This window comes from Opisthocomus hoazin, chromosome 6 (genome assembly GCF_030867145.1).
Source record: "Opisthocomus hoazin isolate bOpiHoa1 chromosome 6, bOpiHoa1.hap1, whole genome shotgun sequence".
In the NCBI taxonomy this organism is placed as follows: Eukaryota; Metazoa; Chordata; class Aves; order Opisthocomiformes; family Opisthocomidae; genus Opisthocomus; species Opisthocomus hoazin.
Window position 1 is genome coordinate 72,519,370 of NC_134419.1, and position 144,179 is coordinate 72,663,548.

At 43.3% G+C, this 144,179-nt stretch overlaps 3 protein-coding genes across 4 annotated transcripts in view; 1 reads left to right on the top strand and 2 right to left on the bottom strand.

The window, feature by feature from the left end:
- Window positions 1–1,881: 1,881 nt before the first annotated feature.
- ENO4 (enolase 4) lies at window positions 1,882–23,748 on the top strand. The gene is made up of 14 exons (XM_075423816.1): window positions 1,882–2,079; window positions 4,309–4,437; window positions 5,663–5,853; window positions 7,365–7,507; window positions 9,604–9,773; window positions 10,002–10,133; window positions 11,514–11,579; window positions 12,304–12,366; window positions 14,513–14,680; window positions 16,457–16,582; window positions 18,881–19,076; window positions 20,052–20,119; window positions 20,674–20,791; window positions 22,698–23,748. Exons 1-14 carry the CDS (start codon window positions 1,882–1,884, stop codon window positions 22,832–22,834), a joined length of 1,905 nt encoding a protein of 634 aa, XP_075279931.1. The 3' UTR covers window positions 22,835–23,748.
- Window positions 23,749–23,790: 42 nt separating this feature from the next.
- On the bottom strand, window positions 23,791–90,514 carry SHTN1 (shootin 1). Of its 2 annotated transcripts, none has more exons than XM_075423814.1 (17): window positions 90,371–90,514; window positions 80,612–80,664; window positions 72,577–72,637; window positions 67,810–67,904; window positions 65,440–65,608; window positions 62,027–62,124; window positions 60,972–61,053; window positions 58,234–58,328; window positions 47,012–47,158; window positions 45,330–45,483; window positions 43,011–43,116; window positions 41,196–41,278; window positions 38,200–38,309; window positions 37,502–37,555; window positions 34,454–34,574; window positions 33,346–33,529; window positions 23,791–25,371 (listed from the first exon to the last, which is right to left on the bottom strand). In XM_075423814.1, the coding sequence occupies exons 1-17, from the start codon at window positions 90,426–90,428 to the stop codon at window positions 25,161–25,163; spliced, it is 1,881 nt and encodes a 626-aa protein (XP_075279929.1). In that variant the 5' UTR covers window positions 90,429–90,514; the 3' UTR covers window positions 23,791–25,160. The 2 variants fall into 2 exon arrangements, with proteins under 2 accessions (XP_075279929.1, XP_075279930.1); XM_075423815.1 differs by lacking the exon at window positions 23,791–25,371 and adding an exon at window positions 25,378–29,721.
- Window positions 90,515–142,963: 52,449 nt separating this feature from the next.
- VAX1 (ventral anterior homeobox 1) overlaps window positions 142,964–144,179 on the bottom strand; it is a 4,130-nt gene continuing 2,914 nt past the window's right edge. Inside the window, exon 3 of the mRNA XM_075424318.1 lies at window positions 142,964–143,541. Coding sequence (XP_075280433.1) covers window positions 143,008–143,541 — 534 coding nt within the window. The 3' untranslated portion in view covers window positions 142,964–143,007. The remainder of the gene's footprint in view (window positions 143,542–144,179) is intronic.

Sequence of the window (144,179 nt, forward strand, 5' to 3'; positions counted from 1 at the left end):
CTGGTCATTTCTCAAAGGCCAGTCACACCAATCACAGGCTTCTCCTCACGGTGTTTTTTCCTTGGGGCCCGCTACACATACTTTGATTAGAGAGTTTTTAATTACACTTTAGCCTGTTAGCACCATGGAGCCAATAAAACTAAGAGAAATAGAACTAAATTCTTTTCATTCAACACAACTGTTAACTAAACACCAATTAATTACACCCACACAAGCCTAATGAAGATAATGGGGTTGCAGAGAGTTTACCAATGGTATGAAGTGGCTTGCAGTATCCTAACCTTAATCAGTTAACTACTTCATAATAGGTAGGATCATAGGATAAGCCATCCTCTTTCTACGTGCTTACAATACTATTACTGTTAATGGAAATTACATGGCCATACAGATTATTCATGTGATGTTCACTTGATCATGAACCAAAAATGATAAATATCTGAGGGGAATCCTTACTAGATTTTCAAACGGTTTATTAAAAAAAGAGTGCAAGGTTATTAAATCAGTTGAGTACAAATCAGCTTCAGCTCACTGCTTTCCTTAAGGCAAAGCTGACATGTTCCTTTTCCCAGACGGCAGATCAATACCCACAGAGCAATAAACGAAGCTGCTTCTCCGTGATGCATTTTATTTAGAGCCCTTTAAAAGGCAGAAGGTGGGAAACTGATCTAGAGGCACTTGAAATGTATCAGAAGATACAGCTCCTGCATCAGGGTGTATTATCCTGGGTACGCTGATGCTCTCGGAGCACCATACCAGCCCCGTTACCTCCAGAAGTCTGTTCTTCCAGGAATAATTAATTAAAATGGAGCTTTCCGGGCCAAGTGCGTGCACCTAACACCGATCTGGGATGGGTCCACAAGTGCCAGCTGCCCCACCGACCACGCAAGCAGCCAGGCAGCAGCATACCCAGAGGAGCAGCCTGGACACCCACCTACTCCGAAGGAGGAAAATCTAACAAGGTGTTCGCTGCCCGCTCTCCTCAAGGAACGGGTAGTGTCAGTTCAGAAACTTCTTCTGAGGAAACAGCTTAAAATAGGAGGGTTTAACTCTCTGGAGAGGTACCATACTATTTCTGAAGGATAAGAAAGGAAAAGAAAATGATTCAGTAGGGATTTTTCTTCATTATCGCCCAACCTGGAGAAGTGAGCACACAATAAGCAAAGGTCTGCACATATTGATTTTAGAGCTGAGGAAGTGTGTGGCTAACAGCTTTTTAAGTATCTCCATTTTCAGTTACTTCAACAAAATTACCAATGAACAGTGTAACAAAGTGAAAGTTTTTGTAGGAAATTGCAGACTAAAAATGATCATTTAGGTGGTGAAACGTTTCTTTTCATTGAAAGTAAAGGGCTTTTAAATGCAGCAGTAGAGTTACCGGAGCATTTTGTTACCAGACACTGCACAAGCCGTAATCTGTCTCTCTTTCAGGACGATAATCTTACACAATCTTGTTGTTCGGGGAGTTTTCCTGCTCGAGGCATTCTGACTTGGAAGACCACAAGCAGCTTCTAAGGGAAGCGCGTTCTAAGAAAACCAAAAAAAGCGTCCCACACCACCCCCCAGCTCTCCAACCACGCCCGGCCCAGCAACGCGGCAGGGGCAGGGCCGTGCTGGGCCAGGCCGGGGCAGGGCGGCGGCTCCCTGAGAGATGGCGGCGCCCTGAGGGGAGGGGGCGGTGCCCTGCGGGGGGGGGGGGGGGGCGGTGCCCTGCGGGGGGGGGGGGGGGCGGTGCCCTGCGGGGGGGGGGGGGGGGGGGGCAGCGCCCTGAGGCTCCGGAGCTCTCCCGCCCAGGGCCGCCCCCGCCGGGAGCGCGGCTCTCGCGAGAGCGCGCGCGGCCGTCGCCTAGCAGCGGGTCCGGCGTGCGGCCTCCGCGGGCCCGCGATGGAGCCCGGCGGCCGGCGGCGGCGGCAGCAGCAGCAGCAGCAGCAGCAGCAGCAGCAGCAGCGGGGGCCCCAGGGGCCCCAGGGCCCGCGGCGGGAAGCAGCGGAGTACTACCGAGCCCACCGAGTGCCGCAGCGGGTGGAGGAAGCGCTCAACGCCCTCTTCCCCCAGCGCCCCGCGGATCTCTACGGGGAGCTGGTAGCGCGGGGAGGGGGAGCAGTGCGCAGGCGCCCGCCCTGGCTCCTCCTGAGGGAGATGCCGGGGGGCCGCCGGTGCGGGGGGCGGAGGGGGCCCTCCTCGGCGAGCAGGGGCCACGAACGCAGTGGAGGGGGAGGCCGCCGGCGTGGGTGCCCCTTCCCGCAGCCCCCTCGCAGCTCCCCGGCCCGGGCTCTGGGCTCCCCTCAGGCGAGGCGGGTGCTGCCCGCCCCAAGGGTTTTGGAGACCCGACGGGTTGACGCGGGGAGCTCGGCGTCGCTGTGACTGAAATGAAGCTTAAATAATTTCCCGCTGACTCGGGCAGGGTTTTGTGTTTGGCACCGGTGGCCCTTTGACGCTGGGTCAGATATGTTTCCACAGCAGCAGGGCCTTGTTGTCCTGCACTGGGTGCTGGTCTTGGCACCAAACCAAAGTGTGTTGCCTTGGGAGGGCCCGGATGGGTGTCCCCAGTAAAAGAGCTGCTCAGCACAGGGTGGGTGCTATTTGCCCTGCAGCGGTTCCTGAAAAGCAAATGGGTCTCAGTGGAAGGGTCAAGAATCAGAGCAATTTTAACCTATTCCCAGTTGGCAAAGTATTGCAGACAGTAGTCCGAATGAGACATCTATAAGTGGTGACACTGGAACTGCCAACACTACAATAGCGAGCAACGCTTGGAAAAAAAAATATAATTTCTTTTATGTTCTTTGATGTGAAAATGGCTGTGGAAATGAAACATTCCATCACATCTTACACCATTTCCCATCTCCCAAGTGTTTTGCCATCAGCAGTGGAAGGGACGAGAACTGGTAACACCCATTCTTGCTTTGCTTGGTGTTTGGCGTGTTCCTCTTCTGTGTAGCTATAGGTGGTTCCTAGCTTTCCCGTTTGGTAAATCGTGGTTTGGTGACCAACTCTGACACCAGACTGATACTAGTGAAGCAGTATATAGGACACCTCAGGTAGCAACTTAGTCCCTTTTTTAGAGTAACATCACTGTTTATTAAATACGGACAGAGCCACAAATATATTCTCGTAGTTGGATGATGACAGTTCAACAGGCCCATTAAAGACCATGTTGGAGGAAGAAAAAGAACTCCGCCTGTGCAAAGTCTAGGTTTTCACCTTTTCACCTTCACTCATCCCAGATTTCCTGTGGAGAAGTGACCGCTAGCTAGGTCAGTTGTCTTGTGTTCTGTTACTAGGTGCGGCACACCCACAACTCCTTAAAATTGTGCCGGCCTTGTTAACTCCTTTCTGTCCAGCTGAAAAAACACTTCAAATCAGGAGAGTTTTGTCATGATGATAAATAACGTTACACCAAGTAGGTTCTGTAAGAGAGCAATCTACAAAAGGAGTGGTTATCATTGTTATTGAGGAGCTTGCTGACAAGCTTCTCTTCCTTCCACATTAAATCTGCAGCTATGAAGATCTTTAATATCGCAGTGGTTGAGTGTTGAGACACATGAGCCACTGTACATACATATTTGATGAAGCAACCTTGAAACATTATTAGATATCTGGGACATTAAGTATTTCCTATAAGGAAGAAATATATTCTGAAAATACTTCTTAGTTTTCCCTGTCTGCAGCACATTGTTAGGGAAAAGTTATATATTATATTAAAGCTTAATAACTACTTGTTAATAAATAAGTGAAAGCATGCTATGGGAATTTTAATATAACATTAGATCTAGTAGAATGCTGTATGGATTTCTAAGAGTTTTTCTTGTCCAGCATCTTTCTTCTCTCCTTATGAGAGAGGAGACGTGTATTTTTTTCAAGATCATATCCACAGACAAAATCATTATTTTATAGCAGCTCACTGCACAGGGGAGGTGGAGGCTATGTGAATTCTAGTAGAAATGAGTTTCTTGAGTAGCACGATGACTGTTTTTGTTATTCAGTTTACAGCCAAGTAAGCTTTGGACAAATACCTATTTTATAGGAGGGTTAAGAAGATCTTGATACTCATCACTAACTATGCCAAGTAAAACACATGTTCATCTAACCTGGATGTGTCTTTGGACTTCTGTGCTTTGGTATGAGTTGGATCTGTTCCCTGGAATCTCATTCTTGAGCAGATAATGTAGAAGTAAATGTGCAGAATTATTTTGAACACTGAACATACAAATGGATTTGCTCAGTGGTGGATTTGATTGAAATATATTTTATGGAATAAAAACCTTTGCATAGAAACTGACTTTTAATGAAGTTCTCTCTCTTTTATTTAAGGCTAACTACTTTTCTAAATTTTCAAAAGCTCCAGTAATATGCAAATTAGTTGGAAGAAAAGTTCTTGATGGAGTTGGTCAGCCAACATTAGAAGTGGAAATATACTGTACAGTTAAAAACTATGAGAAGGTATGAGCTACTTCTTCCTGTTTTATTTATTTTATTTAGGACCATATCAGAGAGAGGTACTATTCTGCTCGCATCCCAAGGAACATTTTATTTTCCATCTTTAATGAAAGGATATGAATCCCTGTTACTCAACAGTTGAGTGTTGTAACTTAGAAGAAAAACTGTCATGAAAAGTTAGACAGTGGCAGCAGCTATAAAAGCTTTATGTCCCGTGAATTAGACAATACTTATCTTTATTCTGTGAGTACAATGTGACAGTGCATCTTTGTAGATTAAATTTTTGTCTGTCTTAATGATCATGTAGCTTTTCCTTACACCTGATATCTAGCCCTGGGAGTTCATTTTCGGTTTACACTTCTCTTTTTTTTTTTTATTTTCAGATCCTTATATTTCTATTTATATGACAGTGTTTCAGAAAAGTATAGTACAGGTGAACAACGCGGTATAGGTGCAGGCACTTTTTTACACTGAGCTAACAGGCTGATGTGGGTGATAGTTAAGTTGAACATATCCATCTAGCACCTGCAATTCAAAATTGATGGTGCATTGCCATCTCTCCCCCAACCTGAAATATTCAAGATACTGTCTTTGCAACTCTAGCTATTGTGGATTAATTATTTCTACTTTTCCTTAGTTAAACCATGGTTCACTTCATTTTTAAATAGAATTTCATAGATGTTCACAGTATGTGAAGTGAATACTATTAATGCAGGCAGCTCTGTGATATTTGTAAATGATGTCTTCATTAAGTGAATTTTCTTAAGTATTGTTTATTCTTCAGCAGTACAGAATGATAAGTTTCAATTACCTAAGTAAGACAGAATGTAACTGATCATGAGGGATGACATTGAGCATGAGTGCTGATGAATCATGGTACAACAGGCTACCAACAGCTGCAATAAAAGATATCCTAATGACTGTATGGTCTTTAAAATAACTCTATTCTATTCTGATAACAAAATATGTATGTAAAGCAGATCTGTCAGGAGTTTTTTGCCTAAGTAGTTATAGTTTAGGTCAAGAAACTTGAATAACATCTGTGATTACCAAAGTATAAGAGACTAGGAAGAAGGTGCTGGATGGAAAAAGGGTAAGTGGAACAAACAGTAGATTTGGAGATAGGTACTTGTAGAGTGGGTAAGAACATATACTTCTTAGCCTGTCAAATGACATTTCCAAGTTAGAAATTAAATAGAATTTTAAGTTTTTTTACATTTTTTTTCAGAGGATATGTTCCACTGTAATGGCTTCCCATTCTCAAATACTTGAAAATTCTTTACCTGAAACAACTGAAGCTGATGAGAGAGAAAGAAATGACTCTGTTAACACTGCTGTGGAATGGGTCAATGAATCACTGAACATAATGTTAAGAGACTTGAAACCTACTGACCAGTGTAAAGTTGATAAGATGCTTGGGTAGGTCTTGCATATTATGCAAATTATTGTATACAATGCAATACAAAATATACACTGTTAATTTATATTTTAAATGAAAAACACAGAATAGTCAATGTTTTCTACTGTTTTTTAGTATATATTTTAGGATGTGATGTCTGTCTCAAATACATTGCAATGTATTATTTCCTGCTTTTTTCATAATTACGAGATTAAAATCATGCTGTTCTTTACATGGTTTCATACCTGGGATACAAAAATAAGGATCTCTCAGAAAAAATCCTGAACACATCCATGTGTCAAAGGCTCCATTGAAGAAACTCATTCAGTGCCATTTTAATTCGGTGGGGATGTTTCTATTCAGACTGCGACTCCACTTCTGTTCATTGCACGGCAGAACAAAAGTGGTATGAAAGGCCTGTGTGTGTGTCTTCTGCATTGAGCTAATCCACAGAAAACATGCATATACGTACAGTTTTCAGGTTCTGGTGGAGTCTTCTTTCTGAGCAGGCTACTCCAAAAGGCTTCTTACTCGGTGCAATTAGTTTCTTTGGAAACATAGTTTCTTCAGTAAACATACAAATATTTCTTCTTGGGAGCATCCCAAACTAAAGAAGAATGGCCATATTTTTCCATTCAAAGAAATACATCTGTTTTTTGTAAGAAAAAGAGACATAATGTAAAAGCATCACGGATGTACCTGAATGTATTTTTACGGTAACCTTAGACGAGCTACCTGGCAACATTATGGCTTTCTTCACCCTGTAGGCAGTGATATGGCCTGTTATCCTCTTCTGTAGTTGGAAGTGTTCCTTTCAGCTGCAGCACTGAGGGGAGTGATACTTCGTGGTAGGGCTAGCGGTTGGGCTGCCGCACTTAACACGGGCTGTAGCAGACCAACCTAGTTTCCTTCCGTGTGGATCAGCTTTGAGGGTACCTTGCTGAAGGGAATAAGGACTCAGCTGGAAAGAAATTCTTACAGCTGAAGTGAGTCAAAATAAGATTTAAATGCATTGTTTTCTCTACTTACGTACTCGGTTTGCCTGAATTGGGTGACTGTGCCCCATGTATGCAGTTTCCGCTTCGTGCATGTAGTTGAAATTCAGCCACTTCTGAGCTTGCAGCCACTTAGATTACCAATGAGTGACTGACCTATTAGATTAGCAACCTAGGGCAAGCTGCTGTATGTCATGAAGCTATGACAGGATCCGTTACTACCCATGCAAAGCAAATACATCCTTCACACTAAGATTGTCTGCACAGAGTTCACTTTCAAACCAGTGTGATTGGAAAAGCATGTTTTAAGGTTTATAATACTTGTCTTTCTTTTTGTTTAACCAACGCTGCAGATGACTACCAAAAAATAATGTGATTTATTGACTTCTTTAGCTTCACATAGTGAGTCTATGGCAGAAGCTCAAATAGATGCCCTTAATCCACCTCTTAGCATGTTCTTTACCCTGTATCTGGTGTCTGCTTGTCACATTTCTAACAATATTTTGAGCCAGTAATCTTTCTGCCTTGTCGTTCAGCGAATACTTCACAAAAAAGGTAGAAGAAAAAAAAGAAATTCAAAAGCAAGAAGAAAAAGAAGAAGCAGAAGCCACTCTTGCCCTTCCTTCATGCACTCCATCAGCAACAGCACTACCCGGAAAAAAAAAGGCAGCAAAACCAGGTTTTGGTTTATTTGATTTTAATATTTTAATAATTTTAAATAGATATTGATAAAGGTGTTAAAATACTTTCTGAATTATTCCGTGGACACAGAATAATTCAGAACACATGACAATGTCTCATGTTCAAAGGGTTGGGTTACTCTCTCCTAAATAATCTTTCTGATCACAGCAGTTTCTACTGCAGAAATGAGAGAGGGGAAAATACAGAGTTTTCTCATCATTCACATGCATTGGTTGAACAAAGTTTCTGCCTTTGTTTTACAGTTGGCTTAGACAGGAGCTTATTACTCTTCAGAGTGAGGAATAAGAATGGAGGAGGATGCAAATGAAGAATAAAAATGAAAATGATAAGGAAAGAAAAGAGGATCACAGAACTGAACAGGAAAATGGAAATAGAATTAAGATAGATGTTGAAAAGAATGGAAAGAGGGAGGAAGGGAAGTTTCTTTCTAACACTGAGAAAAGGAGGAAATAAACTGAAAAGCAAAAGAGAAAGGAAGGGGATGACATGGGAATGGTGGGCAGTAGAGAGTAAAAAGAGGTAAGCAAACAATGCTACTAAAGAGAAAATGGTGTGAAAGTGGAGAAACAGGATAAGTATACATGGCCCAAACAAACAAACAAAAAAAACCAAAGGAAAAAAGCCCCTTATGTTACCTCCATATATGCATTACCCTCAGAAGAAAAAAGTTTGTTATAATTTATTGGAAGGGCAGAAAATTTTGGCAAATTATTATTTCTTATCAGTTTAGTTTCAACTGTCATATAGTATCAGTAAAACCTCCAAATTAATATGTTAGATGTATGCGCAGTAAATTCACCTTTGACCTGAAATGTAACATCTGCAGTTGTCAGATCCATCCAGATATCGTCATGATGTATATTATACTTTTAGTCAAGGTTCTGCTGATACTTATATTACTTGTTTTCGCTAATTGTGTTTTCTTTATATTTGATTGTGACATTGACTGTAAAATTATTGTTAGAATCAACACCTGACTATTAGGAGCCAATGATTATAAAGCTACTTCTTGTTACAGGAGACCACTAACTGATGGTGAGTTCCAGTAGCAGGTGCTTTCAGAGGCAGCATCTATGTTGTAATTTATGCAGGTTACAAAGTAGCGTAGCGTAAAGGATTTCTGCGAAACACTGCAGTTTGTCAGAGTTGCTCAGTACTTGATTACTAGTGTCTATGTGTGTAGCCCTTCATCCTCGGTGTAAGAGGCATAGAATCTGTGTATAGTATGCAAACGATGTAGAATCTAATCTGTATATCCAATTAAGGTGCTGTTAAGACCATTTTATCACAAAATTTCAGTTGTATCCTCTGGTATTTATATTTTATTAAAATAAAAACTGGTACTCCTCTGTTAGGAACCAAAGTAGTTGTTCAAATTTACAACAAAGTACCCAATGTGTATGATTCTTGAGAATCTGACCGCTTATTTTGGTTTCACGTTGGTGCTTACTGTACGTGTTCATGTAAGCACTGTAGGCAATAAATATAACAGTGGGAACTGCTGGATTTCAAGCATTTTGACAAAAGTACTCTGCTGTATCTGAAAGAGAAATACGTTCTGTTGAAAATTTAACAAGACTGTGCATGTGGAATATTTAAAAGACCTGTTTTCTCATTGGAAAATCCAACTGTGATAGGCCTAAATTATTTTCACAGTCATTATTAGAAGAAACCAAGTATGTGTACTCCCAATCAGGTCATAATGTCATCTTCCAAGTTGCTTATGCAAAAGCTGAGCATATAAGGATGATAACGAATACTGAAATCGTGTTTATGAAAGGAACCTGAAAAATTCTATAATGTTACTGGATATAAACATACATAAATAAAAATACACATTTCAGTGGCTGAAAGATATCCAAAAGAAATGGATTTCAAATACATTTGACGCCAGAGTGAGGACAGATACTTTGCTCACTTGTAAGGTCATTTCATATAGAACAACTGACAGGATTAGGTTTAAAAAAAAGAACAGATTCTTTCGTAATACATTGAGTACATACTGAAATGACAATATCATAAGCAGATGTTTTAAACCAAGAAAATATTTAGCTGCTACTCTCTGTCTCCTAGGAAGGAAGGTGGCAGTTGCAGAGAGAACAATCCCGCCTGCAGAACCTGTTGAATCTGTGGTTTGTGGCAGCTTGGCCGTTGGGGGAACATCACTTGCTATAGCTAAGGCTGGTGCCACCATTAGCCGTGTGCCGTTGTACTTACATATTGCACTGCTGAAACATGATCAGGTATGTGTGACTTTTGTAACGTCATTTATTTTATCCCAGTTGTCAAAATTATTCTTGAATTCTGAAGCCAGTAGTCCCTCTTGACAATGGTCGTAAATATACCTCACAGAATATACACTTAAGACCATTGCCTGTAGCATTCTTTGAACCATGTGCCAAAAGTAAAATATATAAGAAATTATTGTGATTTGTAACTTTTTTATTTTCCCATGGTACTCCCAATTACAGGATTCACCTAAAGAAATGACTCTTCCTCTCCCCATGGTTACTCTGTTGAACTGTGAAAAAATTTCACCTGCAAAACTGAAACTAGTGAAAGAAGTTATGCTTATACCACCAGTTCAGTTATCACTCAAACAGGTATTGTTTCACTTTTATCTTTATAAATGTATTCTGTAGACTTCATATAAACTATATGTGTACATAAGTATGTAGATCTTTTCAATATAGTCCTTACAAACTGTGTTCTTCATTTTGTGTGTGCTTGCAAGGCCAAAATTTAACAAATGTTAGTGCAGAATTGTAAGACAAAGAACAAAATAGATGAAGATTTAAAAGAAGACACATGAAGATTTCAAGTTAAAAATGTATGTGTTAGTATAGAGGAACAATATCAGTGCATTGAAGAAGATGTAGGGGAATTGTGTTACACAACAATAAGATTTTAATTTTGTTTAGAATGTGATTTTGTATTAGTAGATTATAAGTGGATCAGTTGATTGACAGAGCATACAAAACCACAAAACTCGTAACAATTTCACATGAAAGCATAAAATATTTTGGAATAAATTGCTTTAAAAATGAAATTGTGAAGATAGAATGGAATACAAAGCAGAAAAAAATCTATTCAAGGGGCAAGAAGGATGGATGAGACAGACTGGATCGACCCTCTCTTTTTGTTTAGCCATGTGTTGCATTAAAGAATGTATCTGCACAAGATGCCTGCATTAAGGCTGTGATTTCTACTTTGTGTGCTGGTGACCTGAACAAATAGCTGAACTCCATGCTCTGTCTTTTTCCTTTTCCTTTAACTTTTTTAGAATTGTCACCAAGAGCTCTTAGTAAGGTTGCTAATTCTGTACCTTCCAGAGACATAATGCCTCCTAGTGCTCACGGGAGAGGGGCAAGCTGTTTGCTGCTGTGCAAAAAATGTAGACATTCGTCCTGTGTTGATGTGTTGTCAGCTGTGACTGGCTTCTGCCCCCTTCAGTACTCCTCTGCTGGCACGGTTTAAGAAAATCTGAAATGTGATTTACACAGTTAGCATTAAATTTTACTAACTCAGTTGTTAAGGAGAAAAAGTCTTGCGTTAAGAGCAATGGATTCGTTTAGTTGGAGAGTTCCTCCATTCCCCGATGTTTAAAATGAAGGCAGTGATTTTTTTCCCTGCTTCTTGGAAATGTTCTAAAGGTAAATACATTCAGTTTTGTCAGAGTTTCCAGTTAGGAAGTCATATATAGAGTCACAATTGTCAACAGTGATTATCATCATCAGACTATTTTCAGCAGCGCAATCAAATATTCCTGTTCGTTCCACTGCTACGAACCCTTTATCACTGGACACTTCACTGTGTTTTGTGGGTGGGGGGATTGTGTTAACAAAGTATGTAGTAGTTTTTTTTTAAAAAGACTTTATATTAAGATCTGCGTTTGGAGTAAGTGCTCTCTCTCTTGTCTGATTAAAGCTGCTAAAGTGAAATAATTTATCTTTCTTTTGAAGACTACTGTTGTTTAATTTCAGGGCATAGAAAGAGTTCAGGATATTCAGAAAGAAGTGATGAGACTGTTGGAGCCTCGAGGCAAAGCGGTACAATAAAAACGCGTAATAATTATGTGATGTACTTCATTTGGTCTTTCTACTACTGTTGTCTTTTTAAGCTTCAGCATGGAACATTTAGCCTGTTGTCAGGCTTAGTGTTGCGGCACAGAACAGAAGATGTGTTTCTCTGATAGATGAATAAAACATTGGCCATTTGGTGATACTAAGTTAAAGAAGACCGAATAAAACATTGTTCTAAGCATAGCAAGACTTTCCATTTATCTGAAGAAGTATACTGGGAGTGAATGGCATCACAGTGAATATACAATACATGGTTCTGATCTTGCTAAGTCTCACACGCACACAACATGTATTATTCAAGGCACTATTACTGTAGTAGTACATCAGTCTCATATGCACATATGCTTTTGCAAAGTGTTGGGTTTCTCCAAGTACAGAGTCTAGATTCTCATTTCTGCGATCCCCTGTATTTTTGATCAGCTAGGTGAGAATCTTCTGAAAAACAAATGATGGTTGGGGTGATGCCCACATAGAAATAAATATTTGAAATGAATTACCACCACAAAATAAAACTGGATAGTTGCTGATAGTATTCAAGACAAAACAGAAGCTATTTCCAAGCTTAAATATTTGCAATCTCTTTAGACCAAAATTTAGTCAACTTTTTTTTTTTTTTTTTAATGCTGAGGGATGTCTGTCATTTTTGGGCTTTTCCATGAAACTAATTTCTTTCTTCTTTCACTCCCAACAGCCTAGCCCTCAACTTGCAGACAGTAAGAAAGGCAAAGCACAAAATACAGGGAAGAAAGATCTGGTAAGAAAAGAGATTTTCATTTTAAGCCTTCAGCAAGGTATTAACAACAGCAGGGAATCAAAATGTTCTTAAAAAATGAAACATTAATCTACATTACCATTTTGGAAAGGTCAAGGCAGGACTTTTAAGTACTCCAAATGCTCGTATTTTGCATAATAATTTGGATTCTTCTGACTATACCTTCCTTTCCTGTGGAACGATAACAGAAAGTGGAAAATCTTCTGGAACCTGGTCATTTTTCTCATATAGAAATCCTGGTAGATTATCCAGATGAGCATTTTGCAGGCCTGTAGCACCAGCAGAGAACATGCCCTTTTGATCATGTAGGCCATAAAGTGCTACCTGTAAGACTTGCATACTGTGCTGTTTCCTAACTCTGGGAGCATAACTCCCCTCTTCATCATGCTGCATGAAGTTCCCAGTTCCTGTCTGAGGTTACAAATAATGGCAGGTACGAACCAGAAGCTAAAGGGCAGCACTCACAGTAGTGCGCAGGACATTATTTTGTATGACTCAAATGATCTTTTGGTTTTTTTCCAGTTCAAAACCTGCAGTTTATAGATGAGTTTTCCAAATAGTGGGATGGAAATTCCATGCTGGTTTTGCTCTCCATTCTGAGACAATTAAAATATTATCAGATGAGAATTGTTCTGTTGTGGAGTATACAAAAGAGAGGATGAACAAAAGTTTTCTTATTTTTTTTCTTGCTTAAATAACACAAAATTCATCATCATTAAGCAGCTGGCCAATGTTCTTCTGGTGGGTGATTTCCATATTTTTATCACAATATGTACTGCAGTCACAAGTTAAAATAATTCCTTAAGATATGCACAAGGAAAGAATGCATTAGATTCTCTGAAAAAATTCCATTTGTTTCTATAGGAGAAAACTAAGGGAGATAGTAGCGAGACTGGATTTTAAACTGATAAAAGCACCATGTTAGTTTGAACTTTTGGGGGGGGGGGGAAGGAAAAATTGCAAAGTAAGCAGTGAAGAAGAACTTGTTTAGGTTATAGAAATAAAGACTAGACAGAAAAAAAATGTTTTTATGAAGATAAACAATGCTTTTTAGAGAATGTAACAAGGCACAACATATGGGTGCCTTGAAAATCACATGAAAATGCAGACTTGACCTCTGTCTCACCTTAAAGGCAGGAAGACTGCAGCATTTCTTGCTGTCTGCTGCTGCAGCTGCTGTCTAATGCTCCGAAAGCAACAAGTCACATAGATTGTCTCTCCGTGCAGATTGCTACGAAATAATCTTGTAACAATTTGACCTGCATTTTCTTCCTAATTTTTAATGTGAAGGAATATTCATATCTCCTCTGTAGCTAGGCCTTCGTTCTGTCCACTGTAGTTAGTTCTCCAACTCTTGTCAAAGCCAATGCCTTCCAATTGACTTCTTCAGTCTAACTCAGGATTATATCCTGCTGCTTTCTGGGCAACTTAATGTCACTCTTTGTAAACCAAAATTCACAGACTTTAAAGCTGAAAATCAGTGTTTGAACAACCTACACAAAACCTGATAACAGAAGGACACATGAAATATTCGCTTGATGCAACTCTGCTGGTGGCTTGTGTCCAGGAACAGTGTTCCTGAGGCAGACAACCCCATGGAGCTGTGCTAGAGGTCTTTCCTCTCTATGAAATGTGTTCCTTCTAGAAGTCTTGGAAGATTCTAGTGGTTTTTGAACACTCCATAGAGGCAAAATCAAAGCTGTAGTTGAGGATAAATGAGTAAAAACTGTTTATAAGTGGAGAATATGTTTTTGTGGCAAAGAGATGGTCCACAGCACCGGCAACTTTTACATAGCATCCATGACAACTCAGTGGTTGTTATGAGTGCGTTTAAGATCTCTTTATACTGGTACTGGCCATATAAGAGCGACAACTACATGACTAGACATTATTTCCAAGGACTATTAGCTCTCTACTCATTAGCACCTGGTTTACCCCTCATTCATAGAGAATTGTACGTAAAGTTGCTAAAGCAATGTCTGAGAAAGAGTACATTTCTGAGAATGAGTATATTTTGATGACTGAATGCAGACTGAAATGACAGTGAAAATATACATACAAGTATTATATAAAGTATTCTGTATATACATGTGCGCAAATAAACTGATTATTTTTGTTTTACTTTCAGTTGCAAGCCTTAAAAAGAATGTCACACTTAGGTTGCCCAATAACAAGATGCAATAATCTAGAACAACCACTGCTCCTAATGCAAACAGCCTGCAGCAATATTGGTCTGGAGCTAGGAACAGACATGCATTTAGCAATAAATTGTGCTGCTCATGAATTAATGGATTACGTAAGTTTTTTTCAATATCTATTTTGTTTGGTTTTAAAAGGAATGGAGCTATTTGTTAACATTATTTATTATTGTATTGCAAACTCACCTAGAAGCTTCTAACTCCATTTATTTAAGGTAGCAATCAAGCAAACCAAAAGAATTGTCTCTGCATTTATAAATTATTGTTGAATCAGTCCTACAGGTGTAGCAGATATGTTGTTGGATTGTGAGTGCAAGGGGCCGAGACCCGCAGGCATCCTCCTGGTAGCCTGGTGCAGCGGGAGCGGTGGGAATGCCCGTACTCCTCCTCCGCAGCGGTACCAGCGTGCCAGTGCTGCGCCTTGCCTGGGACAGCGCTTGCTGTCTTGCCCAGGCAGACCCCCATCACAGCTGGAGTCCCACCTGCAGGACTCTCTGATACTTTCATGATTTAACTTGAAGCCTTCAAATAGCAGAAGCCTGCCAGCATCAAACATCTGTCTGTTTAATAAGATTTTTCAGATCAGCCTGTGTCAAATACAGCAAACTGGCTTAATGGGCAAGCACCTACTACACGCTCTATTTAACAAACCAGCGTCGTTTCACATTACATCTCAGACAATTTTGAATTAAAATCTTGGGTTTGTTGTTTTTTTTTTTTCATTTCACCACAAGGTATAAATGAAATCATTATCTTCTATCCACCTGGCTTTCAAGGATGAAGAATGAGAAATTATTTACACAAGTATACTTCTGTAATTCCTTCACACCACTAGATGCTTCTTTCTCCATTTTATTACACTACATCTGTTGTTTTCTTCAAACTACCTTGACCTTTCTGTGTATTTTTACTATGGTATGTGTGTATACCTACTAACATTCATCTCATTGTGTATCAACATTCATTTTTTAATTCTTATTTTTCAAGATTTTTATTTGACAAAGTTTATTTATCTGCAGCTGAAGTCTTAAAGTTCTCGCCCTTTGTTCCATGACCAATTGGGTTGCTTGCTAAGCAGAAAAAGAAACTTCCTATTCTATTTAATATCTCATGAGATTTTGTGTATTTAGATGTACTATTGTGTCAAACCTTCCATTATTAATATGATTTGTGAAAGCAGTTGCTTTCCTGACAATTTGTGGTATCTGTATCCTACACCAGAATGAGCACAATCTTAACCGATGAATTATCAGTAATTCTGTAACTTCCTGTTAATGAACTGTTAAAGTCACTGCAGCAGTGGGTATTCTGGCACAGTTTGGCAGTGTGCCCTTGATAATCCTCATATGCTGCAGTTTGTGCTTCCCATAACAAGGAGGCTGGGTTGAAACTAGTCTTTTTTTTGAAAGGGAAAGAGACAAGGAAAGGCAGTGTCTTGTTTTTGGGTGCTGAGGGTGCACTCCTTTCCCCTGGCAATATTTTCTTTATGAAAATGAGGACAAAACTTTTTTTGGAAGTGACAAGTGAGATTTTTCATGCAAGATTCAATAAAAATGTCAAATATTGCTAACTTTATGATGAAGTAGTGCAAAACTGGCAGTATTACCTAGAAAATGCTGTCTCCCTTGTTTTGGGAGTGGCATCTTTCAGAGAGTTTGGCATGAGCCCACTGGAACCCACTCTTTAGGCAGAGATTTCTGTAACAACGTGCTGACCGCTTGGAAGTAGAGAAGTGAACATGTGCTTATTGAAGAACACACAGTCCACTGCCTTAATAGAGATATTACTGTCACACAACCTGTATGCTTACATTAGTACTCTGGTCTTTAAAGTATTATCTTCCGTATCTTTTATGCTTTTTACTTTATTTCTAGGTTAACGGAAAATATGAAATACTCACTGGAGTGTTCAAAAGTCCTGATGAAATGGTTGACATGTACGTGGAACTGATTAATAAATTTCCTTTTATTATTGCATTAATAGATCCCTTAAGAAAAGAGGTAAGATACCATAGTGCAGTCCTTGAAAAATTGATAATACTGTTAAGTGGCCTATTGATGAACTTTTCATGTTTTTACAAAGCACATAAAATACTAAGCTTCTGTTTTCGGAGTCTTTAGGCACAAAACATATCACTATAAAAATGTATGTGACAATTCATTTGCATAATTGTAATTGACAACAACTCTAAATTTTTCTATACTTCTGACATACTTCCTGACAGAAAATAACCCTTGCATAAACAGAATATGATCAGTACAAATCTTTTCAAGAATTACAAGAAAATGCTTTTTTTTTTTCCAGTTCTGCTTGCTAAACCACTGTCATTTTTATTACATTTTCCTTCTTAAGTAAACAAATAATTCAAATTATAAAATCAAATTTTAAAATTCACATGCTATGTAAATGACATTGTATTATATGAGAGAGGCTAAAAACTTGGATGTAGTTGTGTGTTCCTTAGAATCACTCAAAAAAAATCATTGCTGCTGTTCTTTGCGATTGAGATTTATACCCAAAGCCAGAACAAACCTGTCACTGTCGGCATTGCTCGGCAGAATTTTCAAAGTGGTAGTAAGATACCATGTCTCTACCACAGTGAACAAAGTTTGAGGAGTTAATTTAGGGTGGCCAACAGATTACAACAATAAAGTAGAATACTATTAAGCGTGTTGTCAAGTTATAGATGGATGAAAGAAACAGCTTGCATAACCTTAAATATTAGCATTTATATGTAAAATGAAGTTTCCATGTATTACCAAAAAAATAAAAACTGAATTGTCGCAGAACCTACAATTGTAGACTTCGGTTCTGCAGTTGCAGGACTTAATAAAAATTTACTCTTGCTGTCAAATTGCACAGTTTGTCTTCTTTAAAATAAATACATGGGGTTTCTTTTCATGAACAAAACATGAAGACCGTGATTGAAGGGGGAAGCAAAGTGATGTTGTCTTTGTGAATCTGCCCAGTGCCTGAATCAATAATTCTAAAACAAATGAGCTGCAAAATCCATCTGATTTTGTTCTTATCTGGAACTTTAAAAGTTTATTTTTCTAATATCTGTGTTTACTGTTACTGCACGCTAGTTAGCCCTGCCTGCCTGCACTGCTTCAGTCTGACTCTCTCAGTTACCCATGTTCCAAAACACCAGATTATTCCCCACCCCTGCCAGGGCTGCAAACTTCCTCAAGAATTCTTATGACGAGACATATTTGCCATATGAAATTCTGCAGGAGAAATACAACAGATAGCGAAGTACAGTTTGAAATAGAATACTGTTAAGGGACGTGCCTCTCCTCCTCCTCCCCCCTGCCACATCTTTGCCACAGATAATTTGGTCCTTGAGGATTAGCTCTGGTACCAGTTCAAGGATTCATTGCCAGACAGCAGATCACTTCATGCTTAAGAATAAGCATTTGTTCAGGTGTCAAAAACTTCATTTTGACTTCCACGTGGGCTTGAAATGCTTACAGGAATGGATCCTTTAACAGATTGCAATTATATAGGTACAAAACTCTGTCTGATCTGCAGACCAACAATTATTACTGGCAGAATTATCAACTAAAAAAGTAATATTTTTAATGTGAGAACTTTGTATTCTGTGAACACAAAGAAAGCAAATTAATTCATAATTTTGTTCTTTCAAATAATTTCTATATCCTTGTCCTTTATTTATTCTTAAATCTGAGTACCATGTGGACAGTGCATTAAAATCAAGAAACAAAGACCCTAAAAAAATGGAGCTTTGCTGGAAAGGGAGCGCTGTATTCTGCTGTTCCCTATGCGTCAGTCTGACAGCTCTGATCATCCTGTCTTGATACGTGTCACTGAGTCTATGACTGCCTCCTGTTTCATTATTTTATATTTAAGCAAATATTATGAGATTTAAGATATTAACACAAGAATGAGTCCTCTGAATAAAACAATAGAATACTATTTTATATTCCATTAAAATTAAATACATCTCAGGAAGGTAATCAAAATAGCAAACTCCTACAGTTAATTTAATTTGAAATATTTTAAACTATACTTGTGTGCAACTGGCTTTGATTAATTGCAGCTTAGAATTTATATTTTCTAGCAAAATCTTAAAATCCTAGCAAAATTCCAGTCGTATGTTTTTCTTAGATAGGCAGATTTAAAATAGAATATAAAATGTAATAAGTTTATAGGAAGGGTATCTTTAGGATTAAATCCAATTTTAAAAAAAATTTTATTTTTATTTTTACTGCCTCAATTAGGGTTTTCATTCAGTATCATTTTTAAAACTCCAGTTATTTACTTAATTGTTTATGCAGGACCGACAACAATGGAATAACATATGTTGTGCTCTTGGTTCCAAATGTTACTTGATTGCTGAAGATGCTGCCACGTATATTTCCAAGCTTAAAACTGACCAAAACATAAACATACCAACGTGCAGTGGTGTTGTCCTAAAATATATTAACCAAACCAAGGTATCAGACCTCATAGAAGTTACTGGACTTCTAGACGGTGAGTAGAGGGGAAAAAAGGCTGATTTTCACACCCTACAAGTCAATAAATAGTTTTGCTACACCTGTAAATACTACGTCTTTTTATTTAATAATTGCCACTCCTAATTTAGAAAGCGCTTGTCAGAAGAAACTAAAATTCATATTTTGATTCACAAGTCTCTGTCCAGGAACTTAAAACAGCATTCAGGGCTTGAACTATAATAAATTAATATGCTGTGGGTGCTGTGAATGTGGGTGCCCTTTGACACTGCAGCTCGGCGTCCTACAGTTAGGCATCAGAATTCAACAAAATAATAAAAGATGCAGTTGAGTAACCTGAATTTTGACTAATACTAGTATTAATAATGAAGAAATCCAAACAAGTCCAAAATGTTTGAAATTGCAGCTTACATCAATTATTGATTACATATTACTGAGCCTTTGTGGTAACAGTACTAAGAACTTGGGCAGTTTCATGTAAGATTTCTCTTTGTATCAATTTTTCTTTACTCATTTTTATACCTGAGGAATAGATGGACAAATTGAATATATTGAAGTTCCTTGGTTATTCCTTCAAAAAGCCCAGAATCACTACATCAAATGGAGTAAATAGCAACTTGAAGATTTTATTCAGTCATGATGGTAAACACTTTTTTATAGTGAAGAAAAATCATTGCTGTAGTAAGGAGCACATTTGAAATAACTAGAACAGCCTCCTAGCCTGTAGAATGCATTACGAGACGGATCAGCTAGCGGCAGAAATAGGGGCAGGAAGTTAGAAATTCCCTTACCCATGTTGTAAATAAAACGTAGTTTCAATGTAGGAAACTAATACAGTTTACATCTTTATGAGATGGGTTTCATTGGTTTTACTCCAGTTTGCATTTAAGCTTAGATAGCCCAAATGTAAAAAAGAATGAAAAGTCCAAACAATTTCTGCGCGCAATATAGAAAATACACACTGATGAAGGCTTCCCGCTGCCGTTCCATACAGGTCAGAGGCGTATTGCCATATTAGGAAGTCCAGATGGAGAATCTTCTGATGAGAGCCTTGTGGATCTGGTAAGTACTGAAAGCTGCTCAATTGCGGAAGTGCCAAAACACTGCTTTTACTATGAACTGGTTTTTAAGGAGAAAGCCTGTTTCTGCCTGATAAAGAAACGTTTTACAAAGTGGGCTTTTTCTAGAGACTTGCTTTTTTTTTCCCTACAGAGAGTTAATCTGTGAGTTTAAAGAGAACACACAGGAAATTTGCCAAAGCAGGGAGTGTATTCAAAAGTGTGTCTGATTTGTTTGGTTGCGTTTATAAAAAAACGTGAGTTACTTAAAACATTTCTGAGTAGTAGTAATATTTTAGGCAAAAATTCTTAACACTAATATATTTAGTCTTTTTGCTTTAAAGCTACATTTGCAAATAAAATTTCATGTGCCAGTGAAAATTATTGTTTGCATCCAGCAAATCTTTTGTTAAGAGATTTTATTTCTATTTAAAGGAGGGTTTTTATCTGTAGAAAGGTAAGAGTGTTAAATTAGAAGTAGGATACAATGTCTAATAATGAAGAATGACTTCATTTCCCAAACCGTGTGGTTTTAAAACACGCACTTTCTCGTTTAAGGCTGTTGGACTGGGTGCCAGGTTTGTCAAGTTGGGAGGTCTTTCCCGCGGAGAAAGGGTGACCAAATACAACCGCCTCCTTGCTATAGAGGAAGAACTGGCCAAGAATAGAACGCTACGTATGAGCTTCTTTCTTACTTTGTTTTCAGCTTGCAATGAATACGAGAACAAAGATTGGAGGGAGAATGATTGAAACTGCACCACAGGAGGGAAGCGAAATCAAAAGACTATAAATAAGCGCTGACAAAAAAACCTAGGATAGCACTTGCCACAATGTATATTGTTGTCCTAATGGATTATCTGTTTACTGAATGTTAAAATAGACCCCTTCTTGAGGAGCAGCCTACATTAAGCTATTTTCCAGAATTAATTGGTTGGAGTCTTGAAGCCCACAGTGCAAAAGGAACAAAACAAAAACCAGGCATATAACATGCCTAAAAGCTGCCAAAATGGAATTTTAGGCCAAATACCCCACCTCCCTCAAGCTCCTAAACATGTATTGCTAACAAAACTTCATGTCACAGCCCCCTTTTGTGTGTTACATTTCCAGCAAAATGTGTTTGGAAAGCTCCAATTGCACGGGTAAGCGCTAAATAACACCCAAGAAAACCCGAAGCTGACCACGCACATTCAGCCTCAGCCACTTGTACGCATCTGTGTGCGGTACAGGATCTGCCTCTGCTTTTTACACTGTACTCTCGGCTGCTAAATGCGTAACAGTTCATTAGAACCACTGCTCGCTAGCTCAGGTATCAATCAAGACCGAATCAAGGCACAGGGTCTGAAGGGGAGGCAGAGACACAAGGAGAAGAAGGAAAGGGTTTGCGAGAATTTGTTACGCCTAAGAAAAATGAAGAATTATGTCGTTTTACCCTCTGGTTTCTAATCATTTTCAATCTTCTACGCATAGGATAGCAGCACTTGACGTGTGCACTATAGAACAAAGTTTTTATTTAAAAAAAAAAATTCTCGAAAATATTCTGAGTTTTTGAAATCTCGCCCTTGCTCATTGTAAAAAATAGAAACACAGATGGAAATTCTGTTTTGCTAAGATGGGAGTTTCACAGAATGCATTTTTCAAAACCAAGATAGATAATTATAAAGAGCTGTGACCTTTAGCGGCCTCAGCAATGTGAATATATTCCCTATTCAGATGGCATAGTCTAAACAAAGAGCTCGAGTCTGACAAATATTTAAACCCGTATCTCATCAAACGGAACAGCAACAACTCCCGGCGCGGTTAATGGTTTGGCAGAAATAAAATCCAGTAACTCAATCAACGGCGGGGAAGTACAGCGGTAGCACGTCTGAGCTGCATACCAAGCTCTTCATTTGCCTGGGCCGCCAGCTACGGAATACACCGGGGAGCTGCGAAGTGGGGGGTGACGGGGGCCCTTCGGGAGTGCCCCCGGGAGGGATGGGACAGGGCCCGGGGTGCCACCGGATCCCGCCGGAAGGCGCGTGTGAACCGCTGGTGTGCGCAGCTGGCCTGGCCACCCCTTTATGGAACCCGAGATGTCTTCACCGATGGGCGGGCGCTGGGTGCGCGGCAGAAAGGGCAGCTCGGGGCTGAGGTTAGGGGAGCAGGAGTGTCACCGGCCTGGGGAAAATGGCAGCGAGAAGAGCGGCAACGCGTCCGTTACGGGAGCAACACCTGGCCGTGGGCTGACGTAAAGCTGTTAAAGGCTGGGCCAGAGTGGGGGCCCAGTCCGTGGTGGGAAGAGCTGCTGCCAGAGCACCACGCAGGGGAGGACGGGCATTCAAAAAGAGGGCGGCAAGGTGAGACGATGAGCGAGGAAGGGAATGCAATAAATCGCCCAGCTCACGCTGCCCTGCGCCGTGCCCCAGGCCTGTAATCGAGGTGCGGGGCGGTGGCTGCTTTGTTTCTAAGGCCCAGGCTTTCCAAGGAGTTCAGAGACCCACGCAGCATCACGCAGCGTTCGAAAAACTTCTGAGTGCGCCAGAGAGCATTGCGAGAGATCGGGTTACAGCAAACATGAGTTTCTTTTTTCTCTCCTGTTTCAGGTGAAGCAAATCTTGAATTCATTGCTTACACTGAAGAATCACAGCCAGAAAAACGACCCTCTGACGCCCTTCCTGCCCCAACGCAGGATTCGCTCGCGGCCTCTGCTCGGCTCCCAGAGAACAGCGCGCTGACCTAGGCTGGCAACATCAACTCTTGGATAGATTTTTAAACCAAAAAAAATTCTAGTAAGCAAATCATATTAACTATGCCTTGATCCATTTATTTTCAAGCACTTTAGCTAAACATTTTTGAAAGCATTCAGACACTGGCTTCTCTTTCCCAGGAGACCGTTGCTTGCAGCTGAAGCCAAGTTAACAGAGCAGCGGCTGCGGTTTGAAAACACCACAGAATTCTGTGCTGTATTTACAAATTGACAAAAACAAATAATTCTGTGTTCAAAACTAAATGTTTGTTTTGGGAAAGTGGAAATCTCTCTCCACACAAAGAGCAAGCTATTGACAAACAGTAAAAAAAAAAAAAAAATTTTTACAAAAAACAAAGGCCTTGACTGTTGTGCTGCTCCATCCCCCCACACCCCCTCAATGCTGCTCTTAGATGGAGCCTAGAAAGGAAATGTTGCTCCAGTTCTAGCTAGCCATCAATACAAGCGCACCAGCGCAGCCCCCAAATGTAGGGCACAAAGCCGTAATTGGCATCGCCAGGAAGCTCGCGGCTGTCGGAGGGGGGAAGAACAACTCAATTTCACAAGGTCTGGGAAACTTGTCAGGAGTCTTTTTAATAAGCAACAGTCAAAAGAGAAATAAATAATTTATGTCCTAGGTAACAAACAGTTTAAGTCAAAGAAATACTTCTTAAAAAACCTCTGGGTTTTGTATAATTTGAAAATTTGAACATATAATACAGCAGCAATAATTTGAGGGAAAATACATATATAAAATGTTGCATTTTAAATTCAGGGTCACAAATGCCTAAGTGAAAAATTAACCACCAGAACCAACCACCCCCCAGAAATGAAGGTATCATTGAGAGACAAATTTCCCCAAGTTTCGGAATTATATGTAGTTCAGTAATTCGATCAAGTCCAAGGTTTTCTTACCAAACATGCAAAAAACACCAAAAACGATGTGAAACTACCACACTCGTTGCTATCATTTTATTTTTAGGAAAAGCACCAGACAGTTGCATGCAGAGCCAAACCAATAAACTGAGAACATTCATCCTTCAATACTATCACTGTTTCAAATCAGTAAATAAAAAATAATCCAAGTGCATTCAAGTACTTGACCACCCAATTTCAGTTACACCGATCTTGAGGTAAATCCCTGATTACATTTGTTCATTCATTACAAAAGAATGAGATACTGTGTTGAATTTAAAAAGACTACAACGGAATGTGAATTGGCAGTGGAGCAAATCAATTACGTACCTATCTCGCTGCCTTCGTAGGAAACAAGGGCTGAGGGGAACTGGGATTTGTGTCAAACACAGACATCTAAAGTGTTACCTAATAAAGAAATTAATGCCACCAGTGTGTACCAGGCTCAAAGCAAAGCCTCATTTGTTAGTGCTGCGAGGTTTCAGCTGGGAGTTCTCAAACTGTTGATTCCAAATCACTTGCAATCCTGGAATGACTGAATCCCAAACGCGCTCTGCACTCACGGGAGCCTGGGATAACTTCTTTTCTTTCAGCAGCACATACAGGCTGCAGCTGCAGCAGTTCCAAACTTTGCTACCTATCATTGAAACCAAACCCAGGAGAGAAGTTCTCCTTTGAAGAGCCTCTAATCCAAACAAGAGCTCCAATCTCAAACCCACAGCCTTCTGATTCTGGCTATCGTTACCAGAAGTCCTGGTACCACAGTGACATGCTGCATTGCCTCGGCTTTTCCCTCTCCGGGCTGGCTGTCCCCTGGGGACTCTGGAGCAGAAGTGGCAGGCTTGTGCTTGTAATCTCCGCAAGAAAGCGTATATGGAGACAGCAGTAAGGAGATCTACAAGATCTCGGTTTAAGTAGGTATCAAAATAATTTTAAAGCAATGTGTCTAAAACCTGATTTTTTAATTATTAGTAATACCCCCATACTAAAGCTGATGCATGCGTAACCACCTTCATAGGGTCTAAGCCAAATCGCTCTGGTTTGAGGGGGGCTGTCCAATGCGAGGGGCTTTGGGCAAGCTTTAGAACGGACCTTTAACAAGGGATCTTCTCAACAAAAGGGTAATTAAAAAAGCCTTTTCAAATACAGTTTTAAAGAAAAGGTCACTGACCATATCTAGGAAAATATTAACCATACCTGCGAAATTAAAATGGGAAAGGGATTTTGAGTGATACATAGTTCTTTAACACTTTAATGCATGTAACAAAACCGTATACAAAAGACCATTTCAATCTCTATTACTGAAAACTGTTTGGAGTACAGACCGTAGCCCCTAGTAACACACCTAAGCAATTTACATGTCCAGATAACGATTCCCGAAAGTTACAGCCTTTCAGAATAACAACTAACAGTTAGAACTGTCTGTTTCTTTTATTTTCTCAGCGTTAGTTTCTGTATGCAGCGGCTTGCTTTTTTCTTCTTTCATTTTGTTCTGATTCAGCCTGTTTTCAGACGTCTGATCCCCACTGGTGGAAACGGGATCTAAAACTACAATGGATTCTGTCTCTTTTTCACTGCTAGAAGGCTTTCTTGTATATGCTGTATGACTAGGTAATCTAAAAGAAAAAGAGTAAATATATCAATATGGATAGCAGTTCACGTACTTAGGAGAAAGAATATAAATATACAGAAAAGTGTTTCTATTATTAGTAGCAAGTATGACCAGGACAGGTTGTCTAAACTAGTGACCAGATTTCCAGATTTACAGCTGTTACACACAGACAGCAGTGCAGCTATGTAAAAGGAAAACCAGACTTACAAAGCACTGAAAAAATCCTGAGGCTATGAAAGAATCAGTTTAAACTCTTAAGAACGTATTTTCTCTGCTCATCTCGGAGCTAGGTTTAGGTTGCCCCACGTCCCCCAGAGCAGCTGTGCTCAGGGCAGACGCTGCCCGCTCCCGGAGGCCGGCAGCCCCGCAGCCTGGACGGGGAGCACGGCTGCTTCTCTGCCCCAGCGCAGCTGGCCGGGTTCTCGCCGAGCCACGCTCTGCTGCGTGGCAGGGACCCAGAGGCGAGGTGTCACCGCGTCTTCCGCCGTGGCTCAGCCCTGACCAGCTGCTGGTGGTCTTGCTGGAAGCAAGTGCCAATGGCTGCTGAAAATCCACCCACTGGATCTGCTGGAATACCGAGGGCGTTTGACCTACGTGCCGTGCTGCAGCAATGGGGTTACGTCTCGACTGCTTGCAGCGCGGGGACTCTTGCAGCTGAAAAGCCCCCTGAGTGGGGAGAGAGGGAGGGAAGGTCAGAGACACCAGGGCTAGTTGTCGAGGCTGGCATTGTGCTACAAACACCAAAAGCACTTGTTCATATTCATCAGCTTTGTACGAGTGTTGGAAACCTGCAGGCAAACCCTTGGCCTGGCTGGAACGCACCAGCAGAAACGTGGGGAAAGCAGGACCTGGACAAGTCGTCGATGGATCAGGGTGTTTCTGACACTGACAGACGGGCGGCTGGCAGGCACGGGCTCATGCTCCTCAGCGAGCCAGCCAGCCCTGCGGGCAGTGACCTGGCACGCACAGACGCCCAGACCGGCACAGCCAGGGCCCAAACCAGCAGGTGCAGGAACCCCTGCGCGGGGAGGCCCTGCACACATCGGCCGGTGTGCGGCTCCGCTCCCCTGGGAAGCCCAACTGCAGAGCTGTGGAAGGCAGCGCCACTTGCGAGTCCACAGCCGCCTGTTTTGGTTTTTCTAAAATTTTTCATGCCTACTCGTAAGGAACGGCCTTCCGTACTGCCACGATAACACCCTTGGAAAGGAAAAAGTAGGATCAACCGGAGGCCGGAGAAAGAAATTCAGCGACTGGATCCATCTGCTATGAACCGCCCTTTATTGTGACAGTCTTTGTCCCAGAGAAAGCGACAAAGAAAAAAGAGGTCACCCCGCTCGACAATTAGAGCGCGGGGCAGAGAATGCACTGGCTCCCACCTGACGGGGAGAGAGCAAATGTACAGGTTAGAAACAAATAAATAATCACAGAAACAACAGTCGCTGCCCTTTCCATTTCAGAAAGAATTTACTCAGCTTGCTACTGAAGCACTGGATACAGCGCATGAAATTCCTCGTTCAAGCTTTAATTACAAGAATTGTCTCTAACATTAGAACTTCGGTATAAGTTAATTAATGCAGAAATTGGCACTAATAGATACAGTTTCAGACTCATCTGATTATCATCAGAAGCTAGTGATTTCATAAGGAAAACAATGCTTATTTTATGCAAAAGTTGCCAATCATTCCAGAAAATACAAGGTGGGGTATTTTGAACGTTACAGCAAATTAAACTTTTTAAAGCAGTGTAACCAGAAGAGGGTTATTTTAAAAAGTGCTACCTCTGAAAAGCTGATTGCCCAACACTATAAAAATGGTCAAAGGCATAAATGCCAAGTTCATTTTTATTTCACTTTGGAGGTAACTATCTTTCAAATCCCAACAGCTGGACTATTTAATACAATCTGGTGAATCAAAGTATAATTCTTCACTGGGCTCACAGCGGGGAGTCTGCATTAGTGTATGGCAGCATTCCAACAACTGATGCACAGCCAAACGCTCTGAAGTCTGTTTCATTTCTACAAAAATGGATAAAACGGCAATCATATTTACCACCTTCAAAGGACGGAAAAATGAAAGATGTCGATATAAAGTAGTTTAATGGAGAAAACCAGTGATTAAATCAGCGTTTCAAGCATAAAAATAAGAATTACTATTCAGACTTGGTTGTGCTAGCATTCCCTTCTTCAAATCCTTTACACTGCCGCAGCACCAGCCTGACAGTGCTGCTGTTACAGCTGAGGTATTGTTAAAAATTATTAACCCTATTTATCAGGTATTCATAGCTCATTTTCTATATTTGTCAAGAGCAGAACGCAGGCATAAGAAAGTTGCAGTGCAAGAATGAACACAAGTTTGGTGCTCCCTTTCGAAAAACAGTTTTTGTTAATACAAATAAAGCTGGGAAAAGCAACTAGTACAGATATAGTTAGCCACAGTTCCGAACAACTCCAAATTTCGCCAGCCAAGGTATTTGCATTTAGCTCCACGCAAAGCTCTTCCCTCATTAAGATCGCTAATGCTGTTGCCAGTATTCTTGTTATTTGTCCAACTATATATTTAAGCCAGAAATTGAGAACCTAGTCCTATTGTACTCATTCATATGTAACTGTTCATAAGTCTGCATATATTTTTATGACTACGCACATAAAATCTGTGCTGTGAAATCCAGATTTAGACGATAAATGCATTTTGGATTAATTGTATGGGATATGCAAAGCTCCGTGCAGTACTGAGGAGGACTGCTGGTGATACAAGAGTATCAAAAGCAATGTATTCTATCTAGATAGTTACAGAAGCTACAGAAGGTGTGAAAATAAAGGGTTACGCCTGACGGGCCGTCTGTGAACTAGTACTGCGGTGCCCTTTGTAAATAATTTACGGTAGGAGTACAAAAGGACAAACTAAGGATCGGATTGTCAACTCAGACTTGGACTTCTTTGTTTCCCCTGGTTAATATTACAACCTTAGTATTACTCAGCCTTGCTCGGCGCTCTATTCATGAAATCGTTGTAATATGTTTCCATTAGAAACCAGAATTTTATGTAAATATCATGGAAATTTTTATTGGATGAAGTCCCATCCAATCTTCTAACAATATGTAAAAGCAGAAGGCTAAAGGAAACCGTTCAAGGAAAGCACTGTAGGAAAATCCATGGGTTTTGCAGCATATTTAGAAAATACTGGCAAAAATCTATTCCAGCAAAGACTGGTTTTGCAAGTTCATAGTATAAGCACGGGAGATGCCACGTAGATGCTCTGCCCGGGGTCTGAGCTGGTACGAAGGGAGTCATTGCTGCTGCAAGAGCCCACACTGACGTGGCATCAAATCAGTGTACTCTGTCTTTGAGCCAGCTCCCGCATCCAGGGCGCTGAAATGGCCGTCAGCTGTCCTCAAAGCAAGATTGCTTTCAAAACTGAAATAAAGCTCAACTGGTGCTATTCCTTATTCCCCAAATGATGAGACACAAAGCATTAAGCTCATCTGACAGTTGCTCACCACCAGTTGCTTCTTTATAGTGCTTAAAAATCATGGCTGCATGTCAGCTATAGCTTGTGACTTGTCTAACTACCGCCCACCCTGTTCCCACCATTCCCATTTTCGTGCGAGATCTCCATAACTGAGGGCGAACGTCCCTTGTGCAATAAAGCTCACGCTCCGGTCACTACGTCCTTTCCAAGCCACCGCTCTCGGCGGGTTTGCCAAACAGCAGCACTCAGCTGTCCTGCCTCCGGCCCCGACCCACCCGCCCGTGGTGTCTGCCTGCGCAGGAGAGCGGGTCTCCGCTCGGCGGAGTGCCTCCGGGGTCCGTCTGCTGCGCACCAGGCCACAACGGGAGAGTCAGTTTTTGCCTCAGTCAAAAACTTTTACTGAGAATAGGAGCCACAGATGTGCTTATTAAATATTTCAGAATTTTTAACAAGGCAGGGGAATACAACAGACAGGCCCATAGGCTAATACCGAACGATAGTAAAAAATACACCAATTCCAAGTCTTGAAAGCCTTTAGCGAACAAAAAATTCCATCACAGTACAGTGTTTGTCAACAGGCAATTACAGGGAACACAAACAGCGACACTCGTGAGTTAGTCTGTTGGTCCCCTCCTCTGACAGCACCAGCACTATCTGGAACACCAGGCGTCTGTGCAGAAAGCGCAAGAAACCTTCTCCGCTCCAGGAACGCCTCTGCTGAATCGAGCAGAGCAGAAAGGTGGTGTGTGGAACGGAACCGCAGGCTCTCTCTGGCATGCTGGATCAAGCCGTGGGAAATCGTTCCCATTTTTAGGTGCTTTTCTGAAAACGCTCAGAAGATCGGCAAATTCATTTAAATGTGGAATCTTGGAGAACTTCTACCTGCACTGAGAGAATGCATAAGTAGGCTCTAAGAAAAATGTCACAGTAGCTTTTAAAGCAGTTAAAATTGAGGAGACCTCAAACTTCGAGAACATCCCATTGTTTTCTTCATCTGTTGTTCAAACTAAATTGCCCGTGTTCAAGCTGCACTGGAAAGCCTCTGCAGTGCTGTCTAGCTGAGGCTGAGCTGCTTCCCGCAGAGCTGGTAGATGATTCAGGGGTACTAAGATTACAGCCAGGAGAAGGAGGACAAATCCTTTAATTGTATAAAATCATCAGATTAAGACTAACCCTCTCTGTGGTTCGCTCTGTTAGCAGAGAACTCTGCTGCCCAGAAACAAAATGTTTACAAAGTGCTGGGGGGAAAAAAAAAATCCCCCCAAAGGCAGGGGCTGAGGCAGACACACCTTTCCCTTCTGTGCCTGCGCACCGCAGGGAGTCACGGGAACGCTCCGCGCTCCCAGGGGAACTAAATTGTCACCTATTCTCTTCTACGCCATTGTCACAGAATTACACTCACACTGGCTTAACCATTTGGGAAAAGATTTGCAGAGGAAGTTACCTGAACATTGAGGTGAGGCCTCAGTTTCTCTACAGGACACACAGTATCGATGTCTTCCCCCTCAGCAAAACTTCACACGTTCCAAACCATCTGCTTCACAGCTTCAGGCCCTTCTAACAATCCCCCGCACTCAAATAACACCTCACCTAGTGGTTTGAAACCCAATTTTTTCTTTCGCATTCATTTCCCTAAGCTATTGTTGCGTAGTTTGATTCCAGGAAAATTTCAGCACCAGCCTGTACCTGCTGATGTCAGGGCCCTTTCTGCCCTCCAGCCCTTCCTTCGGCAACTGGCAGGAGCAGCCCAGCTGATTCAGCTGGAGACCAGTGCTGCGGCAGCACCCGACCGCAGCAGCGACCACACCGCGAGCCCTCCGTCCGCCAAAGCTCCTTACCCGCCGAGCGTGCAGGTTAGCCTGTCGCCGGCTGGGCACACCTCTTCCTAAGGTTTTCTATAGGAAGCTGTACCTTAAAACCTCGGTGAAGAAGAAGGAGTAAACACTGCACTGCGAGAGACGCCTGGTAACGGCGAGACACGCAGGCCCCTGCTGTGCTCCACAGGGTTTGCCTGGCTGCCGCAAGCAGCTGCAGCATCACACCTCCGGCAGGTTTAAGGGACTGCAGACGAGGAGCCAGCTGCACCCTTTTACCTCAGGTGCGAAGAAGGAGAAGAGCAGCCCCTGTAAATCATTTGTAAGCCTCTGTCATTTAGGGTATCCGCTCGAAGCAGCACGCTGTCTGTTTAGGTAGCACGGGCTACCTTAGGAAATAGCGCGGTGCAACGGGAGCAGACCTGAGGAGGGAAACCGCCTGTGCTTCAGACTGGTGCGCTCATACCACAGGCTTCAGGGGGGTCATTCGCTGAACGAGCTCTCCTGTGGCCCCCGGGCCAGCCCTTCAGGGCTGGATCACGTCTTCTGGTTCAGTTTCACCCATCCAATGAATCTGGGGATCCAGTCTTGGCACAAAGGCCACTCAAGGATACAAATCGAAGCGTAGCAAATGGGGGCAATAGGGAGATCTGCTTCGGAAGTGTTCTGCTGATCCAAACTAAACTGCTGGTGGAGAGGTACCCAGGGAAGGCCAGAAAGCTGCCTAATTACAGAGCCAAGTCATCAGACATGTTAGACAAATGAACTTCCTTCTGATGCCTGCTTCAAATGAGCCCTGTTTCAAAACAGCGCTTGCACGCCTTGGGGCCCGGAGGCTGCTCCTACTAACCTTTGCTGCAAGCAGTACCCAGGAGAAAAAGGAAACGTAATTGCACTTCAACATGGTACGAAGCATCTAGGTTATTTCTGCTCCTCCCTGCCAGCCCAGCGGCGAAGAGCGCCAGAGCCCCAGCACCTCCCCTCTCGCTGGAAAACCGTCCTCAACAAGGAGCCTTCCCAATTAAGCAGGTTTACACCAGCGACTCGGTGCGAAGCAGCCCCGCAGCACTAAGGAATCCGGCCTACCACATTTGTTTTAATGCTTTAAACAGATAAATTAAAGTGAAATGTGTCTTTTAGGATGTCACTGAATAGGCAAGCTGAGAAATAAATTGAGCTTCACATATGCTTTTATAACACATAACAACTGTGACTGTCAACACAAGATCCTTTTCACTGTCAATTCACCACGCATTCTGCGAGACCTTGGGGCTTGCAATTATTTCATTTCCTTTCTTGTAAATGCAATTTCCACTTAGTTTGGGGGAATAAAAGGTAGACAAAAGGCAGTAGGAGTTGCTGTATTTTCTGATTAAGGTTTTCTGTTCAAAATTGTAGAAATCCACAAACTACACAGTATTTTTCAGGAACAACCTCAGCTTTCTGTCAGGGTAGCAGTTCAAGAAAATGCAATGGCATTATTCATGTCAAATTAACTGTTGAAAGAATCTTCATCGTTCCGATTAAATTAAAATGAAGATCACCTTTCTTCTAAGGATACTTACATAAAATAAAAGGGGAAAACACATATGATTGGGAAAGACATTCTGCTTTTAAAACCTGGTGCGAATTAAATAAAACTGTAGGGCACAAAAGGCAATTGGGCTCTTTATCCATTCAAAAATAAACGATAAAAGTACCTGCAGGAGAGTGAAGTAAATATCAGTTCATCAAAATAGATGCAAACTGAATTTCCAGTCTATTTGTCGTGACTTACTCCTTTGAACTAAGCAATGGAGACTGGCTAGGAGTGGCACTGGCTCTATTTTTTAACTGACTGAACAGGGAACCAGAAGTTTAATTAGCCATGATTACAATATTCCGCCAATCTGATCTGTGTCATCTATTTTCTTTTCTTGAAGTGACAAACTGACAAACAACCTGGCAAGGGAACTGCAGCAAGCGCACAGCCTAATTTCCAAAGGAGCCTGGTATTGTTACAAAACAAACCAACCCTCCGTGGGATCTGTCTGCAATAAATAATTCTGAAGCAGGTTTAACTCTTTGATGCTGAACTGGCACCTTGGCTCTTCAGTCTGTTGAGACGAAAGATTCCTCTGCCCGCCTGTGCAAATGCGGCCCTAGCTGGGGTTTTGGGATGGGTTTTTTTTGAAGAAACTTGATACTGAGATTTCAAGGTAATTCAGAGTTTTTACCAACAAACATTTAAGAGTAATAGTTGGCACCTGTTTCAGTCCAACAGAAGCTGCCCTGCACACCTGCATACAGACTAATATGACTTATATGATTCCATTTCTGAAAAAAATTTCTAGAACTACCTTTTTTAAAAATAAAGAGTTGAGTATACAGCTATCTTCCCTCCTCTCTTCAGATATGGGAAAAAACTCAACCTCGCTATTCCCTGAAAACTCTTTTGAGTTCTTTTTAATTTTTTGGCAGAGAAGACGAACTTTTTTTTGAAGAACGTTCAGAAATTGTATAGGAAAAGAGCTTCATTACAGAGAATTTGATTTCTACCTCCCCGTAAGACTGCGAATTATTTGAGGAGTCAGTGTTAAACAGCTTCAGACTACACATTTATCCTGTTAACCAAAATTGATGTTAAATCCGTTTCAAAATGCACCAGCTAAACAGATCTGGTACTAAAATGCATCTAGATATCCACATTCTACTTACTGTAGTGTAGGCTTGGAGCCCGTGACATCCTTAAGCTGGTTAGAGACAGGACCCAAGTCGGGTCCTTTGGAACCGAATTCTGTCTCCAGGTCTTTCTTGTTCAAGGCTGTTTGTGCGGCACTGGCTCCCAGACCTAGCACAGGCAGAGATTTTGATTCTGACGTGGCCAAGATTCCAGTGGGACCTAAAACCCAAAGAAAGTTCAATGCTTCCGTTATCCAGATCGACGGGTCTAGAAACAATACACAAGCGCAGCAGAATTCAAGCTAACCGCAGAAATCAAAACGGAATTTTAAAGAACAGCATCCAGTGCATAGAGGGTAGTGAAATACCGCATTTGCTGCTTCTGTGCTCCCCACCAGGATTAACCCCTTCTTGTCCTGCCAGCAGGCCTTGCTGCGTTGACCCAGTCGCGCGCTCGGCCCCTTGCCTTCTGGGATGGCCACATCGGCTGCCCACGCAGCAGTGCGACGCGCAGCCTGCCAGCGCTCTCCCAGCCTGAGGCGCAGCTGGAGCGAGAGCCAGCCAAACAACAACAAACCTCTTGCTGATACTGATGAGCAGGCAGCCAACTGTCTGTCTGCAAAGTCCAAGCTAAAACCGTACAGTGACATCGAAACCAGCCGCATCTGCACCGACTGCGGCACGGGCCTACACCTGCACAGACTGTGTTCCTAACCAGGCAGAACATCAACAGCTTCTTACAGATGATGATGGCAAAGCATAGCTTAAAAACTGCAGACCCTTGCTCTGCAGAAGAGGTTAATTAAAAACAGTCCTAAGCCCTCATTTCTCTGGGTACCACTACTTTCAAAAGTATTTTCACAGTACGCTTAGACTATTAATGCCAGTAACAGCGTCTGAGCTGCAGGCAGGACAGAGGAACCTGTGCATATACGACTGTGCGCACAGAAAATCCTGACAGAGGCATCTCTTGGAGAAAATGGGGATGAAAGGCAATGGGCGCGATGGGGAAGTGAGTCACTGTAGAAGTAAGGAGGGTTCTCCATAATGGCTGAAATGGCAATGGTCTGGAAGAGAAATTAAGGCTTCGAGAGTCACTTAATGCAGGGAGAGCAAGAGGGCTATGACGGATCCAGCCACTTACTGCCACTGTCCTGGTCAGTGGTCACCTTCCGGCGCCGCAGAACTCGTTCCAGCTCTGTTTCGCTGCTGTCTGTTTCAAGGGACTTCAAGCTTCGGGAACTAGTGGATTTGTTCAATGTTTCCTACAGCAAGAAACAAGCATAAAACGCTCTCTGAGGACATTTTGTGCCTTGCCAAACATCCCATATGCACAATGTAAGAACCTTTTAAATTGCAGAAAAGCAACTGCAGTTCTAGACCAGCGTGTGAAGTTCTCCTTCTAGTACAAGAGAGAGCATCTGGAGCTTGGCTTGCCACTCCTCTCCTTACTTGGATTTCCCGATGTTGGGATTAACCATACTTACCTAAACATTAAAGGGTTGATACCGAGCTTAAGAAAGATGCTCTGGATCACCAATGAAAAACTCTGATGTTTGCAGGGAACCGCCAAGTTCCTCCATCATAACATTTAAAGGATTTTAAAAAACTGCTAGAGCGTTATCATGCCCGTAATGAACTTCTATTATCAAAAAGCCAAAGATCCACACTTTACCTCTCCAGCATGTTTTATATTCTAGCATGGTCCCATGTTGCTGCATCCTGGTGAGTACGCACATCTGCAGAAGTCCATATGTACTGGCTGCAACTGCAGCATGTTACTATAGCCGACAATCTAGCTCATCTGCCATAAACCTGACCCTATGTCCACATACTTCATGGTTTCTCTTATGCACAGAGTTAGATCTCAAGTTCAAACAGTTTTTTATATACACAAAGTAGAAATCCATGCTATTACTGCCTTATGCCAAGGTTAGCATTTTGTATCAGCAAAGCTGCAAGTGCAGCAACACTTTTTTTTGGGGGGGGAGGGTGGGGGGGAAGGCTTTAATCAAAGCCTGAAACCTCCCAGACTTGTCCACAGGAATTTTAACACGTGCACGGTGCATTCTGCATGCATTTCCCAATTGACAAGAGTCAGTTGCTGGATCAGCAACCCACTTGACTGTAGAATTTCCCCAAAATGTTTGTAATGCAACAGAAAATTTGGGATCTATATGCTATTTCATTCTCCCTCTGAATTTTGCCATCTTTAGGAACTCCCAACAATCCTGTTTATTCAGCCTTCCAAAACACGTCAGACTTGTATAGCATTTTTCCAGAGTATCAGTAACATATTTTGAACATCTTTTGTTGGCAAGCATATAACTTCTGAGCAGAAATACGAAATGACACAAGGAAATGGCACTGCAAGTTGCAAGCGCTGCTTTCAGGGTCCCAGCAAAGTAACTAATTCTTCACACCCCACTCCACTATTAAAATATTTTCTTTGGCAACTATTTGAAATTTAACTGAGCAGGTACATTATTAATGAGTAGTATGCTCCAGACCTGTACAAACACACACGTACAAAAGCAACTTGAGCAATGGAGGCACTCAAACTCTGCAATTTAGGGAACACAAATGTGTTTTGTTTGTAACAATTATGTGGAGGTCTACATGAAATGCATAATTAACATAGTAACAACAAATGTTTACTCCATCACATCCCACCCCCATGTTTGTTGTCTGACTGTGCATAATGATTGGTCTCAAGAATAGACTGGAGCTGGATTTTATAGTTTGTCTTATGCTGCAAATATCCCGAAGGGCTCAGAAGCAACAACCTAGACACAGAAGTACAGTGGCTGCAGGCTTCTTTCTGCTCCCTCTGAATCATGTAATCAGGTCTCCCCTTATGTCAGTGACACAGTGTCAAAGAAATAAAACAGCTATTAGAAAACAAAAGGACCTTTGGTGGGATCATTGAGTCCAACCCTCACTGGTCCAAACAGCTCCCCATATCATCCTATTCCTATACTCTAGGAGTTCCATTTAAAACATTATCTCCGTGTTGCATTTTGTTCCTTTTCCTATTTACCTCCACATTTAATTATGTGTCCCTCTAATTAGAGCTCAGCATTAAGGTCTGGTGGCTCTTCAAATCATTACTTCCCTTCTTCCCCTGCTTTCGTAGGACTGGAGAACAGTATGTTTAATATGTCACTGGTGCGACACTCGTGATTTTAAATCACAGCACAGTCTTACCATCACAGTGGCTACACTCTTTGCCGGACTGTCTTGCAGCACCCAAGACAACACTGAAGTTATTTTTATAAGGGCTGTTTAGGTGCTGTCATGGATGACTAGAAAAACAGCCTTACCTGCTATGCAGTGAGTGTGAAGCATTTTGCTTCGATATGGGCAGAATTTCACCGTATTTCACCTTACAAAGGCAAAATCTCACCTGATGTGCCAAAGCTGCTCTTCAACTTTAAAAGCTTCAGGGTCACAGAAGTCAGGGAGCAAGAACTATGTCTCCTGCTGACTGTTTGATACCATTTCAGCACTTGCACAAAAGAAGCAACCAGTTAAATAAGCAATGCGAGGCATGAGTACGGGACAGAACAGGAGCAAGCTTAGCACATTGCTCTCAGCAGGACCACACACACGCCCGACGTTCTCATTTAGTGGTAGATGGGTATGTGGACAGCTACTCAAAATCAGTTTTTCTACATACAAATGCAGACAGACTAGAGAGCTCTTGCTCTACTGAGGCTACGTCTACGCTAACAAGAAAGTTGGTGCCTCAGGAGAAAGCAGGAGTTTAGAACAGCTGATGAGGGGAACCCTACGTCTACCACACGTGCAGTTCAGGGGCGTTACTTCGGACTAGATTTATTCAGCTGCCACTCCTTCCCTAGGCATCCCCACCCTGCGTACTTGGAAACTTTCCAAAGGATCTACGGCAGGTGCAGACCACAACATCCCCTCTAGTGCCAGGAACACACAGACCCTGAGCAGAGGTAACAGGCTAATTTTCTCCAAAATAGATTCTGTTAGCAAGACCAAAACCAATCTTTCAGTCTGACCAAAGTCAGAAGTGGAACCGGGGGATTCACTGCAAAGCCTCTCTACAGCTTCAAACCAAAACTCTAACGCAGCAGTTTCAAATATTCGGCCATTTTGAACAGCAGGGCCTGTCAACTTCATGAGCAGGAAAAACTGAAATACAAACTACAAGTTTGCTTACCAGAATCCCTTTTAATTCTTTCATTGCACTTTCAGAGGGCTTTGGTGTTTCTGGCTGCAAACAAACACAAGACACGCATGTTAATGCCACGCGAAATGGACCACGACAGACTGTGCACTTGAAGACAGACACCGCACGAGGGTCTACTGCACAGGCATGCAGTGGGATTGTGTTCCTCTCTCTGCTCACATGGCTAACACTCACTCTATTTTCTTACACAGATGAAGGGAAGAGTCTTAGCTCTTAGTACTGTGAATCACAGCCCACACATAAAGAAAGATTATGCTTTCATGAAGATGGCAAGCAGTGTTTTATGGTATCCACACTCAGGTATTAGTGCTAAGTGTTGCATAAAAGGAGGATATACTGCTAGATACACCCTATTTCTCGATCACCCCCTTCACCCAATTCAGTTATTCTCTCTGTGCTTTTTGTTTCTCAGTAGCTGTTTGTTTACAGGATGTTCGCTTTCAGTTCCTTTCTGTGTCAAAGAAACTGGGCTTCTATTTACTTACTGTTGGCTTCACTTCTTTTTCTTTTCTTCGGATATATGCTACTGTCACTCATTTTATTCAAAATCAGGGAAAGCAAATGAAGTCAGGCAAATGTATTCTTTTGAATGCTTTACAGAAAGCTTGATTTATTTTCAGTGTAAATTACTGTACTTAGCTAATATTATTACTCTGTTTACTCCAAACCTTTGTTTTAGGCCTGCTTGACTGGTTGACTGGTCTCAGATGAACTCCCTTTTTAATTCTGTCCATCATTTCTTCAACAGCTTGTCTCTTCAGATCCGTGACTTCTTCACCTGTTCCAAAAATCAAAGAGCATATCACATTCCAGGTGTGAACTACAGAGAAATGGCACAAAGAAATAAACACGTTAAACAGACAGCCTCCTAAACAGCTTGCTTGCCATAAACAGCCAGTTACCATAATCATAAATTATTTCAATAATGAAACAGCATTTGCATATACAACGTCATACTCTGTGCAGCAGGTCTTCCTACCTGTATGTGTGATGCATATTGCTCATGTACTGTCCAAATCCATGCTTTTTCTCACCTCTACTAAAAATGTAAATGATAAGTGTAAATACATAGGCTTATTTTTCTCCCCACAAGTGGGCTGTTCACAGGGTCTTCCTTACAGGACCACTATCTTAATCTTCCCCACCACAGAGAGGCACTGTACCTTACGCTGCATACATCTACATGGTGGCAGAAACCAGCAACCTCATCTCTAGCTATCAGGATGCTAGGTTCTGGATACAGCAGTACTAGCCGACAGCGAAGATTGCTAAACTGTCGCAAGCTCTTCACAGATAAAATGCCAGTCTACACACACTGGGGATCCAGCCCCGGACTTCGCAAACGCCAGACCCCAGTGCCTGCAGAAGTCTGGACAGACGCAGGGTCCAGATCCTGACAAACGCAGAGCTCCTGTAACTGTCCGGGAATTGCAAAAGCTCAGTGCTATAGGCGGAAGCACCAAGGATGGAAGAACACGGCCCCACTTCCACCGTGTCTCTTCACAGTGGCTCAGCAGAAACTGCCGCGGTTTCACTGACACGGGGCAAGCTGCTAATGCCCCACGGAGAGGCCTATGTGCAGCCTGTCAGAAGACAACCAAATGTGTCTCCTGTTTCATGGGGGTCCATTGCTGTAACAATACACCAACATCTCCGGCTGAACTGAAACCATACATTTAAAGAACACTGCATCGAGTTAAAGGGCAAAACTTAAATGCCATGAAAGGAAACAGTTGCTTTTTCAAGAGATTCAGTATCAGGACTGCAAAATGTTCAGATGAAATGGGAAGCTGCGACGAACCTAAACAATACCTGTTAACAACTTATCAGTGTTCTGGATAATGTAACAAAAGACACTTAACGTGCCATACCAAAAAAGGGGGTGAAAAAAAAGAGTACTAAAGCAAATACATGGAGAAATACAGCTGACGCTATTCAAAGCTGCAATATTGTACCTTATATAACAGGAATTTTAAATAGACTTTTGCTCTCTCACTTGTCAGGGTACTATTGATGATTCATAGAAACGCAGTTTCTGTATTGTAAGCCGATTCAACGTCAGGCTTTAATTTCACAAACAGGCTGTTTCAAATATAAAAGCTTAATTGGTGGTATGGGATAGAAACCACTCATTCTAAGTCCTTAACAAGGGTCAAAAGAAGCCTCAAGTTGAATATAATAACTAGGTCAAGAAAGAACTTTCCCCCTTTTTTATTTTTATTTTAAGAACAGCTCAACTATTAAGAGAAGAAGCAGTTTATATGTGATTGAAGAAAGGTCAGAACTGTTAAAGTTTGCTAATAAATAATGAAAGAATGGGATGTAGAGAACTTAGAGTGAATTTCATAGTATTTCCTGCAATCACTGTTTGTAACAGTCTCAGCAAAAAGGTGTAATCAAAGCATCCAGCACGCTTCAAGGTAAGGAAACTTGATAAATGAAGGCAACATAACTGAACTTTAACTGAGGGATAAGATTGACTCTTCATCAGAGATCTCGGTACAAGGTCACTTCTCTAATCATTTTACCCAGACCAACAGTTTCTGTCAGACTGGTAACCAGTTCCCAAAGACTCCCTAAGGGACCTGCACAACATTCTGTTTTGGTTTAGGTTTTCAGTATTACTGAAAGATTAGCATTACAGTCAACTCTGAGTGGTAATTTCATAAGACATGAATTGAGGGATGAAAACTAAAGCATTTAACAAACTAGCTCTGCGGAGAGGCTCTGGACAGAAGAAATCACAAACAAGAAGCCATTTGGAAGTTGGAAACGTCCCTGTGTTATCCTGTATACAACCTGCTCTCTGCCTAATGCTTGTTGTCTTCTGCCTCTCCCAGATAACCTGTGGAAGAGCAAAGCCCCGGACACACAGTAGCTGCAGCTACGTGCTGTAGTGTCTCCAGTGTAAAGGCACAGGTTGAGCCTCTCAGCGCTGCTGTAGTGCAATTACTACAGGCAGCACCAAACTGCCAGGGTGCAACTCGGCAAGCTGCAGGGAGCCAGTACAACAGCATGGGGCCTAAACAGAACTGTCCTCTTCTTCCTGTCCATCTCACCCAGCACATCACCGTACCCAGCTAAGTGTTTATCTTGTCAGATCCTCCTGTGAGCCGTAAGAAACATGACCACCCTCTCCCCAAGGGAAAAAAAGAAAGGTAAATTTTTCTGCCACATCAGCAAATGAAATCAGCTCAGTGACATATCTGATAAGCACGAGAACCAGAAGTAGGAAGATAAGAACTTTTTTTCAGTTACAGCAAGTGCTAGGTCTTCCCTTAAGGTGTTTAACCTGCAGCCTCAAAGATTGTTCATACTAAAATCCATTTCGAAAAAATAAATTGGATGCTGATCACCAGCTCAGCTGCGAGGGCATAGATGGCTACGACAGCTACTCAAGTTTGCTTGGGATCTCGAGGAAGCTTGGAGTACCAAAGCTACAATGCCACAGATGCCACTCCCTATCTCAGAGCACATAGGACTGGGCCGCAATCACACTTCTGGACTGCAAGGTAGATGAATATGCTTGGACATGGACAGCAGTTCTTAATGTCAACAATTATACGCATGTGCATCACCAGCTGTACCCACAGTTCGTTTTCACTGGCTTCATCTGCAGTACCTGGTGAATAATCCGCATGACCTGAGAAAGGATGAGCCATACCTGACTCCTGCTGAGGAGGTTTCTCCTTCTTGCTCACGTTGGTGTTGGAGTGAGATCTCTTGCGAATCATTGACATGAGAGACCTTTGGGGAAAACGAAACTGCAGATTGTCATTCTGTCGTGTACTACACACTGTCAGAATGAACTTGAACATGACACACAAACAGCTTGCTTATACCTGATTATACAGCTACTTACAAAAGACTCATTTAACAGATCTTTAATGCAGATGTGTGTACTGAATCACCCCCCACAATGCCTCCCATCAAAATGCACCAGAGATATTAATTTCTTTTGAACAGACATTAGGCACAAATCAAAACACTCCAAGATTTGAATATTAAAAGACAGTGTCTCATTGTGACACATGACAAATTGAAGCTGTTCCAGCATAATAAAAGGAAGGAAGAGCTGTAGATATTGAAGTATTATTCTCCAGAGGACACTTAAATATGGTGATCAGTATCTCCTCACCAACTCCAAGTTTGTAATCTTCTTACAGTGTCAAATAATTATCCCTTCACTATAGTCAAAACGTAAAAGTCCAGGCAAGATGATTCATCTTAAAGCCCAAGCATAAGCTCCTACGTGGATCTGATTTGTCAGTGGGACCTATCGCTGCCTACGGAACATCGCTTCTTACGGAGTGGAGCGACCTCCCCGACACAAAGGGTCAAAACTCTGTCCCAGAGCAAAGCAGCATCCAGTGCTCAGGCTCTGAAACCACCTCTATGCAAATAAACTTCACAGTGCCTGAAGGGAATACTCTGATTTAGCTGCTACAGGGCTTAAAATGAACAGTGTTACCTATTCCAAATAATAAAGGGCACAAACGTAAACAAAACAAAAAAACCTACAACACCCCCACACAGTTAATTCATGCTGCACATCGGTGAGAAAGAAGCAAGCAAGCCAAATGAGTTAACAGACATACAAGGAGCAAAAGATCAAACACAACTGTTCAGAAAATGTTTAGTGTGGACTTCTAAAATCAAAGATGCGTAAAGGGATGAATTCTCCCTAGTAATCATCTCTATTAATATTTTTAACACAATAGTTAACAAGACTCCTGTATGTAATTTCTATTGCAGAAGGTTAGAAAGTCTCACTGGAGTCCATTTATTTTTAAAACTAAGCAGCCAATATGAAGATAAGCTGAGTTCCTAAAATTAACTAAGAAATTAATGTGGGTCTAACGCCTGATACTTCATCTGTTGGTCAGCCTCTTTCATGGTCCTTTGCAAAAATCAGGCTTAATTTTCATAATTTCTCCCAAAACTACTTGATGATGGGGTGGTGATTTTCTGTTGGTTGTGGGTTTTTTTATTTTGATGTTTTGGTTTTTCTTTTCTTTTTAACTTATGAAAGCAATTGTAGGAACTCAATGGAGCCTGCATTTTCATCACCAGTATCCGACAGGAAGGGACACAGAGTAATCCAACATATCCTTTGGTTCAAAGGGGTTTTCTTAGCGGTAGATTTCAGACAAGCACTTCACAAGTCTGTAATTACAGCTACCAGGTGAACAGAAAAAAACAATCTCCTAAATTTAGAGGAGACAGGTATCCCTCCTCCTCCAAAGTCACAGTCTAGACAATTTGTTAGGCTTGGCAAGGCAGACACTGCTCAAAATTGGCCAGGGTGTTGGTCTGTTGGCAGGTGGGGCAGAGAGCCTGTCCTGCTGGTAAAGAGCTCAAGAAAGATGGAGAAAGCCTTTTTTTCTTTGAAGACACTTTTCCTGCTTGGATGCAAGCTCATGTAATGTATTCTGCTTCAGCAAAGCCTTAATCTGTGACGCCCGATTAAAGCACTTACCGTATGGGGTTGGGAGGAGGGGGAGGAGGCAGAGGAGGAGGGGGTGGCGGTGGAGGAGGTGGTGCAGGATTTTCAGACTGCTGTATTCGTTTTTGAAGTTCATCCACTGCGCAAGAGCAATAAAGCAAACTAAAGTGAGTTCTTGGTTTCTCACATCTGCTCTAAAAAACAACTCTGACGGTTTAAGATAAAAACCTACTGGTTAACTAAAAGACAAACAATGAGACTAAACCACGCAATTGCTACAAAGTCCTATTTTCAGCAACATTTTCTACTAAGAACCGTGCCCTAGATGCACAGGATTCTCATTAAACCAGTTACCTCCAATCTGAGTTACTTTTTAAACTAAAGTGACGGTCTCCCCTCATACAAGATTCTTCCTACAAAATGACAGAGCAGGGAAAAGTCCATCACATTCCTGCTGTGGTCCATTTGAGAACGAACTAACAGAAGACGAGAGGAATGAACCATTTCAGCTTCCAGTCTTATCTCTGTGCTTTCCTGATGGACTTTGGTGTGGTTTTTCCCCACAAATATAGCCAGAAGTGGGTGGTGGGTGGAATGGATTCTTTCTCTCCTGTTTTTGTGTCAGATATAAAGTGTGGAAAGGAGTTTTCTGCACTTGAAATGCTGTCAAATGCAATTAACTCGGGAAGGCAGAAACAGAGGGAAAAAAGTCTTAAACTTCTTTTAGTTACAAAAATTCTTAGCAATTGCTTTTGAATACAGTAGGAATTATGGCAGAAGTACAAAATATGATTTCCAAAGTGGATATGGTTCTTTGTTCTCATAATGATGGATTCAAATTAAAATTACAATCTTCGATATTTACTTTGTGGGGGGAGCGGAAAATCAACTGAGTGACTTTAAATTCCAGGTACAATCTATATGCCGATAAATTCCTTCTGGAGGATAAATAAGCCTGGAAGGAAGGAATCTGCTGTGAAGGACAGATCTTTTCCAAGGCAGCTGAGAACAACTCATATGCCTGCCTAGGCATATTTTTAAGGCTCAGTAATGTAAAACTAATACAAAGCAGTCCTTCCAAGCAAGGCTGCTAAGAAGCTTAAAGAGAATCCTGCTCTTAAGGATACATTTCAGAAAAACATGGCTATACATGGAGTCTTGACTAAGGATAGGGACTTTGGCCTCCTCTGATATGGGCTCAGATGCTTTCCTGAGCAGGTATCATACTTAAAACAGCAACTGCTTAGGCCTTGGGCTGAACAGGGACTGAAAGCAAAGGCACTTGCAAACAAGCCATAGCCCCACATTTCCTATAGCGAGGCCACAGACACCAGGGGCCCTTTATAAAAGCAATTTTAAATCAAGAGCATTAGGTCAGAATTGTTCTCGTTGAATAGAAAGGATGCTGCAGACAAGCCCCATCCTGATCGATGTAACTGTATGAACATCTGCACTGCAACAGTTCTGCCCTCCTAAATATTCTGTGAATCTTTTCTTTGGGCATTATTTTAAATCTTAGAGACAGACACACACAGTAGCTAGCAAGACTGTTTCTTTCCTTTCAGTCACTTGACACGGAACAAAAATTTGACTACAAGAGATTTAGATATATAATTCTCATGGGTATGAGTCATAAAAGCCCACTGGATTGGTTTGGCTAACTCCCTTTGTATGGCTCCAAAGGCAGTACTTAGCTTTTTAATATCTGTTTAAAAGAAAAAAAAAAAAGGAAAAAAAAATGAGAAAGAAAAAAGAACCCTCTCCAGACCCTTTCACATCAATAGCAACTGTTTTCTCACATGTCAATATGAAGGGCTAAATCATGTCTTTATTTTCACTGGAGTTTTCTATTACAAGACTGTTAAATGATGGGTAGCTTGATAATTATGGGATGTTTTTGTATAACTCATACAATGCAGACTCCACAGTCTGATGATAAATCACTGTGCATCTTTGCAATTAAAAAAAAAAAGCAGAGTTATCCCATTTTATTTATTTTTAAAAATAGGTAAGAGGATACGTTTTGACTGAATACAAAGGGAGGTGTCTTTCACAGAGAAACCCCTTCACAGGTACATAGCCATCTGTAAGACTCAGGGCAATCTAACAACAGTATTTTTATACCTTACAGAAGCTTTACAAGCTTATTCTTTCGCACCCATTCTGGACATGACTGTTCTGTGGTCGAAGGCAGTTGCTGTACTTTGTCCTGTGAAGCACAGGTCTGGATCTCAGCTACACAAAAGCTGTTGCTTCTGGCGTCTCAAATGTAACGCATATCTTTCTATCAGATGTGCACCACTCAGCCCGCCTCATTGTACCTCTAAAATGAAAGTTGTTACACAATTTTACCTGAATGCTTTAGGTCTCTGGCTTTTTCTTCTGAGTTCTGACACTTAAGCTCTAGTTCCTTTTTATCTTCTTCCAAAAGTTCTAGTTGCTGTTTAAGACGACTAATCTCCTTATGCAGTGCTTGATTCTCTAGCTGCTCTTCCAATTCCTTGACCTGCAGTTGGCAAACAATTGCTTTCATTACAATAAAAAGTATTTGCTGCCCTTCCTTCTGACAAACAACCCATTAGGCACAGCTATTCCCAAAAACCTGATGTTATAGTATATAAGTGAACTACAACTCCCAGAAAGAGGACAATTTTTTAATGAGAGCTGGACAGATTTTTCTGAGAGAAGTCAGAATTTTCTATTCTGATCCTAACTTGTTTTCTGTTTTTTAGAATACATCTTTAGCTCCAAAGTACTTAAGCTATAAGATGTTCCCTTTTTTCTTTTTATAGAGTTTTTATCACATAATTAGAATTTAATTTCAGAACATTTCTTCATTTCAAGCATGAGAACATTGACATTTTTGTTCTCCTACTGTCTGCTTCCACTGACAGGTTGGTTATTTAAACTCCCTTGTCTCAACTCATGCAGATGCCAGCGGGTGAATTGAATCATAGAATCATTCAGGTTGGAAGAGACCTCTAAGATCATCAAGTCCAACCATCCACCCCACACCACCATGCCTACTAAACCATATCCCAAAGTGCCACATCTACACGTTTTTTAAACACCTCCAGGGATGGGGACTCAACCACCTCCCTGGACACCCGGCTCCAATGCCTGACCAAAACATCAGGTTTAGGGAACACCAGGTTTAGAGGTAGCATTTGGGTGCAGAGTAGCAATCACTTCCCAACTCCCTAAACATACACATTTTGCTCTAGACTTCAAGGAGCCAAAGATGCAGAGGTTTTCTATAAACTGGCAATTGTTCTTCCAAAATACTCACTCAGAAGCGTGTGAGATTACATATACTCTTAGTATTGCTGCACTGATGAAAGCACAGGAACTGTCTACCTATTCCTAGCGTTACTCTATTACCAGAGTTTTAAGAACAGGCCTCACAGCTACAGGAAAACTCATTTTCAGGCTTTCAAGTGAAGCAATGGTGATTTCTCCCAGTTAGAGATTGATCTAGTCAAGTATATATATACATATATATATATGTATATGTTGAGATCCTAGCACTGTAGATCCTATCACATCACTTTGCAGCGCTCACCTAACATTTCCCTGCTCCAGTACGTCTGGCTCTTTCCCATCCATTTCTTTAGCAAGAGACCAGACTACTAATGTGAACTGCCTACCTCTCACCTCCTGGTGGTCTTCGTGGTCTTCTTCGCTTATCCCCCAAAATACCCTCAACATGCAAAATATTCTCCTGTCACCTCTTCTTCACTTAATGGAACTTCATGCAATGCTTGTAATTAAGCTTGTGCTTTACTGGCATCCAGAAAAAAACACTTGATTAAATCAGAGCCCTCAGGCTGAAAAACCTTCAGGTTTTGCACTCATGTCATACCAGTGACCAAGAAAAAGGGAATCACAGTCTTCTCTGATATTCAGTTTTTAGATTGTAAACTCTTCTGGGGGAAAAGATCTCAAATAATTCTGAACATAACAAATACATGACACTCCTTAAATTCAGGAGGCTTTCAAAGACTTTGGCATGATATGAAAAATAATCGTTTTACCTTTTGTTGATGCTGAAGCCTCTCTTCTTCTAATGTATGGGTTAGCTTAGCATTGTCATCCAAAGCCTTCAAAAGCTGTTGATCAGGAGCAGAATTTTGCAGAAGCAACTGACTTTGCCTTTTCATCTTGTTTTGTTCAATAAACATCTGCCAAAACAAAACCCACCCCCAACAAAAACAATAGTTAAGCATAGTCTAATGCTATCCTGAAAAAAAAGGCAATTGGGAAGAAAATGAAGACGTTAACATCTAGTTAATACGGTAGAGACAGAGGGGAAGAAGGTGAGAAGGAAGGGGAAAGGAAGGCTGAGAGCAAAATTTGCAAGAGCTAAGCTCACACTGACAGCAAGCAGGTGTCTGCTGAGGGAGCCACCCTGCTGCACCTCAAGTACCCACACGTTGGCGGCATTCAGGATTTAAACGCATCTCTGAATTTTGTTTCCTGGAAATAGGAACAATCTGATCCCTATTCTCGGAGCTCTGGAGACATTAAAAGAACTCTCGGTGCAGGAAAAAAGGTCTATGAATTCACAAGCTATCTCCTCAAACACATCTGCAAGCCTTGGCACTAACCCACTTATTTGAGGGTCACCTGGATAAGTGAATGATGGAGTGTCTTTGGGAAACAAATTTCAGTCCATGTTTGTGTAATCAGTGTATGCACTTGCCCCAGGAAAAGGCATTTCAGGGCAACTTCAGCCTTTTACTTTACTGCTTGCTTTTTTTCCACTTCCCCAGTTATACTTCTGATGCAGGGAATGGATACATTGTGGGGGGGGGGGGATAATCAGACAGTCTAGAGACATGACTGAAAAATGTCACACATTTCTCTAGGTTTCACCTCAGAACAGCAGAGGCTGTCAGCACAGGCAGTTTCCCTAAGAGAGATCTGCTCCTTCCAGACTGTTTAGGAGCTTGGAAAAAAAAGATTGCTTCCTGCCAAAAAAAAATTCCTAGTGAATTTATTCTGCATCTTGACATCTCTTTCAAGTAGAGGGTTGTCCCCCAGGCAACAAGGGTTTCCACACCCGACAACCTCAGCTGTGCCTGTTCTTACAGCAGAAACAGGGACTGGGTCACGCTGAGGTTTCACATGAGCGTGCACAGGTCAGCAAAGCATGCCGCCTACGGCAGGAGAGCAGAGAACAGCCTGAGAACGCAGACACTCCCTCTGACTGTAAAAACACTGTTGTTCAGCACAGAAAAAGAAAGAAGTTATTTTAAGAACAAACTATTAGAAATACAAAAGTTCCAAGAGATCCTTTCAGGTTCCCATACTATTTATTCACAAACCAAAGTTACAGATACAACATGTGGTTTCTTCCCATCCAGTGTTACTGCAATGCTACACGATTTATTTATTTTATTTAATATAATTGAATTTTAAAGAAACAGCAGCTGATGCAGATTTGTGGCAAGCATTCCACCACTTCAACCGAGTCTTCTTAGCAAGCAACTCTCCCTGTAGCTGCACCCACGGACCGAGCAGCCTGCTGACCGTGCTGAACTTCTCACTCACAACGCAGCCTGCTTGACCCTGCGTGCCAACAAGAGTCAATTGATGCGGCCTTAATACTAATAAAACCTACAACGAACACTTCACTGGGCAAAGCTGTGCCATGGGGGTAGGCAAGAAAGGACTGGAAGTATTCGGTGAAGAGGAAACGATGAATACAGGCTCTAATACTCTACCTTGTTATAAATTTATGACAATACACAGGCCATTGTGGCGTGGTGCAGATGTGCAGTGGACATCGGCTCCCTGTCCCAAAATTCTGCCCATCAAAGCAATTACGCTTCCGTTACCTTACGCTAGCAGGGCTGTGGCAAAAAACAATTCACCGGCAAGAGAAGTTCAGAATCAAAGGTACCCACCCCGAGCTGCAAAGTTTTGCCTTTGTGTTGCAACTCATCTGATTGACATTTTATCTTCTTAAAAGACACAGCATCTTTGAAACATCATACTTGAGAAAGGCCTCTAAATCGCTGCTAAAGAACTCAATGCTGTCTCAAAGCCCCCTGCTTTCCTGTTAAATCAGTCAAAAGTTATTTAACCCTGACAGAAACAACACCTCTCTAGAAGCCACCCTTAGCAAACACCACAGTTTACCTACTGTGAACTTTCAGAGCAAAGTGAAAACCTGGGTTTCAGTTTTTTGGGAATCTGAAAAAGAGTTTGAGGTGATAATTCCAATTTTTTGTTCCCTGGGTTTCTGCCACTAAACCCAAAAGAGCAGAGTTGTTCCAGCCTGAGGGAGCAGAAAGCTGCCAAAACAAGAAGAAATCAAGTAAAGCAACTTGATTTCTTCAACGTGAGCAGATACTTCACCAAATGTAGAAAATTCATATTCATTTTGTTTCATGCTCCTCTGCAACAAAATGAAAAAAATCCTCTTGAAGAACTGGGTGAAAACCTTTTCATTTAGAATTTTCCCAATGAAGTCCTGCATTTTCATTTAGCTTTTTGAATCGCTTTCACAACACTGCAAATACGTTCCTGTTTACAATATCTGTGAAAGTGTCTTCACCACAAAAAACTTTGTCGCTTATAACTTAGTGCTGCAATCAGATACACAAGAACTGATTTCTCATGGGGAGTCCCATCCATTTCAGAAGTTACTTACGCGTACGTCCTTGCAGTACCAGCATATTCCAAGCAGAAGAGACAAAACTAGACAAGATGGTCGTGGGACATAAAGCAGAAAGAGAGCTGGTGATGAACTGACTGCAAGTTTTTGAGGGGTTGCTCTGTGTGTTTGACACGGGGCAAGAAAGATTCTTAGAAATTAATTCTAATTTAAAATTAAAACAATCACTCACTGCATCATCAGAGCAGAAACCTGCCTGCACAACCCTGAATATTAATTAAAGTGACTGATGAAAGGGCAAAACAGCTACTAACAGGATTATTTGGACTAGGTGGAATTTAACCAATTGATGGATTAATTCCGACTTTGCCACCTGCTAGAAAATTATCTGCAGAGTGTCCCAATCAATGCTAGCAACCAAGTGGATGCTGGAGGAATCTACTGAAACCACAGCTGCAACTAAAGGCAGACCACAAAGGACAACAGTTTGCTTACATCTACCATTTTCATTTACAGAATCTCCAAGCGTTGTGCAAACCAACCACCTATATTTCCCTCACGAGTTTACAAACAGAAGCTCTGAAGTGCAGGAGATCTGAGTCTTGGCCACTTTTTATCAGCAGAGTTTGCACAAGAATTGTGGAAGGGGAAAGATAAGAGGGTGAAATCCTGAAAAAACCCAGTTTTTCCCTTGACCTTAATGGGGCCACACCTCACCCTCAGACCCCTGCTCTAACCATTACCCTGCAGAACGCTCGGTGCAGCTGGTTTTTGTTTACAGCAGAGCTGAAAAAGGAATTCTTCCTCATTAAAAAAGTTAGAAAGCAACTCTGTTAGTGTCAAATCCCTGGGAACTTCGATTGTCATTCCAGTAGCATTCAGGGCATAACTGGATGCTTTCCAACTAACTCCTCTCTCAGGGCCACATGCCTATAAATATCTGAAGATGGAAAGAGATGAGTGCCCAGACAGCTAACATCCAGGGCAAGGAGGGCACAGGACAAGACTCTCAACAACAACAACAAAAAAACCACCAAAAAACAAACTGAGATGAAGTATGGAAAACCAGAGCGATGGGTTTCTGGCAATGCGCTGTGACCTTCATAGGCTTCCTCCTTCAGAGGAGCCAAAGACTAACCCTAGCTGGATTTTCAAACCGCCACAGAAAACTGAGCAGCATGATCATGAAAAAGGACATATGTGTAGTAACGGGCAGCCAACAGTCACTCCTTTCTCTCTAGATGATTCACAATATTTTATCGCTAATAGTTCTTGTTAAGACTTGCATAAATTTTATACTAATAAAGACACAATAGAGTTGCTTTAGTTATTTGGCTAATTTCCAGACAACTTTTGAAGAGACTATTTCTAAAGAGCTACAAGATATAGGATTAGTAAATTTTGTGGCTTAAAACAAGAGGTCTAATTTACTCAGAATGGGGGAACTGGAGTAGATGAGTTAACCTTATTTCTTGTCCATCGTTTGCTTCTTGCTACAGAGGTGCTTGGAGAATGTATTTTGAGTGTGAGAAAACTGAATCCCCATCAGCACTGTGACTTCCTTAAAAACACGGTATTATTTATTTTACCAGCCTGTTCTGTACAAAAGCATTTGGCAAACTACAGTACTCATTCTTCACTTATGAGACAACTGCCCAAGGAGGGTGAAAAAAAATCTCTGTTGTTACTTCTTTCTTCATTTCCTGCAGTTAACGCTTTTCTTTTTGCCATGGTAGAAGTATAGTGATCCATTCTATAACGCTCACAGCATTACAGCATTTAGACACCATCTAATATATTCAGAAACAGATCATACACCACATGAAAAAGGAGGAAACCGCTTCACTGTTTTTCCCCAATAGATTAATTGCTTGAACAAAAAAAGAGAAGGAGAAGAAAAAAAAAGAGAGACCAAAGAGCTAGTTTCCTAGAGCATACATCTGTTGCCATTTCACAAGCCTGTTCTTGGGAGAAAGCTTGATGAAACATATTAGTGTTACATCGTGCTTCAAGAGTGGTAACATTCAAGCTCAGGAGAATCCAAGTACAAACCACTTATCATGTCTCTTTAATTATTATTTCCAGTTTAGTCAGCTGGACTGGAAATTAATTGCCTCCAGATACCAGTTGCTGTTGAACTACCCTTGGTAATGCAGACAGCATGGTACTTACAAGCACAGAGTTGCTCTATGAGTGCTGCTTTTGCAGTATTCACCCACAGATCATAGAATCACAGAATCACACCATGGTAGGGGTTGGAAGGGACCTCTGTGGGTCACCCAGTCCAACCCCCTGCCGAAGCAGGGTCACCTACAGCAGGCTGCACAGGACCTTGTGCAGGCGGGTCTTGAATATCTCCAGACAAGGAGACTCCACAACTCCCTGGCCAGCCTGTTCCAGTGCTCCGTGCAGCACATTAACGCAAAAGTCCTCACAAATTAACCCAAAAGGTCACAAAAGCATCTGAGGAAGAGTTCTTCGGGAGCTCATGTCATCGAGATAACCAAATCCATCGCACACAACCTCATGAGTAGTGCAGGCACCTTAAGAACGACAGAAATTTTTCCTAAGTCTTCTCAAATGATAGCCACCATTTACCTTTTGATAAGGGAAGATTCAGTCCCCAGACTCAGTCATGTCAGCTGTGCACTGGCCCAGGCACGGGATGCTGGCATTTTGAGGTAAACAAGTCAAATGCAAACACGTTGTCATGCAATAGCTACTTAGAAACACAGACATAGATAGAGTACACTGCTTTAATGCATCCATGAGTATTGAGAACTGGAGGGAAAGTGACGGAAAAGATGAACAATGCACATTACAGATTAACTTTTATTTTTTAATCCATCTGGATCACAGTTCCTTTGAACGCAGCCTTCAAACCACAAACTATTTTACAGATAAGCATAAACACTTGGGAAACCCTTCATTTTTTTCCAGTTGTATGTTCTGAGAAAAAGCCTACGCTAGCCTCAGAAGTGAGAGGAGCCCCAGCAAACCTGCTCAGCAGTTCGACACTTCATTTCTATTTATCCAAGGTACAGAGGACAGAAACCAACAGCTCAGCGCTAACTTTGAGAGCACGCTGCTCTTCTTCGGGAGTAACTTTAGGTGCAGGGGTTGTCTCCGTGCCAGCACACATGACGGTAATAAACTGTTCACTTGACAAAATATTGTTGCAAGGCAGAATGTATGCTTAATAAACCATTTATGCCAGATTATTTTGTTAATCTCCTGGGATTTTTACATCACTACGACTTTCAATTTACTTCTCTCACTGTGTTCCTCCCCTTTGGTTTGCTTTGGCTGTATGTATTGTGTTCTGCTCATCTTTGTGGAAGAGGGCTTTTTCAGGGCTAGCCTCTACATTATTGCGATGGCCTTCAAGACACTCTCTGCCTTCCTTTGTTTTATTATAAACTGCTCCACAAAGAGCTGAGAGATCTTAAAGTGTCTCTTAAAACATGACACTAGAATTCTGTTTAAGCTTGCCAAGATTCCTGTGTTAACAACCCTGTTTTATTCAGGTAGGTACAGATTTTTCCATGCCCCCGCCCCTTACACACTCTATTTATTTAGTTCTTTTATGCAGATTCCTGTACCTTTCACAATGGATTGTGACTCACTTCAAACCCTCTTTCTTCTTCCTTCCCCCTCTCCACACCATGGCTGACAATATTTACTCATTTTCTTTAGAACCTCTAAAGAGCACGAATTCTAATGTTTGAAGTTGGATCATTTTTGATTAATTAAATACATATTATGGTGGTGCCAGCAGCATGACTATAATTAAAGCTGCATTGGATTTTTTTTTTTAATCAAAAGCTCTGATTTTCAAGTGTTCGCTCACTCCTATATGTGCTTGCTCCCTCCCTCCCTCTCTCGCTCCTCGTCTTTCTCTCCCCCCATCTGTGTTCGCTTCCGCACACACGCTCACTCGCCCATTATCGCTCACACCTGCACTCCCAATTGCTCACGTTCTGTGGCAAATCCTCCTCGCCTGGCAGCAGGGCAGGACGCAAAGGGCATCGCTTCGCCCGCGCCAGCCGCTCAGCTGGTCTCCTCCCATCTCAGCCACAATGCAACCCCGGGAGGGCAAAGCCCAAAGATGAAGCCACGCTATGGAGAAAGGGTTCATCTGAACGAACATGCGGCCCAACCCTTCCCACCAAGGCAAGCTTCAGCTGCCTCAGTCCCTTAGAAAGACAACGTGCCCACCACCAAACAAGCCCCTCCACGGGCGGTAAATCTATATTTCAGTGAGCTAAAAGACACATCTAGGTGGTTTGCTGTCACAAACAGCAACATGAACCACGAAAATGTGCTGTTCTGCAGTCCACGCCGTGGCGTTGCGGTGATGCCAGTGTTACCCAGAGCCTATTTCCTTTCCCAAAGTGCTCCAGACAAGTCAAGCACAAAGCACTGACTGTGCAGTCTAGCCTTTGCTCAAAGCTATTCCTTCTCTCAACACTGCACAGCTTATCACCACCAACTGCTGCAGCTTCTGCAAAACTCAAGCAAAAACCCAGCAAGATTATTCTTGTTTTGCCAACATGACATAGGGACAGAGAAAACATGTGGCTGGCGAAAGAAAGCAGAAAATCCCCGCACATCCTTAGCACAATCCAAACAGCTCCTGTAAGCACATCCTAGAAACCTCAGCTCTCACAACACCGCTGCGACCTTGCGACATGATCCGCGTGGGAGGACGCTCACGCAGCCTCACCCGCACGTAAACCTTTGCTGCTGTGGCCACAGTTGTGGGCCAGAGCCTGTCTCTCTGACATCTCAGGTCACTAAAGGGATGTCATCAGTGTGAGACCAGGCCAATGGCAACAGAATTTTAAAGTAATTTGAAATGCTACTAGTTCCCCAAACACCACTGAGCAATGCCTTTGTTGTCACATACTCCTGCCTTTTAAAAAACTTTCCAAAAATCTTTCCAAACAGCACAATACAAAAGGAAGAGCAGTAGATACACAAAGGGAAGACTAACGCAGGCCTGAAGCTCCTTGTAATGATTCCACTTTGCACTGGAGAACTTCACGGAATGAAAAGCCTCAATGAAAAACCTACGCTGTCAGCCTGCAGCAACAGGGGCCCATATTTTCCAAAGAGACGACAGCTAAATAATGACAAAAACCAAGCAGTACTTGTTTGCAAATAATCAGCATTTCTTTGGCACTGTACTTACCAGCTTGCCTGTCAGTCTGATATTCAAAGACAAAAAGTACTTTAAATACCATCTTTCAAAATTTATAGGTGTCCGAATATGACAGTTACGAATCTAAACAGAAGCAACACTCTGGGCCCAGAGTGTCCAATTATACTCTTTTATGACCTGAAAACCAGCTTAACTACGCATTTATAATCTCCTCATTCCTGAGAGATGCAAGACCTTTACGTACAATCTTCTGCTGTCAGCTAATGAACAGAAGCATGTAACTGTTCGGCGCTTCAGAAGATGAAGCAAAGCAACGGTTGGAGATGCAAGATAGATACTGTAATAACACATGCTAAATGAACATGCTTAATATTCTTAGAAATCTGTTTTCTGAAAATAACAGTTCTGCAGATATCACAGTCAACAAATACCACTAATAGAGCAATAACGCCAGCACGATCTCGGGAGGTTTGCAAAAAGTTGCATTATAAAAATAGTTACCATAAAAGCATGGGTAATGAACAAATCCAGGTTTCCTAAAATTTAAAAACAGTTGCAAGAAGGTAGTGTTTTATAACGCAGACTGGTAACAGTATTGAAAAAATCCAAATGAATACTTAATAAACATAGGGAATATTTTGTTTAACAACTTCTGGTCACTAATAAATGCCTCTATCTTTAATAAATTTGAATGGAATTTGCAGATCTCATTTTCATTTCTGAAAAAACACAGTGAGCCTTTGATCAAAATGTAAATGGCCCAACAGCACTGAAGCCACGGCAAAGGGGGTGTCCAGTTCAGCTCAGCAGAGGAATTTGGGTTCCATCCCACAAAGCTCTGTAAAAGTGGAGTTTGGAGGAGGCTGCACGTACAGGCTCTTTGATTTCAGAAATTGCTCCTCTTGAGTGATTTCTCTCTCATATCTATTGACTCTAACAGCATCCTGAAAAGTCCATCTCTATAGTGAAAATTTGGGAGCCAACAGGACATTTTAATAACTAGTAAATCATTTCCATTTCTACCATTTCTTATTCCCTTGGGGAGGAGGTGTGTCAGCTGCTTTAGCTTCGCCTGAAGTGCAGTTCCATTTTCAACATCGGGCAGAGATACTGACAGCAATAGGAAGGAGACTGCAGGTTACATAAATTTAAATTTACTCCAATTACAAGTTGACTCATCAAATGATTGAAGCTTCAATAGTGGAACGGATAGATAGCAGTTTATCTACAGCTAGGTTATACCATATACCTGTATGAATGAAAGAGAATCTGGTAAAGCTCAATGCACTTGAATTTGCAAATACCTTTCTGCTTTAGGGTGAGCACCTAGCCCTGCTACCCAAATGCAGATTTTCCTGTTACAGAAAGAGAAATTGGTCTGTACCTAGAAGTTATCAGGTTTCTGCAAAGCTAGCTCTCCTCAGGGGGTTTTCCCAAGGATCAACAAGGTGACCTTGGCAAAGGAAAGAACAGGCAAGAGTGGCTAAAGGCGGAATGAGGAGAAAGCGAACCAATACCCTTGGCCCAGGCACCCTGAAGTTCTCCAACCTTTGCACACATCAGAGAGCAAGCAAGCTCTCAGGCACGAGAGCGCGAGTTCAAGCAACATCGGGGTCAACTTCCTCACCCCTAACTTGCAGATTTTCAAATTTGTTTACAGTTTCTCTCAAACCCCCCAAAATTCATTTCGTTTAAAATGTTGCTATATGAGTCTGTTCATATCCAAAGCACTAAAATATCCAGTAAAAAAACCCCCACAAGATTAACAGAACACAGTAAGCCTATTCACTGTTTTCTATACAGGTTCAAAATGCATACATGGCCTTGCTTACAGTGACTGAATGCAGCTAGATGTACAGGAGTTATCAAATTTTTTTTTTTTTGAGAGAGAAACAGCAGCAGCAAAGACAAAAAGCAAACAAGCTCTCTGCTCAGACAAAGTTGACTTCCTGAAAGCTAAATACCTGCTTGCTGGCAGCCGTAGTTTTAAAATCTAAAATCCACTTCATATCAGATGTTAGATGTTTCCCTTATTTACAATATTTCAGTACTGATGACTCATGTAATTTTGATATATAATGGTTTCTTAAAACCTGTGCTCCCTGAAAAATGATTGCTAAGGAAGCCGAACTTTTATTAAAGAAAATATTGATGCAAGGCTTTGGATAGAAAAGCTTGAAAATATAACCCAAGTGCAGAGCTCTCAAAATCCAGAGCGCAAACAGAAAAAGCACGAGTGAAAAAAAAAAAGCCAAAACAAAAACAAACTCATGATTTTATAGGGCTCCAGTGTATCAACAGAATAAGAATCTGTCAGCATTTTCTAAGGCACATATTGCCAGGCACAAGCCATCGGAGCAACCACCAGCCATTCCATAATGCTTCCCAGTAACTCACTTTCCACTTTGGGAGTTTATACATTTTCTGGAACATGGAAACAATTTTTTTCAGCTTGAATGCTCCCTGCACTAGGTTATTCTAAAGGCATATGTTAAACAGCAGCCAAACTTGCACAAACCTCAGCTAATACTGTATTTTGCAACACTTTTTTTGTGAGTTCACATATTTTTCAAGAAAAACACAGTGCTTCAAATTATATCACTAGAAAGGCAGCTAATCCTTCCCAGACCCAAACACTACATGTACCACATTGCAATGTTGTGGCTGACTAAGCCCATTACAAATGTAAAGCCTCGCTTTAAAAGGGGAAAGAGGTAAGACTGCATGGATAATTCTGAAGTGCTTTATAAATGCTGTTGAAATAGTAAACCCATTTTATGGATGAAGTACAGATGTTAGCTAAGTAGTATGTGGACATTCAAAGACATCTTTTGTGTGAGAGCTGGGAACTGAAATTAAGTCATCTAAGCTGACAGGTTTTTGCTGAGTTGCAATGTCTTCATTTTACACGATTCCTTTTTCTTGACTAGCAAGGCCTCATCTGGAGTACTCTGTCCAGTTCTGGGCTCCCCAGTTCAAGAAAGATGAGGAGTTACTGGAGAGAGTCCAGCGGAGGGCTACAAGGATGGTGAGGGGACTGGAGCATCTCTCCTATGAGGAGAGGCTGAGGGAACTGGGCTTGTTCAGCCTCAAGAAGAGAAGGCTGCGAGGGGACCTTATAAATGCTTATAAATATCTGAAGGGTGGGTGTCAGGAGGATGGGGCCAAGCTCTTTTCAGTGGTGCCCAGCGACAGGGCAAGGGGCAATGGGCACAAACTGAGGCACAGGAAGTTCCGTCTGAACATGAGGAAGAACTTCTTCCCTCTGAGGGTGACGGAGCACTGGAACAGGCTGCCCAGGGAGGTTGTGGAGTCTCCTTCTCTGGAAATATTCAAGACCCGCCTGGACAAGGTCCTGTGCAGCCTGCTGTAGGTGACCCTGCTTGGGCAGGAGGGTTGGACTAGATGACCCACAGAGGTCCCTTCCAACCCCTACCATTCTGTGATTCTGTGATTCTGTGACTACTCACCTCTTGTGCAAACGACTCTGCTTTCTTCCGCAGGTTCTTTTCCAGTTCAAAGTTTACATGAAGCTCTTCATATTCCTCTACCGCCAGCACAGACACTGTTTATAAGAATAAAATAAGATCAAAAGTCAAACTGGAATGGATCAAAATAAGATGAAAGTACTACTTGATTTATCCAGATACGCTATCATTCCCCAGCACCATGAATCCTTGAATGTAACACTTAGCTCTACGTTTCCGTGTACAGGCCCCTTCGCAATATTTGTCCTCTTTGCTCTAAACCTCACTATATACAGATGCACAATTACTGATCTTCTGAATAGAGTAATACTCCCCTGCCCAGACTCAACACTTCAGTAACACATGTAGCACAGAGCACACCTTTCGGTGCGAGCAATCAAAGCCTCAAGAGAGCCCTGCTGAAGCTATCAGACATTACGAGGTTATTTTGGAAGCACCCGCATTTGCCTGCCTGGTTGGAGTGAGTTTTGATGGCTCCCTTTACAAGAGATTTAAAGGAGCCTGAAGAAGAAAGCAGTGCAATTTTGTGTTGCCTGTATTTAAACTGTGCTCACAACAGCAAGGCTTGTACGGGTGGCTAAAGCTAACCATGGGCACGCGTCCCCAAACCATTCTGAACCGGCCTCGCTCGAGGACAGCAAGCATCATTTCTAAGTACTCAAGTACTCAACATGTCTCAGTGACCACTTGCATAAGCTTTAGCTGCAGACTGGTTTGCAGGATGATGGCACTGGATTTCTAACACTGTTCTACATATAAGTTCTTTGCTTCTTCAGAGATGAGCATAACAGTTTTTAAAGCTACGTAAAGTAACTGGTACTTCAGAACATGGGATACACACCCCAGACCATCTGACTCTCAAAATTATGTTAACTTAAAAAAAACAAACAAAAAAAAACCCAAAAAAAATCCCCGAAAAAACAAACCCACAACAAAAAAGCCCCAAACAACCTACACACTTGGAAAGATTCAAGATAAATTCACCACCTCTGACTGAAACGTATTGATTACCCAGCTCCAAGACAGTGCCACAGACACACAGTAGATACTGATTATATACTTTGGTAGCTCTTTTCAAGCATACAAAAAAATCTTGCTTTATGTTGCCTGTACATTAGGACCTAACCTGGTATAACTCCTCCTTCCTGGAAAACAGGCAAGTGTGAAAAAAGGGGTTGTTCTTTTTTTAATTGTGCTTAGAAAAAAGCAAACATTTCAGAAACATTCAGTCTGCCACACTATCCCATCAAAAGCTTCTTCAAGCTGGTCTGTCTAATCAGCCTATCCAAAATTTGGTGTTTCAGGAGTCCTCAAGTACTGCCTGCCATAGACTCAAGCAACACAGACACATGAAATAGGTAAGAGACGAACACTCAGTGAAAGCTTACAGGGTACGTCCTGCAACGCAAACCTCCTCTCCCTATGCTGAGAGACAGCTGCAGCGCTCACAGAAGATAAGACCCTGTCCCACTGGACAGTAATGGAAAAAGAGAGAAAGTAATTTCCCACTAAAAGTTCATACATTTCTCTGTAATTCAAAACCCGGCTGTCTCCTTGAAATCATGGACGACACTGATTTTGTATACTTTTTCCAAAGAAAAAGAGTGTTATTGGCAAGCGGCCATGGCACGACTGGAGTCTTCGCTACTCCAAAGATTGCACTTTTCTTCTGTATTTTCACTATTTCACGGTGGCTATTTCCACAGGTCCTCCCACGTGAAAGCGGCAGTGCTGCCAATTCCCTCCACTGCCTAACAAACATTTCAGAATTCCCGGGAGATGTCTTAAGAGCTTTTTATTTTTCCTCCCTAGGTAAGCAAGGGAAACACAACTGCAGAGGAACAACTTGAAGATAAATCAGAATAACTGGGAATACAGCTGAAGACCTCCAGGATGTATTGCTGAACAAATAACTGAGTGCCTTCGGAAGGCAGAACAAGTAATGCATCGAGACAGGCACGCATTAGAGGCCAGAACCATTGTCTGCCACTTCATGAAAATGTGAAATAGCCAAAGAAACTTCTACCCAAATAAATTTTAATTTTACAAGGCTAAACCAGCAACAAGAGCAAAGGGCACAGAAATCCAAGGCACTAAAATCTTGACCCAAAAGCAGTTCAGAGGGGAGGGGAAACTATTTCTCACGTGGAAGTACTCACCTTCATTAAGCAAAAGCTTTCCTTTCCTGAGCCCTATCTCTATTTAAGCTTTACCTGGCCTGGTTTTATCTCTCATTTCTTTCCAGGAAAGGAAAGTCCCTGCTGTCCTTCCATAACTTGAAATCCTATTTATCTATTCCCAGCACTCTTGCCTTCTTCTCCTCATCCTCTGAATACACAAGTTGCTCCCAAATCTTTAGACACTCAAAATTATTAGCTGTGTCCCAACTAAAAGGAAGGCAATGTAATGATTTAGGAAAACAGGAGATTAAAGCTCAAACCGCATCTCGGTGAAGGACTGCCTTCCTGTCCTAGCTTGCCACTTGTGCCACAAAGCAAAAAGTTTTCCAATTCTCACATTCAACCTGCTATTACACTGTCACATTTTCCTGGAGTAGAGACAGTCTAGAACAGTCCACACGTTTATGCAATGCCTGCAGCAATAAGGCCAAGAGTCAGATCTGGATCACAGTCACAGCTCTGTAACCTGCTCTTTGTACTACAACATAAAAGCTCTGAAGCTTCTGCAAAGAATGTAGACAACCTGCTGAGACCACACACCTCTGTTACATTTCTCCAACAGTTTTTGCTGCTTATTAACTTCTGTTGTCAAAACAGCCTTTTCTTCTTTCACTTTATTCACCTAGAAGAGTGTGAAGATCAAAAATAAGAGTATTTTAGTTAGTGGCATAAGGCATATAGCAAGACATAATGCAAGCAATATTTTAATTTTGGTAATTCTGTTTCTTAGGTTTGGCTTGATCTTAGGGTTTCCAGTGGGACGGAAAGCATTTTTACCCCAACTTACAGACCCCGTAACAGATGGCATTAAAGGGTTATGAACTAATCCTTCACACTGGGGCTCCCGTGACCCTTTCTCATAGCATGTACCAGTCACAGCTGCAAACAGAACATCTTTGGAACCTTTCAGGATGAGGCACCATAGCACCTGGTTGAAAAGTTACCAGCCTGCCCTTGACTGCTTGAGTTTTAATATAGTCAGGCTGCTGTTTTGCTTTTTTTCCTGAGCTCTGTTTATTGTCCAAGAGCTGTCAGCTGTGTCTTTCTGAATGCAAGTGTTGCATAGACAGGAAGAGCCACTAAGTCCTGATTTGCATCAGTACATGGCTTAGCCAGTTCTCAAGCAGGAATGAAACTCTGCTGCTCAAAAAGCCAATTTGCTGGTCTAATTACCACAACAGGGCACTGCCAATGGCTAAACTCAAGGATATGCTCAATGAAGTAGCACCAGTGATTAAACTGGATGTTCTCCAGAAGTATTTCTTGCACATCCACAGGTTTAAAGAAATCCAAAAAAAAACCCGCAGGCTGTGATGGGTGAGGGGCTGTCAGGGAGTGGAGATGAGAGTTTTAACATTGGCGTTAGAACAGATCATGAAAAGTCATGTGCCAGCAACAGCAGCAGACTGGACTCTGACGTAGCAGGCCACTTCTAGGCGTATGCCCCGAGTGGTCCATCACATGGGCAGGCTGTCAGGACTTGCGATTAGATAGTATTCAATTAACTTCACAACTGAGCGTTTTTAGCAAAATTAGATACAAAAAGTACTGACTACACGCTAACGTGGTCTCGCCTTCCATGGTACAATACATACTTCTTCAATTACTTCTACAAGTTTGCACCTCAGGTTTTCCAGTTCAATGGCTAAGGTCTTCTTTTCCTCATGAACAGACACAATTTGGTCTCGCAGCTCTACAGTTGGAGGAAGGAAATAGAGAAATATATTTTATTCTTGGAAGAACACAACAAAGGAAATGTCATAGCAATGCAAATACAATCAAGTACGAAACACCGTAACTGCATACAAAGCATCGGCTGTATTCAAGGTACATCCTCAATAATTTAGGAACTTAGCTTAAGTGTCAAGTAACAGATCTATAACTGGGCCACAGTTTCGGATTTACTCTACTGAGGTGAGCTGCCTTGTTCAATACTGCAGTCTTTATTTGCATTCTGAATGATTAATTTCCTGCTCTAATGGGGTCAGTCCTGCCACCACAGAGTATCCTCAGCCCTACTCAGGAGACTGTCACATCACGGAGACTGGTATGTTGGTAGCAGAAAGCAATTTTTAATAGGCGTCCTTTAAAACAAATTAATGCACTTCAATTCTTTTTGGATCATGAGTTCTCGTCACAAGGGAAATAAACAAAACAACAGGCAGTTAATACTTGGGAGGTTTTCACTGAAGAAATTGTCCTGAACAGCTGCCAATTTATGGTCTTTGTAACATTATGTGAACAGAGTCAGAATATAACCTTTACTGATGGAAGAGCTAATGCTTGTAATTTTCCCCTCAGAATTTTTGTTCCTTAATTATCAAAATATGAAATAAATTAAATTCACAATGGAATAAAACATTTGATTACAATCGCTTCCTAACAGGAGATCAGTTTGCATACATAATATATCAAGGTTTAGGTTAACATCAAAACACCACAAAAATATAAATTTATTGATATATATTAGCTTTCAGTAAGTGCTCTCATTCCCCACCTGCTTCCAGTATTTCATAGTACTGCTGTTCATTGAACACCAGCCACAAGTTGAGAAAATTGTTACTAATCAACTGCAGATGATGATGACATGCTGGATGTCATTCTGGTTGGTCTCACATTTTGAAAATATTGATTCTACCCCAGCCTCCCCCTCCCAATTCAGAAGCCTCAGATTTATTTTCCTCCAAATTAAAGGCACACACATTCTAAAGTAAATAAAAAGACTCTTTTTCCCAGAAGATTCTTGAACAAAATCATCTGGTTTATGGATTTGTGCTTTCCAGTGAAATTAATGGGAAAAAATGTCTCACTGAAATTTATGGTAACTGGATTAAGTCAGGTCTTGCTATACATATCAACCTCATACAGAGAAGAAAGCATATCCGTATAACTAAATCTTTATAAATGTGTAACAAGCAATGTTTCTTTGCAGATACAGGGTATGCACCAAACTGCTTGACCAACACAGTTGAGCTTTCAGTTCTTGTTATATCCAAAAGGTCAGCTAAAAAGAAAAAGAAAACCCGAAACCTATAACTGAACTGCTCTGAGACCACTCTACGCCTCCATTAGGAGCTACAGTTAGATAACTAGAAACTATCTATAGTTAGATAGCTAGAAACTATCACCTTTCCCTAATGTACGAGATAGCAAAAATAGGGGAAAGTATCTGAGGGAGAAAATTTTATCCCTTTAATAAATGCAAGGGATTTAATCAAAGAGCCTCAGACTGTATTGCCTTATTTGTACATCCTTACAGAAAAGTGGTGGGAGGGAAGGAATCATTACAAGTAACATACAAAAGTTTGTTGAATGGTGAGAAGGCTAAAAGTCTTCCAAGGTTCCCAATGCAAAGCACAACTGCTTGGAATCACAAACATGCATAGAAGAGCAGATTTCACCTTGGGCAACACCACAAAGCATTAAGGGGAGTTTTGACAGCACATCTTTCATTGCATATGGTCTTTCACTTAGCAGGTAATCCAAGAGGTAACTTCAGCTTTTTTCCTGAAGACAAACACCACGCAGCCTGGCTTAGGCTAGGGACACAGCCCTTACAGGGCCTTTTGTCAGATCACTCGGCTACCACACACAGACACGCTTCTCTCCAGGCACAGGGATGGACTGTCTTCTCCTATAGCAAATGGGATGCCAACGCTTTTCAAAATAGACAGCAATTGTAAAAGTAAGGTCATTAACATTTAATAATAAGGCCAGAGAGCGGAGCAGAAGCCAGGAGTTCTAAATCCTTTCCAATGTGCCGCATTTCATTCTTTAATGAATTCTTCATCGAGACAGGAAGCATACACATTAGAGCATTTCTTGAAATATTTCTCTCGTTTGATCCTGCTACCCTCCTAACCACGTTCTCTGATCTGCACCCAGAGTCTTCGCTCTCTTTAAATGCTTCCTCGACATCTTTCTCCAATAAAAGACAGGAGGAAATCCAGAGTCTTATTTCCAATTCAAAATGGGTTGCATGGTGCGGATCACACCGTTCTCTGCCTTTCTCCCTACATCTATAGGATGGAAAACTGTTTATTATCGAAGGGTACTATGAGATCTTATTTCTTGGGGGGGATTTTTTTAAAACATTTTTACAACATTCGTTCTTTCTTCTCAGTGAGACTTCATACCACTTCATTGAGGCTGCTGCATTCAAACAGAAAACAATTAACAAGGTCAGGCTGAAAGCTCAGGAAAGCTGTACTTAGACATCATTTGCTATTGTAACTTACTATCAGAAAAAAAGTGAAAGCCTTTTTTTTTTTTTAAAAGTGAACCACTTAATGTCTCTGTGTCACCAAATGCAGAATGTGGGCATTCCCCTTTGTTGGATACTATGATATAATAAAATACAGAATCATGACAACTTCATCACAGAGTTAGACAAGAAAGGAAGGCAGATCTTGGATTACAGAAATACGAATTGCCTTTCAAAAAAACCCAGAAATTTCTTTAATAAAGCACAGATTTCTCTTATCAATGTATTTCCATGATGTCCAGCTTTGCTGTTTTACCCAGTACAACAACAGTCCCTTTTAAGCTGCTTGTTTGGCAATGGCTCTGGGACATGAATGAAGTTTGTGCATACAAAGGTACACAATGGGAATAGCAATGGAGAGTCCTGTCTTACAAGCTTTGAAATAGCGACATTGCAGTTGAAGCAATACCAAGGTGACCTTGTCCTGCTGCGTAACTTTTCCCTTGTTAAGGATCTGAGGAAATACTACTTTTACCAACTCAGGAATATTGAATTCTCTTGGCTGTGTCGATCTTACTTTCCTACTGCATCGTAACTTACTTCACAAGCTGTAGATCCACCATATGCATGACACAGTATCACCGCAAGCCCACCATGTTCTTACAGTCTTTACTGCAAATACTTTGATGACCACCCTCAGAAGCACGACTCGCAGCCAGACGGATCTCTGGGCCAAACCAATACTGCCATTCTTTCGATAACTTCTGCCTTGGATGGTGGTTTAGGCTCAGAAACAACGCTCACCTTTTATTTGCTGCTGACAATGCACAGAATTGCATGATCCAGAGTTAGCTTCTGTGTCTGTGGATGAATCATCCTCATCAATGTTGATCTCTTCAGTGATAATTTCTGGGCCCAGTTTTGCCATATAAAGCATACTAATTCTTTTCAAGGTCTTATTTTCCTTGTTCAGCTGAAAGTTGAGAAGCACAAACAGTAAGAAGCTAGTTAGTCTGTCTTTAAGCTGCTGTGCAAGAAAAAAAAGTTAACTGTATTTTTTTTCTCCTTGTCATTAAAAGATCTATCAAACAAAGAGACAAAGTAACACTAGATTAAATGCTCCATTCAACTTTAAAATGGTCTGAAGATGGGAAGCTTATCCTCTTTCTCCTCTGAGGAGGCTTGAATTCATCATGATGGTTCATCCATGCCCTTCTTTCCTCTCTGGTACTTCTGACTAATAAATACCCCATGTAGGTTCAAATCAAATCAAATCAAATCAGCTATCAAGCTTACTTAACGCTATGCATTCTTTGCAATAGCTGCTTCAGCTGCTTACCCTTAAGCATGTACCAGCATCAACAGGAGCCCTAACTGAATGACCTGAAGAAGGGCTTGTGCTCTTGAAAGCTTGTCTGGTTTTGCCAACTATATCAGTCAGTCAAATAAAAACTCTTACCTCCTCCTATGCCCTCATTTTGCTTATAGACTACAAACACCACAACTACTATACTCCCAGTCACAGCAGAATTACCTCAAAATGTTTTTGAACTGTTTTCAATTTGAACTATTTTCAATTCTCAGAAATTATTACTGCAGAGTCACTATATGTAAGATGAAAGCCGTATCAGAAACCAGTTCTTTATGGGTCAAACCACACGTCAAAAACCACTCTGGGTTGGATGCTTAAACACATGCCTGGTTGGTGGATGATACAGAAGAGGTTCTGTAAGGCATCTCCATCTTGACCAAGGCGCCAGGAAAAACTGAACAACAGAGATTGCTGCAAATGTTTCACTCTCACCACTTCTTTCACTGTTCTGCATCTTGACAGCCCAAGCCAGCAGCTCTCAGCAAGCTCAGCACAGTCTCAGGGACATTCAGGCATACGTTGGGGTGACTGCCCACCCACCAGCCCAGGACTCCCTGCATTCAGGTCTAAGAACAAGGCTCAATGTTCTACTAATGAGGTACAACATGTTGAAGTCAACATGCACTTCAGAAGTCAAATATTTACCTTGAAATAAAACGATACTGAACACTTAGGCTGACCCTGAAGTTTTACCAATGCAACCATCTTTGATCTCCCTTTTCCTCAGCCCTTCAATTACAGGAGATTTACTCAAGAACTTCTTCATCTCATTCCCAAAGAGTGAAACTGAGCAAGTGGAAAGGGTGGTGTAAGGAATCTTATTTAGTCAGCTCACAGCAACAAACAAATCGCTTTGGCAGAGCAGCCCCATGGGGTAAAGCTAGTCTTTGAACTGCCCCTGTACATGCATTACAGGAGAAGTGCACAGAAGAAGAAAAGTTGCATAAATACATTCATTTTCTTACTTATATGCTGATTGTCTATCTCATGAATTCTAATATAGTGTCATTATGCAAACAATTAAGTAAATACCTCCAGAAAGTACATTGCTAATGCATCTAAATTAAAGTGATTTCTTGCTGGTGTGATTTTTACCATATCTAAGAATGTACTGTGGGCAGGGGATGGGGAGGGAAAAGGAAAAAAAGAAAGAAAGAAAAAAAAAAGGCAGCCAGCATTGCTAATGAAATTTGGTTCAAAATTGCTGTAATCCATTTTCTGATGAAGTGGCTCAGATGCATTTTACACAACCAAAAATATATAACAGAGAGATAAAAACATTCTTTAATAATAATGCACTTCTGATGAGATGGAATATAGAAAATTACACACTTGCTAAATTCATCAGACTAGACGCAATCAACAGAGCAGAGGAGGTCACCTTTCCCCTGCCCTAGCTTTGCTTTCATAAACAATCACCTGAAATGTAATGCAGTGGTTGACTTTTTCCATTTGATTTAGACACTGAAATGCTCATTATTGTTTTATATCTCACACAGGACAGTTCTAAAACTTGTTTTCCATTTAACCTAAAGGCATATAAAAACTAGATATCAAGATGCTGGTCTACAACTTACTGTTCCAAAACAGAAACTAAATTAAAACGGGTATTTTTTTATTTAAAAAGAAGGAATTGTATTTTGCATCTTGCATAGGGCTTATGGTTTTTGCCACTTCAAAACAATTTCACAGATCCACAAGATTATAAGAAAACATATCTGGGACATGTATATAATCTCAAGTTAAAGAAATAAAGATAAAAAGGAAATAGGATGAAACAGAATCATCATAATTCTTCTCACCTTAGAAGCCAAAGCCTCAGCACTTTCACGACACGTCTTCTCAATTTCAAGATGGTTCTGAATACAGTTTACTTCCTCAATAACCATGTGAGAGACTAGGGGAAGAGTTTAAAAATTAGTCAGTATTTTCCTGCATTTGACACATGCATCCCATGATCAGAAATACTACATCTTTCTCTGTTAACTTTCTATGCAAGCATTTCAAATACAGGCAAGTACCTACTTAGATAACCTACATGGATAGGAACTGTTTTGAACATTGAATATCTGGTTCATTGCCCTAAGCAACTCTCTCAAGCTACATCTGCAGCATTGGAGGGGGAACCGGAGAATTGAGCATAAACTTGTGGAAGTAGAGGGCCAGCAGGAGCCTCTCTGACCATCGTCCTTCACCACCTTTACTTCATTAACACTTGAGGAATCAGAGTCAGACAACTAGGACCGTCCCTTCAGACTGCCATCATAATCCTCTTCAAAATTTGTCATGGACGCCATTTTCAGAAGATTGGAACCTTGCTATTTTTAAGCAGCAAGACTGACTCGGGCATCTTAAAGTGATTTTTACCTTCCAGTCTTCAGGTTTATATGGTATTTCAAATGTCATCACACTTGCTAAACGCACTGTACAAGCAGAGCTGCACGATGGACATACAGCACAGGCTGGGGGCAAGTTTACTAGGAAATAGAGAAAGCAATGAAGTGCCCAAAGCCTCCATATTTGTAGTGCCTCCTACAGCACATACTCCACTGAAGTCAAATCATGAGCACAGCATAGTCCCTTCTTCAGGCTCTGGCCCACCAGCTTTGACGCTAGCTGCAGCAGCTGGGATACACCCCGATGGATGCAGTCCTGATGGAAACCCAACACTGCTTGCACTGCCCCACTTCTGACAACCTCAGATGAACAACCCACGTTCTGTATTACTATATGGCTGCAATGTCCAAGCTGTTTCTTATTTGAAGTCCCTCTGTGCTTGAGCGTGTCCTAAAATAAGTACTGCGGACTCACGCCCTGCCTTCACAGTCCTACACAGATTCTGACACCAGCACGCACACAGAATCACAGAATGGCAGGGGTTGGAAGGGACCTCTGTTGGTCATCTGGTCCAACCCCCTGCCAAAGCAGGGTCACCCAGAGCAGGCTGCACAGGACCTTGTCCAGGCGGGTCTTGAATATCTCCAGAGAAGGAGACTCCACAACCTCCCTGCGCAGCCTGTTCCAGGGCTCCATCACATGTGGACACACAATCTTCCGTGAGCCCAGGGCTGAGAGTGCATCTGAAAGACATGACTGTGCTACTGTCTTCGGTGCCACAGCTGGAAGAGCAAGAGACACCTCTGTCGTTTGCACTTACAGGACCCCTATTGCTGCAGTGGGTACACATCACTATGTCAAAGATACACAATATTCCTACAGTGACCAAAAAGTTATGGAACAAATCTTATTTTGTAACATAGGATACCAGTGTGAATTAGAGGACTTTTAAAAGCACAGGTGAGTTTTGGCTTGCAATTCCTCTCAACTGCCAGCAGTACACAGGTACTTAACTAGTGCTGAAAGTCAACTTCCAAGTGACAAGATTCAAGTCGGTCAGGGGATCTGGAGCAAAGTAGAAAACCCAACAACAGCTTCCCGTTTCTCAGGTTAGCACCTTGCTCAATGACACTCCTTCTCCTTGGCTCCTTGCACCCTCATTGATCCCAAGTAGCAGCCTGGTCCCTAATTCTGCAAGTCACTTCCTGGCACAGATACCTTTTCAGCCCAGTGTCAGGACTGCAATGTGCAGAAAGGACTATTCACAGCTGAACTATACTCTGGAACAGGAACAAGGCTGCAATAACATAATGTAAATATGAAGGACTTTTTCTAGTATCTTCTTTCATTTTCATGAAGATAAGCTTTAAAAACTAGTGATTTTGTACCCTCTTCCAAGACTTTTGCCTAAATACTGAAGAGAGATAGTTAAGTCCTCTTTGATATCCAGAGGTCATCTTAATGACTACAAAACAAGACTTTAGGCTAGGAAAAAGCAGGCTGTTAACAAGTGTTATTTACACACCTTTATTGATACTTAGTCAATATTAACTGATGACATTTTCATTAATAACATAGGAAACCAGCAATATATTGGAGTTTGATGCAGGCAAGAAACAAGTCCTACAAAATATATGTGCAGCCAAAAAAAAAGATCAGGGCAGAGTATTGGGAAATCTTCCAAAAACTCTATTCACATGAAGTCTTCTAACAGCAGAGCAACGACACATCTTTCGTTGGTTGTCTTTTTATTTCTGTTTTTTCTGGCTTTGGAGAAATTATCTGCTCCAAGTGTGCCATACCAGCCGCTACATTTAATTTGAGAGGAAAAGCTCCAGGTAGTACATGTCCATATCTCTCCCGGTTTTATTCTACTTAGTTCTGGAAATCCTGAGTCAAATGCTTTGGGCAGGATGAGGAAGCAGTGGAGATAGGGAGCTGCTCCCATTTTACAGACAGGAATCTAATGGCCTCAAGCAAAGCTAAAGTTAGGAAACAAGGATTGGGCTCACATGGCAGAACTAGGGATTACTCTTGGTTCATTTAAACTTAATTAACCTGCAATTATGATTAACTCAGGGGAAAAAAATCTTTCCAAATTAAATACAAAAATATATTATTTCCTAAGTCTGTCCAAAGTTCTTATTATGTCAATATTAAAATTCATAAAGCAGCACTAAGTGGCCTGAAACATCTCTAACCTTGACAGTTTTTTTCAGGGGTAATAATAATCCGCAGCAAATGCAGGCCAACCAAAAACCACTTAACTAATTAGTAGTTGCAGTCACCGAGAAAACATGAATCAACACTGTTATTACAAGTGGCACATTTGAGTGGCATCTAATTATGACTTGATGAGCACGATACTTGCATTATCAACATTACTACTGCATCCCATCAGGGACTAAAAGCCGCTGATGGCATTGACTGCGAGAAACTCCCACTCAATGGTACTGCAGCACCCAACAATCTCCTTGGCAGGGGCACCCTCGCTAAATGACATGTTAAGCGTAATTACTGGTAGACATTGTAAATAAACAGGATTGGAAGTGAAAATTGTACCAAGTGCATAAGACACAATCTGACACATTGGAAGTGGCAGCCTTAATTGAGAGTTTCTTTGACTGCTCAAGATCATTTCAACTGCATTTCTCGGAGGACAGTGATTATAACTGTGGAGACAGACGGCATAATGGTATCAGCACTGCTGACAGAGCAGTGAATTAAATTGTATCTGCTGTTGTGTGAAAGCCTTGATGAGAGGTACAGATCCTTAGTGGTCTTATCATTATAACACAATGGTCATGTTGTCATCAACCTTGCTGGCTCCAATTGAAAAGAAATGATTGTGTGTTGAAGCTTTCCCCCCCACCACCACCTTCTATCTCTTGTGCTCAATAGAACCAATTTTCAGAGAGCTATGAAATCACGCAATAGGGCCTAAAATGCAGCTGCTTGGCATACAAACGGGGCCCCATTAAACTGGAATCACACACAATATGTGTTTATGCCAGGAGAACAAATAGAAGCTGAGTACAGGCCAAGTTTATTCACAGACACAAAGCCGATGTAGCTCTTCATCAATATAATTGCCTTTTATATTGTCGTTTAAATAATGGGCTCTATTATTGCCTTAAAATCCTAATATTCCTGGCATTTTATCACTATGTTTACAAGGTATGTCCTTTAAAAATGTGAAAGGAAGATAAAAGAAACCTATAAAATTTTACAACATCAAATATTACTTCAAATTTTAAGTCTTAACTGCTTGACATTTTCTGCCACACTCTGGTATTCCTCGTATCATAACAAAAACAAAACAGACTGCAGTTTTTTCCACAGGAATTAGACTTCTTAGAGAACATTCTTGCCTCACAGAACATCTATCTAAGATCATTTAAGGCAGTAGATGATTCCTGTTGATTTTAGATTATTTTCCATAATTCTATCATGTGAACAAATATAAAATAGAAGTCAGCAAACTCCTCTATTAACACAGTCACAGAAAAGTACAGACCACGTGATTTCCTTCTCCTGCATTAACTTCGTCCACATTTCTGATGCTTCGTTGTGCAGTTCACCGTACTGGCACAAACCAGACGTAACAGACCACAATCCTACTGTAATTGTCTCTTCTAAGGAGCTATTCCACTAGGATACTTCCATCCCCATTAGATGTGCTTTGTTGCTTCCAGACACCATACAGTTTCAATAGAACCATTACCATAAAAGTGTAAAACTGAATATTGACATTCTCGCAGCTCAGACAAGACATAACTTGTCCTAAAAATTATCAAGAGACAGCAGCTCATCCTAAAAACCTTTATTCATGTGCCTATGCTTAAAGTAATGTTACTCTTTCATCATGAAACAATTGCCGTTATTATTATTATTCTCAGTCTCAGCAATAGGGTCAAACTGCACTCAATCCAAGCATGTATCATTCCAAAAGTCACTCGCAGAATCCAGGTGAGATAAAGCCACGTTTGTACCACTGTATTTTCACCCCTTTGCACCTTAAGAATGGCTACCTGCGCCAGACTGTATAAATGCTGTGGCAGCAGTTAGTCCGGCAGAGGTCAAAGTATCACTGGATTAACTCCTTAACACAAGGCTTTGAAGGAGAAATGGCAAGTGGACCTGAATCTCAGCACTCACACTGCTGTAGAGTATGCAGAGTGGTGTTCGTAACTCTCTATACCAGTGAATTCCCATTGACATTGTCAACTTACTTTTCTGAAACTCCTCCAGTTTTTTGACAGCCTCATCTCGTTCTTGCTTGATTTTGTCACACTGTAGAAGAGAAAATTGAAATGAAACACTGATCCCAGTTATTTAATTAGCTGTCAGTCACATGTAAAATCAACAAAGATCAATTGCCGGCGCAATAACGTACTGAAGCCTATCAAAGCATCATTTCTTTTTGCTCTCAGTCATGCAAGATCAAAGGAAACTACGCATAAAAAATTCATTTCCCAGAGTATTCCCTAACCAAACTGGCAAGTTGTAGTTGATTTTGGGTTCCAATTCAGAGCTACTCTGAAAATATTTTCGAAGAGCCACATTATCCAAAACAGATACAGTCGTCCATGTTCCACACAACAGTAAAAGCAATACTTTACATGTCAAGAATATGCTTGAAGTCTAGCTTGTTTAACACAAATAGACTTGGAAGAGAGGCCTACATTTCTATACCTACCATGGACAAGGAAAGCCTCAAAGCCAATGAACAGGGACGTGCTGTTCAGTTTCACAACATCACGAGCAAAGCTTCGGCCTCGAAGAGGGGAGGACACTCATTTTCATACTTTGAGGATTTCCCATCACCCCATTTTATTGATTTTGGGGTTAATGCTAATACTACTCAGGGCTGCAATCACTGATCTTATGATGGAAGGGTGTCTTTAAAGAGAAAGTATAAAACAGACATTAAATAAGCAACTGAAAGAACTCAAAGGAATGAGTAAACTTCACAAGAGACACGGTCAGTGATTAACCACGCTGTGAAAAACACATGACCGGGGTCAGGGGGGAAGTATGACTGGCACACAACGAGCCTTGCACACACGGCGTACCAGACATCCTTCCTCACATGCGGCTGTGCACATTCACAGTAATAAATCAACGTAAGACGATGAGTTATATTCTGGAAGAGATCTGTGTGACTGAGCTCCTTACAGCGTAACTGCAACTACAAGGATACCGGTCATTGGAACGGAACTGGGAAAAAAAGCCTGAAATGATTTTGCTCGATTTTCAGTTTTTCCACATGAGGACCCACTTTGAGTTAGCTGGGAAAAGAGCCTGCTGTTAAGTAACAAGAAGGGGGAGAGCCAAATTCAAAAGCAGCCAAATTCAAGAAACCCCTTCTATCAGCTCCAGAGGACCTTGGATGAATCCCAAAGCAGGATCTGCTCCTGGGCAAGGAGAGGATGCCATTGGTGTCGCCTCAGGGCAGACTCCACAGCTTCGGAAGCTGCTGCCAATGGCTGGCTGTGGGAGCGAAAGCAGCAGCACTCAACAAGCAACCTCTCTTCTCGTGGCACTGGGGTGATGAGGCAAGGGACAGCAGCTGAGTAGGGGGGACAGGTCAGTCACCAGCTGCTGTAAAGGTCTGTGAAACAAGGAAGAGCTGCAGAAGGAGCAAGATGTGCTGAGCAAGCGGCGCCAGACAAGGACTCACCGTTTCACCTGGCCCTGTCAACAAAGAAGCTGTTTAGAGCATCTTGCACATGAGAAGTGGGGAAGGGAAATTTGTGCATGAATCTTGCTGCTTGCTGCCTTCCCTCTCAGTTTCCACAGCAAAAATTTGCCTTACCTTATCAGCAGAAGTGCAGTCTAAGAACAGAAGGCAGTAAAAGAAGCAGAAAGAAAGAACTTCTGATTGCTCCTGCAGAGCAGAGCTCCGCTGCAAAAGGAGGGTCAATGTGAGCTGCTGCCTGTCCGTATTTCACAAGAGAGACACTGTAACCACACTGGCATACCTCACCCACGGATTTTTCTGCACGCTGCAAGCTTTCAGCCCACTGCATATTAAGTGAGCAAGCGCTCTTAATGCTCAGTTTAAAAACCAGGAAGATTAGCGTTTTAAGGATCTTATCTGTTGCCTGTGGAAATCAACAAGATATTTTCCTACTGCTGGAAACCTTGATGCAGACGATGCGGTACACCCCCTATCCCAATGATCGGAAAAACTCCTTTTGAAACCCTCCAGCAACATGCTGTAAGGCGTAACAGCCTTCCCTGTGCAGCGAAAGGGGAAGTTAAATGACCTATTCCACTTCACCTTGAGTGCTATTTGCAGAGAGCGCTCCATTTGGACCACGGCAAGCTGACTATTCTCCTGATAGCTACACACGTTTCTCCACACAATCAGGGTCTGTAGGTTCGGGTCTCTGCAGAGCAATTCCTGCTCCCAGTTGCAGCTTTCTGAATATTTTCCTTTTGCTGCTACTGTGCTTCAGAATGAAAGACGAGGAAGAAAAGGAGAGCAGGAGATTGTTGCCCTTGCTGAAATGATCAATGGGAAGCACTTTGCATTTTGTTTTGCAATCAGACCCGTGCAAGCAGCGCTGTTACACGGCCTACCAAAAAAAAAAAATCTAGTTTATCTTCAACTTAGATTAGAATTAGAAAAAGTTGCGATTGTCTTTAACTACTTGTACTGGTTCAAATTGGAAAGTTATGCAAACAAAATATTCCTATAAAGTAACTGTGATAATAAAAAACATTGTCACCCCTTAAAATAAATTGACCTTACCTTTAAAACAGGAAAGTTTAAAAATATCAACATTTAGAAGCGTTAGATTTTTGCCTTCTAGGCACACAAGATACATGGCAATACTTTCATTTCTAGTGTGGAAAACTGATATGCTGACTACTTACAAGTAAATCATGTGCATGTCAAAGATCAGTGTTCAAACCAAATACTGCGTATATAGCAAGGTGAATAGCAGTACATGAACTTGGCCAGTACTTGGAGCTAGGCAGGTAGTATCTCCAGGATACTGGATCGTACCAGGATAGCACCATGCTGTCATGGGAAGCTGACGCTACTACGTGATGTTGAGAAGTCGATGCTCACAACCACCTGGATGCCTGTGGATACACAGGACTCCGCACACCCGCTCCCACCAGCCTCATAACTCTCCGCCACTAATTCCAAGGAGGCCTGGATTTCTTGTCTATTCTCTTCCAATAGGCTTCTTTTTTGCCAACTATTTTGCACATAAGCTCCTACTGACTTCAGTAAAGGGCCTTCAAAGGGCAAACACAAGAAGGAGATTGTTCAGTCCAGATATTAAGATGCGAGAAGTTCACGTAGCAGCCATATAGTCAATTAAGCCATTGCTAAGCAACACAAGATACATTCTTTCCCATTTACACAGATTGTGAAATTTATGTAGATTTAATGCGTGTTCTAAAATTATGAGTTTGGTACAGTGCTCAAAAGTATCCTATGGCATTTGTTATACTCACAGAAAGACTGAGCATGTCATCAAGGCAGAATCCCTTCCCCGTTCCCATGTGGTGACAAAACATACAATCCACTCTATACATGGGCTTTAACAAAGCAAACACCATGAATGATGTATCAGAGATACAGTATTACACCTACTGTTTTGGAAAGCTGTCTTGTTTTTTTTTTCCCCTACTGGCAGCATGACAAAACACTGTCAAAACCAGTGTTCAGAGTCATTTCTGTCTGATTAGCACGTAGTCAAATATTTATTCATGATCTGACTCCGAATACGTCAGAACTGCATATTAAGTTATCTACATTTGTGTGCAACTGACCATTAGTTATCTATTTTTTGGGGTCCGGTATGCATCATTAGTTGGCTACTTCAATTAAAAGTATGACCTGAGAGAAGTAATCTGCCAAAGCCATTTTTGCTCCAGTTTTCGAAAGTATCTAAAATATAATGAAAAATATGTCTGGACCAATTTTGTCACAGACCCCACCAGACATCCCCAAGTTGGCAGTTTAGCAAAGCAGTGAGGAACAGACACTGCAGATCGAAGATCTTCTATTTTGCTCCTGAATTTTCATGGTTATTAGCATCCTTTTAAGCAACAGTGCTTTGAACAAAGAAACCTACGTAAAAGTCAATTTACTTTCTAATCGTAAAAAAAAATACAGAACAAAGAGCATACATTTTCAAAAATTAAAATTACATCTTATTTTAAGTTAGCTGCCTGTTATGCACCAAGGTCCATGTTTCTAATATAAACTAGGATCACTTCTCCATGACACAGCTCGTCTTTCAGAGCCATACAAGTGTACTGGTGACTTAGAAAAAAACTGCACTGAGTGCTTCAAAAGCACACACACACAGACTGCTATCTAACTCCTGTGGGGTACTTTCCACAAACAAGCTCCAAATCTTTTTCTAAAGAAATAAATTCTCTCTTCTGTTCCTCCTGTCAGTGCAATTCTGTGACCACAATTGATACAGAGGAAGCCGTTTGCTCACGCTCATACTGACAGGCAGCGGCAGAAACTGGAACAGAAATCACCCACAACTTCCCAGACCTACAGGCAGAGAGAGCCTGTGCTATACCTCCTCCTGTACCAGGCTTGATCCTGCAAAGCATAAACTAAGATACAAAGTTAGAGAGACGCTAACGAGCTTTCAGGATTACCCAGCCCTGCAATAACATGAGGAATAATTTCTTCCAGTACTGGCACCGTGTGCAAACATAACCATGAACTCCATATCACTAAATTCCTTTTTTGTAGAAGAAATTAACTTTGGGCCTTACACTTAACCACTTGAGTCCAAACACTTTAACAATTAAGCAGGACTGCTTACACAAGCACACCAATTTGCAGCGTGGAGGCACTTGGATGGAGAATACTTGCGTAACAACTGAAAATCCTCCAATCCTCCAACCCTGAAAACGTGCTTAACTAATTTGTCCAACTGGGGATGTAATCCCCACGTGCTCAGGGTTGGAGGATTTTCAGTTGTTACACAAGTATTCTGAAAAACATCATACCAGCCTTCAGAAGAAACATACAGGAGTGGCTAGAGATATGCAGTTATAGGAAAGAAGTCTTGTGAGAGAGAGGGGCAAGGAAGAAAGACAAGCAGAATCACAGAATCACAAAATCACAGAATAGTAGGGGTTGGAAGGGACCTCTGTGGGTCATCTAGTCCAACCCTCCTGCTGAAGCAGGGTCACCTACAGCAGGCTGCACAGGACCTTGTCCAGGCGGGTCTTGAATATCTCCAGAGAAGGGGACTCCACAACCTCCCTGGGCAGCCTGTTCCAGTGCTCCGTCACCCTCAGAGGGAAGAAGTTCTTCCTCATGTTCAGACGGAACTTCCTGTGCCTCAGTTTGTGCCCACTGCCCCTTGTCCTGTTGCTGGGCACCACTGAAAAGAGCTTGGCCCCATCCTCCTGACACCCACCCTTCAGGTATTTGTAAGCATTTATAAGGTCCCCTCGCAGCCTTCTCTTCTCCAGGCTGAACAAGCCCAGTTCCCTCAGCCTCTCCTCGTAGGGGAGATGTTCCAGTCCCCTCGTCATCCTCGTAGCCCTCCGCTGGACTCTCTCCAGTAGCTCTTCATCTTTCTTGAACTGGGGAGCCCAGAACTGGACACAGTACTCTAGATGAGGCCTCACCAGGGCAGTGTAGAGGGGAAGGAGAACCTCCCTCGTCCTGCTGGCCACACTCTTCCTGATGCACCCCAGGATCCCATTGGCTTTCTTGGCAGCCAGGGCACACTGCTGGCTCATGGTTAACCTGTCGTCCACCAGGACGCCCAGGTCCCTCTCCGCAGAGCTGCTCTCCAGCAGGTCCACCCCAAGCCTGTACTGGTGCATGAGGTTGTTCCTCCCCAGGTGCAGGACCCTGCATCTGGCTTTGTTGAACCTCATCAGGTTCCTCTCTGCCCAGCTTTCCAGCCTATCCAGGTCACGCTGAATGGCAGCACAGCCTTCTGGTGTGTCTACCACACCTCCCAGTTTGGTGTCATCAGGAAACTTGCTGAGGGTACATTCTAACTCTTCATCCAGGTCGTTGATGAAGAAGTTAAACAAGACTGGGCCCAGTACTGACCCCTGGGGGACACCACTTGTTACCAGCCTCCAACTAGACTCAGCGCCGCTGATGACAACCCTCTGAGTTCTGCCATTCAGCCAGTTCTCTATCCACTTCACCGACCACTCATCCAGCCCACACTTCCTCAGCTTCGCTAGGAGGATATCATGGGAGACTGTGTCGAAAGCCTTGCTGAAGTCAAGGTAGACAACATCCATGGTTCTCCCTTCGTCTACCCAGCCAGTCATGGCTGCAATGTTCTTTGCATGAATGCAAAGAACAACCTCAGAACATCTCATTTAACCTCGATTTTGGCAACGAAAAATCTTCATTGGAATTGCCTTTGAAGAAAAAAAAATTCTAAATAAAACTGTAGCTCAAGAAAAGACTCCTCACTCATCACCCACCCCAGGCCAACCCAAGCAAAGCTTTGTTGAAGAAACACCAAAGCTAGCAGGACTTGGGTTCAGGGCAAAGCTGGGGAGCCCATTTTTCATGCAGTGGACAGTCCTGGTGCGGGACACCTCACACCTGATGGAAGCCAACAATTAGCACAGGCTTGGAGCGGACAGGACAAATTAAAGGAACAGAGCTGTGGAGAACAGAACACACCGAAACCCTGTGCAGCTGAGGAAGTCCCCAGGCTGCAAGTGGTCTGGAGGCTAGAGGAGTGCTCTGTGGAGGTGTTACACATGCTTTTACACTCCTCTCTGCTGCTGTCAGAGACAGGATACTGGACTAGACAGACACTTGGTCTAACTCCGTCTCATTCTCCTTTTCTTCTGAGCACTAGAGAGATGAACAGCTGTAGCCTTCCAAACAGCAAAAACAGAGGACAGATTTCCCAGGATATCTGAGACTCTGCTGTAGGACAGCAGAAGGGGTATGCAGCAACAAGCACAGTAAAACAGACAAGGAGGTCAGTAGGTAGGAGGGAGTGAAGCACAACACGCTGAGCTCAGTGGAAATACACATAATCATTGCTGAAGCATAATGTGGAGATAAGCTTCAAGTTTTCTTTAATAATGAGAAAGCAGCGAAGGACAAGGTCTTCCCAATACAGCCTTGAATTGCAACATTTATAACAACTGGAATAAAAGTGACCCTTCAGAAATGACTTCACCAGAAGTTAAATTAAACCTACACGCTTCGGCAGCTAACAGGTATTTGAACACTAACATGTTTCTTGCATCTTCAGCTCACTAAAACTGGAGAAAGAACTTTTTGTTTACAATACAGTGTAGCACTGACTTCTCTGCCTTCCTCACTCTCTAGAACCGATAAGAGGCTTTTACTGGCCACAGTTTCTTTTGCAGATATCTGCTAAAAACCTTTCGCACATTGACATGGATTTATGCAACACAACACTGCCATCAAATCTCTTCGAGTGCTCTGCTCCCACTGGCTTCCTCATAGAAAGCAAGTGTGTTGAATGAACAAGAGCCCTGGCTGGAAAGAGACACCTTACTGAATGTGCTTAATTTTACTACTAGAAATACAGTTCATCATAACGGTCATTCCCTACTCCAGTATCTCTGAACATTGAAGAGTGAAGCCTGCAATAATGCATAAAGTTCAGCCCATACATTCAAAGCTTCTTTTCAAGTTAGACAGGCACACAGGTTTCACAGAAGGATGTGTGATACGCTACGAATCCGTTTTATACTACAGTACCATTCTTCAAGTTGAGATAAGACATCTTGTTATTCTATTAAAAATTGGGTTGGGTTTCTTTTTGGGGAGGGGTGGGGGGGTGGGGTGTAGACTTTAAATACCTTCAGAAATCATACTCCTATATTCTGAATTTTCAGAAGGGCTGTGTGAGTGGAGTTGTTCTATTTTCTTTTCAGTAAGTCCCACTGTGCCAATCAAGTTGTAATACAACAAGGTTTAGATCCAAGAGAAACAAGTTTTCCTAAGAATATCCAAACAATTTGAGTTGGTGTATGCTCACACTGTAATCATAGGCGAACAATCTGTAGCAGCAATCATTTAAAAAAATAAATATATATATATTTATAGCAACTTCTCTGAAGAGGGACAGCTAGAATAGCTGCTGGAAGTTGCATTCATTGCACCTTAATACATATAGGTACAAGTAATTACTTGTAAGTAATCAGCTGAGCTTATAAAAGGAGACAATAACCTGCCATAGCCAATAAGGTGTTCTGATACTTAGCATTTTAGTATTAAAGAAATAATCAATAGATACAAACCTCCTCTTTCGTTTTCTTGTTTTCCGCTCTAAGCTCTTCATATTCGCCAATGGCTACACAAAAAAAAAAAAAAAAAAAAAAAGTTAACATTGCAACACCTCCTTTATCCAGATTAACTCTCCATTTCATTTGTTTTAAAGCTATTCTGGCTAGCTACACAGACTTTTAAATAACATGGGTCATAAACCTCATTAATAGCCTATGGATGAACTGGATTTCCTTCTAGAATTGAAGTAATTGGAAAGTGTCTGAAAAAGATGGTGGCTCCCAAAACAATCAATTTTTGATCAATGGAAAGTTAAACAATCTTATTGATTGAGTTCAAAAATTACAAGGTGAATGTACTGGCTTGCAGTCACCATTTTAAACCCACACTGGCTCAGGTTACAGATCAATGCTAGAAAGCACGGTTAATGCAACATTGTTACATATATGTACCTCCAGAGCAGCTGAGCACTTTTATTTATTTATTTACATTTTCTTCCACCAAGAGTCCTATGAGAGATTTTTTTTCTTTAAACTCCATAGTGGAGACATGAAAAGACTGTATGATTAACCCAAGATCACGCAAGAACTCAGCTGCAGGGATCAGCAGGGAAGGGATCAACCTCCAGGATGCTGGAGGTCCGCTGTTTCAAACCAGTAAATAATATGCAGAAACAATTGATCAGCTACCAATTAAGCTTCCAGTTTACTGTGTATTTTTGTATGCCCTTCTTAAACTTTTTATTTTACTGCCTTACAGACGTGCCATTGTTGCCCCAGCTTCCCAATCCTATTGTTCTTCCAGTGTGTCCCATATGGACTGTTTGGCCTTCGAGACCATAGAAATTTTACTGTCACTAGAAACAAGCTGAATACACTTCCAAACCCTAAAGAAACAAACCTTGCTAGAAAGGAACATTTCTCAGTCTTTAAGATGCATACTGCAAGAATAAAATGAGAGGGCTGTTGACATTACTCTACATCTTATTGCAGCCCCTTGGTATCTCCTCAGATATTTTCTTGTACCTAACAAAAGCTACACTAGCATACAGGTGTTATTTCAAGCCAGCGTAAGGAAAACTGGATAAACGGTATGAATATATAGTTTTCAGCTGATGATAGCAGGTATGTTGGAGTTTCATCTTATACTTAACATGTCTTACCCTACATCTGTAGACATGAACACATAGAGTCTGGTAGATCAACCACCTGAAAACCTACTAGCCCCTTCTCGCTTTAGAAAGTTAAACCTTCTCAAACAAGAAGCTCTTACAAATAAAGTTACACTTTATACTGTTGTGAAGTCCCTCTGCTTTCCCCTGCCCAATGTTTCAAAATCTGTTGAAATAAAACTAACTCAGCTCACTCCTGAGGGCTAAATCCATGGCATCACTGTTCTGCTTGCCTTCAGCACGCCTATTACTCTCAACAGCAGCACAGAAATACCTCAGATGTAAAACACTCAAATTATCCTAATTCCTCTTTTCTCCAAGTTCACTTCATTTTAGAGATGCAGGACTGAGGTACATGAAGCCTGGGCTACAGACAGCAATGTTAGCTCCTGGGCTACCAACTCAAAACTCTGCTCCTTGTGTGCCCTGACCATCAGCGGGGAAATGGCAAGACCCCGCTGACCGTATTAACTACCAAGGGAAATGGAGGAACGCTAGAAATCTCTTAGCTAGAATCTCAGCTCTGCTGTGACCAGCAAGTGTTGAAGAATTTCCAGGGCTCTCAAAGGAAAAAAAGTTAAATAAAACCACTGAAAACAAAGTCACAGTCCACATACAAACTCCCAGGAAATCTGGTTACTTAAATAGATTGAAAAATCCTTGTTGCTGCTTATCCAAATAAAAAGGTGTATCTAAAGAGCAGAACGAACAAAACCAGGTTTCTTAAACATGTGCCCTGCATTCGCACGCCAGTAAAACCAAGGTCTCCCATCCACTCCTTTACTTTGTCCCCACTGCTCCTTCCGTACTCCCGAGACCTCTACCCATCTCCCATACTCAAGAAGCAGAATAAACAGAGGTAAGTGAACTGCTGATGCAGTTGCTTTAAGAAAGAGCAGCTGAAGTGAAACAACTCATTTCCTACACAGCCATGCAAAAGCTATGCCTCTTGATCACTGTTTCGCTTCTAAGCCATTTCCCCATTCTCTTTAAGGAAACAAGGGAAGATATTTCTAGCACCCAGATACAAGAAAAGAAATGAAAACTGTATCGACAAATGCAATTCAAGCCTCTGCATATTCGAAAACTGCTAGTGTTTGCTCACCTTTAATGCAAACTCATACTTGCTATTCAATACATTATAAATGACTGAAAAATGTAAATATAGATTTGCCCCACCCTTGACAGCTCTCCTCACATGCTCCGTGAACCAAGAACTCTGAATCATGCGCCCTTAAGGCATGGATACAAGTTACCAAAAAACACGTGAACTTACACAACACTCCAGCAGTCCCCAGTAAGGGCTCACCTGTGTGAGACTGGGAATTCTACTGCCTGTTCAGGGTAGCCCTCCCCTCTTCTACTGTGGATGGTAATCCACAGCACATTCCTTTGGAAAGCAAACACAAAGTCATAAGCTACTTTACGCTGCACTCACAGGGCAACTTTCTTCAGTGCCTTTTTACCGTGCTCACCTCCTTACTGTCACTGCAAAACTATTAGCTCTTCCTTGAACACAGCTAATGCATGGTAAGGATCTGATATCTTAAAATAAGATTGTTCTTTGTGGATGGCAACCTCTAGATGATGTTCCCCCACAGATCCCATCATTTGGATTTTCGGGTATGGGTTTATTAAACACTCAAACTAATCAAAAACCTACTGGTTTTATCAGGCTTGGAAACAGAAATAATAATTAAAAAATGATGACACATTTTCTGCTGTATATCAGATTCTCCGCAAAGGCAGAAGATGAAAGTTGGTGGATATTTTCTTTCTTTGAACATTGGAGGGGTTAGTGGGAAGTTTTTACACAAAGTTTTTCAAGTGTTTTATGTACAATAAAGTGTTGAGACCATGTAAAAAATAAGTTAAGAGTCTACATAACCTTCATTGAAGCACTAAATGGCATAAATGTGACAATGACCTGTTTGCTCTAAAACTACCCCAGAACAACTAATACCAGCAGCACTAGGCAACACTTTACATGTTCCAAACCTCATACAGGTTATTTAGCCTTAAAAACCTCTTTGGTAGATCAGGAGATACCATTATCACTCATTAACAGATTGACAAGCAATAAATCCTGTTGTACAAGGACTTCCCTAAACCTTCTCTGAGACAGGACTGCTTTTTCTCCCTAACCTACGAAGACGCCCACACAATCTACATGACAATGGCACCTGAGCATCTCAAAACTTCTTACATCTCACTTTGACTCATTCAGATTATGTTATATATAATTTACCTTGGAACAAAGAGATCTCTTTCCAATAAATTAGTGGTGAATGAAACAAGTGAAGATGCTCTACTAAAGGTGCCACTGAAATTCCAGAACTATACACCATTTTCTCAAAGAGTCAATACTGCAGCATATATTGATAGTAAAATGCTTATGCTGTACTCATTAGCCTCCAGTGAATCCTGAAGAACTCTAATAAATAGGTATCAGAGAACTCTTGAGATACTGCCTCTGTCTGATGCTAACTTAAGTTTATCCCTAACAGAATTGTTCCTGATACACAGCAGTGCTACATAAACAATTTACCAGGATACAAATCACATTTCTTTGCTTCAGGCTATCTTCACGCAGTATGAGGGCAACACTACAAATTTACTTCAAGACTCAGGAGACAAAAAAGCTGGAAAAAGGAGAAACGAACAGAATATTTTGGGCTATAGCTCTTAACCCACCCAAAACACATTCCCAGCCAGTCCTGCTCTTCTTGAGAAACAGTGAAACCACAAAACCAACACAAGAGAATGCAGCGTGCTCCTTCCTAACAGGACCACGCTCATTTCACCCACTACTCACTCCACAGCTCAGCTGGCCAGAAGGGACGGTCCTGTCAACACGTATCAATGTGCTTGCAATAAATTAAGCAGGTAACTTTGTATAGAGAAGCGCCTTTAATTATATCTTAGTCTTTGGATTTTTAGTTGCTAACCTGTGTCTCCTGAATCTGGATTTGCTAACAGAAAATATGTATTATCTAAATTAGATGTTTTATATATTAGACAATTATGGCTAAAAAGCACTTATGAGTAAAACGAGGTCATAAGTATAAAAGTATATAATGGCTATAATTCATAACGAACAACAGAAAAGACACCTTCATTTACACAGAGTGAGGTGGTGAGACTCTTCCTACTCTTTTTGTTAAAAATATATCAACCCTTTTTCTAAAGCTGTATATTAAAAAATAAAAATTAAAACAAACAACCTTAAAAAGGCTACATGCATATACTTTAGCATTTACGTTGCAAACCAGGGTGGTCTTCAAGTAGACTGAGAGCCCTTCCATGCTAAATCAACAAGTAATGCCACTTCAGCGTTTCAACCCTACTTATTCAATCAAAAAGTAAGTAGAGCTGTCAAAGGAAGCAAGTGTCATTCCACTATTTGTTCTTCCAGACTATGGACCAGGCATGTCTTTACTGGTACAGGCAGGAGAAAGAGCTCTACAGTGCAAGAAGTCTTTAGCTCTGAATGAAACAAGCTAACCTAATGAAGTAATTTTTTGTTGGTAGAAGTAAATTAACACCTGGCTTTTTGCAGGTTCAGATACATCCTCAGTGAGAGAATTAGCCCTGACAGCAGCACCACACCAGAAGCCTTAACAGGACTGCTGCCACCACCCTGCTCATCCCAGCGTCGCTGGAACAGGAAAAGTCAGGCCAAGCCTGTTGTACAACCCATCTCTCAAACAGCAACGGTCTCCCTACAAGCACAGCATGCACAAGACCTGCAAATTGCTGTCAAGAGTATAAACAACAGACAAAATGGCTCTGTTATTCTCTTGTTCCCCATTTTAAGCCCAAAGATCCCTTTTGTTAAACCCAGGCACTCTCTGTTTCAACGGGATGTGGTGTGGCACTGGCAGCCCCAGCCATGTGCAAACCACTTCGAACTGATGCCTGGGCAGCATTTTTCACATCTCCTGGGCCTCCATGAAAGAGAGACGGAGCTGAGGAACAAGCGCTTACAGGCTTGTGTAAAGGTGAATGTATGTGATGGCATTATACCCGTTACTCTATAATGACTCCAAATCTTGAGTCAGAATACATAAACCTATGATTAGACCTAAAGCTTACATGGCCAATCAAGCTTTGGGTGGCATATCAGTTGCACTAGCTGATACCCACAAGATTCAATTACCAAACAGTTCTTAAAAAAACAAACAAATAAAAATCGTGTGTGAGTATACAAAGGTAAGCCTTAAGCATGAACACTGTAAGTCAGTTCCTGCATCTGTGTTCCCACATGCTTTGATTTTACGCAAATCTGTAAAAGTGCGTACAAAGATTTTTTTTTAATGAGACCCCAATCTTGCACCCTGCAGTCTTACAGCTTCCTGGGCACTGGACAGGGAAATGAAACACACCACTGCTTGCTAAAGCCCAACCACTAAGCTTACACCAAAAGATTTGCCTTCGCAAGTTTCTGAAAAACAGATATGGTTCAACACAAGACACTGAAGTGGGAAACACTTTTAAACTCTAAGAAATGAAGAAAACATTCAAGCAGGATGGGTTCTGCTGGGGAATGATGTCTGCTGAGTATGAACACCCACATACATGGGGAAAAAAAAAATCTATACTGCAGATGACTACAGAGGGGAACACGGCAGCCAACAAGATATCCTACCCTAAACAAAGAAATTCCTCTGGCCATTAAAACTACCCCTCTGCCACAACAAAGAATAAATTTGTCAAACCACATTAAGAGCTGGTCAATAGCATATACTTAAACAGTACTATCCTGAGATACTGCTGTCAGATTGGCAGTCTGTTCCTTAGAAAATACATGGTATTCCCTTATTCAAAGTTTCTGGAATTTTTCTTTTTTTTTTTTTTTTAAGAGATCAAATAGATCTTGAAAAAAAAATTTAATCATACAGAGCCACAATGCTTGGGACTAGAGGCCGGAAATCATCACACTTCATCAGATTCAGCCAACAAACACAGAGCAAGATAAGACCTTTAAAAACTGGTGCAGAAAATCCAGGCAATATAAACATGTTTAGTATATGTGTACTTAACAGTAGCTGTTAAGCCCAGTAATTTAGCAAAATGACCAGAAATGTGACTATGACAGTGACAGCTGAAGTGTAATTTTACCTAGTTTATAACTCCAGATGTTTTGGTTGCTGACTCCTGTTTTCAGCTGAACAAAGATGTGACCACAGCGGAAGATGATTCTGTCTTTGAGGGCAAAGTACTAGCAGTGTCAATAAAACCAAAGGCAAACAAGGCAATCTTCCAGGCAGGTAACCAACGGCTGGTACAATGCAGCTGTTAGTCAGCTTGCTATGGTTCCCCAGGTTCTACTGCCAACCATTACTAACACAAGGTTTTGCCCACTTGATGTAGTTTTGTTTCAATTTTAAGTCTCACTCACAGGAATTATAAGGGTCAGTTGAACAGAAACATGCACTGCTGGCAACATCACTTAGAGCACAGTTAGATAATACTAATATTTATAGCGGATCTGCTTTATCTAACCAAGCCACCTCAGAAAGCTATTCATAGGATTAAAACTCAAATACTATTAAGACCTAAACATCATCAATACAGAGATCATGTTTCTTCATGATGCTCACCTTAAACTTGGTAATGGAGCAAGCTAAAGAATGATCAGTATCAGGTATCTGAGTCTAACACACAGGACTTGGAAAATTCAGCAGGGGTGAAAGATAAGCATATCCTGCACACAGACAGCTTCAGTGTCCTTGTCGCTGTTCCGAGCTCTGCCAAACAGCCAAGTGAATTTGCCCAGACACCAGTCAGCATCACAGCTGCCATCGAGAATTGAGCAGGCAGCTATGAAACACCTGCCTCAGGTTCAATCCACCGACCTTGCTTAGGGAGAGTACCAGCAGTAGCTGAAACGTGACAGCAATCAGTCATGCACGCTGCCGATTGCCTTCCCCTCTACCTCTCGCATCAGTTCTCAGCCAGTTTAGTTACCTGGTGCCAGACAAGTTTCTCAAGACTAGAAAAACACACCCTGAAAGAGAAACCAAACAAGGGCTACTGAATGAACATTCTCTGAAATCCCTTCAAAACAGAGAGCGTTTTTCAGAAATCTGACTACAGACCTGAACGTGACAGTAATCTGAAGCCATATGCCACTTTGAATGCAGTAAAGACAGGGCTCCTGAGAAGTATGTACGCTCATTACCCCCAATATTCATAGACAGTAGACCCTTCCATCAGCTGCGTTTACTTCCAAAGTAATACTGTTTATCTACACTCAGAAGCAGTAATGAAGAAATTCTCCTTCTGTTTAACAGAGCATCCTAAAATTGCTTGAGGAAAGATGTTAATATCTCCAATAATCTTGTTTTCTCATAAATAAGAATGGAGGGCAACCTATATACTCCAACTTACAATACAGAAAGAGGAAGCAAATTTACCTACGTACAGTAACAATATTTAGGTCATTTCTGTTAGGATAATTTTATGCATCTCATTACCCTCTCAGCACTTCAACTCTTTACTTTGGGCTCCTCAGACTTGTCAGTTAACATCATTTAACTACGGTGTGCTACCATAATTTTGCATTGTTTTAGATGAAAAACAGCACATAGAAGAGTATTTTCAAAAGTTTTCCACTGGGTAGCTTTTCGCCCACAAAAAACAACTTTCTCACCAGTCACACAATCACAAAAATATTTGTTAGCCTCACAACAAGATACTACAACTCCTACGTCCGGGGACAAACCTCCACCAAGAACAGTGCCTTACAGGACAGGGTCTGCTGAGTATAGTTTCTATTTCAACAGCCTAAGTGGATCTGGGACAGCCCATCCGCAAGTTACAGCATCTTTCCCTGGAACTAATCCTGCACTCCCGTAAACTTTCATCAGGCACTGAAGGACACTCCAGCCTACTGGAGAAAATGACTTTCAGACATCGGAACTGAAGCCCCAATCTAACCAATTCCAAGAGGCTAGGATTTCTCTAAAGAATAACCCAAATTTGCGTTTTCTGCAACTGATTATTGATGTTTTAGCAACTGTCCTTTCGGCACAGACAAATCCTCTGGAGCCAACAGTACTGGGGAGAAAGCAGTCAGTCAGCAAAAAGACAGATTTTTAGCCTTGTTCCTTGGTCCCGTACTATCAAAACACACAGCTATCAGATTGTCCTGAATATCACAGCCACTGAAATACGTGTAAGTCCGAATCTACCCAGTGCAGCTGGTAATCATGCATTTACTATACTAAGTGTATGGGAACAACCAAAAAAAGTGCCAAAGCAGGTCATAAATAGTGCATAAATACCCAACTGAAATCTGGTTAAGAAAAGCATCTGGTATACAGCAAAGCTGACTGAGTACATTTATGGTCAGAACGGATGACAGAAAAAGGGGCTTTGATCACCCCTGCCTAACTTCACTCTTTTACACAACTTTGTCCAACAGGTCCTTTCCCAACAGCTCCTCCCAGGCTCCTGGGACACCAGGAGAAGGCAGCTGTGGGAAGTACCGGCTGTGAATTCCAGCGCTCGTACTCCGCACCTACTGCGCGTGAAGCTGTGAGACAGGAGGCACGCCACTCACTTGACGCATGCTCACGAGCAGACGTCCACAATCCAAACAGCTGGGAACACTGGTTCTTCACGTGTTGCCTACCTGCTTATCCAAGGCAGAAACTTCGCTGGACCCACCTGGTTCAGGGAACAGACTGACCGGGGAAGTTAAAAAATGGGCCGCCTTTTGAGCAGCCAAGTTTTTTTCCACACCACTTCTCACAGAAGATGAACCATGACAATGTTTTAGTTTCTGAGCCAAACTATGCGCTCACGGAGCTGAGTATCTACAGAGCTGAAGTACCGGACTTTCCTACAAAAGCACCAAGAGCGACGCACGCCGGGAACCAAGCCAGCCCAGGACAAGCGCTTCCTTTCACCTACACTGGGAGTACAAAGGGCGCACAGCAACTCGGGGCACAGCGGGGCGAGCCCCGAGCCACCGTCGGGAAGTTTGCAGGCTGACGGGGAGCGCGACGGAGGCTGCTTGGCGGGGGTGGGTTAGCACCGGATCCAGGACAGCGGGCGTTGGGACGTGATGCCAGGTTAGGCGCAGCCAGGCCCTCCACACGTTGCTCAGCCCTGCAGGGACACCGAGGCAGACGGACTGTCCCCCCCCGGGAGGCGGACAGACACCGGGGCTCACCGGTACCAACGCCAGCCGTGGGCCGGGCGCCCACCAGCAGCGCCGGGCTGGGAGATCTGGGCTTGGCGGGAGCGACAGCCCCCGTGCTGCGGGGCCTCGGCCTCCCGCCCTCAGCCCGACCCGCCATCGCCCGCTGCGACGCCCGGCTTCAGCCGAGGCGAGGCACCCAGGGCAAGGCGGCAGCCAACGCCTTTCACTCCCCCCGTTTATGAAGCCTTCTTTTTGTTGTTATTTCTCAGAAAAAGGGGCTTGGGAAGGAGAGGAGAGGGGGCCTGATCGCCGGGCCGCAGCCCCCCCCCCCCCCCCGGAGCAGGCCGCGCCCGCTCCGCCGCGCCCCGTCCCCTCACGCCGCCCCGCTCCCGAGCCCGGGCCCGCCGAGGAGGGGGGGGAGCCGCTCCCTCCGGCACCGCCCGCCGCTACCTTGGTCCTTCAGGCTGGCGAGGAGCTCCAGCTGCTTCTCCTCGTCGGAGCTGTTCATCCTGCCCCGCCGCCGGCCAGCGGCTGCCCCGCTCCGCCCGCCTAGCGCGGCTCCACCCGGCAGCGGGCGGGCGGCGGCGGCCGGAGCCCCGGGGCGCGGCGGGCGCGGCGAGCGGCCCGGCCCGCTCTGCACATGCCCAGAACTCCCGCGGCGCCCCAGTGAGCATGTGCGAGGGCGCGGGCGCGGCGGCACCTCGGCCCGCGGGCCCCGGGGCTGCCGCCGGGGCTGCGGCCGGGGCCTGCCCGCTCCCCGGGCCGGGCGGCGCCGCGCCTCGCCCCCCCGGGCCGCTCTGCTTCCGAGCGAGGGGTTCGGCGGGAAGAAACCCACCCGCGGGCCGCCGGCCGGGGGAGACGGGCGGGCTCGTAACCCCCGGCGTGACCCCTGCCTTCGGACAGGCCTGGAGCACCCGGGCAGGGGTCTCCCCCGGGAAGCGGAGCCCTCCCTCAGCGCTCCCTGCTTGCGATGAGTCCTTCTGCGTGGTTGGCGTGGGGCGGCTTCCCACCCGCGAACCGTACGCTGCCCGGGGGGGTGGTGGGACGGCGTGGAGCTGCTGGGTGAGCGGTGGAACGAAAAGAACGAAAAGGTTTTTAAAAAAAAAAAAGAAAAGAATTGAGGTTTCTGTGTGTAGGGATCCAAGGGAAACAACGGCGTGGCAGCTCCCGTGCCCGGCGCTGGATCCTGGTGTTGAAGGAACGAGATGGCGGACGGCTTGGACAGGGACCCCGCAAAGAACGCGGTTCTTCTCCCCACTCTTCTCTGGTGATCTCGGTGTGAAAAAGGAGGGTGGTCTCTGCCTTCAAATGGCTGCCTGGCCCGGCTGATCCCGAGGGTGACGCTGATTGCACCACGGATTTTGTTTCTGCCTCTGTTTTCTGCTGAGTTTCCGCAGCGGTCGGCTGAGCGGCGGCTATCTGCAGATTGGCACATGCAGAGGTACAATGCGTACGCCTCTCTCCCTCTCTCCCTCCTTCTTTGGCAAGCACCGTGGCAGGCAGGTCAGAAAACACAGCGTTGCCACAGGGGTGGCACCGTTAGTTAGAAATATCTGGGAAGGAAAAAGACCTTGCTACAGAGTTGCGCAGTCCTCCTGCCTCCTTCCCCCCAGACTGCATCCTCTACTCTTCCCGTCTTGACCTAGTAAACCTTTAAAATGTGAAGAGACTCCATCTTGATGCTTTACGGCGTTAGCTGTCCTAGAGGTGGTTGATCACAGAATCACAGACTGTTCAGGGTTGGAAGGGACCTCTGTGGGTCATCTAGTCCAACCCCCCTGCTGAAGCAGGGTCACCTACAGCAGGCTGCACAGGACCTTGTCCAGCCAGGTCTTGAATATCTCCAGGGAAGGAGACTCCACAAACTCCCTGGGCAGCCTGTTCCAGTGCTCCGTCACCCTCAGAGTGAAGAAGTTCTTCCTCATGTTCAGACGGAACTTCCTCTGCTTCAGTTTGTACCCGTTGCCCCTTGCCCTGTCGCTGGGCACGACTGAAAAGAGTTTGGCCCCATCCTCCTGACACCCACCCTTCAGATATTTATAAGCATTTATTAGGTCCCCTCGCAGCCTTCTCTTCTCCAGGCTGAACAATCCCAGCTCCCTCAGCCTTTCCTCATAGGAGAGATGTTCCTGTCCCCTCACCATCCTCGTAGCCCTCCGCTGGACTCTCTCCAGTAGCTCCTCATCTTTCTTGAAGTGGGGAGCCCAGAACTGGACAGAGTACGTGTAGCATGCTGGAAAGGAGCCGGGAGGTCCATGTGAGCTCCACTGGTGTCTCATCAGCGTGGTAGGCTCATGTAAGGCAAAGGGGGCCATGCAGGGAAGTTCATAAGCTAGTCAGCTTATTTTGAACTAGTCAGCACAAAACGATTGAACTATACCAAATGCAAAGTTATAAATTCATGCTCCTAGAGGTGGAGTCGTATGTGAAGAATGGGAAATTATCTTGGAAAACGAAGGCTTAGCAGAGAAAGTGGGAGGCAAAGCGTGCAAGTAATTACATATGTGCTGCCAGTGAGGTGCTGCAGCAAAAGAATGGGATGTGCACTGACAGCAGGGAAAGATTGTCTTCTCTGACATTGACAAGGCCAAAATAATGTTACTGTATCCCGTTCTTCAAAAGATGGTACAGAGACATTTATGGATAAAGCACAAGAGAAAAAAAAATTACCTAAGGTTTGAGGAGAGTTCTTTGCAATGAGAGACCTCGAACCCTTGATTTCTTTAATTGAACAAAAAGGAAACGTATTATTTGATTGATGACAGGAGAAAATACTCAATACTTGAGGGCTTTTCAGCCTAGTGGAAAAGAGTCAGCCAGAATCTGTGTCTGTAACCAGAAGCTGAACGTAAAAACTACAAATAAAGTCACACATCAATAAATGCCTCCATCTGAAGGAACACAGAGGACCTATTTAGGTCCTTAGAGTTCTGGGCTGACCTGGGTTTTGAATAGCCCCCACTTTAAGTCAGAGCAGTTTTACCGGTGTTTTGCTTTTTAGCGTCCTTTCTTGGGCTGCCCGGTGGCTTTCCTTCAGCCACAGGTCTCACTCCAAACCCCCTTCCCGTTGCTCATATCACCCCCCTCCGTGTCCAAACCACTTTCTTTCATACAGCACACCAGCAAAATTTCCAAAAGAGTTGTCATAGGGTTTCTTACCCCTGCACTGTGCCAAGACACCAGACATCTTCACCTTGCAACAACGCTCTGTCTGTTGTGTGCAGCCAGAACAGGGCATAAAATCTCTTTGATATTGCAGAGACAGTAAGCCGATTCTTCCATAATTTTACCTATTTATTCAAATTACAGTATTACAGCTCCATCAAAAGAATTCCCTTCCATAATTTCTATATTGCAGCTTCAGCATTGTTCGTATTGTCATTATTCACTTAGACCTACATCAAGTTACAGTACCTTGAGAAGTAAGCATTTAAAACACGGATGTCCTGTTGCAGACTCTCTTGGCTGCAATATTAGGATGGGTGCCACTGCAACGTTGTTGCTCAAAGGTATCAACCAATTGTTACTGAAGTGTTGCTTTTCTTTTTCTAAGTTAGCAGACAACAGAATAATTAACTCCATTACTGAATTTGCTAATGGATCCCCCTGTGCTCTAAGGATTTAGCATCCCCAGAAATGTTTCCCTGGGTCACTAATTCGTTGTTGCAGGGTTATTTTAAGTAAGATCTAGTAAGATTGCCTATGTCTAAGTAATATAATGTCTACATTGTGATTTGATAACCAATGCTGTAAACCACAAAGATCATAAAAGGCCTGAGCAGGCAATGCAAGCATCCGACACAGGATTTTACAAGGTTTGAATAGGGACTGGGTAGCAGTCGCTTCCTCTATCGAACAAAAGCAACGTTGTACTTTGAACATACATAACCAGTTTCTAGTGCTAACATTTCAAGGATACCATTTCTTCTTTGTTAAATGGGAAAGCTAAGACTAAAGGTGTCTGAAAACTCATCTAGTACACAGACAGTACCAATGTTAGGAAAAAAATCAAGGACGGAGTCACTTTCTGTTGGACATGACATGTCATGGATAATCCATGTCCTTTCGGAGATGAAAATTCAGATGGATTCGCCATATCTTTAGGTTCCACCAGTATGTGCCTGTTCACCCAAGACCAGGAATAGCTTTGTCACAGACTCTGCAAAGTTTTGAGAATCACAAATTATACTTGGTAGGAAAGTGGAAGAAAGAAGTGATGGGGAAGGCTAGAAGCACTGCAGAAAGTGGGACTGGCATTCAGCTCTTGCCCAAGTAGAGCAGGGATTTAAGCTGCGTATCATTCTACACAGTGGTCTGTTGTGCTACATAGAAACAGTGATAACCAAATGCATCAGTAAAAGAAGTGCATCATTTCTGGAAGTTTGAGTAAATTTAGGTAATACGTGGCTGTGAAAAAAGACGAAAGCTGGAATATGACGAAATACGCAAGATGCACTGTGGTTTCTTCCTGCTGTGCTTGACTCTGGTGAGACATCAGGCAGAGCAGCATGCCAGCTCCTACTGCCAGGCATCAAACAGAAACACAGACCTGTCAGGGAGAGGCTGCAGGGAGCCTGCGACGAGAGCGATCAGCTCTAAGTGTAACCTGGGCCCGTGAGAAGGAAAAAGGGTGTGTTTGGGGGGATCATTTCCTGTAGGGAAAGCCCAGGGAAAGAATAATGAAGGTCTTGATATCACTTAAGGACTGTTACAAAATTGTTAACAAGCTGTCCTCAGTAACCATGGAGTTGGAGAGTTAATACAGGGTTTAAACTGGAAGAGGGGAGACAGGTTAGGTATTAATAAAGGTTTTATTAGTGGAAGCACTGGAACAGGCTACAAAGAAGAGGGAAGGTGACATCTTCAGAACTTTCTGACAGGTCTAGGTGACCTGTGAGGGTCTGCCCTTCTGACAATCCGTTTGGTTGACAGGACTGAGAGCAAATGTACCACTTTGCCTCCAGTTCCCGTCGTCCACACCAAGGCTAACTTCACAAAGAGGTCTCCCATGCCCTCTTTCCAACTCTTCATGGGCAACTTCATACCTCCAGGCAGGTCCACACATACCCAGGAGCTGGTGATGGACTCTCCCTAAGCTCTAAGAGGGATAGGAGAGAAAACCAGAGCTGAATGGCAATACCCCTTCCCTATGGCGTCTCTCAGCATAGGAATGCAAACCAGATACTTGGAAGGGTTTGCCAAGCCCTGTGTTTTGAGGGATGATTCAGTCTTCCTGTATCTCTGCTCCCACCCCGTTGTTCACAGATGATTATGTTTATAAGCTTTACTGGAAATAACACTCTGACACATTTGTTCAAATGCCTTTGATGCTGTTATTCTCCTTGCAGCAGGACAGATTTATGCTTTGCATCTGCTGCTCCTGAGCCGTGGACAGGGCTGTGTAGGCTCACCCATGGAAGCAGGGTATGGCCACGGCTCCGCAGCTCCTGGAGGGGATGGAGAGAGGCACCGATAAGTGAAGGGTCATGCCCTAGGCGCAGTGTCCGAGGCAGTGTCCCCAGGTGTCATCTTCGAAACAAAACGTGGCTGCTGTGCTGCCGTTTGGCTCTCTGGCTCTGTGCACTGCCCCTCAGCAGCTGCCTGCACCACGCAGCCACTCGTGCAGTCGGTTCTTCGGCAGGATTTCCAGAAGGGCAGTTGGTGCCAATGGGCAAGTGAAAGATCAGGTGATAAGCAAGATACCCTCAAACTCTTGCAGACAGACTGGTCACAAGCCTGTCCCTGACCCTAAGAACAGAGCAGGTCTCAGATTCATATCCAGAGAGAACAGGAGGGGCAGTGCCAAAGAGCTGGGTGCTTTTGAAATGATGATGCCATTCCCAGAAAGGCAATTCATTTTGTGCTCGTACATGAATTCTCCAAATCACAAGGTAGTTTGGGACCCTCATCCCTCATCACTTCTTCCTGCTGCTATCATTTTTTGGTAATTTTTCAGGAGGCATTTGCTCACCATCTCTTGGAATTTTTCCAAATGTTCATTTTTGCCAACTGCAGCTTTTTACTAATGAGTTCCTACTGAGTACTTGTTTAGTATATATACATGTGTCTCTTTTCACTAGGACTGCCTCTCTTTAAGCTGTGTGCAGACAAACGATACAAATATTTGTTTACTTTTTAAAACTTACATAGTATTCCTGCACTTTTTATGGCCAGAGGTTTCCAGTATCCTTACAAACATGATAAAGATGAACAAAAGCTAAAGGAGGAAAAAAGCACAATAAAGCATTTAGAATTTGCATAAGATCAATATTTGGTATTAGAGTGGCTTCAGTCTTGTGAGAGATTCTTAGAAAATCACATCCGTCCACATCAAAACATATCTGCAGTCTAATACCCAGGCCACAGGGTGGAACAAGAATAATGTTCATAGTTTTAAGGAGCTACTAAAATAGCAAAAATTAAAGGAATAATTGTTTTCAGTGTATCCTCTACTCCAGAGACATTCTTTGTAATGCCTACAGGAATAGATGCTGAGGTGAATAGGAAAAGGTATTCATAGCAGACAGCACGAAGGGAACCATGCAGTTGGGGCTGTATCAAACAGTAAGAGAAAAATAAATGACAAAGAACTCAGAGCTGCAATGGATGAGAATCTGGCTGGTATTCTCAATTTCACAGTAGCCAACAGCCTTATAAAATAGGATAATTATATAGAAAATGGAAGATAAAGGAAAATACTGAGAGGTCTAACTTTTTTTGTCTTCCCTTGGGATAGATCTTAGTGAGATATTGGACACCTCCTGTTGTTTTCACTAATGCTTGAAGCTGATGAAAATGAACAGTTCCCAACATGTATGTGTAACTCAGACTGTTGTACCTGTTCAGAATCTTACTAAAAATTAGCTTGCATATCGTTTTTACAATTTTTTTTCATGGTTGAGAATGTGCTTTATGCCTGTTCTCCTCTTGGATGGGACTTTGACGAGTATTTACACAGATGGGCTTTGCAAGTTGAAAATATCACAGAGTAACAAACTGAAGCAAATGCTAGTGATTATTCACATAACTCCTAAATTCATAGAATCTACAGTGAAGAGGTAGAGATTGGAATCGGTTATCATGTGAATGAATGATTTTGGCTTGGAATCATCTAGAGACAGTAGATTGTGAACCTTGTCTATTCATCTTTATAGAACATATTTTTTTCTCATAAATTAGCTATTTAGCAGAGCACTGCACATAATTGTACATGCAGAATTGAAGAGTATGATAATTTATCAAATAGGTACTACAGTCAGAAATTTGACATAGTTGTTACCCGTGCTAGAATGTGCATATTCGTATTCCTTATTTGGGCTAAAAGTTACTCAGACCTTTTAATGGAGACAATCTCACCTCTCGTACGTGCATAAAACCGCAGCATCTCCAACAACAAACGGCAAAGAAGGGAGCAGTGGACCTCCTCTGGCTGGGAGAGAAGGGTGTTCTCTTCTGAAGCAGTGGCATCCATCAGTCCCTGCAAAGCCTAAAGTGACTCTTGAGGATTCATCATCCTCCTGTTGAGGAAAGCTGCCTTGTGGAAACAAGCATGACTACAGGCTGAAGTTACCCTCAGGGCGTGACTACAGCCAGATGTTTACCACTTTCAGAGCAGACATATTAGGAGGGGGAAGGAGGGGCCAAGGAAGAATAAACTACATAATCACTGCACAGATAAACAACTATTAATAAACTCCACAAAAAAATGAAATGGCAATAACTATTCGAGTATATAATTAGCACAATGAATAAGACTAAGCAGCTTATCTGCTGAGGTAATATATATTTTTCCATCAAACCAATCAGTGCTGAATAATTGCTAGCATAATATATCTGGGTAAATATAAGCACTTCTTGTTTCCCTAAGATGACAACTAACTAATCAACACACATTCAAACTGGAGTAGAAGTATGATTAAAAATAAAAAACCCAGATAATACGGATTCATTTGAAAAACTTTGCCATTTGATTAGAGACACTGGCATGATCTTTGCTAGTTGTCCCCATCTAGGATGGCAAACATGTCTATCTGCACAAAAAACGGCACAAACTGATTGGAGGATAAATCAGAAGAAGGCAAAGTATTTATCATGGCATTTTTAAATGCTCTAATTATACCGTAATTAACAACCCTGCATATTAAATTTGCAACTATAAAATATAACTAGGCAAATTATACCCACCCGCCCTTCATAGCAGTGCGTCGTACTTTATGGATGCTCACCTCGTATAATTTGGTTGAAATAGGTGCTGCCTCTGTCTGCAAGCACAGACAGGTGGTGGGATTCGCCCGCTGAGATGCGAACACCTGCCAACACGTGCAAGGACACATGTTTAGAGATAACAAATAGCTCAGGAGTGACTCACTATGTTCCTACAAGCAAAATATGAGATCTCCTTTGCTTCCAGCCACACAGAGACAAGTATCACACTCTTGGAAAGCTAGAAATTGAGTCACTCTCAGGACCTCTGTCCTAAGGTGGGGGACCCTGTTTCACCAGTATAACGCTGGGGAGGCCGTGCTTCACCAGTTGTTGCAGTGGCTTGTATGTGCTCCCCTGGAGTTCTGCTCGGGTCTATTCTGTAGCTCTTTGGGTCAAATGGGCTGCCAGAGCAGAGAAGAGGGTTTGAAGGGGAATGTCCTTGCAAGAGACATTTTTGTGTGTCCTGTTTCTTCTTTAGAACTACATTACTGTGTTCACTCAGAGTATCTGAGAGTTGTTTTGTCCGGTTTGAGGGAAGGAAAAGGCCACTGGCTAAGGCACCATATCACTTCTTTAAAGCAGTTATAACACATTCTTTTGCTGTAGATGTTACACCAGTGACCTGCATAATTAAAAACACAGACTCTGCAGTAGTTCTGCCAGCAACAGGTCTGCAGCCCAAGAGCTGGCAGTCCCTCTTATAGTTCCCAAATTAATTCCCTTGGTCAGATGGAAAAAAAAGATGTGTAATATTAACAATCAATTATTGATTCTTTAATGTTAAAGTATTTTTTTTTACATATAAAAGAATGTTCAGCAAAGGACATCTGAGGCGATTAAGGGACTGGAGCATCTCACACATGAGGGAAGGCTGGGAGAGCTGGGACTGTTCAGCCAGGAGAAGAGAAGGCTGAGGGAGAGGTCTCATCAACGTGTATACATACCTGAAGGGAGAGTGCAAAGAGGACGGAGCCAGACTCCTTCCAGTGGTGCCTAGTGACCAGACAAGAGGCAACAGGCACAAACTGGAAAACGGGAGGTTGCCTCTGAACATCAGGAAACACTTTTTCACTATGAGGGTGACCAAGCACTGGCACTGGTTGCCCAGAGATGTTGTGGAGTCTCCATCCTTGGAGATACTCAAAAGCCATCTGGACATGGTCCTGGGCAACCGGCTTTAGGTGACCCTTCTTGAGCAGAGAGGTTGGACAAGATAATCCCCAGATGTCCCTTCCAACCTCAATCAGTCTGTGAAAGACACTCTCCCTGTACTGATGCCTCTGGTCAAATGCTCTCTCTTCTACAGTATTCTGCAAAGAGGTGAGATGAGCTGGTAAGACTGCAAGTGAACGTATCTGCTTGAAAGAGAGTTTGATGTTCCCCACTATAAAAGAAATTACTCCAAACAGTCTTATCAGCACCCTGGACATTTCATAAATCATCTATGAACAAGTGTCTGGTCAGCGTTTTTCTCATCTGCAAATACTTTAACAGCATTTACTCTTGATAGTCCCTACTCTGATATCTGTAAAAAATTACAATATGTTACTTGATGATAAAAGACAATAGCACAGAAGCCTTTTTTTTCCCTAGGGAGAAGGGATGGTCTATCAGATTGGGTGAAAAAAAAAAATCTTAGCCATCTAGGATCAAGTATCTCTGCGCTCATAATTTCATTATGAAACATGGACATAATCAAATTTTAGTGTGGACAGATGTTTGTTATGGGAGAAATCTTAGGGAAAGAACACACTGAAATCTAATGAAGTGTCACCGAATACAAAAAGTTATTCCTTGATAAATTATTCTTGGAGCTCACAGAGCTATTGTGGACCTTGTTCTTTGATAAACAACTAACATCATGTCTAAACTAAATAATAAAATCAGTTAGTTAGAAACTTAAGTATGTTACTATACAGTAGTCAAGGTCTCTTGGTACTGATCATAGGCATGTTAATAGACTATTCATTATGCATAGCTTTTGAATTCAATGCCACTGTTATTTTGCCTACATCTTTATTATGCTGCTCTATAAAGTTGCCTTCATAATTAATTTCTAAGGGAGGGCAATTCATTTCATTTATATTAAACAATTTTGCAGCTTATGAGAAATAACCCATTGCCCTTCTTCCTCAACACACTTTCCAACAAGTACTTGTGTTAACTGAAGCCACTTTGTCTGTCTGTCTCTCTCTCTCAGCTGAACTTTGCATACAGCTCAACAGCAGCCAATGCTTTTGTTCCCGCTGCAGACTTGTCCATTTTCTGGTGCTTGCACTACCTCCATTTTCGCTACATAATTAGGGTCAGATGCTAGTTCCTTGAATTGAAGGGTATTTGGGCTCTCCTTCCAACAAACCCTTCTACTCCCTTCTTGCAAAACAAAGCTGTCACATGCCTTCTTGAGGTGGTGCTGGATTACATTACACCACTTGACCACACTTGCTACACTAAGATGATTATGCCAGGTATTTTGCTGATAAAAATCACCATGGCATTATTGTGTGCTGTGGAGCTCTATCAATGCATGCTAGTAGAAAACTGGGCTCTTTGTAAGAATTTAGGGACAGAGACAAAGCTCAAATTTGCCGTAAGGATTCTCACCAAGTTAACCAGGAGTTCTGGAAGTCCTTCAACAAGGCTGAAGTAACAGGACGAAGGAGCAAGGAAATTTACTTCCGTAAAAGTGTCAGACAAACTTTCTCCCACTTGCCCAACTGTTCATCATCAGGTGGCAAAGCAATGTATCCTCTGCAACACTCTTCGTGTTGCTGATCTGCTGTACCACAGGGCAGCTTCTACAGCTCGCTCAAGTGCTGTTACTGGCAACACCATAAACAGAGATAAAGAAGTTGGGAATGAATCTTGCACTAGAAATTCCAAGAAGCTGATAAAGGGCTCTTCAGGAGAGAGAAAAAACTGTTCTCAGTGGAGTTTTACCAAGACTGAATTATGCCCAAATTTTTCGTTCACGTTTTACAGGACTCCCTGCTCTTGGAGCCTGCGCAGAGCAGCTCATTCCTGCGAGCCCTCGGCCACCCCACTGAACTTGTGGCATGGATCAGCTGGAGCCAGGGTTTGCCCTGTACCTTCTCAGTTCTTTAAATGCTTCTTGGGCATTTAAAATATACAGCAAGAAGTTGTTGTGAGGCTGTGCACCCACCAGTGAGGCCCCCCCCGAGCGTGTTAGCCAATGGACCACTCTGCTGTGCCTTCCCAATCGAAACAGGACATGCAAGAACTCCTTAGAGTGGACATTGGGGGTATAACGCCTGCTTGCCACACTAAAATTGGTTTTCAGTAATGACCTTCACTTTAAAATTATTCTTGGTTCACCCCATTTTAACAAAGTGAAGTTTGCTCTGTTCCTTGGATGAGAATATATACGGTATTTTGTCGCCAGAAGTAGTATAAATCATCTTCTCGTTATTTCTAACACCAGAAGTAGTATATGTCGTATTTTCACCCTGCCAGTGCTTTTTCTTTGTATACTGATTCTACATGAAGGGTTGTTAGTTAAAGTAGAAGGCAAATCACATGTTAACCACGTCTCTGGGTCCGATAAGAAGATCTCTTTGGTGATTCATTGCATCCTTTTAACTCACTTCCTTCACTTCCCAAATATCAAGAGTATGTTCAATCATATGTAATAAAATACCATAAAATTATGTGAAAACACAGCTTTAATGGAAAAAAGTGAAGCCTCAGAGAAAAAACTATTAACTACATTGTACAAAATTAGTTCAATGCAACAATCTAATAAATCAGAGTGTTCTCACAATGTGAGTTATTTTGTCAGTTGAGTGCTTGAAATGCTATCGAATGTCTCTGTGGAAAAGACTGAAAGAAACAACAGATGTCTCAGATTTTTGCCTTTCATGTATTATTAAAATCAAGAGAAGATGGAAAGGCAAACAAGGGGTTAATCATCATTTTTCTTTCCCTGGAAGAAGTTCCTATGAATGCCACCTATAAGAAGAGGCAGCAATAACGGAAAGACAAAAAGCAATTTAGATAATGATGAGCATTAACAAATGAAGAATTTCATCTGGAACACTATTCTCAAGGATAAAAGGTGGAAAGGAGCTGAGAAATTCTGCAAGCCACAGATTCATCTGAATAAAATAGCAGTGCCACTGCGGCCTTCAGCATAGCCATCTTGTGTTATTCCCCCCCAAATGCATACCGAAATGCATTTCAGATGAACTCCGAATGAGATGCTCATGATCTGATTTGTGCTGGATACTTTTGACTTCATGTCTCGTTCAGACCTGTAGCTGTGGCCTCTGAGCCACATCCTTGCTCTGCAGAGTTGGAGAAGCCGCCACACAAGTAAGGCTCAAGAGGCTGAGCCTCTCGCTCGATCTTTACAGCAGAGCTTTCCACGGCGATCATCCAAGATGCCTCCATCTCCTACTTCTGTTAGCTCCCCGTGCTGCCTTGTATGCGAAACAGCAACGTTTGCCAGTGTTGCTGATCACTAAACAACAGCTAATGTTAAAATCTGCTCCACACTGCTATGGTAGCCACTTACACTTTGTGCTAGGAGCCAAAGCAAACACCCAATCCCTTATTTTGTTGTTTTCGCCTTCTCTTCCTGGAGAAAGATGGATATGTAATTTGCATCGGCTATACAAAGCATCTCTTGATAAGATGAAAACACTTAGAGAAAATGCATATGCAAAGTGTGACCCAAGCAGTATTTCTGAGCCCGTATTTCAGCTCTGGGAAGAGCGAGTGAGCGTGCTCTGGGGATCAGACATTCAACCAACACCCCTTGTGCGTGTCACTGTGCATTGGGCATCACGCAGCCCGCCGGAGCGGCTGGCGCTTGCAGGTAGCACGTTGTGATGCTGCCCACCGCACCGCACTGCTGCCCGCGCTGCCCGCCATGACATGATGCTGCCCGTGCTGCCCACTGCCGCGCTCACACCGCGTCTCCCTGCGGCTGCCTTTGCCACCGCTCCTGCACCTCTGTAGGCAAGGGCCGAGCGTTAAACTCTGAATCATCCCAGGCTCTGAACAGCAGCGCTCGACAAAACGTTAGAGAAAAGGTGCCAGAGCAGGAGATCAGACTGTTCTGCAGTATACGCCACTTAAAGATGTGCAGAAATCCAGCTGAGATACTTAAAAAAATAAAATAATAATCCTGTTTTCACATTCCTGGGTTGAAATTCTGTAGAGGAGTTCACACAGAATAGGTTAGCTTTGATCTTGAAAATGTTACGCTTCAAATAAAGAAACTGAAGAGATAATGTTTCTTTCCTTGGTTGTTTTCACTTAAGGCTTCAATCCCAAGGTGTTGACACCAACGAGCTGCGCTGATGCTAAATGCCACTGAAAACTGACAAAACCTGGTCTTTAAACTGCTCAGTGAATGATCTTATAAGTAGTGCCAAAGACTGCAGGCACTGGAAAAGATTTGGTTGGTGGGTGGTGTATGTGAACATGTCTTTAGAGAAGGCCATCTGCAAATTCTGGGGTGCATTAAAGAGGAGTGTGGCCAGCAGGTCGAGGGAGGTTCTCCTTCCCCTCTACACTGCCCTAGTGAGGCCCCATCAGATGTACTGTGTCCAGTTCTGGGCTCCCCAGTTCAAGAAAGATGAGGAGCTACTGGAGAGAGTCCAGCGGAGGGCTACGAGGATGATGAGGGGACTGGAGCATCTCTCCTGCAAGGAAGGGCTGAGAGACCTGGACTTGTTCAGCTGGAAGAAGAGAAGGCTGAGAGGGGACCATATAAATATCTGCAGGGTGGGTGTCAGGAGGATGGGACCAGACTCTTTTCAGTGGTGCCCAGCGACAGGGCAAGGGGCAATGGGCACAAACTGAAGCATAGGAAGTTCTGTCTGAAGATGAGGAAGAACTTCTTCCCTCTGAGGGTGATGGAGCCCTGGAACAGGCTGCCCAGGGAGGTTGTGGAGTCTCCTTCTCTGGAGATATTCAAGACCCGGCTGAACAAGGTCCTGTGCAGCCTGCTCTGGGTGTCCCTGCTTCGGCGGGGGGGTTGGACTAGATGACCCACAGAGGTCCCTTCCAACCCCTACCATTCTGTGATTCTGTGATTAAAGGACCACAGAACAATTAAAAAAAAAAACTATAACTGGCTAATTTTTGGATACACCCTACAAAGATACAGCACTATGTATTTATTTACAAATGCGTGGGAATCAATATGCTTCTGTACCTACAGTAAAAGGTTTCAGACTAGTTGTAAAGCACGTCTAGTGTCAGATTCACGTCATTATAGGGACTGGTTTGCTTTTGTTTATAACATTGCCAAAAACATAATGATATGGGCTAAAGAATTTAGTGGCAAATTTCCGGCTAATGCCAAATTGTGGAATTGTTTCAGTGATTACGCTGCCACTGGAAAAAATAAAAAAAACCCAAACAGAAGAACAGATTGCTACTTGGCTGGGAAGCTGCAGCACCTCACCACCTTGTGGCAGCTCTAAAAACCCCACCAGGTATCCCTGTGGTGGCCAGGAGACCTCTTGGCCACACAGTCTGGGTTCACCAAAGCGGAAGACTGGGAGAGACGGGGCAGGGGTGTGCTGGAGAGGGTGGCCTCTGCACCACCTCGGCTGGAGCAACCTGGAGACCGGCAGTGACAGCCTTATTGCCTCAGAAGGACGATGGGGGATGTGGCAAGAGGAGGTGGCATACACGGAGGCTGTGGTGAGGAGGAGGAGATGGAGTGGGTGGGACCCAGAGTCACTTACAGAGGACAGTATGGAAAGAGGAGGGGAGAGCGGCTGGAGAAACGGGTGACCTGGGGATCAGAGACAGTCAGTGGGGTCCGTAATACCAGGACCTATTGCCCAATTGGAGTGGATCTCGTTATTTCCGAGCATCAGATTCCTCCCTGGCCCCACAGCTGATGATGGAGCCCACTGGCAAAGCGTCTCCATCACCTCCAGTGGGATATCCATACCTCAGTGAGCCCCTTCCTCTGGCTACCAGCCCCTCCAGAGAACAGCTCTGAAAAATTCATCCTCAGTGATCACTCATATTGGGGGTAAGCGCAAGACTATTCCTACCTGCCTCCTGTCCCTCCTCCCCCTAGGTTTTAATGTGCTAAAACTTAGGAAACAGCATCCAGAAACACAGCAGGAAGCATTACCCAACTGTAAAACACTTGCAAGTTTGATCCCACAGCAAGCCTGGCTTGTTTTACCTTGTGTGCATGCTTGAGGACGCAGTCTTTGGTGGGTGACCACATAACCGTTCTCCCTGTGGGACCTATCTTATTCCTTCCACTGCCGTTATTAACAGTAGCCCTGCCCATCTCGTTGCAGGAGCTGAAAGATGTACAACTAAACACCAGAGCCTGTTGGAGGTAGTTAAGACAACATTCAGTCAAAGAGAGTATTTTTTTTTTCTAAGTTAGGATTACTGGTTTTATTATCTAAGAGCTTTTATATTGTTTGTTAACAATTCCATTTTTCTACACTGAATGTTGATTTTTTTTCTGGAATATGAGGAGTTAAGGTCTAATTCTGGGCCTGGGTTTATGACGCAAGGTAAAAACTTCTTTCCTCTTGGTGCTAAGCAGTTGTGTGTGTGTGTGCATTAAAAACAAGACGTTTGGGTAAATCAGGTGTTACAGTTATTCTCACGCTTTTCGAAACAAAGCGTGCCAGCTCGAGAAATCACAGGTAGAAGAAGAAAGCACCATTCCTTGCTGCTTACAGAAAACCTGTCCTGCTTCCTAACACATGAGGAAGAAGTATGAGGAGGGAGCTCATTTCTGACAGAGCCACTTCAGCCTGAGCGTGGCACCACGATGCCTTGATGTGACGGAGCTACATACAAGCGCTGACACCACAGCGTCAGGTAAGCAGGTGGCTTCCCCAGGGTATGTCAGGAATCGGTCCCACTTTCTGCTGCTGGCTGCCCTGCAAGAGGACTCTCTAGACGAGTGCTTCGTCTGCTTCTGTACACCTTGATCCACCACTTCAGCACATCGTCATTCCCCATTTAGGTTTTCCGATACTTAAGTGAGATACCCTCAAACTTGTTGCTCAGGTAGATTGCCTTCCCAAAACCTTTGACTCTGGCCCATACAGGACGGGTAGCCAGAGTAGTGCAACGACCACGTTCCCTCTTATTTTTTAAGTAACTCACGTCTGGACCAGAACACTTGCAAAGTTGCCGCTGCAGAACAAGTAAACCCTGTTCTGAGGAGTTTGCACGGCTCAGTAACACTGGTGAAACTGCTCTGATGTTTGCTGGGAAGAGAACACCACAACTCTCGTGTGACTCATCTTCCTGGGGCTTTCATTTCTGGAGCATCCAGTTAAGGAAAAGCCTTAAAGACTGCAATTTTCAGAAAAAGCCAAGTGTTTATCAACCCAAAGTCAGCTAAGGCCTCTAGGTGGTATTGTAAGACAAACACAAAATAAGTACCTTTCTGAGGATGGTGAGTTAGGCACTCAAATTTGCAAAGAAAAGACTCAGGTCTGAGTGCTCCAAACAAAGGCTCTAATCTTGACAATTCTTCGCTGGAGCAGGAATTTGCAGCGGGAGGTGCGGGAGGAAGGAAGGAAAAAGGGAATGCCACAAAAGGGACGTTAACCCCGCTATTAGCCCGGGCTGCTGTAACATGCATTCCTGTCTCATGACAGGATTACAGCTACAAGTCTGAGCAGCTCCATCCCCTCCAGAGAGAGGAAGATACGGAGCCGCTTCGTTCTCTGTTGTCACTGAAACCAGGTCGCCCATGCTTATGGCACTGCTCATGTGAGACTGCTGAGGCAGGAGAGCCATCCCTACGGTTTGTGCAATACCACCAGCTCCACGATGTTTACAGACTAGCTGCTGAAATAGGTATAGCACGGCTTTGTAGCAAAAATGTCACACCAACACTTCCATCCCAGCTCTGGGTCCCCACACCAAAGCAACTGAGCTATGGCTACCCCAGCTATTGAAGATCCCTCTCTCCCCTCCGCCAAACACCTACGCACGCCTCCGAGCCACTCTGGAGGCAGCAGAAGAGCCAAGAACAGGCAGTCTTTGTTGAACAGCAGATTTATTTGGAACAAATGCTTGGCAAAAAAAAATACTTTTACATTTTTACTTCCTACAGTGCCTTGAAAATTATATCTTTTTAACTAACATGTGCTTATTAAACTGGTAAAGAAGGCATTCTGGTGTCGTTAGTAAAAAACACAGGCAATTGTGTATTGCGTGGGACACGGTCCAGCTTGCCTAGCTCATCTGAACAGCCTGTTCTACCTTGTCATAAATGGCATTTGACTTTTACAAAGGAACCCAGCTAGATTTCATGGAAGTAAGGACAGATCCTCAGATCAAATCCGTTGGCAGGAGTCTGGAGACGAGGGTGGCTTGCAGAGGTCGGAATCACTGTCTGTCTGGTGAGAGCTGGCACCGCGGGTCCATGCAGTCTCCTCCAGTTCTGACTCTGGTGTAAGCATCAGAGTTAGTAATGAGTCTCAAGCCCATCCAGATCTGATAAAGTCCTTGGTGTGCACCGATGGTGATTTAGTCTCTATTCTTACTATTTCTGCTGAAGAACAACGGATTGTAGTCAAAAACCACTATAAATTGTTCCACCCACCACTCGTTTATGCAATTTACCAGTGCTACCAGATGCTAATACATTTCTGTCTCTTTCTAGAAGCTATTCACATCAGCAAATAAATCTTGAGCCCATCTGAGTTGGCAACCTAAAAATGAGCACTTTGAATTTCAATCTCCTCTCTTATGCTGTCTCACCAGAATCCATTCCCGCCCATCCAGAGCTACTAAAAGCCAGCCACGCTTTCAGTAAATATAAATTTTCCAGCTCTGCTGTTTCTAGTGCTCTGCTGTCTTTGTCTCTGGTCTGGTTAGTTAATATCTCAGTAATGCTTCTGAAACGTGTCTTCACCTTGAATTAGAGTTGAAGAACCAACTGGCTTTTGTCAAACATCAGAAAATCGTCATCCCATCAAGAACACAGGAGGAAAATATCTTCAAAATACCCAGCACTTTCCAGTTCTCTGACGTCTAGGATGAATCCGGCTGCCTCAGTGGGACTACACCACGTTCAAGGTGACTTAAAACTGTCAAGTAGTCCAAGTTGGACAGATGTGTATGAAGAAGGGAAGTGGGGGAAAGATCAAACAAACGAAAGGCCAGATCAGATCACAATAGGAATCAGAGTTCAACTAGGTGGGCAATATTTAGCACAGGAAGAATCAGCTTTCCAGTGTGTACTTTGTCTCCCCCTGCCTTTCTGCCCTCTTGATTTCTGTCACCTGCTCAGCAGATTGAAAACATTGCGATCATCAGGTATTTTCCAGGTCCCTCCAGGTTCACTCCACTCACGGTGCCCACCACTCACCCTTTGGAGATGGGACAGGGATTCCCCACCTGGAATTGCTCAGGGTTGTATTCAGTTATAGATTATTTGCATTGCAATGGCACCTAACCAGCTCTAGCTGAACTCTACGCTCATCATTCTAGCTGACATAAAAACTCCAGGACACAGTACACCAGTTAAGCCTCTCCACCCCCAACCCCCCCCCTCCCCCAAAAAAAAGATTCAACTTCAATAGGTGATGCAAGCAGAGACTGGCAGAAAGGAAGCGCTACCAGTGCTGCCATTAGACAGTCTCGGTTGCTGTTTTTCCGTCTCCTTTCGTGTATTAACATCCCTTGGGCTCAAGGCTCTGGGCCTTTTGTCCTTGCTTTAGCACATTCAACATGTGGGATTCGTCACACTCAGAAGGGTAGCATGTGCTTTTAACTATGCAGGAATTCTATAAAGCATTGTTATCATTGCTCCAGGAGAGGAGAGCTATCAGCACAAATCATACAGATGAAGTGAAAGAAGATTTTCAGGATTAATAGGTCTGAAATATTTCTGACAGATCAGTTAAAAGATGCATTAAGGCAGAATACAGCACTCCTCAAGCTCAAGAGTTGCTTTTCTTTCCTTGACTTCTACACATTGGAGCAAATCCTGAGCCACTAAGTCAGCTTGTTGACATACTAGGGCAAGAAGAACTGAAAAACACTAGTAAAAATACAGTGCAAAACCTCTGTAATAACACTCTGTATCTTAACATTACTGATATTCACAACAGTCGCTCTTCATAGGGTTGCTTGCTATTCTGGGCAGCCTGGAGCCACATACAATTTAGATTGTTCTTACTTAAGGTGCAAGTGCATTTCTATTGACGTAAACTTGGATAACTACATCCAGGGAACAAAACTCAGCTTTCCTTTACACAAAATTAAATCAGGAAAAATGACTACAATAGAGGACGGTGACAGAGAACCTGCTGCTGAAGTATTAGTGTTATAACCAGAACGATGGCCTTCCCACTTTGTTCTGATATGGATCGAGAAAGAATCTACCACTGTGTTTTCACATGAAGAGGGGGGTGGTGGACACCTTGGAGGAGCCAGCAAGAACTCAAACATCTGCTTGCCAAGCCACCAGCAGTGATGGAGGAGTTGTTCCCATCTCCTGGCCATTGTGTGAGTCAGGGAGGTTTGGGCACTCAGCCCTGACCCCGTGAGCTGCAGGGCTGCCTAAAGGGGCTGGAGCAAAGCAGCCCCAGGAAAGTCTTTTGGGCTGGTGGAGTCTTGCTGGGCTGGAGTCAGGCCTATAGTCTGATTCGTTATATAAAGGGCAGTTTCTCTACCAAGGCCTCCAGACCGGCAGCGAGGACTGAGCGTGAGACCTTCCCACCTGGGGACAGGGAGTGACCCAAAACTGCCTTCACGAAGACAACTGCGTCTGCGTAGCCATCCGCAGCTGCTCCAGATGGGAGCCAGCTTTGCAGGAGTCTCTACGTGGACAGGGACACTGGGGCACTTCATCCTCCTTTACTCACAGACAGACTACGCAGTCATGCTTGAGATGGTCAAGCTGTCGATATTTCATCTCCCCTAAATAACACCACTTATCCGATGCAGCCGAGTTTACTTTTATGGCATTATGGAATCCCTGGACACTTACAAATATAAAGACTGCATTGACTGATGCTTCAGCCACTATTACGTGTATATAGTTCAAAGTTAACTGCATGACTGATTCATACTGAAGGAGGATGGCCTATTATCCATCCTGGGAATAAATGTAGGTGCTGCATAAACGCACTTAGCTGCCAAACACAAACTGGATTATGGCTTTATCCTTATATAAATAAAACACCAACTCTCTCCCATAATGGTAAACAGGAACAATATTTAAAGGACCTAAAGTACATGATGAGCAGTCTCAACAATTTTACAAAAGCAAATGTAATAATAGAGGAAGAGAGGGGTCTTATAAAAATATTATAATGAAAATGGCATTCAGAAATCCATTAGCAAGTGTCTGTGCTTCATCACAGCACTGGGAAAGTATTTTAAATGTAAGCAAAGATCTTTGCTTTTAAAATCCTTAATGAAGATGTAAAGTACTAAAAGCCACCGGAAAGTCTTCAAAAATGAAAACAAGACCGTGCAACAAAGCTAACACCTTGGTTCATAATGGATTACAAGTCGATACTGTTGTTCTTGCTTACATTACTGCAGACTACCATTATCTGAGTGAATGATACTACAGAACTCACCTACATTTTTTTCCTTGGCCTCCTTCTTTCTAGTAAGACTTGCTTCATTTATTGATCCCCCCTGATGGATACCATAGAAATGGATGAAGCAGGACCATTTATTTAAACTGCCTTTTATTAAGATAATCAAAATGCATTCAGGTGAAAACTCAGAACGCTAAGAAAAGATAAAATAGGTGCTGAAAAAAGGTAAGGAGAGTATATGCAGAGGACTGGCTTTTGAGACTTAGCTTAAAGTCTGTATTTTTGGCAGGAAATGCAATGTAATCTGTACGTTGCAAAACTCCCTGCTGTTTTTAAGGAGAAAGTTGCGATTTACTAGGTGCAGAAGCTTGTAGTTGGGCAAAGGGATCCTGTATCCTGTGGCAACATCTGGAGTTCAGAGCCTCCCAATGCAGATGGTGAAGACACTGCTACTTAAAGACTCCTTCGAAACGTCTTGCACAAAAAGGGAGCTTTTTCCCAGAGATGTATACTTCAGACAGAACCTGTGGTTTGTTTATATGACCACATCTCTTTTTGACAAGTGCTCGCCTTCGGTCATTTTGTTGTCAGGTATGGCTATAACAGGGTGCGTTGTGCAGCCACTGAATGTCTTTGAGGAATGCAAGGGCAGTTTATAAGGGCAGAACTTCACTTCAGACAACTCAATCAGCAGCACGCTGCTTACTCTGCAACGCCAAGGAAGAGAAAATGCCCTGGAAGTTACAAAGCCCTGTAGTTTACCCTGTGCCAAGAAATGAAGTGAGGAAAACCGAGCTGATACCTCATATTTGTTGATGCAAACTGCAATTAAAGGAATAATCGTTTCTGAGATAGGTGGTATCTGGGAAAAGCATATTTTTAAGTCTGCATTCTTTGTTTTAATATTTGGATTGTCTTCTGCAGCAAGGACAGATGTCGTGCCCAGGCTACTAAAGCTGTGCAGCTCTCCTCAGTAAGCCATCTCCCACTGCCATGCTTCAACCAGTGCATTTCTACTGCAGGTCCTGCTTAATCCACATTTCATGTGCAGGGAGGGGTGCTGACAAGGGAGGATGGGGATGTCCCATAGCCAGACAGCAAGGCACATCCCTCCACTTGGGCAGGATTTCCGGCATATGACAAGTTCCATGTCTTGTCACTGGCCTGTGCAAGAGAAGTATCTATTTAGTGGGAGTCTTGTATCATCATTTACTTACTGTTGCAAGGGCACTGTCTCAGCTCCTCCAGATATTGTATTTTTGTTTGCAGGCATGCTCAGCCTGCAATACATTACACTGTTGCACATGTTGAGAAAAGCAGTCATACAACCAATAAGTGAAAATTAACTGCTTGGCTAGGACTGAACTCCAGCAATTTTATAATGGGAAATAAAATCCCTGAAAATAATCAATAGGAAAACAGTCCCCAAGGTCTCGCCTTTGACCATCATTCCATCAGAAGTCCGATCTACCCATGGACTCGGGTCACTTCCTGCTACAGGCAGCATCTTCTCCTGTTTGGCACCTTTGGAGTCGGTGTGTCAGTAGCAGAGCCTCCTTGCACCTGCTTTGCAGTGCAGAAAAGGTTAGTGTTCAGCCCTAGATTGAAGCAACCTGGCTTTGAGCTCTCAGTTATCTTAGATACAATCAAGTACATTTTTCTAAGGTGAGAGAAGCTGATGTAAGAGCGCACAGCTGTGTAAGGGATGATTCACTTCCTTATGCCTGATGGAAAAGTCAATGTCTCAAGTGTAACAAAGTTGATAAATAATGGGATTAAAGAGGTGGATCTTGCATTTGACTAAAAGAGAATGCAGCAGGCATTCAGGGTTGTGAAGCTACTGTTTATGCACTCCACAGCTTAATGAAGAGCATAACAATATATAGACATCGATTTTATAGGTTAACATAATGATTTCATACACGGTAGCTATCATAAAGCAAAGTATTGTTTGTTTTTTCTGTCAATGCCTAGCAGTAACTGGCTATTTGCTGCCTCCCTGCACAAGAGGGGAGTTGGCAGGAGTCTTACCTTGGAGTCAGTCATAAGACTCAGTTTTAAATGGTTGTAAGAGGCCCTCAGACGTGCTACTTTACTTAAGCCTTGTATCTGTACACATTTCTTCAGAGATCTGAATTAGTGCAGTTAGTTTTTGTCCCTCCAAGCCTCAGATTACCTTTACAATCCAGATTCTGAAGTCAGGATGGGAGGATGATTCCTTTTTCTCACAGCCACCTCTGGTATGATCTTTTTCTGCTCAGGGAGCTTGAGCCAACAGGGAGCATCCGGCATGTGCTGCTCAGCCCTGTGCACCAGCTCACACAATACTGCTCATACAGTTATCAAGCTCCCTGTTAAGACCAGGCAGACACTACTCACACTTTGATTGCAAGGCTACTCAGATGCTAAACTAGAGGTTAGACAGTATCTAACCACCTATTCATAACATCAGCCTTACCCTACAGCTTTTCTCCATCAGGGGTCTTTTCCCTACATACTCCTAAAGAATAATAATGTCCCCTTTTTCATGCTCATTTTGATAGAATGAGCAAGCAAAGCTCTGTTGGTCTCTCTGAATCAAAGGCTCTCCATTTCCCAGACTTCTAGCCCTTTGCTCACTTGTCCTCCTCCTCCACACTACACAATTAGTTGCTTTCTTAGCAGTCAAACATAACGCAAGTGCGGCTTGTTCCGTTAACTCTACGCAGGCATGGTGACTGCCATGGCTAGTAAGCTTTGAGCAGGAGGTGCTCAAAGCTTCATTTAAATGCTCAAGCTTAGTGTTTTATTAGGATCACTATGGCATGAAGTACAGGCTCCATCTTTCACCTTTGTCCTTGGTTTCCAGAAAGGCACTGCCTGCTTAGGACCTCTGCCCGGGTGAGAGAGTCCATCCAATCCTACAAACCCAGGACGAAGGGGAACCTCACAATGTAAGCAATCTTTTCCAGCACTCACTCTCCAGGTACCCTGCAGTTTACTTCTACAAGGATTCACAGAAATCAACAGCAGAAATTTCCTGAAAGTTTTCTAGACAAAACCTGCTTATATGAGATGACACAGCCCCACAGTTATTATCAAAACTTAGATCAAGGTACACACACCATGAAGGCAAGGTTAGGCAGAAACCAGCCAACACAAACCAGAGACACATTGAAACCAAACTGAGAAGAACTGCACAAAAGTGCTCCCCCTCTGTGGGGCTGCTTTAAATACAGTTACAGCTGGAAGAAGGGTGACCACAGGTTTAGTTAGGAGCCAGTACTTGCTTGGTGGCCTCGGCTGGGACAGCTCAGGTCCCAACCCAGGAGCCTGATACTCATCAGATGAGGAACACAGTCATATGAGAACAGCATGGCTCTGCTCCACTTCCAGATCTCCCTCTTCGCCTTTTCCCTCAGCCTCTCTGTCTCACACTACTCACTCCTTTTTTTCCTTTTCCAGAATTTTTCCATTCTTTTCACTAAGGGGTGAGATTATTTGGGATACAGTGATTTGCTTTTCTAAGCCAGGTTAGCCGCTTGTTGATGGTTTCTAATGGCTGCCCATTCAGAAGGTGTTACAAAGACTATATCTATGTTAATAAATAAAGGAAGTCCGAGGAGAAATCACTGTCCCCACAGTCAACAAGCTCAGCCTGGCTTGTATCCTTGCTACTCAGGGCTAGTTCCTTTTGATGGATGACGTTTACACCACATTGGAGGTGACTCTCAGTATTTCCTAGGCACGCTGTGGCCTTAGACAGAAATCATAGTATTTTTAGGGTTCTTTTTAACTTTCAAAAAACCTGAAATAACAAAAGGGATGTGTGGCAGTTCACTAGATTTTTTTTTTTAATTAGTGTCAACCAAGACTATGTGTTGCACAATGGAGTTGAGGCAAGGGGGTCTGTGAGAACGTTTGGGACTGCAAAGCCTGTTGAGATAATGCCAGAAGAGCCAAACCATGAGGTATCACAAGACATGCTACCATCTGGGAGCAATTCCTGCCACAACCTGTCCTTAATGCTACCTTGGAGACTCAACTAGAGCTTCAAGAGAAAGCTGGGAAGTGAGCTAAGTAATATGGGCAATGGAAGGCCCAGGTGTGCAGCCTGTTCCTTCACTTCTTTTATTTAATCATGTAGATGTATCCAAATATGCCTATTCACCTCTCCTCAGCAAACAAGGAACACCTCCCCTGCTTTCCCTGGTCACCTTGCGGGGCTGTCCAAGTCCACATAGCAGCAGCAAATTCACCTGGAAGCCCACTAGCTCCTGCTCCACACCTCACCCACCCGTGGTGGGCATCCTGAGTGGGTGAACACCTTGACCTCCCAGTGACTGGGACAAACACACACATAGTGGAGGGTCTGGCATTGTGCTTTTATCACAGACAATTTTTAATGATTATACTGCTGCATGGTTAGAAGGGGGGGAAAGCCTTCCTTGTTGGAAATAGGAGGAAGGAGCTGCATACCCCTACTGCGCTTCCTCTCGAATCATTTTTGGAGACCTCTCCGTTTAGGAAATTCCCACAACGAGCCATGCGATGGGGTAGGTGAGACACCTTTGAATATATCGAGAAGAAAGATGGCCCTGCTCCCCCGGCTGTCACCCAGCGCGCCTGCCTCCCTCCTGCACTGAGATTTCAGGCACCCAGTGTCACTTTGCTTACACAGGTTTTCCGAGTGGCTCTGCCTGATGATTTGGGGCCAGGAGGGAGAGAGAAAGCAGCACTGCCCTGCAAAGCCAAGAAGGGCGCTGAGGGGGCGAAGGGTTGGGAAGGGAAAGTAAAGTGCACGCTGAGCGTGCACGTCTGGACACGCGTGTCTTGAATCTTGGCTTCACGGGGACATACCAGCTTGCCACGTGTTCAGGCCTAATGAGACAGCTGGTTATTTCTCACAGGTCACACGCGCATCAGATCCAAGTCTTTCCTGAACTGGGTGATGCGAAGTCGCAGCGTTTAGTGGAAGTTGCACGTCTCTCTGAGGACAGTGGCTGCGTGGTGGGATGAACATTTTGCCATCCTCTGAATGGGAGAGATGTTAAGAAAATAAATATTCCAAGAGTGAAATGACTTGTGCAGAGTAACATGGTGAGCGTGCGTGTGCAGCTGTATGCAGCGTCTGTGGGCACACGCACCAGCTGGTTATTTCTGATGCATTTGATGGTTAAAGTTATACCTGCCAAACCCCAGGACTGATCCTTCTTCCTTCGTTGAACAGCCGTGTCCTTTTTCTCCTAATTTGCAGCAACTCGGATGATGGCAGAGAGGATTCACCCTTCCAAAGCACCTTTGTTTGTACAATTTACTGTACTTCCCACCAAGCTGCCCTCTCTTGAGGGCACTGCTAGAATCAGAGCCATGTCTGTTCTCCCTCCGTAGTACAGGGGAATTAGGATTTCTACATAAAATCTTGGGGCCAGAAGACTTTTAGCCACACTGGTATGAGTGGAGCTATTCTGGTTTGTAGCTGCTGAAGCTCTGGTCTGGTATTACTGGGTCAGCAAGGAGTTTGGTGTTGCACCCTTGATGTGCCGCTTTTATACTTATTATTTTTTCTGTGAGAAAATAAAGCTTTGAAACTGCTCAAATATTGTCGGACTTGTCTTATCGTGTGTAATTTTGAAGCATTTGTTCCAGGCACACTACAATTTTTGCCATTTAGTGATTACCTTTAAATTCTGCGAAGCCTTTTCTCACATGCCCTTGTGCAGCGCTTTGGGAGATTGTCTGATGTGAAAGGCACTATTACACATTGAAATGATTATTGTTGTTTGTTGCTGTTAACACAGACAAGAAACCCTCCTGGCAGGGAAACAACTTCTTTGCTAATAAGTATTCATAATTTGTATCTCAGCAAAAGATGTAAACATATATTATCATTAAATAGGCTGTAATTTTAATTGCCTATAAATGTTATTAATTCTGATTGTGATTATTCAATAGGTAATAAAGATAAAGGCTGTCAAAATTAATTAAGTACATATTCATTAAATTCAAGGTAGCTTCAGTTTCTTTATTGCACAAATACAATTAACACTTAATCTGAATCTCAGTAAGTTACATAATCATGTGACTCAAAATAAAGGGAGGATACAACCTTGGCCTTTTACTTTTTACATGGGAAAACATTAATGATGCTGACATTGGAGACAATTAGACAGTGTCGGCCAATTGTTTTTAGTCAGCTTTCTCTCACATCTGTGGTGTCTACAAGCAAGAAGGGCCATTGTTTCTGCAGGCCTCCGTCGCGCTTTGGCTCTTTGTGCGAACCGTCAATCTCTTGCTGAATATCAAAGCTCTGAGGAAATTAGAACAGACCAGCTCTACTGCACCACACTAAAGCTTAGCAGGGTGCATCCACTATGCTACTAATTAGGCAGTGGCCAACAAAATAACCTGTCAATGTGTGCTTGCCATTTCCCACACACCTGCATTTCATACACTAATAAGCGTACAGCCAGGGAGAGAAAGGGATAACTGCTGAAGTGTGAAAAATGAACAAAATATAACAATGTTTCTCTCCCCACCTATACTACTGCCAATTACCATTTAACATTAGGTAGAATCAACATGTCGGAAGAAATACAATGCAGAATCTGAAACTAAAGAGGGGGTAGGAAGGGGCAAAGCCACACATAGTGAGTGTATTAATGTTTGCTGCAGAACGTTGCACTAAGTAGAATCTCTCCTTATTTGTATAAACCAGGACTTTGAAAATGATCATGATTAGGGTTTTTCTAGCCACGTCAACCCAGAAAGAAATCCATATTTTAGTCGCTTACCAAATGTACATGAATAAACACTGTAGCAAATGGCATCCAGTGCTCTTCTGGCAGACCACATCCTTCACAGGTACGGACGTGGCTACGCCAATGCAGACTGACTGCACTTCTGCTCTCCCTCGTGTTTACCTTCAGTCAGTCAGTTGCCAGCCTCTTGGAAACTTCTGTGCACCATCCTTCCACCTTATAATTCCTTCCCTTAAAATCATATCAATCAGGATGTCAGTACCAGCTTGCCTGGTGGACTTATTACATCAGTGCTATTATTTCCCATCATGAATCTTTTCCCTGTCAAACACATGGTTAGAAAACTTCTAGAAATGACTTTGCAGCCTGAGTGATAAAAATATACGAAACTGCCCTGTTATTACTATTATGAAAGGGGGAGGAGGAATGCTTATGCAGTGATTACAAATATTGTGTTTGAAAACAGCTCATCCTCAAAATACAGAAATCAGTTTCATTACAATCGTTATAACATAGCATCGCTGCGAATTCACACAACTCCCACTTACAAGCCTTTGTAAATTGCTAGGTTTCGTACAATAGTAATTCGCACACCATATATTTCTTTCCCTTTCCCTTTGCTTTAATGCCTGATCAGATTGCAAGAGTGATGATTTAGAAGTGATACGCGCTGAAAACAAAGCAGAGCAGAAGTAAAGATATTAAGTCAGGTGCAAAATACCTGGGGCCAAGCTGCTAAGGCTATTACCTCCACTGAGGATCTAGCTCACCTGAATTCAATGCTTCAGACTTGGAGCTCTTTATTTTTTTCCCTCTTTGCACAAACCCGAGGGGTATAAATGGAAATTTACTCATATGAAACACAGTGATTCCCTTGTAGGACTCCCTCCCCCTCCATCCCGATGCATATACTTAAATTCTATCTTATTTTTTTTCCGTAGGCTTGACTGTTGATGGATCAGGTACAGAAGTGGCAGAATTCCCTTCAAAAAGAGATTTATGGACGAATATCACTCCTGAGCAGCCGTCCTACTGGGCGTCCTTAATGTATAGCTGAATTTGAAACAAGAAATGAAAACCAGAAGGGCCGACGCAATGTGTGGATGAAGCTGTTTTGCTCTACAAGAAAAATCACTTCATCTCAATATGTAGGAGAAATGACTATATTGTTATGCTATCCTTGATGGAAATCATACAATAAAGGCCAATATTCAAATGGTATTTGTTAGATACTTTTGAACACCACTCTGCCTTTCATTAGACTTTATCCAGGAGCAGCATTTTCAATTATAAATAAAAACTTTCTCCGCCTCTTCCCACTTGAGCTCAAGTACAGAAGGCCCCTAGTTAAAATGCAGCTCCCGAGCAGGCCACCAGGCCGCCTGTTCAGCTGCCAGTGGCTTTTGTGTACAAAGATGTTAATTGGTCCTAATCCCCTCCTAGAAGCTGTTTTGGTAGCCTGACCTGGCACCCCAAAGGACACCTTGGTGTGAAAAACTAAAGGGCCCATTGAAAAGAGAGTGAAAAGCGGCACTGAGCATTCCAACACATTTTAATTTCAGGAATTAAAAAAAAAAAAAAAAGGGAGGGAGGGTGTAGTCAGAGGGGTTACAGCAGAGGGGGGGACGGCACACATCATCTTGCTGATTCTGAATCGGTCGTACAAAGCATTAGTAACCGTGAAGTAAGCTCTACAAACACCCTTTCCACGCACACGCGAAAAATAAAGCCGAGTGCTGCTTATATTTCAACTTCAGGTTTGGATCCTTCTTCCATTTTGTGACTTCTAACGCACCAGCCGTGTTTTGGAGGGCTGGAGAAACCCAATTGCAGCCCAAGGGTCCGACATCCCTTCTCCCGGCCTGCTCGGGGGGAGGTGGGTAAGTCCAGGCCAAAGTCTGTTTCCCTGCGTGTTCCGCTGGTCCATTATGTGGCACAAATAAACATCCAGGATCTGAAGTAGAGAAGACATTTTTATTAGGCACTTCCAGAGCAGCTGGAGGGGAAAAAAAAGGACGGAAAAATGGAAAAAAGGCAGCTATTATGACAAACTTATAATCAAATGTGCACAAGAAATGTTAGATATAAACACTCCCCCTTAGGAAGTTGTGAAACGCTATCTGTTCAGCATGCCATTGTACAAAGTGTACATTTACAGCTTGGGTGGTAAATTATGCTAATAGAATGCACAAACCTCAACCGTGAGGTTTTGAATTTTTTGACACAGTTCACAGATCAACTTCATAGGTCAAAGGAGTTTGCCTCCCACAGCCTGATAAAGTAGAAAGATATGAAGTGTGTGTGTATTATTATAATCTTGCTGAATGCAAGTTTTTAGCTAGAATACATTTGGTGTACTTTCATCCCCGCGTTTGTTCATAATGAATATTTTTCATTAGACACTGCTCTAGGCAAGGGCAAAACACTTAGGAGACTCTTTTCACGGCGCTATTTCAAGGTGTTGAATGTAAAAACCCCATAATAAAAGATTCCATAGCACATCAATGTACACAGAAAGGAAACTACAGTAGCAATTCTTTCACCAGAGGACAACACTCAGATGTACTTTTTCATGAGGGTTTGCAATCCCAGAAAAACAGTGAGACATATAAAATGATAGATGCCTTAACCAGCAGAGACTTGCTGCTCAAAGAATAAGGAGCCGTCATTAGAGGTGGAAGGTAAGACAAAGGCACGATGCTTGCACAATTACTGTAAACCAAACAAACCTCCGAACACAAAGTGCTGAAGAAACGCAGAGTGTCTGTTTGGAGAGCGCAGCAAAAACGGGTGCATTCTCCTATCCATCTCCTAAAGCACTTCTGGTGATGGAAGGGTTGCAAATGAGATTGCCAGCATTTTACATTCTCACAGTAAAAAAAATAGTGGTTTTTCTTAATGTCAAAGAAAGAAAGGATAGCTACCAGAATTTAATCTTGTTCAGCTTTCTCAAGGTGCATTTTCAGTATGAATTACTGATTCATCATTCTCATCATGATATAAGTAACTTTCTCCAGCTTGGCACTTGCTGGGTCAGCTGCTTAAAAATGTTAAGGCAAGGAGTATCTCAGAAACAAGGCAGGACCACAAAAGCACCTTAAGAGGTGGATGGAAAAAGCAAATGATCAAGCTGGGGAAAAAAATTCCCTCAGAAGCTGGAAAATTAAATGAATGGAAGTGTGAAAACTTCAATGCATAGATAAAAAGGCTGATAACACTCCTTTTCCCACAATGTATTTGTCATTTTAAAGCACACAGATGGATTTTAATGATTTTGGAGGTTTTGTGGGTTTATTTCTGTTTCCATTTACTTCTTCGCAATAAAAGCAAGGGCAAGAAGAAGGAATTCAAAGTGGCTTGAGGAGCCAGGGTTTGGGTAAGTGGCAGGGTGTTTCCACATGACCGCCGTGTGATGTGCTGGAGGAGCTGGTCAGCAAACACGGAGCATCTGCCAGTGGAAAAGGTGGCATATCTGAGGAGTTTCAACAAAAACAAATAGCAGAATCAGGTCTGCAGACCTAGACCTCAGTCTCCGAGTCGTCTGCAGGCGAGTCGTGCTCTGTCTCCCGAACTGAACTGATTATTCACATGAGTAAGGTGAGCAGGGCATGTTCCAGGGTCATTCACACACAGTCCTCATTAGAAAACAGGCCTGAAGACGCACAAGGTGAGGCAGCAGAAGAGAATGTACAAACTAAGCCAAGAAATCCCACTTGCAACACTCCCCCCCTCCTCGTCTCCCCCAAACTCTGCGAGTTTCCCTGGAGCTGCAGAGGATCAGAGCAGAAGACAAAATTTACTTCAGAGCAAGGGCTTTCCCTGAGAACCACAGCAGATCTTTAGGAAAAGAAGAAGTAGTATTCATTTTCATGGTGAGGGAAAAGGAATTGCTCCAGAGCACCAAATGGTTCTTGTTTTTCACTGGTCTGCTGAGAGAAAGAGCTTTCAGATAAAGCCGTGCTTGTGACCTGCTGCTGGTGTGCGTGAATCTGTGCTTTCCACTCAGTATTACTGTACTAAAAAACCAAATAACAGGGAGAGAAGTAGCCTCTGAAAACCACTCCTGCCTCTTTGGGGAGGTGAGTGTATAGTGAATATGTTGAACTTTTTTTTTCTCCCCATTCCAATCATTTCCCTCCACTCCCCCTCACATTTACAGCCCTAGTGGTATTTCAATCCGGTTAATGTATGTGTGTTGTAAATGTCACAGGGGTTAATCTCTACCAAGCTTTTAAGAAAATAAATCAGCATTTTGACTGATTTGATACTTAAAAAAAGTTTCCACCCACTCTTCCTTTCTTCTCTTGACATGGCAGGAGGGGTATTAAACTCTGGGTGAGCCTGTAAGAAACTGTTGGGTATTTTCTGTTATCCCTGCCAGGTGGCAAAGAACCACAAGAGTATACAACTCCTTTTTGCAGGAGATTAGTAAAATAGAAGGATTCCTAAATGGGGGCCTGATCCTTCTGGGTACCGTCTGTTCCCCTTGATTTCTGCAGCAACTGCAAAAAAAAAAAAAAAAGATGAAATTAAGAATTTAAATGAAAGAGGGAAAAAAAAAAAAGGGAAGGGATTCCTCATCCATGTTGTTGCACCCACAACACTTTGAGCTGCATGCTGCGTAGCCTCTGGGAATTTCTAAAGTTGTATTTTTTGCATTTGAATTTACATTTGTGGCTTTTTGGGGACACTGGTGAAAACCACAACCATGCTCACACCTGCTTAAATCAGCTCTCGAGGAGTGCTCCTCGCTCTAAATGTAGCTACGGCAGTGGGGCTGGCGGAAGGCACAGGCAGAATAGAGTTGTGGCGGGCAGCACATTTCCAGGGTGTAAAAAATGTCCTTGTCCCCGGTTCTGTGAACATCAACAACCAGCAAAACCAGGCGGCTGGGAAGGAGGGGTTGCAGCATGCATGACGCCGGCTACCGTGGTGGAGGGGAGAAAAACGCACCACGACCAGCAGCCCCCGAAGCTGCAAGCTGAGCCCTGCGAGGGTCCTTCTCCACCCCGAGCCAGGGACACAGGGACCTCCGATGCGCTCCGTTCCTCGAGAGGGGCCTTGGGTCAGCTCTGGAGAGCAGCAGAGGGGATTGAAATGTGGTCAGCGGAACTGCAAAACTAACCTGATCTCTTCAGCAGGATGCGGAATATCGCTCCCATGATGTTATTGACAGCAGTGCCTGGAGTGATTAAACAGGTAAATAGCACGGGTGCTCTCTGCACAGCCCATCTGTGTCAATGAGAGAGTCTTCCCCTCATCCTACTCTAAAAGGAAGATATTAGTAGCTGTGTTTTAGAAATGGGGAGGTTTAATAAAAGACCTGACACATGACTTTCAGAGATAATGTCACAAAATCAGGAAAAGAGCATAAACGTAACATTTAAAACTTGGACATTTGACAGTATGTACAGCATGCCTCCTGAAACCAGGGTGAAGAAACCCCGCTAAAGGAGATGTTATGAAACTCCAGAATGTTTAAGCTCTTGTGTGGGGTACACTGTCCCCCAGCTCAGACTGAGGTGAGAGCAGTGGTTTCTGTGAATCGATTCATTCATTCTCCAGAAATCTCCATTCACTTTACTCTTCACCTTTTTCTGCAAAAGTCTGGCAGTATCAAAAGGTGTAGTTTTTCTAAAACGGATTAAGGATAAAGTGCCAAGAAAGCCCCCTTGTTCTCTTTAAATAACCTACGTCCACAGAACACAGTGAATACCCAGTGAATACACAATTTAAGGAAAATGAATCTGCATCTGTCCCCAGAAGCACAGCAAAGGTAGCGGATGTCGATCGGCTTCCTGTATTTGCATTTCCTTCACACAATGAGTGGATCTAGTTACATTTGTTTCACCTTTCAGCTATTTCTCCAAATTTCCTTTCTGAACGGAGGAATTTATCCCTTTTTTTTCTCCTGGAGTCAATGCTGGGGAGGGAAGCAAAGAAGTTATCAAAGGGGGGAGGGTGGGGAGAACAGCCTAGCCAGAGCTAAGGCTGTAATTACTTTAGAAACATAAAGGTCTATTCTCTCATTGCTGAAAAAGGGGAATTACACACATAACTTCCATTAGCATTAATGGGACTCACCTACATAAATTCCTGGTACATCAATGGGAGAATAGATCCTGTATAACTATAGGTACTGTTTACTCAAAGGAAGTGTGTACCAAAGCACACTGCCTAAATCAGGATTGAGTGGGTGAAAGCTCTACCTTACTCATTTCATTGTCATTTGCTCTTGAAGGGCAATTATCAAGAAATTATTAGGTAGTGGCATCTTAATATCATGCTCTCCTGCCTTTTTACTTCTTGTCTGACAAAGGCAAAAGCTGGCAGAATGTAAAATATTTTCGTAATGGATTTTTTCCTGGTTGTTTTTCTGCTACTCCCCCAGGTTAGTTTTCTACAAACAGAGACGTACATAATTTGTGTTTATTCCCCTCTGCTCTGTCTCTGTGCATGGTTGTGAAGGCTGGGCCGATTTATAGCCAGTAATGTATTCAAGGACTTTTTTGTGGATATATGAGAGAAACAATTTGCTTTTTTTTCCCCCCAACCCCCAAATCGGTCTGCTGTTGAGAACAGTTAGATGAATGCCTTGCATGAAGGTCGTTGCAGAGACTGCGAGTAGCAAGGGATTTAGTGTTCACTATTACTGTTACACACGGTGCAACCACATCTCATTCGGTCAGTGCAATCATAAGGAAGAAAGCTACTCGCGATGCTCTGGATTACTCCAGATTTTGGAGTGGTAGGACAAGAATAAAGAATATTTAAAGCAATTCTGGAACTATGAATCGCTGTCTGAAACTTTATGGCTATAAAAACTAAGCTGCAGTACTTTTACAGGCTTACCTTGGCAGGCTGTCTCAATGCACTGCCAGCACCAGCGTGCTGACAGGGGGGTCAGACACAGAGTCCAGGCAGCTGTCTTGCCACCGAACAGAATGTCCCGTTTCCTATGTTCCTAAAATATAGGTCCCAAAGTACTGAATAGTTAGTCCTTATTTAAATCCCACATAAACTCTCTCGTTTTCTTTCTTTCAGGGACTGTAAATTTCGTCCACAGAAGAGCGTTCACCGCTGGAGGAGGCAGGCATCACTCCCACCCAGGCATGCAGTCAAGGGGAAATACCGTTCTGGGCATGCAGAGCGGGACCCCAGACGTGTCCTACCAGCGAGCTGCCTGGGCTGCTCCACACTGCTCTGTCCTTGCTTGCTCTTCCCTAGTTTGTAGGGGACTCGCTGGCCGCTCAGATGGCTGTATGGTTTTGGGAGTCAAGTACCTGCTGTTCCAAGGACACTTTCTCTCTGTAAGTGACTCTCTAGCCAGCTTGTGGTGCTATGCATCCCGTCCATTGCCAACACAAAATCTAAAATTAATGAAAAGTGTTTGGTGGGAGAACTTAGCTGAGAAAAATGTAGATGATGCCTCATCAGAGCCTGTAACTCTATGCATCCTTTGCTGCAGGAGCTATCAGTTTCTATTGCTACATGCAAGAATAAAAGGAGGAGGAATAGAAAATAACATCAAGACCCATTCAGGTCTGATACACATGCCAGGGACTAGACTAGAAGGGACGACTGAATTTGTGAAGCAACACAGCTAATGTGAGTGGCATGAGTCAGCTCGATGTATCATATTCGGAGGAAGAAATCGTTTGTGATGGTCTTGCAGCTCTTCCAGGTATCTGCAGAGATCATAACAAATCTATTTAAAATGTGAAATCTCTGGTTCTGTAAGTCAAAGTCAATTATGTCCCTGGCTTTGATGAGGGCAGGGTTTCACTCTGTGTAGAGACAGAGGGTTCAGGGATGGAAGTTCTCATTGTTGGCTTGTTTTATTCTTTGGAGCTGCTCCTGCAATGATTCCCCTTTTAATCAGACACATCGCTCTGGCTGTGAGGGAAGACCAGGCTCTGCAGTTCTTATTTCTATGAAAGTGTGACTGAGTCAATATGGGTTTCGCATGACCCTGCATGTTGGTAAGCCAGCCTCCAGAGAGATGATCCGTTTTGTAAGCAGCACAGGTGGGGAGAGTGGGACCAGCCAGCTGAGAGAGGGGTAGTACGAACCGGTGAAAACAGGGGAGAGATTTTAAAACCAAAAAGCTATTTTAGTTAGAAACAAGTGTCCTGTAAAGCTCTTACAAATTACCTGCTCAGCACAGTATGCAGCCAAGTGAAGCATAATGTATTGACATTTCTTGGAAAGATGAACTTCCCTTTTGTACTTAGATGCCAATTTTTATGCTGAGCTTCTGCCTCTCCTGGTAGCTCCTCATACGAGCACTCGTAGGCAGATTTTATCTACTTATGTAGTGATCAGGCAGGAAGGATACACTAGGTATGCTGTTTTCTTCTTTTCATATCTGAAGTATAGAAGACTTCTGTGTTGGTCAAACCTCATAATAAGCCCTGCATACAAAGCAAACTAAAGTTAATGGAAAGCAGAGCTTTAGCTAGTCCAGCATCATACAAATGTATTTCCTCACAAAAAGCAGCTAACCAGCCTCCTCTTGTCCTGAAAAAAAATCTTGGCATTCACAATTTGGTCCAAAAATTATGTAATTGTTTCAGTGTGTCAGGTCTAGGAAAGCTCCCCGGAACTGGTAATTCAGGTTGGTTTTGTTGGTGAGTATGCACGCAACATCTGGGCACAGCTGTTGTAGATGCTTATAGAACAAGTAATCCTTGTTCTCAAAGACATTATATATATAGAATCATAGAATCATTTAGGTTGGAAAAGACCTTTGAGGTCATCGAGTCCAACAGTTAACTTAGCAATGCCAAGTCCACCACTATACCATGTCCCTAAGTACCACATCTACATGTCTTTCAAATACCTCCAGGGATGGTGACTCCACCACTTCCCTGGGCAGCCTGTTCCAATACTTGACAACACTTTCAGTGAGGAAATATTTCCTAATATCCAATCTAACCCTCCCGTGGCGCAACTTGAGGCTGTTTCCTCTTGTCCCATCACTAGTTACTTGGGAGAAGAGACCAACACCCACCTCACTACAACCTCCTTTCAGGTAGTTGAAGAGAGCAATAAGGGTCACCCCTCAACCTCCTTTCCTCCAGACTAAACATCCCTCAGCCGCTCCTCATAAGACACATTCTCCAGACCCTTCACCAGCTTTGTTTCCCTTCCCTGGACATGCTCCAGCACCTCAATGTAGTGAGGGGCCCAAAACTGAACACGGTACTCGAGGTGTGGCCTCACCAATGCCAAGTACAGGGGCATGATCACCTCCCTGCTCCTGCTGGCCACGCTATTGCTGATACAAGCCAGGATGCCGTTGGCCTTCTTGGCCACCTGGGCACACTGCTGGCTCGTGTTCAGCCAGCGGTCGACCAGCACCGCAAGATCCTTTTCCGCCCGCCAGCTTTCCAGCCACTCCTCCCCAAGCCTGTAGAGTTGCATGGGGTTGTTGTGACCGAAGTGCAGCACCTGGCATTTGGCCATGTTGAAACCCATACAGTTGGCCTCAGCCCATTGATCCCGTCTGTCCATATCCCTCTGCAGAGCCTTCCTACCCTCGAGCAGATCAACACTCCCACCCAACTTGGTGTCATCTGCAAACTCACTGAGGGTGCACCTGATCCCCTTGTCCAGTAAGGGAGTTGTCAGCAGTGGTATTCAAACCCATGCCTCCAGGGGAGACTGCAACCTGAATGCTTGGCCTTCCTGACCCGCCACCATCCGTCAAATCCTATTAATAGAAACAAACCATGAACGTAACTACTAATAAATCTCTTCTCTGATAATAGCTCCTGCCACCAGATTTCTCACTATTGCCAGCCTGGGGCTTTTGATTCCTCCTCAGTGTGTGTTTGTGCCCTATGCACACTACTAACACTGCTTAACACTTCTTCCAAGAAAGCAGAACCACCTCAAATTTGGAGGTTTAACTTGTACAGGCAAAGAAAATCTGCCCCACTTTAGCAATACTCCTCAGTCAACAAAGACTGTGATGCCAGTTGCTGATCTCAGCCATAATTATTGAACCATTTTTTCCTTTAGAAACACACAATTATCGAATTCATTGTAGATATACTGTATGTACTAACTTAATTTTAGCCGTATAATCTCATAATGGACATCAATGAATAGAGGATTAGTCAAAACCTATTAATAAAGAGATATAACAGGCCCTCCAATATTTTCTTTCATAAGGCACAGTAAGCTTCAAGTTCTGCTTCTAGAGCCAAGCCTAAGTACGCAGCCTGAGCAGTGGGCATCGCAGTAGGGGCAAGAGGGAGAAATCACTCTACATTGTGGATTAGAAACCACTCTACCTTGCAGGTCTGACTGTAGTTTTCATTTTGCAACAACTGGTTTGTCTTAACATCTCCTTCCTTTGAGGTCACTGAGGTCCGCTTAAGGGGTGGTGTCTGAATCATGTCCCAAGACCACAGGAGTGTCTGTTTGCTTTTTCAAGGAAATCTGGGCTCTGCGTGGTTGCAAGGACTGTGATGGTGCGGGGCTGAGCTGGGGCTAATACAGCACAGCACCAGCAAGGGAACAGCAGGGCAACATCCATCCTGCACGTAAGCTGTGTATTTGCATTGCTGGTTGCAGCAGAGCAAGGATACCCAAGTCTGCAACATATCCAGACGTGATCCGTTCTAATGTGGAGAGGGCAAAGAAAAGGATTCTTCTTTTATGCATGTGTGAATACACATTTGTGTGTATAAACTTTAGGAGGAATAAAACCTTCAAGTAGTTCACATGGTAATTTGTTCCTGGTGACCTGATTCGATGCATCTGAAGTTGATAAAAACCTTCTGCTGCCAACAGTGGAGCCTGGATTTGAGTTTGGGTGAGCTGTATTTAAAAATTTATTTCAACACACATTGGAAAGTTGTTTGGAAAATGTGGACTAAGAGCAGAGAGCTAGCTAGAAGGGGAGGTTAGCTGAACATCATCTCTGTGCCACTGGGAGCAATTTAGCTGCCTGGCTTTTAAAAGTCAGCTAAGAAGAGAACGACACATCCTGAGAATTATCCAGCAGCTTTTTCTAAACATATTGCTACCAAAAGAAGACCTAACCCAAACTATTTCATACAGTTTCCATTCATCTTCCTTCCCAACACTGAGCAAATGACTTCTGATGTCCTCAGGGTCCCTGGCACCCCGTACTCCTATTAAGTCATTCCAAACACAGACCAGGGAGTTCTTTGACAAGGTCACAAAATACTGCTGAGGAAACTGCCTGCCTATCCAGCCAGCACTGAAAGCACCCAGCAGGTTCCTCCCAGCCTTGAAGAGATGGTCCAGCACCTGCAGACAGCAGACCCTAACCCGTATCCTGCAGTGCAGTGACCAGGGCAGGTCCAGCCACCCCTTCCCCTTGCATCCGTAGAAGAGCACAGACAAGAGGTTGATACAGGGACAATGAGAAGGAAGGTGGCTCCTGCAACAGCCTCTGCCGTTTGTTTCATGGGACGTTCAGTGGATCACCAGTGATTTCCTTAGCTGCCTAGAGAGCAGACTATCCCAAGGCTCATCCTGCAGGGTTTGTAATTCCCTTCTCAGAACCCAGAGGATTAATGGACAATGTCACAATAAAGAAAAAGAAAATACCAATCCGTCTCCCCAAAAACAACCCAAAACCATGAGATGGGTGGGACATAGAACTACAATGGTAGTTCTATGCCATATATTGTCTGTGGCTTTCTTAGCTGCAAAATTTCAAGGCCGTCTTCCAGGACATCCAATTTCTAACACCCATTTCAATTTCAAAGTTATTGCAGAGAATCAGTATCCTGAAAAAGGCACAAGCACACTACGATTATACAATGATGATGATGATGATGATGATTACTATTGCTTTCATGTTACAATAGGTCATAGAAAAAAGCAAGACTGGAGGTAAGAACCTTAAAAACACCCTACATCAGGTCAGAGCAATCGGAGCATGGGGTCCGGTGTTAGCTTGTGCATTGCGGTTGAGGCAGCTCTGTGTAGCACGGAGAAGTGTGGGCTGGACCACAGCAGTACTTAAGAACTGCTGGCAGAGCTGAGGGACGATAGCTGTCACTTTATTCTGCGCACTTAACTCCTATTAGTATTAATAGAGCTGCACACAAACAGTGAGAGCAGATCATGGCCTGCAGCTATTTATATATTTCTGCCTCATGTCTTGTATTTTATGGCATTGTTCAGTGGTGTCACCCATAAGCCTGCAGTCATTGTGTTTCTATTTTCACGTATAGAGGAGTGTGCATGTGAAATTTATAACAGCAAAAAGGAGGCACACATTTTGAACTGAAGTGTATTCTGCAATAAAGGAAGCAAATTTCCTTAAGTAAACGCTCCTGCTGCACAACCCCCCACTCCAAGTCTTCGTGTGGCCCCAAGAGCTGCTTTTTGTGGGCTGCTGGTGCCCTCACCATCTTGTGCAGAACTTGTTTATTTGTATTGCAGTGGCACTTAGAGCTTCCCGAGGAGTGAGGTCCATTGTGTTATGTGCTGGGCACACAGCTGAATTAGAACGAGCACGGCTTTCTATGTGAGTGCTCTAGAGAGAGAATAGATCATTAAGGTCACTTGTTTTCCTTACAGAGGCCAAGGCAGGATTGATTCCTGCATTATATTCTATGTGTGTACTTATTTTTCCTTCCCAGTTTCAAATAGCCAAGGTGCCAAGATATTACTCACTTCCCTTAGGAGAGTCTTTGGTTACCCAGATGTCTCATTCAGACAAAGTTATGCCTGAATTTTTTTAAGCCCACATTTTTCAGATTTCATTCTATTATTTCCAGCCAGGGAATATTCATGCAGAGAAGGAAGCTTGTCACAGAGGGAAAGGGGAAGGAAACCTTGGCCCCTGCCACAGCAAAGAAAGGATTGGAGAAGGCAGCCTGAGTCAACCACAGGAAGGGTCCCACCAGCTCTTTCTACCTCCACCCACTTCTAGACACTCCTGGCCATGTTTGAGACAGCACCATTGAATCCATTCAGCACTACAACATTGTCTCTATTCAGAGAAATGCACTTCAACAGGGCAACCACCCTTAAAAACAGCCCCATTGTAGCTCCTAAAAGCCTCATTGAAATCTGCGCATATAACTAGCTGCTGTTTTGTGAGTTAGCTATACTTGTGCATTACTTACTTGACAGTGAATGCTCCTTGGAGGGTTATTTTAGTTGAAATACAGGTTCTTGACGAAATGTTCCTCCTTTCTTCACCAATATCATCGTGGAGATTCATCCCTTTAGAAAGGTAATCAATATTGCTTTGTGAGCTGGGATCTGATAGGAATTTCTGCTGTTGAGGGCATCGGATCAGTGGTTTAATGAATCACCCAGTTCTGTGTCTCTCCATTTGCATGTTTACTGGGAAACAGTTTTACCTGCCTTGCCCACCAGAGAGAGACACAATCTCTCCCACAAGACCACACACGCACACTAGCCTCAGAACGCTCCTCTTGCGTGCTGTCAATAAAACAGCAAAGGCGGTTGGACTAGGAAGAGTTGCTTCTCAGGGACAAGGAGCAGTTATACTACACAATGCATTTTTTTCTGTCAAGGTGTCTTGCAGCAGCAGATTTTTTTGAAGTCTTAACAACACAAGCACAGGCTGAGAGTGCTGGCAGAGCCAGCAGCCAGACCCAGTGACACCTATTCCTCCAGATGACGGTGCAAAGCAGGGCAGGATGAAAAGACATGACAGGTCTGTGAAGCATAGTTCATGTCTATGTTTGCCAAAAAAATTTTATATCTAGTCTAAATCTACCTTCTTTTAATTTAAAACCATCACTCCTTGTCCTATCACTACAAGCCCTGCTAGAAAGTCTGTCCCCATGTTTCTTATAAGGCCCCTTTAAGACCAGGTACATGTGCATCACCGCTTCATATGGCTCCTGGCTGCAAGAGATTGTTCTGCAGAGTTGTTTGTGTGTAGCACTGAGGTGCACGCTAAGACTGGCTTCCCAGGTGTGTTAGGAAAGGCACATTCAGCCCTCAGTGAGGGAAAAAATTTCCATCTCCACTTTCAAATGAGGGGTTAAACAAACCTGTGGCAAATTTGACTGCTTCACAGAATGTGGTAATAGAGTTGATGCCATGTGGATGGCAGAAAGTGTACACGACATTGGCCAGTTGTTTGATACTGCCACTCCAAAGGCCCCAAGAATTAGACCAATTTCACACTAGAAGAGGTGCCTGTTTCTCACATTTTCTCTCACAGTTGGAGTCCTGGTCACTTGTTGATCTGCTGTCCTCATAAAATCTTTCCAGTTCATTTAAAAGTTGGCTCTCTTGTGCATTTCTTAAATTCTTTTTGAAGCTCAAGGTTTGAAATTCTCCCTTACTTCTGAGACTGAAAGGGCAAAACTGGAAACTGAGCACCTTGACCCCAAAGGCCTTATGCTGCCAAATACAGTCAGCAAGAATTTGTGGTAAATGGGGCTGTGGGATCACGCTCCAGTATAAAGTACTAGCTAAGTGATAATTCCTACTCTAAGGCTACAAAATCGTATGCTTTCCCTTCAGCTTTCTCCAATGCATCTCTACGATACAAGCTAGAAGTTCTCCACTGAGACATTTCCAAACTTCTCTTCATAAAATTTTACTCTCCACATAAAAAATGCCTGGCCATAGAAGGCAGGTAAGTTAATCCCTTCCAGTTAAGGATATCTCTTCTTTCTACATAATTTTAGAAAATACTACTGTTTGCTCTTTGTTTGTTTACAGGATAACTCATGAAAAAATGGTGCTGCCTGTATATTTATTACACAGCAGCATAGAGCAAGTTGTATTATATTAACTAGTGATCGTCTAGTGAACATTCTGGTTTAGACAGTGCCCAAGGTTCCAGCTGACCTTTAATTTGTCAGTTATAGAATATTTTGCTCTAGAAGCAAAGTTTCTTCTACATCTTTAAAAATTATTATTCATATGTGAACTAAATCACAGCACCTCAACTGAATCCTGTTGAGTTCTGGGCCTGAAATAATCCTGAATGCAGAGGAAAATTGGTCCATGCTTAATACACAGTTCTAGCTTTGGAAAGAGCTGAATTCAAGTCCTACGCTGTTTTGTGATGCAGAACTCACCAGTTCTAGAAAGTTCCTTTAGGAGTTCACCAGCAGATTAACTCTTACATTAATCAAGACTAAAAATGTTGCTTACTAGCATTGTTGTAAGATGTATTAAAAGGCAAGTAACTCATTTGATTGGTATCCCAGACCAGGCCGCCAGGAGTATATAGACTTGATATTAACCCATAAACAGTTGGGTAATCCCCACGCTGTGCTGCCTGCCACCACCTGCCAAGTCATACCCGGCAAGTACAGAAGGCCCTCGCCCTGTTAATGCGAAGCTGATAGACAGGAAGCAGATCATATGAAAAAACTTCATTTTACATCAGCTGAATTGTATTTTCTCTTTCTTCTAACACTTGTGACCTCTTGCATCTAATGCTGCAGATCTTCTCACACCGAGAACTTACAAGGGGACATCTAATAGTTCTTTATGAAAATGTCTAGAAAATCCTAGCTGAAAGTTTTGTTTACTTTCTGCCTTTAAATCTTAAGCAATAAAGTTCAGAGTAACCAAGGTAAGAAAGACTCCGCTTTCCACCAAAGTCTCCTGCACAAGAGCCATCTCAGGATCCTGATCTGAAAGAGACAGTATTTCCCATCTCTAACTTTAGGAAGCCACATGATGAGGCAGAAATACTTCCTCAGGGACCCCTCTGTGCTGACGTAGCTTTCAAGACAGAGGTGACTTTATGCATTTCTTCATTTTGTGCTATCAAAAAGTCTGCCCTGACTTGCTCTGCTGTTGGGATTCTCGCTACTTTGGCCAGCACAAATGGACATTGCAAAATTATCTTTATCACTGCAGATTTTTTTTGTGTTACTTGCATATCCACACCAATCAGCTATGGAGTAGGGGCTGTTTCAAGGATTCTTCATAACAGAAGCATGCGTATGCATAAACACAGCCAGATATTAAACATCTTGGAAACTCTCAAACAAGTGAACTCTGTAAATCTTTTTTTCATTAATATAATCCCGTAGGAGTCAGTAAGGGTGTTTTATAATGGTGGTGTGCCCACATGCATCTAGAAGGGGGTTTATATGCTCTCTAGGCTGTGTAACCAAATGAACAGGTAGAAAATTATCATTTATCTTGCTTTTAACATAAACTAGCATTACGGTTCATTAAAGGGCTTGAACTTCTGGCTGTAGAGTTTTCAGCATTTACTATATGCTCAAGGATTGAAAAGCTGTGTATTATTGTTATTCGTATTAAAGCAGTGCTTACTGACTGGTCTAATTATGCAAATGCATAGCAGGAGAGAGTTTCTACCTGCAAATCCTATAGTATAAACTAAATGAGAGTGGGAGCAGAATGCAAAAGGAAAGCAAATGGGCAAAGTGGTAGAACTGGAGCTCTTTGATTGCCAGCCAAGGTCTGCACATTCTGGCCCCACCAAATCTGTTATAATGTGATACTTTCTAGCAGAATTTTCCTCGTAGATCTGGAAAGAGCAACAAATGCTTCTAATTAAGGGTCTTGATTGCCTATAGGTCTTCGAAGTCTCTTGCAAGGGACGTCAAGGAGATGAGCTTGCTCCTGTTGACTGGGGTAGGACAAAACTGTGTTTTGTGTACATTTGGGTTACCTGGAGGTTAGGAAGCCCGGTAGCATGGTTCCAGTCATAGGGCTGAATTAAGCTGACCAACCTGCCTGACGAAGACGCGCGGTGTGCCAACAGCAGGCTGTCGCAGCAACAGAGTCTTTCAGCTGAAATAATTTTCCCTTTGCTAAATTCTCTTCGCTGATTAAAGAGATTCATGGTGCGATGCCTCACCCCCAACCTCCAACTCCAGCTTTAGTAAGAGCTGCTTCACCGCTACAGGCGTGTTATGGGATGTCTTCAAATCGCTTCCATCAAACTCCTTTTCACGCTGACCTCGACTCCAGCCCACGCCCGGTCGACCCCCGAGTGCCGTAGCCCGCTGTGTGTTTCCCACGGTAGCCCGGGGTTGAAGCCTCGGGGGATGTTTGCAGCTCGGTACCCCCTGTGGGGTCTCGAACCCGTGGTCGACCCCGCCCCGCGCGGCCGTGGGGCCGCCGCTGTCCGCGGTGCTGAGCGGCCCCGGGGTTCCGGGCTGTGCCGCCGGCGGGGCGAGCCCCCGCACCTTCCGCGGCTCCGCAGACCGACCCCCCCAGTGTGGGCTGGCTCCTGCGGGAGCCGCGTCTCCCTGCGAGGAAACGGGGGGGGCTTGCGCCGGTGGGGCTCCCGTTGCGCCGGTACTGGTGGCCAGCAGAGCCGGCAGGCCACGGATACGTTGTCGGCTCTCAGCCGTGGCTAAAGGAAAGGCTGTGCCTGGTTTTTGTAGCATCACCGGTGCTCAGGGCACTCTTGCAGAAAAAGAGGATAGCCTTTGTCTGAAATTGTTATGCCCTGAGGCCTCATCGGCTCAGCTGGTGCTCTGGAGGGTTGCGCTGTATCTTTCCACTTAGCGTCACGTGTCTGACTGTCCAGAAATAACACGCAGAAATTTAGCTAGAACGTTAGAAAATTTGTCATAGCTATAGATAACAAGACAAATTTCAAACCTTAGATTTTGTACTAATTATATCCAAATGGATGTGAGGGTCATGAAGAAGTTTTGAGACAGCAACACCATCCCATCCTAGAAACAGCACTCACTGTCCCCCAGAGCCCACAAAAGGTAAACACACACTCAAAACTCCGGTTTGCAGGAATAGATTTCTAGAGACATATTCTGAGTAGCAGTATTTGAGCATCTTCCATCAGAATGAAAATATTGTTGTTGACTTGTTTTTTGAAATAGATTTATAGTAAATACCATAGTCATTGAGTTTCATCTTTTCCCTATTGATCCAGCCTCCTCAAATGAATTTCACGTATTTGTTCTCAGTGTTAAACATACTTCTTATAAATTCAAGATGTGCCATAGACAAGTTTCTACTGCCTGATTAGATGGCTGTTTCTTCTTTTATTTATACATCTTAGACATTGCTTCTGTGAAGGTCCGTGCATACAGTACAAGGCATTTCCCTTGAGGAGCTTTGCCACTAAGTCTGACTACCACAGTTCTGGATGGAAACTTCAGGAGCTTAAATTGGAGATGAAATACAGACTAATATATAAACTGGAAATATGCTTATATAACTGGTACTTTCCCTTTACAGCAGATAAATTCCATGCTTAAAAGTTTAAATCAATTCCTCTGGATTTCCCCCCACTTGGCCCCTCTAATGAAAAAGACAAGTTATTCTGAACACGAAGGGCCTGCAACTAGGACTGAAGGCAGTAAGCATCAGTATCACCTATGAAGATCATCTTCTCACAAAGCACCATCTAAACTCTATGTGACAAGGGATCTGATTTCACCAAGTAAAGGCAATAGGAGAATTGGCAAGCGGGACAGAAGCAAACACACAAAGTTTCTTAGGATCATAGGCTTAGTAAAAGGCACCTAATTCATGCATCTCACGCTATTTTCCCTAAGACCATCTTAGAAGTATGCCAGTGGAGGAAAGTGTTAAATATTTAAGTGGGAGTAAATATCAGATCTTTTGGTAAATAACAATAATGACAGTAAGAATATCTCAGAAGCCACAATGCACTAAAAAATAATAAGCATAATCCCTTTCATTAAAAATGTTTCACTCCGTGGGGCCAGTAATCCAAGACTGTTTCCATAAGGCTCTGTTGTTTTAACAGCTGTGGTCGCGGTATAAAGTTTCACATTTGGAGCTTGAGCACAATTAAAGTCCCCCTCAACACCTGATGAAATGGGTTCTTATTTACTAATTCACCCAGTAATTAGCTGGTCTTGAGGATGTTCACGATGCTGTGTCCAGAGGAGTATAGAGATTATCCTGGAGTGCGCACTCAGGATGCCTTGGATTGTCTATTTATCCCTCCTTCACTCTTTATGGCAACGAACACTTTATACTCCTACCTACTTCTGATTTCCATTCAGGATTTACTTTATGAAAACTTATGTTTAGAAGCCTCAAGGAGATTAGGACCATCTAGTGGTAGGCACAGCTTAGAGGTTTAAATTAAAGAGACCAGGCAGCAAAAGAGGGAACGGAGGAAAGGTCGGGGCTGGTGAGAGGGAATGACTGCTAGCGGCGAGTTGGAGTTGACTATGGCAGGTGTGAAATCTTTGGTCACAGTTTTGCTTCACCTTTGTTGAAGCGAGAGGATATACCGATACCTCCTCCTACGCAGCTTTAGTTGAGTATCAGTATTCCCAATTCAGAGGAAAAGCAGCGAGAAACTCACTGGCCAATGACTGACAGTGCTCTTAGGATCAGACAGAAATTGTGACAGAAACAAGGACTGATCTCCTGTTCGCAGTTTCAGGCTAGGGGCTACGTTACAGGGACATCATTCCACACTTCTGTACATGCACCATTTCGTCCTTCATTTTCTTCTCTCTCTGACCACATTTCTGTAGAAAGGGTGAGGACTTGTTTCATCTGACCTTTCTTATGGTTATCTTCAACTTTTTCCCAGATGTGGTCTCAGTAACTTTCCTCATCTCTCTGTGTTCTGGCTGGCTTCCTTCCCAATGTCCAGTCTGAATCCCTGAAGTCACAGCTCCTGACTTGCCTACTTGATGCTTGCCAGCATAAGTTTCTAACACTCCTCTCCCCATCATCTTTTCTGTGCACTAAAATAAGACAAACAAAATTGTGAAAGGGAGTTTAAAAGGACAAGAACTCCATGAGGTTTCCTTTGCAAAATTTTCTCCAGATTGATCACTGTGCAGCAGGGTTAATAGGAAGAGAATCACAGAATATGCCAGGGATACTCACCTTAGAAACTCTTCAAATTCACGTTAGCATTCATTTTCTTTTCTTTCGGGGACAGAAGTGAAAAATCAGTTTCCCTTTGGTTTTCTGTCCATGCCACAGTTTGTTTTTCATGCACCTTCGGTGATGTTCTGCTGCGTTGTAAGCAGAGGTTTCTACTGGATAGATGTACCCTGTTCCATGACAAACTTTGTGTACCAGCCTTGTGTGGATTGGGCTGTTTGGTTTGTCCTCTGCCACCTCTGGTTCCCTGGCTGGCTGCTTCAGCTGAAAGACAGAAAACACATTTCATTCACCCAGGCTGTGACAGCTCAGCAGATGAGGCCTGTGAGCCGGTCTGCTTGCGTTGGCCAGAACACCATGTGCCAGGTAAAGTTTTGTATTCTGGGTGAATCCTTACAGGTGTGATGTTTTCGTTGTTGCTCACAGCAGGGGGATGGAGCTGAAGAAAGGGCTGCAGATAGCTGAAGAGAAAAAGGCTCTGGGAATTTATTACTTTGTTTTTTCACAGGAAGAATAAGAAAGAAAAGGCAGAACCTCTTGGCAAACAGTCACATTAAGTGCAGTTCGCAAGAGCTGTGTATGAAAAGAAGTTGAAAGGGTTTTGATTGTTCGTGTAGAAAGGAGATGAAGAAGATGTAACATGGTAAAAAAGAATTAAAAAGGACAGGGTTGCAGCAAGTAGCTTGGGAACGTCTGTTCTGCTGCTTCTAGTGACGGAACTTGGGATTATTCATGTTAATAAACAGTAGAAAATGAATATACAAAATGTAATAATTTTTCTTCTATATATGATTGACTGTGGAACTCGCTCCACTAGAAATATTTAAGACTTAAGATTCAAATTAGAATTAGTCACTTGCATAGGTATGAAGCACAGCATTAACAGTAGCAACTACATATAGAAATAAAATAAAAACTGCACTTAAGTTTCTCAGCAATTATGAGAAGCAGCAAGGTGGGGAGTAAACTGCTTATTAGAGAGTCCTCACATCTGAGTCAGAGACGTTTCGTGCCGGCTTCTGCCTGCCAGCACTCTGGACCATGGCTATGGTCCGGGGTCACTGTTTAGATTACTGCTGCTGCACGGACAGCATCGCATCGATGTATTTCACTTTAGCTTCCCTGGTAATTTTGTTAAACACTTGCCAGTGACTGTGACTTGATTCTGTTCAAGAGTTATTCTTCTGAAGTGTTTTTCTTTTCTCTGAAGAAATAAAATACTCCGAAGTTAATCAGGGACCTCGTGTGCTTTTTTACATGTCGCAGGGTCATGTATCTTGGGCTGATGACAGGGTTGCAAATGGAGACAAAGTGGTCAGAGGCTGCGCTAATCCCTGGCATGAGGGATATGGAGGAGCAGCAAATAAAGCAGGGCCCTGTGTTAAGTGGGTGGGCAAATGCTTTTGAAAAAATCCCCTAAATAGACTAATTCGTCTTTTCCCTATGTGGACCTGGCTAACGTTGTTTTGTGTTCACCTGGGGCGCTCTGGATCTGACCCTGGGAGTTCTGCCTTCCTGAGAGCCACAGGACCAGGCACTCTGTCCATGCACCTGTGAAAATATTCCTTGCGTTTAGCTGAACACACTGAAACAACCCACGCTGCCCTCAGCCTTTGTTGTTGCCTGCTCCTCCGGAGTCCTACGGGTAGCTGCTGCTAAAGGAAAGTTTGAGGAAGTCTGCATGCCATGGAAATACTTCCATGGTTTCCTTTAAAAAATCATTACAGAGTAAGATTCAGATGTTGTTTATTTGTTTTCCTATGAAATATTCCCACCCCTCACACTCATGCGTCCTCCCCCGGCATAAGCCCAATATTCCTCCATTTGAGCTCAGATGCCACGGTGATGGGCGCAAATAACGACACCACAAGAGATGCAACAAAACCTTTCAGCAGCAAGTAGCTTCGGGAAGGTGGTTTGTGTTCATTGCTCCAGTGGAATGGAATTTAGCATTTCAATGAAAACGAGCAAGCAGCGTCTCTGGGCAGTGCATGGATTCGGAACAGCTTTGGTGTAGTTGGCAAAAAAAAAAAGGAAAGAAACAGGGCTATTATTTATAATCAGATTTCTGATTCAGGCTCACTGTATACATGGACATGCGTATGCGTGATTTTTAACTTGTCCTACGCAGTGACACAGTTACAGGTGGTATTCCCTCCCTCTTTTTACAGAAATCAGATGAACATGTTTTAGTTGGTTCTCCTGTAAGAAAGGAGGGGGTTTAGGCACTCAGGAACCCCGCGCATTTGAGATGCTGGAAGTTTCAGAGGAAACAACAAATTGCCTCCTTCCCCGTTGGGGTCCAAGGTTTTGACCCGAGTCACAAGCAGAGACTGAAACAGGACGGTGCTAACCCTGCACGGGAGGGGAGAGCCTGCGGCTTTTGCTCTGACCTCAGCGCAGAAGCAGCCTCCGGTACAGCCGTGGGACAGGTGGAATTTGAAGGAGACAGGAAAAAAAATGAGTAATGTCTCGAAATATTTATTTTACTTGAATACTTAGACAAGAGCTCTTCACATCTCAGGGCATGTCCTTATTTGGAAATATTCAGAAACAATTAATAATAGAAGGAATAGGAATATAAATGTCTAGCTCTTCTACTGAGGAGGGCTGCAAAGCTGTAAAATAAGGATTTCTGCCTTAGTGCAGACAATTTAGCTTGGCGATGGCTTGAATTTCCTTAGGTGAGGAGCAAAGAGCTTACACTGACCACAGCTCCAGCTCTGGGACTGCAGCTCAGGCAAGCGACCAGGGAAAAAGGGCCTCACGGTGCCTGTGTGAGGGGGCAGGAACCCCCCTGCTGTCTCCGTTTAAAAAAAAATAAAGAATATCAGAGAAATCCTCTTTTTAGATGAAGACACCTGAGACTCCTCCACACTGGCGTTCCCCACGGGTCACGGTGCAGCGGCAGATTTGGGCGATGAAGTGGCCCCATCTCAACGGCAGGAATGTCCCCGCAGGAGAGAGCGAATTCACCACGCAGGACAGCCCCACGTGGGTTGGGGGAGCCCGGGGAAGGTTTGAGGGGTGGCAATTGCCTCCTTGGCCAAGGCAACCCGGGTCAGGGCTCCTCTCTTTGTCCGGGGCCGCCGGTGATGCTGTGCAGTCCATGCAGCCAAGGCAGAAAACTATCCTCTCCCCCAGAGTATCCCTGGAAGATCTGTTTTGCCATGCTCAGCTCTTTTCTTTTAAACACCGCTTCCCTTCCCCTCCCCTTGAAGTTTTTCAGTCTTGACCAGCGGTTTCAATGTCACGTCTTCAAATGTCACCTGCCATCCCCTCCTTCACTCGGGGTTGTCCTTCCCCAGATCATTTCTACACACTTCAAAAAAAACCAAAAACCAAAACCCAAATCACCATCGCCGCCACATCCGTCCCTCTGAATCCTGAGCCGTGCGTCTGCCCCAGGCTGGGACGGGCTCACGGCAAAGCCCAGCGAAGGCGGTGCCGGGGTCCGCTGGCCGGCGAGCAGCCGGTGCCACGGAGCGGCGGGCGGCTTGGCCTGGGGAGCCGCAGTTCGACGCCTCGCTGGGGCCCTGGAGGAGCCAGGGCCTTGGGGGGGGGGGCCTGAAAAACACAGGGTCTGCCCTGCACTAGCTTCCCACCAAGGGACTCTCGGGGCTGGGCTGTCGAACAGGCTGGCAGCGAGAGCTGCTTAGAAAATACTCATAAATACCCATATTTATGCACACGAGCATATATAGATATGTGCATGTATGTTTATATGTGCTCATATCGATAGATGCAGATACGCAGAGGTGTGTGCGCACCCCGGAGTGCCTGCCAGGCCGCGGGCAGGAGGAGAGGAGTGGAGGGGAGCAGCCGGCTCGCCTCCCCACAGAGGGCCACGCTGCCATGGCCACGGGTGGGGGATCGGCTACGGGTGGGGGGGATCGGGCCCGCGGGGCCAGGGAGCGCTGCGAGCGCTGGGGCGGCGGCAAGGAGGGGACCCGGGGTGCCCCAAACTGCCCCGGGAAGAAGAGACCCTGCCGCAGGAAAGGGACTTCAATTCCCCACCTCCCAACCCCTCCCAATCCTCCGCTTCAAAATTAAAAATAAAATTTTAAAAAATAAAAATTCGGGAGGGTTACATACGAATAGGATTTTTTTTTTTTTGCAGCGCACATGTTAGCTGAAGGCAATTTGGGTGCTATGAATATAAGACGAAAATACACCTAAATCCGTCATCATATAGATATAATATATTTCACTCTCACCACATAAATACAAAACATCCAAATATCCAAAACATTCAGAACAAAAGTTAGTAGCAAGGGCTCAGCGCTCGATTCATTCATTATTTTTTTTGACTAGTTGCCTAGAAACTTCAGACGTAAATAATTTACAATAAAATTACTATTTTCTTTCTGTCCAGCTCCTTCTGTCCAGTTCTGGTCTATAATTAATTCTATACACTACAGCAACCATTCCACTTTTTGTAAATTTTTTTTTTTTGGTTACAGTTTGGTGGCACGTATTTATACAGTTTGTAAACGCCATGTGTTAAAGTTTAAAGAAAGAAAAGAAACTTAAAACCAAAGTAAAGATTTTTCTTTTTTTTTTTTCCAAAGAACTAACTAAGTACAGCATCCCTTTTCTGGCAAATTCAAGTACCGCAATTGAACAGGAAATATTCGATCCCGAATACTGGCAGGTGAAATACATACGCTTGTGGAGAAAACAGCAGTAAGAATTATGAAGGGGGAAAAAAAGCGGTCGTTACATAGATGTATTTTAAAGTACAAAAATAACAACGAAAGATACGCTTTTTATATTTCACGTTCGTTTTAAATGAAGTGTGAGCGATATACGAGAGAGTTATTTTATGAGGAAGGAAGGCTAAATATTGTTTTGATTATTTAGATGCGCACAGGTATTATTTGGAAAAATCAAATAGGGGGGGAAAAAAATCGGAAAAATTACCGTCGCGACAGATCTGGATGCAAATCGAGTCGCGACTTCCATTATTTATCTGCAGATTTGTTTTTGCAGATTTGCTTTTGCGGAGAAGGTCCGCAGGACTGGCCCGTGGGAATGCAAAAAAAAAAAAAAAAATTATATATATATAAAAAAGGGAAAAGGGGGCGTTGTGTTCTCTGGAAGGGAGAGACAGTTTTATTCCCAATCTCTGCAGCCACTGGCTTCTGTCTCCCCGCTCCGCGCGGGTGTTTTCAAGGCAGTCCGGCCCGGCCCTTCCCACATTCAAGATTTATGGTGAAAAAGCAAAGTTGCCGGAGGTTTTCCTGGCTGGCATTAAGGGCAAACGGCACGGAGCGTAGTGCAGAGAGGGTGGGTGAAGGGGGGGGGGGGCGGGGGCACAGGTGGAGCCCCCAAACCTTTGTGCTTAGGAGTCCCCGCGGCCCGGGGCGGGGGGGGTGACGGGAAGAACCCGGGCATCACCGGGCAGCTCCATCCCGAATCCCGCTCCCTCGCCGGGAGCCGAACCGCGCCCCGTCCGCTCTCCCGCTCCGTCCCTTTCCTACCGGTGTCCAAGCAAGCGAACAGACAAACACCCCCCGCCATCACGGACAGGCGGACCCGCGGGCCGGGGAGCGCTGCGGGAGCTGCACCGCTCTCCCGGAAGGGGGGGTCCGCGCTGGCCCCCCGGTCCCGGCCGCCCCCTCCGCTCCGCTCCGCTCCGCCCCGGCCCGCGGAGGGAGCCGCGCCGCGGGGCCGGGCAGGCGGCGGCGGGGGAAGGGGGGTGGGGGGGGGTGCCGCCCGTCCCATAAATACCGCCACAAACAAGAGACCATAAATATAAATACGGGGAAGTTACTTAGAGTCAGTCCAGTGCTTTTTTCTCAGCGCTCTCTTTATTGTTGGTCCGGGAGTAGGGCTCGAAGGCGGACGAGCTCAGGTAGCGGGCCGACAGTTCCTGCAAGTTGCCCGCCAGCGAGCCGGCCACGGCCAGCGGCGCCGAGGAGAGCCGCCCCGCCACCGAGCCCAGCAGCGCGGGCACCGGCAGCCCGAAGAGCCCGTGCCCGGCGGCGGCGGCCGCTCCGTGCAGCGCTGCCGGCGGGGGGGGCCCGGCGGGGCCGGCGGCCGGAGGGTGCGGGGAGCCGCCGCCGGGAGCGGCCCCCCCGCCGCCGCCGCCGCCCGCCGCCAGGCCGGGCCCCCGCAGCGCCGAGCCCAGGGCTCCGGTGGAGCAGGGCGGCAGGAGACCCGGCAGCCCCGGCGGGGAGAGCAGCCGGCCTTGCTCCAGCAGCCGCAGGACGCTGCAGGTGGCGGCGGTCTCGGACACCACCGACCGCAGCTCCGAGTCCTTGCCCTGGTCCTTTTTCTGCTTGGTGCGCCGATTCTGGAACCAGACCTTGACCTGCGGGCCGGGGAGAGAGGCAGGGTCAGCGGGGTTGAGGGGGGGGACCGGGCGACCCCCGCCCGGCAGCCCGGGACCCCGGCGCGGCTCTGCGGGGTGGGGTGCGGGAGGGCTCCTGCCAGGCGCTTGTCGACGGGGAGGGTTCCAAACACTCACAAAGCGCCCCCCCCCCCCCAAACCTGGCTGCCCCCCGCTCCGGGGAGGAGCAGAGGGGAACCCGGGAGCCCTCGGCTCGTTTTACCGCGCCGTGCCTTGAGCCCGACCCGTTTCGCCGCACGCAGGTAGCTCCCCGCGGGCCGGGCCCAGCCCTTTCCCCGCCGCTTGCTCCGAAGCCGGCTCAGCCTGAGCCCCGGCACCGCACACCGCGGCCCCGCTCGCCGGGACCCCGCGCTTCCCCGCTGCGACGGCAGCTCCGAGCTTCGTCCCCGGCCTCCCGGCGTGGACGGTCTCGCTCCCTTCCCTCCCCACCCGACTTAAACAATATCGAACTTCAAAAAGGAATCCAAAAAAATAACGAAACCACCCCAAAACAAAGCGGGAAATACCGGTGGCGGCTGCTGTGTCCTCCGAGCAGTGCCATTCCCACCCGGCTAAAAACGCCAATTAGCTGCTCGGGGAGGGGGGGGGGGGGGGGTGTT

What these genes read in the sequence shown, in the direction of transcription:
- ENO4 (XM_075423816.1), top strand. Translation starts at nt 1,882, where the DNA reads ATGGAGCCCGGCGGCCGGCGGCGGCGGCAGCAGCAGCAGCAGCAGCAG. An exon ending in TTCAGTTATCACTCAAACAG is followed by an intron (nt 10,134 to 11,513) that starts GTATTGTTTCAC and finishes GTTTAATTTCAG; the next exon opens with GGCATAGAAAGAGTTCAGGA. An exon ending in TGGAGCCTCGAGGCAAAGCG is followed by an intron (nt 11,580 to 12,303) that starts GTACAATAAAAA and finishes CACTCCCAACAG; the next exon opens with CCTAGCCCTCAACTTGCAGA.
- SHTN1 (XM_075423814.1), bottom strand. Translation starts at nt 90,428, where the DNA reads ATGAACAGCTCCGACGAGGAGAAGCAGCTGGAGCTCCTCGCCAGCCTG. An exon ending in TTGTCAGCAGCAAATAAAAG is followed by an intron (nt 62,125 to 65,439) that starts GTGAGCGTTGTT and finishes CTCCAACTGTAG; the next exon opens with AGCTGCGAGACCAAATTGTG. An exon ending in AAGAATTAAAAGGGATTCTG is followed by an intron (nt 34,575 to 37,501) that starts GTAAGCAAACTT and finishes TTCTTGCTGTAG; the next exon opens with GAAACATTGAACAAATCCAC.